The sequence below is a fragment of the Erythrolamprus reginae genome, chromosome 4 (genome assembly GCF_031021105.1).
Source record: "Erythrolamprus reginae isolate rEryReg1 chromosome 4, rEryReg1.hap1, whole genome shotgun sequence".
Classification (NCBI taxonomy): Eukaryota; Metazoa; Chordata; class Lepidosauria; order Squamata; family Dipsadidae; genus Erythrolamprus; species Erythrolamprus reginae.
In genome coordinates, this window is record NC_091953.1 from 67,107,650 (window position 1) to 67,251,828 (window position 144,179).

Consider the following 144,179-nt stretch of genomic DNA (forward strand, 5'->3'; position numbering starts at 1 on the left):
TTTTGGCAATAATCAGTCCACTGGTAACAGACCCATTATTCCTTTAGGGAATATGTTAAGAACTTATTTCTGCCTTGAACAGCACCAGGGCATTCAACAAGTGAAGCTTTCACGTCCAGTCGACTTCATTTACTGATTTCCTACCTGGTAATTTCTACCCTAAGCAGTGGCTACTTCCATGCCGCTGGGGAGCTACAGGGGCGACTCGGGAACTCCTGAGAGCCCCGTCCGCTCAGGTGAGGCTCACTGGCCCGGCCACGGACTTGGCCGCATTTTGCCAGCAGCGGGCGGAGTCTCCCGCTGAGCTAGCGAAAGGGGTGTGTTGCTCTGTCACAACGGCTGCCTCTATCACTGTTTTCGAGCGGCAGTTGGCGAAGAACCTCTGCGGTTGCAGGAACAACCGCTACAGTTGGAGTCGGTGACCAGCCATCATGAGCAGCGACCACAACAAGTGCGACGTGATCGTGATCGGAGGAGGCATCTCAGGTAAGTCAGCGGAAGAGCGGGCTACATATACTCCCGAGGCAGGCGCTGGCGGACAGAAGGCAGGGCGTACAACTATTATGGGGCATCGAGCCCAAGGTTGATGGAATTGGCTTGTGGTTCTTTTCGACGGAGGGCTGAAGGGATTCCTCTTAGATTTCGGAGTGGGAGTGGGGGAGAAAATGAAGCCTCGCTAGCAGGAGAGACGCCACTGATCAGCTGTGAACGCCGTGCCCTGCCTGCTCTTTTTCCTGGCGCACAGCTGAACGCCATTCTCTTCTGGAGTGGCAGGCGGAGGCTGTTCATGCTCTTTTCCTCCTTCTTTTCCCCAGCCTTCTCACCAATACCTCCTTTGTCCGTGGGCAATGACTCCGGGATTGAATAGAATACAATTCTTTATTGACCAAGTGTGATTGGACAGACAAGGAATTTGTCTTTGGTGCATATGCTCTCAGTGTACATAAAAGAAAAGACACCTTAGTCAAAATTCGTGAGGTACAACAATTAATGATTGTCATAGGGTATAAATAAGCAATCAGGAAACAATATTAATATAAATCATAAAAATACAAGCAACAAGTTACAGTCATACAGTTGTAAGTGGGTGGAGATGGGTGATAGGAACTATGAGAAGACTAATAGTAATCCAGCCTTAGTGAAAAATTAACTTGTAATTAACTTAGTTAATTATAATTAACTTAGTTAATTATTAATAGTAATGAACTTAGTGAATAGTGAGTTTGTGAGTTTGATCCTAGATAGAGGTAGATATAGGGTCTCCTGCTTGGGTAAGGGATTGGACTAGATGACCAGCAAGGTCCCTTCCAACTCTATTAATCTGTTAAATTTGACAGAGGTGAGGGAATTATTTGTTTAGCAGAATGATGGTGTTCAGGAAAAAAACCCTGTTCTTGTGTCTAGTTGTCTTGGTGTGCAGTGCTCCGTAGTATCATTTTGAGGGTAGGAATTGAAACAAATTATGTCCAGGATGCAAGGAATCACTGTGCAGTAGGAAAGATTACAACAGGAATGATTTGTTTCAAGTTGGTGTACTTGAGCCATTCCTAAATTCAGTGCCCCTAATCCCCCAGGTAGATTAGGTTCAACATCTCAACACTCCTAACATATCTACATACTATGTGCTGGCAGAACTAAGACCAACATTTGAAGTATAGTTGCTTGTACTGTACATCTCCACCCCACCCACAAATCCTTTTCTATAAATGCTCTCCAGGTGATCTCTAGATACTAATCATAAGGCATGAATATCTAGGCTGGTAGGACCAACCTTTTTTCCAGACTCTTGGGCTCCATGTCTTTATTTGGTCTAGTGGAGTTAGTGGAACCAGTACTTCAGATGTCTTTTGAGTTTAATTGAAAGATTGTAATTCCATTTTAAAAAAACAAAACATAAAGTCTGTCTGTAAACCTTTCAGTCCTGTGTTTTGTTCAGCCATCAGGGCATCTTTTGTAGGTCCCTCACTGGATTTATTTGAAATTCTGGTTAATCCTATTTTTTTCAAGGTGGACCCAGATTGCAGAACAACCTATCCGTGGGTTTGAAGCATTGGGCATTAGGAGAAGGCTCAAGTTATGGCTCTTTGTTTTAAGCATTTCATCTTGTCTTACCATCTGCTTTAATTGTATCTCTGTCATTTTAAGAGTGCATAGAGCTAAGATATGGTTCTTATTAAAATACCGGTACCCTAAAATAAACGATAAGCATACATATTTATCCTCCACCCCACATTGACTTGGATAAATGAATTCGGGGGAATGACTTCTGAGGTGGATACACTTACGATGGCACTGTCAATTTCCAAACTGATTTAATGGTGCAATCTAATTGATTTCTATCAATTCTGCATTCACTCTTATTCTTCTTTTCTTTTGAATTATAAGAATTTATAGCAAGTTTATTGTTTGATTAATTATTCAGATCTGACTAGCTTTACAAAGATGCTGTATAAATTCTTGGTGGTTATTTATTTAACTAAGTAGCAGTCTGCAATGCCATGTTGACTTGGGTTTCTATATCTGAAACATATAATAGATAGAAAATCATTTTTTCCTCCTTGGCTATACAATAATAAAGAAACTATATTGGGTGTATTTCTGCTGTGCAATTGGCAAATATCCAGAACATTTGTCTTAGAAATGGCTATCATATATGCTGATAGCCACTAGGGCTTTCTAGGAATTCCCAACATTCCCAGTCAACATTTGGAGGGCACCACTTTGGAAAAAGATTAATAAATAATAAAATAGCTTGCAAGTTAAATTTTTGATAGCCTTGTATTTTGCTTATTTCACGGTTAAAAGGTTTATGCTAAACCATTGTGATATATAGCAAAAGTGGAGGATCTGCTATTCTAGCATTAGTTGTTATAAGTTAGCCAGTTAATCTATAAAATATTAGAAACATAGAAGACTGACAGCAGAAAAAGACCTCATGGTCCATCTAGTCTGCCCTTATACTATTTCCTGTATTTTATCTTAGGATGGATATATGTTTATCCCAGGCATGTTTAAATTCAGTTACTGTGGATTTACCAACCACGTCTGCTGGAAGTTTGTTCCAAGGATCTACTACTCTTTCAATAAAATAATATTTTCTCATGTTGCTTTTGATCTTTCCCCCAACTAACTTCAGATTGTGTCCCCTTGTTCTTGTGTTCACTTTCCTATTAAAAACACTTCCCTCCTGAACCTTATTTAACCCTTTAACATATTTAAATCTTTCGGTCATGTCTCCCCTTTTCCTTCTGTCCTCCAGACTATACAGATTTAGTTCATAAAGTCGTTCCTGATACGTTTTATGCTTAAGACCTTCCACCAATCTTTGGACCAGTTCAATTTTGTCAATATCTTTTGTAGGTGAGGTCTCCAGAACTGAGCATAGTATTCCAAATGTGGTCTCACCAGCGCTCTATATAGCGGGATCACAATCTCCCTCTTCCTGCTTGTTATACTTCTAGCTATGCAGCCAAGCATCCTACTTGCTTTTCCTACCGCCCGACCACACTGCTCACCCCATTTTCACTACCCCTAAATCCTTCTCTTCTGAAGTTTTTGCTAACACAGAACTGCCAATACAATACTCAGATTGAGGATTCCTTTTCCCCAAGTGCATTATTTTACATTTGGGGACATTAAACTGCAGTTTCCATTGCTTTGACCATTTATCTAGTAAAGCTAAATTATTTACCATATTACAGACTCCTCCAGGAATATCAACCCTATTGCATACTTTAGAGTCATCAGCAAATAGGCAAACCTTCCCTACCAAACCTTCCCCTATGTCACTTATAAACATATTAAAAAGAATAGGACCCAGAACAGACCTTTGTGGCACACCGCTTGTAACATGTCTCTGCTCAGAGTACTCGCCATTAACAACAACTCTCTGATGTCTACGCTTCAGCCAGCTGCAAATCCACTGAACTATCCAGGGATTAAGTCCAATCTTCACTAATTTATCTATCAGCTCTTTATGTGGAACTGTATCAAAGGCTTTGCTGAAGTCCAGATAGGCAATATCCATGGCACCACCTTGATCCAACACCTTTGTGACATAGTCAAAGAAATCAGTGAGATTAATCTGACATGATTTGCCTTCAGTAAAGCCATGCTGATTTGGGTCCAACAAGTTATTGTTTTTTAGGTGCTGATTTATCCTCTTTTTGAGTAGAGTCTCCATCATTTTAACTACAACTGATGTCAAGCTAACTGGCCTGTAGTTACCAGCTTCTTCTCTACTGCCCTTCTTGTGGATAGGCACAACACTGCCCATTCTCCAATCCTCAGGAACATCTCCTGTTAACAGGGATTGGTTAAACAAATCAGTTTCTATGTTTCTTGATTGATTAGAAGAATATTGATTCTTCTATGGAAAGATGCTGCAAAAATTGGTACCAATGATTGTTCATATTGGCATACTTCTCAGCTGTTATAATATGTGTTAGCTAAAATATTGTATTTCTGGGAAAGCATTAGGTAAGCATTCCTTATTCATTAAAGAAGATTTATAGGGCATTAGTATGACCTTGTTTTATAATGAACAACTAGAAAACAAATGCTCAACCAACAGTAATTTAGATTAGATTTGAAACCTTCCATAACAACGACTCTTAATGTGAACTCAGGAGTTTTTTTTAAAAAAGATGTTTTGGTTGGCTAGCAACGGAACAATCTAAGATTATTAAGCAGCAGATGGAAGTCAAACAAGCCTTTTATCCGATTTTTCTTTCATGGAGATCAGAGTAGCAGACTTTTTCATTTAATTTGCACAATATCACAGCGAGTTAAGTTTATTTAACAGAGAATTTGAACCTGCTTTATTTATCCTAGCCTGCTCCTTCATTCAAAACATATCAATATATATAGTTTGAAGTGTCTGACATTATAGCATCAGTCTTATTCCTGATTTAGTTGAAAAGTCCTGTTCATAGTTATGAACATTTAAGTCCTATTTAAGCCCATTTTCCATGCATTGATTTAAAACACAACTCACCTCTCCATCATAAATGCCTCCATAATATTGATAATCCATGAGTTTATATTCTGCCTCTGTTATGGCTCTCTGCGAAACTACAATGTATTGATTTTAGTGTATCAGAAATTACAGAAATGCTGATTGTTTTTCTCATCTGGCTTTGCTGCTGTCTTGCTTTGCAAATCAGTATTGAAGAATGAATTGGATAGTGTGATGTTACTGCACAGTTCTGCAATTTCAGGTGTTTGTTTCTCTAGATTGATTCATTGCCCCCCTTTGCCTATGTCCCATTGAAATAATGTGAAACAAAGAAATTTATGATTGGAATTCCTGAGGATATATAGTATATATATTTCTTGTGCAAGCTAATATACTGCTGCTCTGCCTTTATAACACTGCAGTTTAACATAGAAGTTAGGCATCACTAGAAACTAGGATATTGTGTGTTCTAGTACTGAAATCTTGCAAAGAAAATGCAGGGATTTGTCAAAGCACTATCCAAGAATCAGATGAGATTGAAGGGAAATGAGAGAAAAAACAATAATCATTAACTAACGTTTATTATGCATACAATTTAGAGAAAAAATAGATTAATAATTGCTCACTATCCTTAATAATATCATTAAAATGAAAGAGAGGAATTAAAATCAATAGACCATTATCTGGTATGATTTAGCAGGAGTGTCAAACTCAAGTTCCTTGAGGACTAGATCAGCATTATGGTTGCCCCCAAAGGGCCTGTAGCCGGGTCATCATGACTAGGCAGGTTTGGGCAGGTGGGGGTGGCCGGCTCGATACTGCTTACTGGGTGCGACTGACTGTTTCCAGAGTGCCCCATGGGCCAAATCCAGTGGTGGGTTGCTACTGATTGGCCCCGGTTCAAGTGAACCAATAGTGGTGGCAGCAGGAGGCTCCACCCACTCACCCAGAAATCATCACAGATGTTCACAGTTCCGAACCAGTGGTGAAGGTAAGTAAAACCCACTACTGGCCAGATGGTCTACGAATGCGCAGAAGGTTCTGTGCAAGTGTAGAAGCGTGAGACTGTGCACATTCACACTTCTGAACTGATAGCGAAGGTAAGTGAAACCCTCTACTGCAGGGATCTCAAACTCAATTTACCCAGGGGCCGCTGGAGGTAGAGTCTGGGCCGCATCAGGTTTTCCACAAAAAAGCTTTTACAAAAACATTCCAATGTTATCAAATGTCTTTATTTTTTCATCTTATTTTGTGTTAAAAAATAATTCATAAGAAAAATTCATAAGAAAAAAAAATCAGTAATAAATAAATAAAATGAAAATGATGATGATAATAATAATAATAATAATAATAATAATAATACAGCAAATATAGAAGACTGACTAGTTGCTGACTAGAGAAATGTAATTATTATTATATAGTTGCTGACTAGAGAAATGTAATTATTATTATATAGTTGCTGACTAGAGAAATGTAATTATTATTATTCAGATTCTGTAATAATAATGTCTATATTAATAGTTCTTTAACATTTAACGCAGTGATTTTCAACCTTTTTTGAGCCGCGGCACATTTTTTACATTTACAAAATCCTGGGGCACACCACCAACCAAAATGACACAAATCAAATAAATAAATAAATAAATAAATAAATAAATACATACATACATACATACATACATACATAAATAACCCCCTCGTATATACAATCCCATGTAACATCCCCTTATAAATACAGTCAATCATCAATCATCCCTACTCAAATTTATATCTCATTTCTGGGTACTTCTCCTGTCTTTCCCCCTTTTCTCTCTCTCATGTTTGTCATTTCTCTCTCTTCCTCCCTTTTTCCCTCATTCCTTCTCCCTCTCACTTCTCCTCTTTTTCCATCCCTGTCTCTCTCCCCCCCCTTATGTGTGTGTGTGTATACACACTGGAACCAGGTGTGGGCTGGGGGGCGTTTCTTATTATTTGGGTGCTTTTTACCATATGCTTCAAGAATCACCCCCCTCTCTCTCTTTTGTTTCTCTCTCCTCTCATTCTCTGCCTCAATCATTTTCTCATTTCTCCTTTTTTCTCCCCTTTTTGTTCTCATTTCTCTCTCTCCTTTCCTCTATCTGTCTCTCTTGCTTTCTCTCTCTCTCTCTCTCTCGTTCTCTCTCTTATTTTCTCTTCCTCTTGTTCTTTCTCTCTCTCATGCTTTCTCTCTCTTGTTCTCTTTCTCTCTCTGTTGCTCTCTCTCTCGTTCTCTTATTTTCTTTTTCTCTCTCTCTCATGCTTTCTCTCTCTTATTTTCTCTCTCTCTCTCTGTTGCTCTCTCGTTCTCTCTCTTTTTCTTTCTCTCTCTCTCTCTTGTTCTCTCTTATTTTCTTTCTCTCTCTCTCCCTCCCTCCCCCTCTTATTCTCTTTTTCTCACTTTCTCTCTCTTGTTTTTTCTCTCTCTCTCTTGCTTTCTCTCTCTCTCTTGTTTTCTTTCTCACACTCTGTCTCTCTCGTTCTCTCTCTTGCTATCTCTTTCTCTCCCCCTTTCTCTCTCTCTCTCTTTCTCTCTTTCTCTCTATCTTGCTGTCTGTTGCTCTCACTCACTCTCGTTCTCTCTCCGTTCTTCTCAGCGGAGGCTGGCGAAGGTGATATTCAATGTCGGGGGCGCGCGGGCGGTTGCGCGCGCTCCCTATCCCCCTGCTAGCCCGCTTGGAATATTCAAAATAAGAAAAGCCTTTGCTGGCGAAGGTTTTTCTTATTTTGAATATTCCGAGTGGGTTAGCAGGGGGATAGGGAGCGCGCGCAACCGCACCCGCGCCCCCGACATTGAATATCACCTTCGCTGGCCTCCACTGAGAGAACACCTGCCCCGTCTCTCCTGCAACCCCTTGCTGAGAGCCTGGGACGAAAGTGCTCTCGGCAAAGGTGAGACGGGCAGGGTGTGCGTTCCGGGTGCGGGAGGAGCCGCGCCGAAAGGCAGGAGACAGCGGAGGAGGAGAGGGGCGGGGGGGGCAGCGCCGAAAGGCCGAGAGGGCCGAAGGCACCGTGGGGAGGCAGGGACGGCTGCGGCTCCCTTCCCTTCTGCTTCCGGCGCCTCCCCGCCCCCGCCCCCCCCGCGGGCTGGCAGGGGGATGAGGAGCGCGCGGCCGTGAAAAAGGGTACACGCGCGCACACACGCACAGCTTTCGGGGAAGCGACGAGAAGCCATGGGCGCGAGGGGGCCGACTTTCAAAGCAACCTTTGCCGGCCTCCCGCGGGAGGGTGCCAATAGCGGCGGCGGGCAATAGCCGGGGGGGGGGCGGAGCCGCCTCGAGGCACACTTGACCATGTCTCGCAGCACACTAGTGTGCCGCAGCACACCGGTTGAAAAACACTGATTTAACGGACATAGATTGGGAACTGGACAGTGTCGGTGATGTCTGTGGTCTCATCAAGAGTGACTGAGTATACACTGAAGCATTTTGCTTTCTCACACAGTTGATCATAAATGTAACTTGACAGGTCAGAAATGCGCTCTGCTACGGTGTTGGCAGAAAGGGTGATGTTGCTAAACTGACCTTTCTTTTCTGGACAGACAATACTTGCAGCCTGTATTATGCACTTTTTTACAAATTCATCTTCTTTGAATGGCTTTCCTGCTTTAGCAATCATCTCACTAACCACGTAGCTAGCTTCGACTGCTGCATCATTCTCTTTGGTTGCTTTCTTAAAGAAATCTTGTTGCCTCAGTATGTATGTTTTAAGATTAGCAACCTGGTTTGCTCTCTCATCTCCCCGGTATTTTGCATACTCCTCAGCATGTCTAGTTGTGTAATGACGTTTCAAATTGTATTCTTTGTGCACTGCAACTTTCTCTGTGCAAATAAGACACGTCAGGATGCCCCTGTGCTCAACAAAGAAATATTGCACTTTCCATTTTACCTGAAATTGTCTGTGCTCATCACCAACCTTTCTCTTCACTGCAAGCTTTGAAAAAGACATGTTTGGTGCTGTGTAATATATAATTCTACTTGGTGTCACTGTCTCAGTGTTTAGCAGCTAAACTTTAGCCAATGCGTCTTTTCTGCTTTTTTTCTGTACTGCTGAGTAGCAATTTCCGCCTCTGCTTCTGAGCCCAGGGTAATGGCGCAAGTTCGCAATATGCCTGGTCGATGTCCTATCTCCAAGAGCAATATACCCCACCATGATTGGTAGGTTCATTCAGCTCTGCACACAACAATGAAAAGTGCCATTCATATCAAACTCGGGCCGCACTAACATTAAACTTTGATATTGAGGTGGGGGCCACAAACTATTGTCCCGAGGGCCATGAGTTTGAGACCCCTGCTCTACTGGCCATATCCAACCATATTGTGGGCTACATTTGGCCCACAAACCTTGAGTTTGATACCCTAGGTTGCAGTAATATTCCCAGTCAAGAAAAGAAATACTATAGCTATCATATTATTGATGAATTCATGGCATTCCCATGCAGCCAAGTGATAGGTTATTAAACAATTTGTGTTAGGGAGGATTTGCAAGAAAGAATCAATGAGTATCTGTCAGAGATTACTTAGAAAAAAAGATATGCCAAGTTCTCATTTTCTGGGGTGACTCACATTTTCAGTGATGTCCTTCATGCTCAGTTGACCTTATTTAACAATAATGTTAGCAATCCAAGCATTATTTAAAAATTATCAAAGAAGACATTATTGCTGTAAATTTAGGTGCAATAAATGCAAAATTTTGCATAAACAATGGCTAAAAAGTAAATTAAACACAATTGCATCTTTTTATCCTAATTTCCCATGAATATCTCTAACAAAAATAATTCCAGATTCATTTCTATATATCGATTTGTTATTTCTACAATCCATTTTTAAATCCTTTGCCAGTATTATTTTGCTTTGGAACAGGTGTAATATGTTTCTGTATTATGTTTACATTTCCAACATTCCGGTGATACATTGGAATATATTTTTGCAATCCTTGCTGGTGGGAGATGCCAAATTTATGTACATTTTATAAATGTACATAAGTGCACCAGAGTGCCTACTGTCCCCTGTCCTATAGTCTCTCCTATATCTCCTCTTCTATCTCTTCTATCTCTTACATCTTTTCTTCTATTCTCTCTAGTTATATTTTACTCCTATATTTACATATACATTCTGTATTATATACGCTGTATTCTATATTCTATATTATATACATTCTATTTTCTATATTCTATATTATATACATTCTACTCGTATATATCCTCTATAACCTTCATTGTGTATTATTGTGTATTGAACAAAACAAGCAAATAAACAAACAAACAAACAAACAAACAAACAAATAAATATGCTATGGATTTTGTCATTTTGTAACTTTTACTTCAGACCTTCTCCCACTTCTCCAATTCTGTTATACCCGAAGTTTTGTGTCCATTTTATCATCACCTCTTTTACAACCTCTTCTTTCATCTTATAACTCAATAGGTAATTATAGAATTTTGTGACCATTTTGTCTTCCTGTCCTAATATAATTTTGTCTGCTTCGATGGAGCAGGCATCTGGAGCACATGAAGTGATATCTCATCCTCTCCTTATCTGGAGAGGTTCCTAGGAGACTCCACTGAAAACTTGCATTATAACAATAATTACTCCACTTTGGGGGAGACATCTTCAGTTCACCATATTTTCCACAGAAATTAACACCGATAGAATTCCTTTTAAGAAAAAAAAAATTAAGACTACATAGATTACCATAAACTCTTCAGCAAAAAACCAGAGGAAATAATTACTTACACTCAAATCTTTTTATTAACTGAATATACATCTGGTATTTAAAAATGTGTATATATTACACATTCTTATATTTTTTGTGTTGTAATATATATTTTAAAAGACTATTAACCAAGAGATGATGAAATTTTTAATGATTTGTGGCATGAGTTTTCATTTACTCAAGACAAAAATAGCTTTTTGTCCCCATATAAAAACGAAATCACTAACGGGAACCTAAATTGTGTATGTTTTATCATCAGTGTTGACTGATTAAAACAGCTGATACTATCATTTTCCATGACGAATAAATAGCTCAGTTCTCTTATTTTCTGTTTAAATATTTCTAGAATGCTGTCTTTTCTCTGTCCTTTTTAACCACTTTGTCTTTTTTGCTGGGGGAGATATGTCAACTGAATATTTTTAAGCATAGTTCCTATCATTAATTTCTTCTTAGGACAATCATCTAGCAATAGTTGGACTATCTGAAAGGTGAAAACAATGTTGTGTTCTTATCAGTTTATTGGGCCATGCGAATAAATAAATTTTGTGAGCATGTCACAACATCTTCTGGTCAAAGGCTGGTTTGATTTTGTTAGCAATACTTCACAAAGTTGAAAACTTTACATTTACTCAACATGACAAATAGAACTTTGTGCAGAACTGAGCATTATTTAAAGCAGGGGTCTCCTACCTTGGCAACTTTAAAGACTTGTCGACTGAGCTGGCTGAAGAATTCTGGGAGTTGTATCTCCTATACCTTTCTTCTATTCCTATATCTCTTCTTCTATTCTTTCATATTCCTATATTTTCTCTTCTATTCTTTCTTAGATATATTTTACTATGAATATATCCTCTATAATCTTCATTATGTATTTTACTATGTGTATACCCACTAAAACCCTCATTGTGTATTGGACAAAATCAATCAATCAATCAATTAATAAAAGTTGCCAAGGTTGGAGATCCCTGCTTTAAAGCAGTGTTTTTCAAGCTCAGCAACTCTAAGATGAGTGGATTTCAACTCCCAGAATCCCAAACTGGAACTAGTTAGCTGGGGAGGGAGTTGCATATGACACATCTTAAAATTGCTAAGGTTGATATTGACTTAGAGGTCTATGAAATACCTTCAAGCTGTTTTTTTATAAGTATGGTGATGTGATTATAAGATACTAGGGTTTTTCAAAGCAGTTACATATGCATAAGTGGGTACTATGAATATTTCCCACTTGAATATACATTATTATGTATAATATCTGTTTCTGTTCTATTGTCTTTCTTCTTCCTATATATTATACATAGAGAAAGAGAACACATATGAAATGGGAAGGAGACAAAGCAATTTTCTTATATGTTTTTATTCTTTCTTATCAAAGGTGAAATTTATTTATTTATTTATTTATTCATATATTCATGTATTCATTCATATATTTATGTATTCCTGTTTGTTTGTTTAGCCTCCCATCTTAACAGAGGGTAACTCTGGGTGGGTTACCATATTATCAGAATAAAACCATACATAATATGTGCATGGTACAAATTAAATACTATAAAAATATAAACACTCAACGCTGACTAAAAGATGGAGAGGGAGGGATTGGATGAGCTGAGGGTGAAGTGGGATTTGCTATTAATCAATCAACTACATCCCATTGGATCTGCAAATCAATTTGCAGAACAAGTCTTTAAACTCTTGCAGAAGGTCAGGAGGGTTAGAGCCAGGGGTGGGCTACTGCCCGGATGGGGGGGGGGAATGCAGTGGGGTAGCAAAAATGGAGCCCCACCCCAGAGCACTCAATTTGCATTGAAAGATGTTGAAACAAAATGCATAAGCCACACCCATAGTGTGGTAGTAAAAAAATTGGTAGCCCATCACTGGTTAGAGTTGACCTCAACCTGGGAGGCAAAATCTTCTAAAAGGCAGGAGTGATGGCAGAGAAGCCTCTTCTCCTGGACTCTGCCAGCTGTAATACTCTGGCTGATGGGGCCCACAGCATGCCTTCTCTGCTGGGACAGGTAGAATGGGCAAATCCCTCTGGGATGAAACTCTCCCTCAAGTAACTGTCCCCAGTCACTGCTGTTTGAAAGCGGCTAGCAACGAACCCTCTGTGCATGCATAAAAGCTTCTGTGCATGTACAAAGGGTCAATACCTGGATGTAATGTGCAAAGCATGCACTTCTGACACGACACATGCACTTCTGAACTGGTAGGGAAGGTAAGAGAAACCCACACCTGCACATAGTGTAATTGCTTACACAGCTTATACACATCAAGATTAATTAGATTTATATTCCTGCTTGAGAATCATCAAACATGAAGCAAGTCGCACAATTTTTTTTCATATAGCTGTTTTCTGAGGCATGAGACCAAATTACTGGGTGTATTACTGTGAATTCACACTCTCCTTCTTTCTATCTTGCTCTCTCCTTTTTTATTGTTTTCTAGCAGGAGGTATATTCTCACCCTCCAGTAGAGGTAATATGAATGATTATATGAGTCAGAAAACAATTTAGACACTCCTGATCACCAACCCACCTCATTTTTTCCTCTTGATTAGTGCTTCCAGGGAGTTCTTTAAAAAAATTAATGAGCCTGTCAGGTCCCTGCTGGAACACTGCCATTCTGAAGGGGAGGGGGAGTGTTTCTTGAGGTTGAATTCTTTGGTGGATGTTCTATCCAAAGCTGGTGTAGTCACTCCATTCCAATCCCACAACATAAACCAGTTTCCATACAAAAAATGTAGCAACTGATCCATTAAAAAAAATACTTATATCATCATTTGACCTGTACACGCCCACCACTACAGGTTTTATCCCATTAATTTCTATTTCCACTTCTATAAATCTATCATGATCATCTGCTATAAATAGGTTGGAATTGGGATTTTATATAAATTGGTTCCCGTCGAATCAGATAGATAGATAGATAGATAGATAGATAGATAGATAGATAGATAGATAGATCAGTAAATATATAAATGGCCCTGGGTTGGGCCAAGAGGCAAATAAGGAGCTGTGATGTTCCTTCAATACACCAGGGTGATTCAACACCAAAATATGTAACCCTTCCCTGGTGCAGAGCTGAAGGGATTGGATATTGTAGCCTAGAGGATAATTCTCTGCCTTACAAGGCAAAGGTTGCAGGTTCAAGTCCCAGTGGGTATGGCTAGCTGATGAGGCCAAAATAAGGCTGAAATAGATCTATCCTAGTCTCCCTTAATTTTCAAATTCAGCAAAAAAATATGTCACACACACACACACACACACACACGTGTGTGTGTGTGTATGTGTGTGTTTGTAGATTTTCACGGGTACAGGTATGATGGTCTTGGTATATTTGGGTTTCTTCCCGTGTAGGATTTGGAAATTTCTGGCGACGTTTCGCCGAGGTCCCACTTGTCATCTTCAGGCTGGTGTTTCTGTCCTTGTTCTAGGGCGAACACAGGGAGACCTGAGCTGCCTTCCTTCTATAAATACTGGTGGCTGGGTGTGGTTTGATGGCTCACCAATTGCCTGCTGTGTAGATTAGATATGGCACTTCCTATTTTGTCCATTTGTTGTCTGTTATGCAAGAATGCTGTTAACCAATCATGTAGTGGTCCAGAGATGTCATAGGATTTTAATTTATGAAGCAGTTTGTTGTGAACTACAGAATCGAAGGCTTTACAAAAGTCAATGTAGATTGCATCTATAGATTTACCCTGAACAATTTGAGTAGTCTATATGTTTTTGCAGTGTAATAGTTATAGATTCCAGTTAATTTTTGGTTGTTTTTCATTCTTCCCTGGTGGAAGAGATCCTGGCTTGAGCTATGGCACTTCTTTCTTTTCCCCATGCCTTATTAGTCCACAGCACCCAAAACTTTGTCTGCTTTGTGGTCTACCAAATCTGGAGTTTATTCTATATGTCTTATCTAGATCAATTTCCATTTCCCCTTCCCATTTGTTGGTTAACTGGGCTAAAGTCTTCCTCATCTATGATCTGATATCTTCTCCTGCTTTGTTCAGGTATTCCACAAAATCTTAGTTGAAAATTCTTTAATTTGATCTGTTATCTCAACCAATTCAGCTTCACACAAGGCATTTGTCTTCTCCAATTCATGTCCAATACAATCTACTTGGCTTTTACCTGTTTCATATATCCTTTCAGGTTTTTAATTTCTTCCCAGAGTTTCATTACAAGCAAGTCGATCTTGGTTTCTAGCTTTAACACAACATTTTGGATATGTTCTTGCATTTTTAATAAATACTCATCCATAAATGGCTTTAAAAGTTCTGTAATTTCTGTCTTCTTTCTTGTAGGTATCCTTTAGTTTTGAAATTGAAAAAAATAAACTTTTAAAAAAATGATAAGTTACAGTTTATAGGTTGTTCCACCCTCTTTCGAATTTTGAATTAATAAAGTGACTCATACATCCCAGTTCTGTGTCTGTGTGCTTATTCTGCTGTCCACCTCAATCAGCAATATTGTAGAATTTTGGCTTCCTTTTGTGGTGAATCAACACTGTTATCTGAAAGGGCCTCAAAAAATAATCAAAGCTTTACAACATATAACCATAAATGACCAATCAAAAGTTGTTGAAAATGAAACTATTCCACCTCCCCTCACAGCAGTCTCTGCACTTCATACCAAAAAAATCTTGTTTAGACTTCAAAAGCGAAGTCTATAGAGTTCATTAAAAATATATCATTCACTGAATGTCAGCTTGAAAAAGCAACTTTGGGACAAGCTTTTTACTTCAACTAATCCCTTGTCTTATATAAAAAAATTATCAGGATCTCGGGAAAAGAAGGAGACATAAAAGGATACATTTAGTGATCAAATTCCATTTGTTCTGAATACATATGTAAGAAAAATTATAAATGTATTCTGTATGAACTTGTTCAGGTCAACATACATGAGTGGCATCCAGTGTTACAATTCTTACATTACATTTCCAACCCCCAACATTTGTATGCATAGTTTGATTTGTAGAAGTAAACTACATGTTTCCTGGACTAATTTTATAATTTTTGAAATTTGAAATTAGATATTTAAAATTCATGCATTATTTTTTGAAACTAAAATGTTGACTGATTCCATTGCAATTCATTCTTCTTCAACTGGTGAATTGATAAATTAATGATAAAACAAACTAAAATGTTGGCTTTAAAAATGTCCCTCCCGCGACCACCATGTCTATAATGGGAAATATTTATGTCATCAAACATATGGATAAAAATAGAAAACATTCTTTCATTTTTTCTGTTTTTTTCATGATATTTAATGATGAGGATCTAAATTAATAATTTAATTCATTAAGTTCTTGAACAACCCCAAATTTGTTGTCACCCTCTTGCCTCCTCTTTAAGCAACAATTTACCTGCAAATAAAGGCAGTTCAACTTCCAAGTACATAAAAAACAATTTGGAAACTGAGAAATTGAATGTGAATAATTCTGGTGCCATTCATTAACAAAAATATAACTGATTATTTAACAGGAAGAGAGATAAAGGTACCTAATGTCAAGTTCAATATCTCAGTAGCAGTTAAGTAATCTGATTATTTGTACCATGTTCACAGTTTTAATTATCTCAATGCTATTAAGTCCAAATCTCAGACAGCGTAATGCAATTAATGGACATTAGAGCTATGAAAAAATCCTGAGCTTAGGGGAATTGGCTGTCTTACCTGCAAATAAAAAGGGTTATCCCTTTTTGTTCTCCTATTAGGCATCACATTTTTTTAGTGTCTCTGCAAAGATGATGTTTATGCTTTCAAGGAAGCATTTCACTCAGATGTTAAGGTAGCATATAAAAGATGTAACCAGGACTGGTTTTGATCACAGAGGGAATTGATTTGAACACCTGATACATTTATCAGAAAAGGTTTTGGTAAAATATGCTGACCAGTGTAGGGTTTCTCTTAACAGAGATGGGAATCTGTGGCTCACCACATCCTAATGTACTTGATAGAAAGATGTGCCTGCACCAAATAACTTTGAACAATAGTTTGACTAAGTAAAGGTTGAGATAGGCGGCTATAAGATAAATAGGTAAATAACCCACTTTTGTAACACCCAAATAATTTATCTTTCCTGGTTGGATACTTCTTCCTTGTAGCCCTGTTCCAGCCAATTTTGTTTCTCAACTTCTCTTCTCTTTATAACTTCTAGTAGGGGTGGGGAACTATGGCCCTTTTATGATTTGTGGACTTTAAGTCCTAGATTTCCTGAGCCAACCATACTTCCAGGAATTCTGCTAGTTTGAAGTCCACAAGTTAAAAAGAAAAAAAAAAGGCCATAGTTCCCCACCTCTGGCTTAAGTATCCCATTTCCATGCTCTTTTTTTTTCTGCTTCTTTTGGAAGGAGGGAACAGGGAAGGGAATGCATATGAGGCACAAGGCAAGATTATCTGCAGGACTGTGTTTCCTTAAGGAAATATACCCATCCTACCAGATCAGATAGGCTGGGCGTGCTCCTAGTTCCTTTCTCCAAATATTGTCATCTAATGGGAGTTAAAGAAGCATGCCTTTTCTGTGCAGCCCCTGCCCTATGGAAAACTCTGTCTCCTGAAGTTCAGGAAGCCCCTATTCTCCTACGGTAGCCTTTTGTAAAGCTTTGAAGCCCTAGTTTTTCCCACTTCAATTTTGTTATGATTTATTTTATTGTGTAGATCAGGGGTCGGTAACCTTAAAAAGAGCCCGTTTGGACCTGTTTCCCAGAGAATCTAAATATTCATAGCCACAAAACCTGGGTGGGTCTGGCTAACTCAATGTCATTCCCACCGAGTAACATGATCTCCCCCCAGCTATGCATATCCAGGTTTTGTGGCTCTGTTTTCTTTTCTATGGGAAAAAATTCTCTCTTTTCCCTCTCTCTCTCTCTCTCCCTGTCATCTTTCTTTCTCCCTTTCCCTGTCTCCCTATCTCTTATCACTCCCTTTCTCCCAACCATCTCTCTCTCTCCCTCCCTCCTTCATCTCTCTTTCTTTCTCCCTCTTTCTCCCTTTCTCCCTGTGCTGAGGAATGATCACCAACCCCAGCGGAGGCGTCTCTTTGAGTGACCCTCCTCCCCCTCTCTGAAATAATTAACATACTGTATTATACTAGTTTAAATTCAATAAATTATTGCTGTTCTCTTGTGATACCTTTTCTTGCAAATTCCTTACTTCCATACTTGTACTTAGAATGCATCACTGCTAGTCTATATACCCTTTATTTTCTAATTTATACCACTGTTCCCAGATCATATAGATCTATTTTCACTTCCTTATTAAGTGTTTTGATGAGCTGATCCATTTCTATACATTCTAAATTTTCTTGATTATGCATTCTTCAGTTGGTATATTGTGGTTTTTCCACATCTGGGCAAAGGATAATCTTGCTGTTATAATGATATGTAAAATTAGATATTAGTTTTTTCTTATCGTTGTTTCCTGTAAATATTTGTAGAAGAAATAGTTCCAGTTTCATTTCAATGCGTTGATTTTGTAATTTCCTCAATCCACTTCCTGACCATCTACCAGTACTGTTTAGCTTTAGAACAGGATTACCCCATATGAGTAGTATGAATATACCCCATGTATATTATGTTTGCACTTCTAGCATTTTGGAGATGTGTTAGAATATATTCTTGCAATCCTGGCTGGTGAGAGATGCCATCTGTGAACCAAAGAAATGTCTTTATGAGCCCATCTAATTATTTCATGAAACAAATCCTATTTTCTCCTCAAAAACGTTTTCTTTGGTTCCATGCGCACAGTCAGTCAAAACTGATCATATATTTATTGAATTCAATCACGTAGGAAGTTAACATCCTCCCCTCTCCTAGAAAAATGAAATATTCTAGGAAATATTAAAAAGGCAGAATATGACATTCCTTGTATGAGAAATGGAGAAATATGGATTTTTTTAGGCAGGAAGCAGACTCACTCTTAATAGCCCCCACCATCCTCAAGAGATCTTAATAGACCTCAGCACTTAAGAGATAAAGGGATGGCTAGGTTAAAGTGACCAGATTTTCACATTAGTAAAGAGGGACACCATTGACCGGGGGGGGGGGGGGGATGGAGCAAAAAAAAAGTATCTTCCTTTTTCAATCTCTCTTCCTCTCTCCCTTTCTCTCTATTTCTCTTTCTCTCCCTCCCTTCCTCTTTCTTTTTCTTCCTTCCTCTCTCTTTTCCTCTCTCTCTGTCTCTCTTTCTCCCTTCCTTCCTCTCCCCTTCTCTCTCTTCCTTCCTCCCTTTCTCTCTCCCTTCCTTTCTTTGTATTTCTCTCCCTCTTTCTTTTTCTTTCTCTTTCTTCCATCCTCTTTTTTCTCTCTTTCTCTTTTCCTTCTTCTCTCCCTCCCTCTATTTCTCTCCCTCTCTTTCTTTCTCATCCTTCTCTTTCTCTCTCTCTTCCTTTCTTCTCTCTCTCTCTCCCCCTCCATTGGTGGCGGGTGCCTACGCTGCCTCTCTCACTTGCTTCCGAGGCGACGCCAACCCAGAGGCAGAGGCAGAGGCAGAGCATGCTCAGTCTCTCCATTTTCCTCCTTTGGGGAAGAAAAATGCTGGGCCAGGATGGAGCCATCTCTATTTGCCGGAGTAGCTGCTGCTTGGAAGGAGCAGACAGGTTTCCCCGCCCGGCGCAAATGCGACTCTGTCCACCCTCCCCCATGCACAGCGGACAGGCTATCAGAAGAGGATGGGGGCAAATGCCTTGGCCACGCCTCCCTTTCCTTCCCCCCACTTTGCTATCAAGGCCAGAAAACCCTCCTGCCTGAGTGGCTCAGCTTCACTGAGAGAGTTGGCCAATGGCAATGGCCTGGAAAAGTGTCGAGCCAGGGGCAAGGACCAAGCAAAATTGGAAGACAAAGAGGGAGGGAGGGAAGCATGCAAAGAAAGAGAAAGAAAGAAAAGAAAAGAAAGGTGGAGAGAGGCGGGAAGGGGTGGTGGAGGGGTTAATCGGCAGCTGTGGGAGACTGAGGGGACGAAGAGCCAAAGGTGGCGAGGCCAGAAGCTGAGATTCCTTCTTCGCAGCTTCCAAGTTTTTTCCGCAACCGGCGAGTAGAATCTGCCAGGAAAAAACTTGGAAGCTGTGAAGAAGGAATCTCAGCTTCCGTGCTGCCCAAAATTGGCCGATGCGGAGGTCCAGCACTCTCCAGCCAGCGACTTCTTTGAAAAAAATTGGGACTTTTTAATAATGCTGCGGGACATGGGACAAATTGCTAAAAAGTGTGACTGTCCCGCTAAAAGCGGGACATCTGGTCACCTTAGGCTAGGTCTATTCATAGGCATATGCCTTCACCCAAGATCCAACAAAGGTAGGATTAGCCCTCTACCTATCTAGCAATAGAACTCACCACATAGCACCTAGGAAGATTACATCAACCAAGCTTGGGAGACAGACAGCTTACAGAGTTAGCTAAGACTGCTGCCCCCTGGGAATCTGACCACCAATCAGAATACATTTCTTACCCAGGAAAGGAAGCTCTAAGGTGGGGCCCAAGGCACTCCCAGCATCCCTCCCCTTTTCTGCTCAGGAACTCAAGGCACATGACCCTGTCCACCATTAAAACCATTTTTTGAAACAGCCACCATATTTTCAATGTCTTTTTCTGCACCTGGAACTGAATCCAGAAGGCTATGGGGAATTTTTTTTTTCTTATTTTACTTTTCCATCTATCATGTTTTATAATGTTATGTCGAATGTAAGTTCTGATATCATCAAATTAAAAAAAATGAAATCCTTAGTCAAGACTGCTGACATTTTAGCCACACATTAAATTTAATGCAAATTCCTATGAGAACAAGGAACAAGCTTGTTACAAGCTGCAGCTCTGTAAAAGCCCTTACAATGTCAATCTCCTTTAATGTAATCTTTCAAGGGGAAGCTGTTTAAAAACAGGTTGCCATAGTTACTTATGAAAGCTTGGAGAATTGGCCTTATCCTTCATCTAAACGCTGCTATTGTTCTTTTCTTTCTTCTTAAAATCCTTTTTTCCTTTTCCTTTCTAATATGTTAAATCTTCTTAAATTTGCTATATTATTTATTTCCCCCCTTTCATTAACACACAAGCACACACAAAAAAACTCACTCTAGGCAGTGAAGGGCTACCAAATATTTTATTACTACATTGTGGCTTATAAAGGATGCCCTGTATTTTCTTTCAACATCTTTCATGCAAATTGGATGCTCTGGGATGGAGCTCCATTTTTGCTACTCCACTGCATCCCCGCCCCCTCAGTCCAGGCAGCAGCCCACCCCTGACCCTAGATAGTAACACAATGAAGCATTAAAATTATGTAATCAGCTTAAAAACTTCTATTATCAAACAAATACTTTATGTGAGTTGTAGTGGTTCTTTTTTCAATGTTATATTCAACTTTGTATAAACATGCCAAATAATTTTATGCTTGTAATATTGACATTAAATTGTAATTATTATTGATAGAACACCTTTTTTCCTCTTCTTATTAGTCTAAGCTATTTAAATAAACATTAATAATCTTTAATTTTATTATGTAAACACCACTGCACTGGAACAGTACAATATATCAAGATATAAATCAACATAATAAAAAAGAGAAATGCTGTATCCTTTAAATAAAATCCATGGGTATCAATTTGTGGGATTTGTTTAATATTTGTCTTAGAAAAATCAAAATGAAAGCTATTAAGATGTCACAATGCACAATATTTCATTCAACATTCTGTTTTACTGTACATTAAGCCACATCATAACACCCTTTTTAAAAATAATACTTGCCCAATTCTACCTTCAATTTTCTCTCTCTCCTCAATGTTACCTCCTTCTTTTTTTAATTGTTTAATTTGATGCCAATATTTTCTCCCCATTTTCATTTGTTTACTATAAAGCCCAGTAAAATCATCGTGGATTGCAGTATAGTCATAAATTTGTTCATTTACCATGTCCTTTTTCTTTTTATCATTAAAGCATTCTTTTCTGAGTTCATCTTTTCTTCCTTATCTTCTTGTTCTTTGTTTTCATCATTGGAGAGGATATTAAACTCCTTTAAAAAATTGTTGTCCTTTAGTTCTTTTTCTCTTTCCTTTCCAATTCTCAGTCCAAGTCTCTTTTTAAATCCCATAAGGTATCTTTTGTTTCTTTTATTTCCCCATGAAGGTCTTTTAAAAATACCACCAATTCTTCATAATTACTTGTCTCCATGTCATCAATATCAAAAATTCCTTAGTGTTACAAAGTCCAGCTGTTAACAGATGTCCACAGGCTTTTTAGTATCTCAATTTATACCTTTACAGTCCCAATTTCTTATACTGTTGTGAGCTGCCCTGAGTCCTTGAGATTGTGCGGCATAGAAGTCAAATTAAACAAACAAACAAACAAACAAACAAACAAACAAACAAACACATTTGAATAATCTATAAATGTGAGTAAACCACATTGTAAAAATTATGATGATACTGATGTCACTGATGTAAATTAAGATACAAAAGAATAGTATTATTGTTAATATGAGACCATATGGCTTTTTATTGGGTGTATAAAAATGGTTGGGGAAAAACATTGAAGATGAGTTAAGATATTAAAGAAGGAGAGGCCCAAAATTAAGAAGCACAAGAAACAACAATTAGCTGTGTGACCAATCTGGAACAACCAATTCAATTTTGTTCCTGCTTTGCTACTGCTAGGTCACACAGCTAATTGTTGTTTCTTGTGCTTCTTAATTTTGGGCCAATCAAGCACAGTAATTCCATGGTCATTGAACCAATTTTTGGTGATTCTGGAAGTGAGGACAGGTGCCAAGTCCATAAAACTTGTCTGTGGAAGGAAGAATGAAGTGGACCACACCAGCATATGACATGGCTCCCCAAATCATGCAGACTGTGGAAACTTCACACTGGACTTCAAGCATCTTGCATTATGTCCCTCTCCATTCTTCCTCCATACTCTGGGTCCTTGGTGTCCAAATGAGATACAAAAGTTTTAGGGCTAAGAGCTGGCAGGGCATCCAGATGGATAGGCAGGTACTGGCCAATCAACCAAACATTGTGGTAGTAACACCATGACTCTGCAAGTTGTATTGCTTACCAGTTTGTTCCAGGTGCAATTCAAAGTGTTGATAATCACCCTTATAGCCCTTCATGGCATGAGCCCACACTACTTGAGGGACCATCTCACCCACTAGGATTGGCCTGTAGCACCCCTGCCAGGAGAGGTGGGTCCCATCAGCAAGATAGTTCTGGCTGGCAGGGTCTAGTAGGAGAGCCTTGTTAAAAAACAATCTTTAAAATTCTAATTTAAAAAAACCCTATCAATACCATTCATTCAACAATCAAACTAAGGCATCCATTGGTCAGGGTGGAAGAGCTAAGGAACCCCAGGCCTGGCGGCAAAGATGAGTTTTTAAACTCTTTCGGAAGGCGAGGAGGGTGGGGACAGTATGAATCTCTGGGGGGAGCTGATTCCAGAGGGCCAGGGCCCCCACAGAGAATGCTCTTCCCTTAGGTCCTGCCAGCTGACATTGCTTGGTCGACGGGGCCCTAAGGAGACCAACTCTGTGGGACCTCACCGGTCACTGGGATTCGTGCGGCAGAAGGCGGTCTCGGAGATAGTCTGGTCCTATGCAATAAAGGTCTTTCTAGGTCATAATCAACACTTTGCAGTCCGTGGAGTGATGATGAGATATGAGCATGTCTTGGAAGGCCCAAAACTGCTCGTGCGGCTGCATTTTGGACGAGCTGAAGTTTCCAAACACTCTTCAAAGGTAGCCCCATGTAGAGAGCATTGCAGTAGTCAAACCTCGAGGTGATAAGGGCATGAGTGACCGTAAGCAAAGACTCCTCGTCCAAATAGAGCTGCAACTGGTGCACCAGGCGTACCCAAGCAAACGCCCCCCTTGCCACAGCCAAAATATGGTGTTCTAATGTTAGCTGTGGATCGAGGAGGATGCCCAAGTTGCCAACCTATCTGAGGGGGGTCAATAATTCTCCCCCCCAGGGTAATGGACAGACAGATGGACATGTCCTTGGGAGGCAGTACCCACAGCCACTCCGTCTTGTCTGGATTGAGTCCGAGCCTGTTGGCATCCATCCAGACCCTGACAGCCTCCAGACACCAGCACATTACTTCCACTACTTCGCTGAGTGGACATAGGGTGGAGATGTACAGCTGAGTTTCATCAGCGTACTGATGGTAACTCAGCCCTTGGATGATCTTACCCAACAGTATCATGTAGATATTAAACAGCAGAGGGGAGAGGACTGACCCCTGAGGAACCCCACAAGGTAGGGACCTAGGAGTCGACCTCTGATCCCCCTCTAACAGTGACTGCGACTGACCAGAGAGGTAGGAGGAGAACCACCATAAAAAGGGTGCTTCCCACTCCAAAACCCTCCAGTCGGCGCAGAAGAATACCATGATTGATGGTATTGAAAACCGTTGAGAGGTCAAGAAGCACCAGGACAGAAGCACCAGGACAGAAGATAAAACCCTGTCCCGGCCCCGCCCGAGATCTTCCATCAGCACAACCAAAGCAGTTTCCGTGCTGTAGCCGGATGCTGTAGCCAAGGGCCTAGATAATCGTCTTCTTCCAAGAGCCCTTGGTGCTGGTAGAGACACTACCTTCTCAACAACCTTCCCAATAAAGAGGAGATTGGTGACAGGACGATAGTTGCTGAGGGCCTAGATAATCGTCTTCTTCCAAGACATTGGTGCTGGAGTGACACTACCTTCTCAACAACCTTCCCCATAAAGAGGAGGTTGGAGACAGGACGATAGTTGTTAAATACGGCCGGGTCCAGGGAAAGCTTCTTGAGGAGTAGGTGCACAAGTGCCTCCTTGTACAGAGCCAGAAAGGACCCCTCCCTCAAAGAAGCATTGGTAATCTCCTGGACCCAGCCAGGAGGGACATGGGTTCAGCAAATGGTGGTGGAACTCACAGCTCCAATGGCCTTGTCCACTTCATCAGGTGTCACCAGGTCAAACTCGCTCCAAACAGGTGGACTAAGATGGGCCCCTGTCACCTCAACTGACTCATTGTCAGCCGACTCTACTCCAATTGGAGTCGAGGTCAGTCCATATCTGAGCAATTTTATCTGTGAAAAACTCATTAAAAGCCTCAGCACTACCCTGCAAGGGCTCCCCAACTCCCCCCTGATTAAGAAGGGAGCAAGTCACCTTGAACAGGGAGGCTGGGCGAGATTCCGCAGATGCAATCAGGCCAACAGTGTATGCACATCTTGTCGACTTGATCGCCACTTGTAAATATTAATATGAGATTTTACAAGTGTTTGGTCAGATTCGGATCTGGTCTTCCTCCAACGCTTCTCTAGACATCTGGCGTTTCATTCCCCGGAGCTCCTCAGTGAACCAAGGAGACCTCCAGGGTCAGTTGCCAGAAAGAGATCCTAAAGCCTCCATCGCAGCCCTATTCCAGGCTGCAGCAAGCAACTCTGCCGAACTGTGTACAAGTGAATCCGGCAAAACCCCAAGCACCCTTTGAAAACCTTCTGGATCCATCAGGCATCTGGGGCAGAACCTCCTAATCAGTTCCGCCTCCCTGTGGGGAAGGATTGGAGCCTTAAAATCAAGCTGCAACAGAAAATGATCTGACCATGACAAAGGCAACGTCTCTAAGCCCCTTAATATCAGATCCTTACTCAACTGCTCTGAAAGGAATACTATGTTGAGAGTGTGCCCCCTTTCATGGGCTGGGCCCTGAACTAATTGGGTCAGGTCCATGGTTGCCATAGTGACCATGAACTCCTGCACTAACCCAGAGGATTCACCAAGCAACGGCAGATTAAAATCTCCAAAGACAATAAGTCTGGGGGACTCCATCGCCAGCCCAGCCACCTCCTCGAGTAGCGCAGGCAGGGCTGTTGACACACAGCTGGGAGGCAGGTACATGAGCAACAAGTCCACCTGTACTCCTAGGTACAACCTCATGAGAAGGGACTAGGTCCAACCTCATAAGCCTACACAGTTTGATGGTCTTTTTGGCTATAATTGCCACTCCTCCCCCCTTCCCTGGGGTCGTGGCTGGTGCCACACCTGAAATCCATCTGGGCATATTTCTGAGAGAGGAACACCTCCCTCCAGTCCTAGCCAGGTCTCAATCACACACGGCAGGTCTGCCTCCAACTCCAGGAGTAAATCCTGGATGAGAGGAGCTTTATTTACAGCAGACCTGGCATTGAGCAGCAACAGCATGAGCCCAGAGTCCGGATTTTGCTTGTCACCAGTTCTCCGGGTTGAGTCCATGGGGCTGGAACAAGGGACCGCTTTCAAGCAGTGGCCCTTTTTCCCCCGCAAGCAGTCAACCCCATGTGTCCCGCCATATCTGCCTCTCCCAAGCACGACCAGAATATTTTGTCCCTCTTCTACCCCAGAGATGGGCTCCCCTGCTCCTCCTGCCTCCAGGCTGCCAGGCAGACTGACCCTTCCATTCAACCCATTCATTTATAATTCAGACTTTCAATCATATCCATTCAACCAATATTGCAGACAGCCTTCCTTAAAAAGAATTAGTTAAATACTTAAATACAATAATAACATATATATTCAAATGCATTAAAAATGTACATTTCATCATTAGAAAACCTATCCAGTCAATCTATCCCATTCATACACATTCATCCAAAACTTCTATTAACTAATTAATTAAAAATATTGTCAGAATTAAAAAGTACATAAAAAAGAATACATTTAAATATATATATAGGTCCTGATCTGATCTGATATATATAGGTCCTTGATCTCTGATTGCAATTATTTAATTCTTATGAAGAAACATCAGCTGTTTGATCCATTTTCAGTGTTTTATGTATTCTTGATCTTCCAACCCCTACGTCAGAATGGATAGTTTGGCTGCTAAATACTAGGTCTCTTTTCCCATGTTTCCCCAACAGTTCTATGCCATCTTGCATACAATAATGTTGTATTAATTCAAATATCTTCCCATTTATTCAGGCATAAGTTCTTCCATGTTTGAAAATTATCATCGTAGCATCTTTGTGTGGGCAATGGCTCTGTAGTTAAAGATGATGAGCTTAACAGCTAGGAAGCTGTCCTGCCATGCTTCAAGATTCGAGAGCCATGTGAGGGGGTGAGCTCCCATTCTTGTACTAGCCGTTCAAAGGCATGCAAATGCAAGTAGATAAAAAGGTAACACTTCAGTGGAAAGGTAACAGTCTGGCCACATGACCATGGAAGTGTCTTTGGACAACATTGGCTCCCTTGGCTCAGAAACAGAGATGATCATCAGCTCTAAAGTTGGACATGACTAGTCAGGGGAAACATTTATCTTTACCTAAAGTGCAGACACTGACAAAAATGCTTCTGTAGAAAATGTTACCTTGGATTTATTATAAAGTTACATTTTCTACAATGAAAGAATGGTATCTGGCCTTATCAGGTAGCTTCAGGAAAGTAGAGGAACCATCACAGATCCCCATCAATATCAGCTGTAGATTTATTTTTTATTTCTACCTTTCTCAAACCTTCTTCCTTTGAACTCCTTTTCTGGCTTGTCATTCCAAATTGGGGAAAAAGACCATCTCCTCCCATAAGTAGTAAGCCCAGAAAAGCTGTGAATTCTTGGGTGATCCCTGTGGAATTTAAAGGTAGACTGTCATTACACTTCAAATAATTAATTCTATTCTTGATGTTAAATATTCAAATTGTTAGACATTGTAATATGTTCATTGAATCCAACTTTATCCCCGTAGTTCTTGGAATAATATCAAGTTTATAGACAGTTAAATAATAAAAGTCTCATATGCTAAGTCTTCAAGATTCTATCAACTACAACTAGAATAAAATAGAATTTGGTAATACTTTTTCTAAGTTGTTGGTCTTATATTCTCAATTTAATGCTAAAGAGTTGTTTTTCACATTTTTTATTTGTAGGTTATTTCTTGCAAAACTTAAATTGCTGTGGAAATTTTTGTGCCATTATGCAACAAAGCTTTCTGTTGTTGTTATTGTTGTTTAGGTTTAGCTGCAGCCAAGTTATTGTATGACTCGGGACTGGATGTTGTAGTCTTAGAAGCCCAAAACAGGGTTGGAGGAAGAACTTATACAGTAAGAGTAAGTACCGTGTGTGCATATCTTTCTATGTCTGTAATTTTCTACTATAGTATGTGAAAAATTAGAGTTATCCAGTATTTTGCTGTTAAAATTGGCTCTGCATGTTTTATCTGCTCCTTTAATCAGGAAGCCCTGCTGACAGCCACTGATGCCTTAGTCAATTATGACTTGACTTTTGTTAATGGAGCTTGATGACCCCTTGAGAATTTCAATTGATTCAGCATACAGTGGCATGGACAGTTACTGGCACTTCTTGCTATCCCAATGTAATTATTCTAATTCAGGGGTACCCAACCTCCAGGCCATAGCCCACTACCTGGCCATGGCCTATTCACAACTGGGCCATGCAAATGGTGGGCCAATGCGATGCAATGCAACGTGCAGCTCAACTCGCACAAGTGGCGGGCCAGTGCACATACATGTATAGCTGCATGACGCCAGCTGCTTGTGTGCATATGTGTGCATGTCAACCTGATTCCCCTTTGCCATGTCCAGCCCTGGGTGTGGCTAACCAATGGGAGCCAAGGTTGCCTGATTGTTCACGCCCTAGGACATTACATCCCTCAACTTTCACGTTTGCACAGATGTACTCCGACAAATGTGCAGGCTATTGTCGGCAACGACTAGATCTATGGGCTACTTCTGGCTCCCTTTCTGGATCAGGACTGGACTCTGTAGATCTTGAAATGTCCGTATTCAAAGGCAATGGGGGAAGGGCTGCTTGCTCCACTACCTGCACTTCTATAGGTTGCTCATTTATACTATCTGGGTTATTTCTCACAATAGGCATTAAAGGCTCATCTGCTAGGATATCCATCTCCGGTCTGGAAATTACTCAAGACCTTAATTGATTCAGATTTATTTATTTATTTATTTAATTGGATTTGTATGCCGCCCCTCTCCGAGGACTCTATGGATGTCTATGCCACTCCCTTCCATCCCCCAAAACTACTCTATAAGAACAAGGACCTAAAACTGCCACAATTGTGCCTGCCAACCACAACGCATAATTCCTAGCCAGGTTTGGTTGAATCCAGCAGGGTTTAATTCACATATTGGGGATGTACTCGATTGAGTTGGGTATGGAGATGTCTTCCCATAAGTAACTCAGCTGGTGATTTATTTGTAGATATGCAGGGTGTCATAAGTTGTGCATGCAAAAAGGCAGCAACCTTCTGTTGCCAATCCCCTTCACGCATTTTAGCCAGATATTCCTTTGTAATGTGCACCATCCTCTCTACCAACCCATTTCCCGCTGGATACCATGGCGCTATCAGCCCTTGCCTAATCCCCTTAGATTGCAGGAAATGCATACAAGTAGGTGAGGTAAACTGTGGCCCATTGTCCAAAATAACCAGATCTGGGAGACCATGTGTAGCAAATAAAGCCATAAGACAGCGAATGATGGCCTCCGATGCGGTGGACGATATAAACCTCCAACCAATGGGAAAATGTGTCCACCACAATTAGAAACATCTGACCTCGCAGAGGACCTGCCAGATCTATATGAAGATGAGACCAAGGTGCACTTGGAGTTTTCCAAACTCTTGGAGTTTCCCAAACCCTGCCTGAGGGGAAAATGGCCAGGATTCCTGACACACTTGACACATAGCCACTGTGGCTTCAATCTCCTTATCCAGGCTTGGCCACCACATATATCCCCAGGCTAAGGACTTCATACGTACAACCCCGGGGTGTGCTTGGTGCAGCAACTGCAAAATTGGTTGATGAAGTACATGTGGAATAACCACACAATCTGCCCATAACAAACACCCCTTTATAACTAAAAGCTCTCCTCTCCTAAGTTTGTATGGATCAAATTCTGAAGTTGACTGCATATTAGGCCATCCACATAAAACCCACGATATAACCTTTGATAGGGTTGGATCTTTTGCTGTAGCATAGGCAATCTCCACTGCCGTTATGGGGAGATTGAGTTCTGAAATAGCTAACACCGTAGCAGCTGGGGCCGGTTCACTAAGCCACATAGGTAGAGAGCAACGACTCAATGCATCTGCATGAGCAATGTGTTCACCTGGCCTATATATCAAATTAAATTAATAATTTGCTAGGAACACAGTCCACCACATCATATGCGGGGACATTAATTGGGGTGACTGCCTATCTTTAGAAAGAATTCCCAGCAATGGTTGATGGTCTGTAATTAATGTAAATTTATGGCCGTACAGGTAGTTGTGGAAACAGCAAACACCTGCTATCAAAGCCAAAGCCTCCTTATCAATCTGCCTGTAATTCCTCTCTGGTGTAGCAAGGGTACGGGAATAAAACGCAATTGGTGCTTCCGTTCCATTAGGCAGACGGTGGCTTAAGACTACACCCACCCCATAATCCCATGCATCACAGGCCAGAACTAATGGTAATTGATCCGAATACTGGGCTAAAACAGAATTTGAAACTAGGAGCCCTTTGATTTCAGCAAAAGCTACATTTTCACACTCTCCCCACCACCACATAGGCCCCATGTCCAAAAGCCGATGTAATGGTTCTGCTACCAAAGCCTTGTGAGACAAGAAAATAGCATAAAAATTCAAAAGGCCTAAGAAAGCCTGCAACTCAGCTTTGGAATGGGAGGGGGGAGGAGCATCTACAATAGGTGTTGTTTTAGCGTGGGTGGGAAGAATGCACTTGGCATCCACTAAAAACCCCCAAAACTCAACTGAGGGGGCTAAAAATATACATTTCGATGCTTTCACTCTCAGCCCTACCTCCTCAAACTTCTTCAGGACTGCCCTTAATCTTTCTAGCAATTGCTTTTCATTAGGTGCAACCAATAATATGTCATCAAAGTATGGGAGCGCCCCAGATATTCCTCTAAGGAAACGCTCCACTAACCCCTGAAATATACCAGGGGCTATGCTTACCCCAAATTGTAACCTTTTGCACCTAAAGGCACCCCTGTGGGTGGAAATGGTTTGGGCCTCAGCTGCACTGTCATTGACCGGTAACTGCTGGTAAGCCTGAGTGAGGTCTAAATGCGCAAAAACCTTTCCCTCCCCCAGTGAGTGCAGTAAATGCTGCACTACCGGAACGGGATACCCTTGCGGTGCCAAGGCACGGTTAATTGTACACTTATAATTGGCACAAATTCTCATGCTTCCATCCAGTTTGAGTGGAGTTACAACCGGAATCTCCCACTCAGCTTGTTCCACCGGTTCAAGGACCCCTTGTGCCAACAATTTGTCAATTTCTGCATCAACTTTAGGTCTCAGTGGCAATGGGATTCTTCTAGGCTTGAGTCGAATAGGGTGAACCATAGGGTTAAGGTTAAAAGTCACTGGGGGGCCCTTGTATCTACCTAATTGTCCATCAAAAACTGTGGCGAAGTCCCTAATCAATAATTGTTCCCAAGTAGAGGCATTTACTAAGTCTATGCCCTCAATAGAGAACCCTAAGGCTTTAAACCAGTCAAGTCCTAAAAGACTGGTCAATGGTGCTTCAACAATTGCCAAAGGTAAGCTCCCAGAAAATTCCTTATAGCTGACTGGAAAACACCCCCTTCCAATAACAGGAATCGTTGTTCCTTGGTAGTCTCTCAGTTGTACTGGACATGAGTCTAGATGTTTCTTGGATATGTCAGGAAAAACACCTTTCAATGTGTTCCAAGACATTAATGACAGTGCCGAATTATGCAAAAAAATATCAATGTTGTATAATGATAGATGCATTGACAAACATTTTCCTTTTTTCCATTCATGTTATAAATACCTATATTCATTTACTAATATGCTATTTTCCCCTCTCAACCAGAATAAGCATGCCAAGTATGTTGACTTGGGAGGAGCATATGTGGGACCTACACAAAACCGTGTTTTACGGCTGTCTAAGGAGTTAGGACTAGAGACTTACAAAGTGAATGAAGTTGAGCATCTTATCCATCATGTCAATGTAAGAGCAACTGTTTCTTAACTTATTTTATGATGTGGAAGACTCATAAAGCTTTAATAATTTTTAAAATTTTCTAATTTGGAATAGTTTGTTAAATACTCAGATTAACAAGATATGAAAGATTTCTAAAGGTTAATGAGCAACATCATTTCTGAAAAATATGATTGAATTATTTTCTTCAGTTTGTATAATTTTCAAAAGTTTTCTTCAATTTGTATTATTTCAGGAAGTCAGAATAGCCAGAATATTTTATTTAGCATAAAGATTGAAAGATAGATACAGCTGCGGTGGTACTATAGAGGTTAGCTACAGAGGTGGGTTCTAACTTACCTTTCCACTGGTTTGCTTCCTCCCACACCATGTGGCTCTATGTGCATTGCGTGCCCTGTGGCATTGTTCACCACATGGTGCATGAGCAGAAACAAAAAACAAGGTGGCGGCACTCATGAACCAGCACTGACTAAACCGTCTCCCTGACATCACCACCAGTTTTCTAACAGTTCGAACCGGTTAGAATCAGTAGGAACCCACCTCTGGTTAGATAGTTGGCAGAAAAATTTTGGCTATTTATTTTAGAGGTATCTCCTATCAAATATGTTTAGTGGTTGACCTCTAGTCATGAATATTGTGCAGTGTTATGTCAACACCAACGATCAGTGTCAAGGCCATGAACCTCAGGGCAAAGAGTCTATTGAAACATGAGACAGACAAGAAAAAAACCAGGACATTTGATTTCAACTGTCATGATATAAGAGAGAACTGCAGTCTCATGCTGACAAAATGCAACCAAGATTCTTCTGTGTCATATGTCTAGGAAGCTTTGACTTTTTGACATTGATCCTTTGGGTTAGGAATAATTAATAATTATATTTTCAGAAATAGTTTTAAAAGATGCTGACTTTTAATATCCTTATTCCAAAAGAAATTTAAGTTAGAGCCATACTAGCTAAAATAGATTAAACCTATTTGTAATTCCATCTCTTCTTTATTAGATAGTGTCTAACTATCATAGAGCTTTCTTATGCTACTTATTTACTGTTTATTATCCTGTCTTTACTATTTTTATGAATAAGTCAAGGCAGTGGACAAACCTTCCTCCTACTTTTTCCACAGCTGGGAATATGTTGTGCTGAAAGAGATTGACTAGCCCCAAATCACCCAGCTGGCTTTCATGTTTAAGGCATTATGAGCTCTGAAGACTCCCTAAGGTTTCAATTTTGCTGCCCTAATGAAATTCTGAGTATACAAGTAAAGGTGTTAAAAGAGAATCACTCTTTCAAACCTGAACTATTGAACATTTAAATGAACACCATTTTGTGTAACATCATTTTATTTGTGATACCAAATAAATTGAAATGTAACACTGGCCCATAAAATCTTTCCTATCTAATTATGCATACCATGATCAATTTATTATCATGTGATTATCATGTTTAACTTGTATTTTTAAATAATTTGTCAATTTAACCAGATACATTATCAAATGCTTAGGAAAGCAGCCTAACTAAATCCAATTATATCAATAATAGAAAGCAATAAACTTCATTGATGTAAACAAAAAGGCTATCTGGTCAAAAATCCTGCTTATCACCAGTGAAGGGCTACCAAATTTTTTACTACCACACTGTGGGCATGGCTTATGCAGGACGCCCTGCATTTTTTTTCAACATCTTTCAGTGCAAATTGGGTGCTCTGGGATGGAGGTCCAGTTTCGCTATCCCACTGCATTTTCCCCGGTCTGGGCAGTAGCCCACCCCTGCTTATCACTATTATGAAATTTCTAGACTGTGGTAAGCATTTCTTACATGTTATAAATAGTGAATAAACATTCTGATGTTTTCCAGTTGGTATTCCCTATAATTCTGAATTTATCTGAAATTGAAAAAGAATTCTTAAGTATTCTTATGTAGAAGTGTAAACTCTCTTAATTTTTGGTTTCCAGAGAGCCTCCTGGGGGATGGAGAAGGTTGTTTTTACCCTCCCCTGGCTCCAGGGAAGCCTATAAAGCCCGGTGAGGGCAAAACACGAGCCTACTGGGAAACAGGCCGTTTCTAGCCTCCAGAGGGCCTCCAGGAAATGGGGGAAGCTGTTTTCGCCTTCCCCAGGTATTGAATTATGTGTGTCAGCACTTGTGCATGTGCGATAGTGCACACAAATGCTCTTTTGGCACCTGAGGGGAAAAAAAGAGTTGCCACACTGTCCTATAGTATCAGATATTGATCTGGAGAAAAGAAAAATCTCTATGCTCTTTCCCTTGCTATTGCCAGAATATTGGTACTAGTAAATATAATTTAAAAGACAGGATTGGATAGTGAAGAGATTGGAGTAAGAAAAGTGGATGACATATAGACTTCTTATTGATGTGGTTCCTGTTTCTACCAGATAATACAAGTCATGACTAAAGCGATGTGGTTGTTGACATATGATTTCCTAATATTTTGCAAAACAACTAAGTCAGAGTTGAAAATAGGACAGAAAGAGAGACTGCATCTTCTTCAATATCCCCTTTTCATTACTTTGAATGCTCCTGCTATTTCTGCTGTTCTGTCTTTGCTCATTTAGATGTTAAAGTTATTCTTACCAAGGCTGGCCACTAATAGATGGTATTCAAATACAACTTATTAGCACTAATATGAAAAGGAGAGTTTTACTCTCCTTTTTCCAACTGTGGTTCATACAGAAGTATAATGGAAATGATGTGTATTAGGATTCACATCATATCCTGGACCTTTTAATTGTATCTAGATGGAATAACTATCAATTTTGAGTTGTTTCTTCTTTAATTGATCTTATAGGGTAAATCTTATCCCTTCAAGGGGCCTTTCCCTCCAATGTGGAATCCCATTACTTATTTGGACTATAACAATCTATGGAGGACACTGGATGAAATGGGAAAAGAGGTAAGATTTGGACAAGTTGCAACTTGAGATATGGATGTAGTTGTTTAGTCAAAAAGCTGGCTGGGGAATTCTGTAAGATGAAGTCCATACATATTAAAATTACTGAAGTAGGCTGCATGGTTTTTGGTCAGCAAACATTTGGTGATTTAAAAAAACCCTTCAAAATATTCATTCATGCCACTCATCTACTATACCAGCTCAGAGCAAAATACCTTCCTCTATTAAAACCCTGTAACATGTGACAAGAACTGTTATAAAAGCTGACTAATTTAAAACAATTCAAGAAAGTCTTTAATTTTGAAGAGCAATCATTCTCTTGTTGTAGTCTGGGGAAAAATCATTGGAATCTAATAAAAAGATTGGTGATTATTACACTGTTGCATGATCATCTCTGTGTTATGTTTTTTCTTTACACGTGGGACCTTTCCTTTCCTAGATTCCTAATGAAGCTCCATGGAAAGCACCACATGCAGAGGAATGGGACAAAATTACCATGGAACAGTTGCTAGATAAAGTGTGCTGGACGAAGTGAGAAGTAATTTTATATTGTATACCATGTCTGTACAATAGAAGATAATAGTATCCAAAAAAAGTACAGTGGAACCTCAAGATAGGAACCTAATTGGTTCCAGGGGGAGGTTCGTAACACGAAAGGTTCGTAAGACGAAACATTGTTTCCCATAGGAAACAATGTAAAGTCAATTAATCCGTGCAACAACAAAAAAAACACGCAAAAAACCGCTGCCGCCCGGCTGTGACCTTTTAAAACAGCCTGGGGGCTGTTTTAAAAGGTGACAGCCGGGCAGGGGGGCTTCCCAGCAACCTCCCGAACCCGGAAGTTCGGCAAAAGTTCGGGGTTTGGGAGGCTCCGGGCCGCATTCGCCTTCCTCCGCCACCACCAGCATCCAGCTCTTCCTCCGCTTCTTGCTTCTCTACAAAATGACAGCCAGGCGGCGGCCTGGAAGCTGGGAGGGGGGCGGAATATGGGAGGAGAGAGGCAGCCTCCATGCTTTTCTTTCGGCGGAGCGAGAAGCAGAGGAGGAGCTGGATGCTGGTGGTGGCGGAGGAAGGTGAATGCTGCTTGGAAGCTGGGAGGGGGGGCGGAATATGGGAGGAGAGAGGCAGCCTCCATGCTTTTCTTTCGGCGGAGGAGCTAAGTGGCCAAAGACGTTCCGCCCCCCTCCCAGCCTCCAAGCCGCATTCGCCTTCCTCCGCCACCACCAGCATCCAGCTCCTCCTCTGCTTCTCGCTCCGCCGAAAGAAAACCATGGAGGCTGCCTCTCTCCTCCCATATTCTGCCCCCCTCCCAGCTTCCAAGCTGCATTCGCCTTCCTCCGCCACCACCAGCATCCAGCTCCCGGCCAAGCAGCCAGGGAAGCCGAGCCGGGCATGGCGGGGAATATCGGCGCGGGAGGCAGGAGACGGCCGCCGTCACCGCCATACGCGGCTCGGCTTCCCTGGCTGCTGCTCCGGTCGCCCGATTGTCTCCTGCCTCCCGTGCCGATGTTCCCTGCCAAGCCCGGCTCGGCTTCCCTGGCTGCTTGGCTGGGGGGGGGGGGCTCGGCCGAAAGGAGCTGGAGACGCAGAGCTGAACACACCCCTTCATCCCCAAAGGCCGGCCTTTTTGTCTGGGAGGGAAGATGACGTGCCGGCGGCACAGGGGCGAGGGGCGGGAGGCAAATCGCTGCGTCTCCAGCCCCTTTCGGCTGAGGCACCCCCCCTGGCCAAGCAGCCAGGGAAGCCGAACCGGGCTTGGCGGGGAACATTGGCACGGGAGGCAGCTTCTGCCGGACACGGGCAATGGGCGGGACAGAGAAGCGGGGAGAATCAGGAGGTTCCTTTGGCAGCTGGGGGCTGCCTGGCTTTGTTGTTTTGGCTGCAGCGGGTGCCAGGCAGCCTCCAGCCGCCAAAGGAACCTCCTGATTCTTCCCGCTTCTCTGTCCCGCTCATTGCCCGTGTCCGGCAGAAGCTGCTGCCTGATTGCTCTTTGCCAGCGGGATGCAAAGTGCTGGGGTGGGGTGTCCTGACAGCCCCCCCACCCCAATGCTTCGCCTCCCGCCGGGCAAGAGCGCTTGGGTGGCAGCTTCTTCTAGATACGGGCGATGGGCGGGACAGAGAAGAGAGGAGAATCAGGAGGTTCCTTTGGCGGCTGGAGGCTGCCTGGCACCCGCTGCAGCCAAAAAAACAAAGCCAGGCAGCCCCCAGCTGCCAAAGGAGCCTCCTGATTCTCCCCGCTTCTCTGTCCCGCCCATTGCCCGTATCTAGAAGAAGCTGCCACCCGAGTGCTCTTGCCCGGCAGGAGGCGAAGCATTGGGGTGGGGGGCTGTCAGGACACCCCCCCACCCCAGCACTTTGCATCCCGCCGGCGAAGAGCAATCAGGCAGCAGCTTCTGCCGGACACGGGCAATGGGCGGGACAGAGAAGCGGGGAGAATCAGGAGGTTCCTTTGGCAGCTGGGGGCTGCCTGGCTTTGTTGTTTTGGCTGCAGCGGGTGCGGAACCCACATGGCTGGGCTCCGCAATGGAGACCGCCGGCCTTCCCAGGCTGCTGGGAAGCCGCCCGGCTGTTTTAAAAGGTGACAGCCGGGCTGGGGGACTTCCCAGCAGCCTCCCGAACCCCGAACCCGGAAGTTCGGCAAATGTTCGGGGTTCGGGAGGCTGCCGAGAAGCTCCCCAGCCCGGCTGTCACCTTTTAAAACAGCTGGGCGGCTTTCCAGGAGCCTTCCGAAGCCGAACGCCAAACCCGAACTTCCGCGTTCGGCGTTCAGAGGCTCCTGGAAAGCCGCGCGGCTGTTTTAAAAGGTGACAGCCAGGCTGGGGAGCTTCTCAGCAGCCTCCCGAACCCCGAACTTTTGCCGAACTTCCGGGTTCGGGGTTCGGGAGGCTGCTGGGAAGTCCCCCAGCCCGGCTGTCACCTTTTAAAACAGCTGGGCGGCTTTCCAGGAGCCTTCCGAAGCCGAACGCCAAACCCGAACTTCCGCGTTCGGCGTTCAGAGGCTCCTGGAAAGCCGCGCGGCTGTTTTAAAAGGTGACAGCCAGGCTGGGGAGCTTCTCAGCAGCCTCCCGAACCCCGAACTTTTGCCGAACTTCCGGGTTCGGGGTTCGGGAGGCTGCTGGGAAGTCCCCCAGCCCGGCTGTCACCTTTTAAAACAGCCGGGGGGCTTCCCAGCAGCCTCCCGAATGCCAGTTCGTAACTCGAAAAAAGTTCGTAAGAAGAGGCAAAATTTTTCTGAACCCCGGGTTTGTATCACGAGTTGTTCGTAAGACGAGGGGTTCGTATCTTGAGGTACCACTGTATTCCATACTGAAAGATAGAAAGAATCTTAGAAATCCATAAAAAATAGTTCCTTAGTCAATTTTATTTTACAATTAAATGATCTGATGACATAATTTGCACATTAAAGTTTAGGTGTTTAGATCTGTAAAATATAGAGAGCTTTATACATACATACATACATACATGCATGCATGCATGCATGCATGCATACATACATACATACATGTGTACATACATACTGCTTCTGATATTTAAGCCAGATTCAATTTATATGCCACTACTCTCTGAGGACTTGGGGAGACTTACAACATATAAAAACAATGCAACAACATAATCCAATTGATTTACAACAGTTAGACTCTTGTGGAAGGTGAGAAGGGTGGGGGCAGTGCGTATTTCTGAGGGGGATATGATTTCAGAGGATCAGGGTCCCCGGAGAAAAGGCTATTCCGCTAGGCATTGCCAAATTACATTGCCTAGTTGATGAGACCAGGAGAAGGCCGACTCTGTGGGACCTAACCGGTCGCTGGGACTCATGCGGCAGGAGGTGGTCCCGCAAGTAATCTGGTCTGATGCCATGTAAGTGTTATCATAACTAACACTTCGAATTGTGTCTGGAAACCAATCGGCAACCAGGGCAGTCCACAGAGTCCTGGGAAAACATGGGTATATCTGAGGAGGCACATGGCCGCTCACATGGCTGCATTTTGCATGATTTGCAGTTTCCGTACACTCTTCAAAAGTAGCCCCATGTAGAGAGCATTGCAATAGTTGAACCTTGAGGTGATAAGGGCATGAGTGCTGTGAGTAAAGACTCCCTGTCCAGATAGGGCCACAACTGGTGCACCAGGTGAACCTGAACAAACGCCCCCTTTGCCGCAGCAGAAAGATGATGTTCCAAAGTCAGCTGTGGATCAAGGAGGATGCCCAAGTTGCAGACCTTCTCTGCGGTTCCCCCTCCAGAGTAATGGATAGACAGATGGAGGTGTCCTTGGGAGGCAGAACCCACAGCCATTCCATCTTGTCAGGGTCAAGTCTGAGCCTGTTAACACCCACCCAGACCCTAACAGCCTCCAGGCATGGGCACATTACTTCCACTGCTTCATTGAGTGGACACGGGGTATAGCTGAGTATCATCAGCATGCTGATGGAAACTCACCCCATGCCCTCGGATGATCTCATCCCATGGTTTCATGTAGATATTAAACAGCAGAGGGAAGAGGACTGATCCCTGAGGAACCCCACAAGGGCGGAACCTAGGAGTCGACCTCTGACCCCCTGCCACCACCGACTGCAACCAACCAGAGAGGTAGGAGGTGAACCACCATAGAACGGTGCCTCCCAGTCCTAGCCCCTCCAGCTGGCGCAGAAGTATACCATGGTCGATGGTATCAAAAGCTACTGAGAAGTCAAGGAGCACAAGGATAGAATATAAACCCCTATCCCAGGCCTGCCAGAGATCATCTGTCAGTGTGACCAAAGCAGTTTCCATGCTGTAGCTGGGCCTGAATTCTGACTGTTGAGGGCCCAGCTGGGCTTTATCCAAGGACCATTGAAGCTGGAGCGACACCACCTTCTCAACAATCTTCCCTATGAAGAGAAGGTTGGAGACAGAACAATAGTTATTAAATACAGTTGGGTCCAGGGAAGGCTTCTTGAGGAGGGGGCGCACAAGTGCCTTCCTCAAGGAAATGTTGACAATCTCCTGGACCCAGCTCCATGTCATATCCCTGCTGGTTAGCCAGGAGGGACGTGGGTCCAAAAAACAGGTGGCGGAGCTCACAGCTCCCATGGCCTTGTCCATTTCATCAGGTGTTACCAGGTCAAACTCTTCCCACACAACAGAACTAAGATGGGCCCCTGTAACCTCGACTGACTCATTGTCAGCTGGCACTGCATTCCTATTGGTCCATCCAGATCTGGGCAAATTTATCTGTGAAAAACTTATTAAAATCCTCAGCACTACCCTGTAAGTTCATCAACTTCCCCTAAGGAGGGAGCAAATCACCCTAAGCATAGTGATTGGGTGGCATTCCACAGATGTAATCAGGGTGACATGATGTGCGCATTTTGTTGCCCTGAGCACCATTTTGTAAGTCTTTGTAAACGCTTACAAGTGTTTGATCAGATTCGGATTTACTTCTCCTCCAACACTTCTCTAGACATCTCTTCTGGCATTTCATCCCACAGAGTTCCTTAGTAAACCAAGGAGATCTCCAGGGTCTACTGCCACAGAGAGATTACAACGGCGTAATTCAGTTCAGAGCCCCTGCCGCCGCCATATTCCAGGCCGCAGCAAGGGATTCTGCCAAGCAAATCCAGCAAAACCCCAAGCATCCTCTGAAAGCCCTCTGAGTCTACCAGGAGACTGAGGTGGAACCACCGAATCGATTCCTCCTCCCTGCAGGGGAGGATTGGAGCCTTAAAATCAAGCCATAACAGAAAATGATCTGACCATGACAAAGGCAAAATATCTAAGCCCCTTAATTTCAGATCAAATTTCAGATTCAAATTGCTGTGCACAGGATTGAAGAACAAATAGAGTTTGATGTGCAAGTGTTTTTTGTGAAAGCAGTCACAGAGGTATTATTAATTACTGAAAGAAAAGTAACATACACATATCAAAATGCCAACAAGGCAATTTTTTGGTGACAATCCACTGCTTTCAAATTGTACGTTAAGTATGACTATCTATGCCAGCCAGATAAATGTTACATTGGTTTCTTTATGATCAAATAACAAGAATAATAAGTACTTCTTAGAACTGCATGCATTGTTTATTTACTGGCATGATAAAGCTACCTAGAAAGGAGATAAACAATATATGAGTTATATGACTGTCAAAACCTAAATCCCCAGTGTTGACTAAAATTATGACTTATTCCATCCTCTCCTCCAGTGTTTGACATGTGGAAATATGACTCTCATATCAGCAGCATGAATTTAAAACATATCCCAATGTTATGTCTCACCAGAGTCCAGCTCCATCTTTAAGCAAATGAAAATGAAAAATTCTATACTTTCAAAGTTTTATGATACCTTTTTATTATAACTTTAAAATGGAAAAAGATATTAAAAATTTATGTTCATTATTAAGAAGTACTGTATAGTTAAATTAGGAAAGCGTGAAAAATATAGATATGGTAATCCACAAGTTAAATATTATATTGCAAATTTATAAAATATCATAAGGAAAGATGGAGAGAGCAAAATATCTCTCCAATTGTTACTTTATTTTACTTTTGTCATTTTAAACTTTTTACTTTTCACTTTTTGTATTTACTTTTATTTTTCCTTTTTTTCTTCAAATGTATTCATACTTGTTTTTGATTTCAGTTCTGTATTGTGCATTTGTCAATACAATTTATTAAAAATAAATAATAATAAAAAAAGAATTGCTCCTCTGTGGGGCATGGGCCCCACTTTGGTAACCAGGGGATTAGACTAAATCAGCCTTCAGCCAGTCAATTAACTTTAAAAAATAAGAATAATTTTTTTTTAAAAAAACCAAACCTTTAAAATGTGCAGTAAAAAGCCAAGGCTAGCTTTAAAAAAACCCAAAGAACTGAGAGGAAAAATGGAGACCAGGACTCACAAGCACACACACACACACACACACACACACACAGAGAGAGAGAGACAATAAATAAATAGAAAATTTAAAAGTAAGAAATAAAAGTGAATAATTTAGTTACCTAGATAGTTTTAAAATTGTTTTCTAGTTTTTTACATTCTTAAAGTTTGTATTCATTAGTTTTGTTTCTCTTCTTTAGTTTTATCAAACAATTTTTAAATTAAAAAACCGGTGATAAAAATAAATTAATCTGTTCATTGAAAGAGAAGCAGTAATGATTTCCTTCAACCAAGGATTTAGAGCACATTGTTTTTGTCTACCAGTAAGCAAGACAATATGTACATAATTTGATTTAATATTATTTATTTATGTTGGTTTTGAATGTAGTGCTGCCAAGAGGTTTGGTACTCTGTTTGTGAATGTTGATGTTACTTCTGAGCCACATGAGGTTTCTGCTCTCTGGTTCCTGTGGTATGTTAAACAGTGTGGAGGTACAGCCAGAATATTTTCAACAACCAATGGAGGCCAGGTGGAGTATACTGTTATTTTCTTTTCACTTGTTGGAGCCTCATGGCACTTGTTTATATGTGCAACTCCTCCTGCACAAAAGTTATTTCATAGTGCCCTATGAGTAATTAACTGAGTTTCCATTCTTTTGAAAATATCAATTGAGCACATATGTTGCATTCTAAAAATTTGTAGTTCCATTCTTGATGTTTCTTCACAGTTGGGGAAATCTTTTGTTTAAAAGCTTTATCTTGAGAATGGCTGTGTAATGGATTTGCATTTGTGTGCATTCTTGATGACTGCCTAGACAAGCTTTCTTGGCAACATTTTTGAGAAGTGGTTTTGCCACTTTTTCAGAAGGTGACTAACCTAAGATCACCTGGCTAGCTTTTGCCAAAGATAGAACTTAGAACTCAGAGTTTCCTGTTTTTAATATAATTCCATTATACCAAACTGGCAGAAAACACAAAATACGTTTCCTTGTAGGGTTGAGGAAACTGTCTTTTGGAAAGCTTTCTTGTCACTGCACGCATGTGCATATAGCACCAATTTGCTTTGCTCTACATGATCAATGGATGAAGAAAATTGTTTTCTTTTGAAAGAGATGGCTGCCTCAGCTCTTTAAAAATGAGTACTTAACGCCAATATGCTTTCCAAATGATTCATGTTACTATTTTCAAAATTATTACATAACTATGTAAGTGTGTGAAGAATGTGGAACCCTCCGTTTTATATTATTTTATTTACATTTGCATCTGTTGTCTTCCCAGGAGAGGAAGTTCATTGGAGGCTCTGGACAAATTAGTGAAAAAATTATGGAATATCTGGGAAAACGAGTTAAATTAGAAAAGCCTATAACATATGTTGATCAGACTGGTGGAAACGTCATATTAGAAACATTGGACCATGAAAGATATGAGGTAATTTAAATATTTGAATTTTAAGATCTGTGCCCTTGTTCTTGTTCTTATGAGGAAAAGACGAAATGAAAGTGCTACCCACATTCCAGAAAAGCAAAGCTATTAATCGAGTGAGTAAAAACAGCCTGCATTGTCCCAATATAAGAACTTAAACGTTTTTGCTTCTTATTTGTGATGAATTCCAGTTTCTTTGCACCAATAAAACTATGGCCTTAGAAATCATAGTTCCATACAAGAACCCTTCTAAGCAACATGAAATTATGGCTTGTGACACTTATGGGTACATATCAATTTGTATAAATCATGGTTTTTATCAATCTTGGAAAAATGTCAAATATAAAAAGTAAAATGAGGAAAGAATGCTTTTGAACACTCACACAACCAGATGATTGCAAAGTCATTTTTATATTCCCCACCTTTACAAAGTCAGAACTGAAGAAACTTCTTTCTATTGTCCATCTTTCAAGTCAGAACTGAAGAAGCTTCTTGGATGAGAAGCAAAATGTTTTCAAGGGAAAAAAAGAAGAAAATCCACTTGCCTTTTGGAAAAACTATAATCTGGATGATTGAAAATCTCCATAGATCGTGCCCCATCCCATTTTCAAGAGACACTCCCTGAATCCAACAATACTGAACAATATTTAACAAGTGTCTCTCTTTTTAGAATGGTTGTTTATAAGTGATCAGTTTGCAGCTCCACACACACACGCACACACACACACACACACACACACACACACCAAGCTTCCCTCAAGGAAACAGATCATCTGGACCCTTTTCTGTCAATTTCATAATTGAGATATAGTACCAAAATAGTATTGATCACACAGGATTTAGTTTTTAACTAAAGTAAGACTGAGTGAGTTTTAGGGTCTTCCAATTCTGGGAACTTCAATCTTTATTTTTGGGTGAGGATGAGAAATTTGGAGATTCTCTTGGACTCTCATGTTCTTCTAAAAGAGAAGTGACAGCCTTACTCAAGAACATTTCCCAAATCCATCTTGCACATCAATTGCTCCGTTTCTTTGATTAGGAGGCTTTCCTTGCAGTCACTTAGGTCTTGGTCACTTCTTTTATAGACTATTGCAATGTGCTGTACATAGGGTTGCCCTTGAAGACCATCTGGAATCTGCAATTCATCCAGTATGCAGTGGTATTGGTACTATGGGCACTTCATACAATATTTTTAGGGTTTTTAGAATGGGTTTTAGAATAGTTAATTATATTAATTGGATTTTAGTAATTTCTATTGTATACTGTTTTCTTTGATGTGTTATGAGTCACCCTGAGTCCTCAGAGAGGGGCGACATACAAATCCAATAAATAAATAAATCTGCAACATCTTTTCTTTGCATGATGCAGAGATTCCATTTAAGTTTCTTCAAGCAAATAAGAGTTACAAAGGGTCAGGGTTTTTTTTGGTGGATTACACATTTCTGACTGACTCATTCCCATCATTGCATCATTGCAGCAGTTGGTCAGCTCTTAAATCACTACCCTGACACATACTGCATGAGATATGGCTGCATCTAATCCTGTGGACCTTTCATGTGACCTTGAAGACCTACAATAGTTCTTCCCTTAAATCAGATTGTTGGATGAACTTGATTTGTAATGGCTTTGAATCTGGAATATGTGGGTTTGGCCTTAGCTATGCTATACAATACTGTACTATGTATTTCTGTGTTTGACATACATAATTTTAGTTTCCTAATTGTATGTGAGCCACCCTGAGTTGCTAGGCATATCACCCTGAATTGGGTAGGCATATCAAGCAATCAGATGAGATCAAGACAAGACAAGCCAGAGATTCCAATTCAATCATGCCAAATGTATATCATTGTGGGACTCAGTTTTCTTGATCTGTTATAACTGGGACTGTTCCATGCCACAGAAGTGTGATTGTGTTATGTAACAACAATTTTGTTTGCATTTCTTTTCAAGGCCCAATATGTTATTAGTGCCATCCCTCCAGTGCTTAGCTTGAAGATTCATTTTAACCCACCTTTGCCTTCAATGAGGAATCAGATGATTAATAGGATACCTATGGGGTCAGTCATCAAGTGTATAGTATACTACAAGGATGCATTTTGGAAGAAAAAAGGTATTTCATGTTACTTGAATGGACAGGGCAAAAGGATAATATATTTATAGCTTATACTTAGTACATCAGTTCCTACTTTTATGAAAGTCTCCAAGAGATTTGTGTGTGTAAAAGTAAATCTTTATTTCGTGATATATTTCACTGGTGTAAAATTGGGAAATATATTCCTAGGGCAAATATATTGAAATCAATATTGTATTGTGTATATCTTTGTGGTACTACATAGGCATAAAAACTCAAGAAGGCACATACAGAGTTACCGTGCAATGTACTATTGTCTTTGGCTTCTTAACTTCAGCAAGATCGTGAAAGAAATAACAAACATTTTGCCATTATCAAAAGTGGTTTGTAATAATAATTATGTAATATTTTAAAACAAGCAAGGAACAGGAAAATAGGAAGATAGGCCATATATTGCAAAATAATTTAGCCAGAGTTAATAACATAAAATACTAACAAAAACCCTCCAAGTTAATCCTCTACTAACGTGGGCTGTGATGCAGGCAATGAGCAAATTGAGCAGCATTATATAAAATCAACTGTCTTCAATGGGGATTTTAACACTCTGATGACATTAGTAGAGGACTAACGAAAGCTTAGTTAATTTTAGGACTTTTTAATAAATTTTAAATGTTTCAGAGATCGCAATGGTTGTTGCCTCTTCATTTATAAATACACCTGGAACACAAATTTTTATGACAATTATACATACACACACACACACACGTACAAATACATGTCATTTATTTTCTTTTTTACTTTCAATTATTTCATCCAGACCTCCTTGAGATTGATGAATGTTTTAAAGATGGTGTAGTATCCCTTATATTTGACAATGCCTGTGATGCACTGTAGAGGAAAAACACAGTTACATAACAGAAATTTAATGTTACTTAACAGAAATTTAATATTCAGAAAAACAGTGATGATGGTTTTGAAGCCATTCTTATAATCATACAATTTTTATCCCTGCATAATTCTAAGCCAAAATCATTTACAGTATATCTCCTATATGATTCTGAACTCAATTCACAGTATCCACATGAGTAGATTTCATGATGATGGAGAAACAGTTCTTTGTGGGATCTTACCAAGAGGTAGCCACTCCTAATTATCTTAACAATTCACAGTACTATTTACAATACATTTGTTTTGTTGCAAAATAATTGCGGATATGTCAATTGTTACTTACTGTCATAATGATCATTGTAATAAAGCACTTGAGAGCTTTTTATTAAGGGAGTATCATATTCACTAAACCTAGTAGAAATGCTGATATCTGGATGGACCTTCCTTCCCCCCTCCAGATTATTGTGGTTCCATGATTATTGAAGATGAGGGTGCCCCAATTGGGTTGGCATTAGATGACACTAAACCTGATGGAAGCTTTCCAGCCATAATTGGGTAAGAATTGCTTTAGAGATGAACGGTGAAAAGTAGGATCTAAAAGATAAGTAGCTGTATTGAGTAACAATTGTAACTATATTGTACACTTGTGCATGACTATACATTTGATAAAAATATATCCAATAGAATATAAACATCTGTCTGTGAGGATGAATTTTCATAGGTTTTAAAGGGATAATTACTGTCTTGATCTTATATGGTTTACTTTTTACATGTTTAGGTAAAAATATGTTTATTGTACAGAAATATTGAAACAAAAAGCACAAATATTCATATACCATATTTTTCGGAGTTCCAGCCCCATGAGTTCTGCTCGGGGTACTGGTGATGAGTGTAATCTGGACTCTGGACTCAGGCTGCTGCTGCTCAATGCCAAATCGGTAGTTAACAAGGCTCTCCTCATCCATGATTTGATCTTGAAGGAGGAGGCCGACCTGGTATGTGTGACTGAAACCTGGCTGGGCCCAGAGGGAAGAGTTCCCCTCTCTGAAATATGCCCAGCCGATTTTCAGGTACAGCACCAGCCACAACCCCAGGGAAGGGGGGGAGTGGCTATTATAGGGGGACACACACCCGGCATGATATTTCTCTCAGAGCAGTTGAGTAATGGTCTGAGACTAAGGGGTTTAGAAGCTGTGCCTTTGTCATGGTCAGACCATTTTCTGCTATGGCTTGACTTCAAGGCTCCAATCCTCCCCCGCAGGGAGGTGGAACCGACTAGGTGGTTCCATCCCAGATGCCTGATGGATCCAGATGGCTTTCAGAGGGCGCTTGGGGTACCAGATTCACTCATACACAGCTCGGCAGAGTCTCTTGCTGTGGTCTGGAACAGGGCTGCGACGGAGGCTCTTGACCGAATTGTGCCGTTGCGACCTCTCTGTGGTGAGTTCCTTGGTTTACCGAGGACCTCTGGGTGTTGAAACGCCAGTAGAGACGTCTAGAATCTGATCAAACACTTGTAAGAGCTCATATTAAGACTTACAAAGTGGTGCTCAAGGCGGCAAGATGCGCATATCATGCCACCTTGATTGCATCAGTGGAATCCCACCCGGCCGCTCTGTTCAGGGTGACCCGCTCCCTTCTTAATTGGTGTGTGTGTGTGTGTTGGGGAGCCCTTGCAGAGCAGTGCCAAGGACTTTAACTCAGTTTTCACTGATAAAGTCGCTCAGATGCGGACAGAACTCGACTCCGATTGGATAGCAGTATCGATTGACAATGAGTCAGTTGAGGTGACTGTGGCCCGTCCTTGTCCATCTGTTTGGGAGGAGTTTGACCTGGTGACACCTGATGAAGTGGACAAGGCCATTGGAGCTGTGAGTTCTGCCACCTGTTTACTGGATCCATGTCCCTCCTGGCTGGTTTCGGCCAGCAGAGAGGTGACACGGAGCTGGGTCCAGGAGATTGTCAACGCTTCTCTGAGGGGAAGCTATTTGGACAGGCAGTCATTGCTCACAGCCACTCATGCCCTCATCACCTCGAGGTTCAACTACTGCAATGTTCTCTACATGGGGCTACCTTTGAAGAGTGTTTGGAAACTTCAGGTCATGCAGAATGCAACCGTGAGAGCAATCATGGGCTTCCCTAGGTATGCCCATGTTTCATCAACACTCCACGGCCTGCACTGGCTGCTGATCAATTTCCAGTCATAATTCAAAGTATTGGTAATGACCTATAAAGCCCTACATGGCATCGGACCAGAATACCTATGAGACCACCTTCTGCTGCACAAATCCCAGCGGCCAATTATCCAATGGCTGGAAATCCAATAAACCTAAACCAATTAGGTCCCACAGAGTTGGCCTTCTCCGGGTCCTGTTGACTAAACAATGCCAGTTGGCAGGGCCCAGTGGAAGAGCCTTCTCTGTGGCAGCCCCGGCCCTCTGGAATCAACTCCCTCCAGAGATCCGAACAGCCCCCACACCCCTCGCCTTCCGTAAAATGCTGAATACTCATCTCTGTCACCAGGCATGGGGATGATTACCTTCCCCTTCATTGTCTCTCTGACCTCTGTAGTATGATTAACTGGGTTGAGTGTGTACGAGTGCATAGTTGTGATTTTATGATATGGATTATTTTATATTAATGTTTTAAATTGACTTTTTAAATTTAATATTAGATGTGTAATGTACTGTACTACTGTTATGTTGTGAGCCACCCCGAGTCTTCGGAGAGGGGCAGCATACAAATCTAATAAATAATAATAATAATAAAATGCACTGGAATATAAAATGCACCTTAGTTTTGGGGGAGGAAAATAGGGAAAAGAATCTGCTTACCAGGTATTCATCTGTCTAGCGTCCTTAGTCTGGTCAACTTCAGCACATTATTTTATCCCGTGGTTAAGGGCTTAAAAAAATTTATTCTGAGATAGTAACAACGAAAGAGCTTGCAAGCCAGTAAGAGCTGGCAACATCATTAGCACCTGGAAAGAAACAGTCTGAGCAAGTAGAACAATGGAAAAAACCCTGCAAAGACTGGAAAACATCCTTCTTTGCAGAGAGTAACAATGAAAGAGCTTGCAAGCCAGTAAGAGCTGGAAACATCATTAGCACCTGGTTAGGGATGGAAAGAAACATTTGGAGCAAATAGAGAATGAAAAAGAAATCAAAGACAGGTTTGAAATACATTCTTGGCAAAGAGTAACAATAAAAGAGCTTGCAAGCCAGTAAGAACTGTGAACATTGTTAGCACCTGGTTAGGGCTAGAAAGAAACTTACTCAGAGCAAGTTAAAGTAATGAAAAAAAACCTGCAAAGACTTAGGGATTGGAAAACATTCTTTCCAGAGAGAAACAATGCAAGGTAAGAGCTGGGAAGATTATTAGCAGCTAGTTAGGGCTAGGGGAAAAAAAGCTAGACTATAAGATGCACCCTAATTATCAGCCTCTTTTAGGGAGGAAAAAAGTGTGTCTTATACATCGAAAAATATGGTATTTAATCCCTACTGAAAACTGTCTTGCAATTTCTTAGTAGATTTTTTTATTTTTAAATTTTTAATTTTATTAAAAAATAAGTTAAAATATAAAACTCCAAACTTTTTAACAGAATCAAGCAAGAAAAAAGAAGAAAAACAAAATAAGCAAGACATTAAAAAAGTGTGTTAAAAAGAGACACTAACACATATAAATTTCATTCTCCCAAATGAAACTTGTATGAATATGAATACCAATATTGTAAATAGATTGCAACTATATTAGTTCTCTACCATTTGTGAAATAAGCCCCCAATATTTTTAATCTACTAATTCTATTTGCAGATTATTAAACTGTCCTCTATTTATTATATTAATAACAAAAGAGAACAATAAAAAAGACAATATTAAAATTTCAAAACCCTCTGTTAACAAACTGTTATTGTAATCAACTCGTAGAAAGTTTAATACAGTTTCTTATAGCAATAAGAATAATGCCAGTAAGAATTGTGATGTTGATGCTATTATACATCTTGGCACAACTGATCTGTCCCCAAAAGATGCACTTCCACTTCAGAATAACTTCCAGAGCTTGGGGCATGAACGTAGCAGTATAGGTTGTAGGCTTATTTTTCAGAGGTATTATCAGTATGTAAGAAACAAAACGGGAAAGGCCAATGTGTAGCAGAGTTTAATGTTTGGCTAAAAGAGTGGTGTAAAAGGGAAAGCTTTAGCTTTATTAGTCATAATGTCTGCAGCTGATCCAATGAAAAACTGTACAAAAGAGATGGTTTGCATCCATCAAATAAAGTGTTATGCTGGGCCCTTCACTAAGAGCCCCCCTAATGAGTGAGGAATGTAAATTCAAAAACACACACCATCTCAGAGTAAAAAGAAAATTAGTTTATCCAAAAAGAGTGATGTACGCATACACTTTAAACAGAGCCAAATTACTCTCATACATATTACAGTCCTGGAATGCTGTGAGAGGCAAAAGCAAACAGAGCAGATAAAGGGCCACTGTGAAAGTGTCACAGCCACCCCCCTGCAATGAGTTCACAAGATGTACTTAACTGTGAAATATCCAAAAAGTCTGTGAAAGTCCTGGAACAGTTCAAACCAAACAATAGTCTTTCTCCAAATGGATGAACGCCCACATGCGTACTACATAACGCCCGTAATTTATCAGCAACCCCATTAACTAAATTGCCTCAGCCACAGGTGTTCTCCCTTACCTTCTGTGATACCTGCGCAGTTGGTCCCTTCTAGCTATGAACCTGCGCATACGAGCATCTATCAACCGATCCTCCTCTGAGTCTGATGACTCACTAATGGGGTCATTACCTAATGGGTTGGCTGCATCTACCTCTCCGTCCCATTCCACTCCCCCAGCGTCTGACCTTGACAATGAATCTTCACTATCAGAAGACGCTGGCAATAAGACAAGTCTTTGGGAACCTGAGGATTCTCCTTAACAAATGTCCAAATTCCCCGTTGCAGGAGCTGGTCCAGAGCCAACCACAACAGAAAGGGACTATGCTACTTTGCATTAAATTCACAGATTTCCTGGATAAGCATTTAAACTGAACAGCGGGGGCAGAGAATTAATTGATACAGATCATTTCTGTCCCCAGAAATCTAAAATAAATAGGGTTAACAGTACATACAACAAAGACAAGGGTAGGTTTATCAGCCCTGCTATCAAGCAAAGCCAAGCATTTAATAAAGAGTACCATACTATGTGCACTCATCAAACCGGTGGTAAGAAAGATGGGGCAGTCAGGCACAAGACAGGTTATGTAGACGGTAAATACAGGGTCAACCAAAATGGACATTTGCCTTTACACCAATGAACAGGGTGAATTAGAAATTTAAATAAATGAGGGAAGATATGATATAATTGCCATTACACAAACTTGGTGGGATGAAACTGAGAAATGAAATATACAGCTAGAGGGATTTAAATTATTTAAAAGAAACAGATGAAATAAAAGAGGAGGTGGAGTTGCACTATACATAATAAATAGCTAAACCTCTACAGAAATAGAGCACAACAATAATGAAAATAATCTTGAATGCATTTGGGTCATTATTAAAGTGGGTCGGGGGAAATTATTTTATTATCTATTTGTTTGTTTGTTTGACTTCTATGCCGCCCAATCCCGAAGGACTCAGGGCGGCTTACAACAGTAATAAAAATACAATAAAATAGATACAAAGTTAAAAGAGGTTGAACATTTCTAAACTAAAACATTATAAAATGAAACCCCATAAAGATTAAAAAAAAAACCCAGTCACTATCATACACATGCACACCATCCATAATTGGCCATTTAGAGTGTAAAATTCATGGCCCCCAAGCCGGCTGGCAGAGTTAGATCTCTGTGGCCTTATGAAAGGCCAGCAGGGTAGGGGTGGGGTGGACATCAAATGGAAGCTGGTTCCAAAGAGCCAGGGCAGCCACAGAGAAGGCCCTCCTCTGTGGTTCTGCCAACCTGCATTACTTAGTCGACGGGACCTGGAGGAGGCCAACTCTGTGAGCTCTTATTGGTCTCAGGGAGGTATGCGGCAAGACGTGGTCCCGTAAGTAGCTTGGCTCTGAGCCTTATAGGGCTTTATAAGTAATAACCAACACCTTGAATTGTGCCTGGAGATTAATAGGAAGCCAGTGCAGCTCACGGAGCAAAGGTGTTATATGGGTGTACCGAGGTACACCCATGATAGCTCTCGCAGCTGCATTCTGGACTATTTGCAGTCTCCGAACACTTTTCAAGGGTAGTCCCATGTAGAGCGCATTGCAATAATCAAGACGGAAGGTGATGAGGGCCTGAGTGGCTGTACAAAGGGCCTCCTAGTCCACGTTGGGCCGCAATTGGTGAACCAGGCGAACCTGGGCAAAGGTCCCCCTAGCTACACCTGAAAGGTGATGGTCAAAACTCAGCTGTGGGTACAGGAGGACACTCAAGTTGCAGACCCTATCTGAGGGGGACAATGCTTCCTCCCCCAGAACAATGGATGGACAGATAGAAAAATCCTTAGGAGGAATGACATTGCCATAGGTCTATACTATAGGCCACCCAACCAGACAGAGGAAGATGAACATTTTGCTAGTCAGCTAACTAAGATATGTAGGAAGCATATCACAATAGTAATACCCTAACATCAAGTGGGAGACAAACTCTGCACCAAGTGATGGTCCAACAGATTCCCAACAAACCTAGCAGACAACTTTGTTACCCAAAAAGTAGAGAAGGGAACAAGGGAATCAGCCATATTAGACTTAATTCTCACTAACAGAGATGAAATGATAGAAGGTGTTGAAGCTACAGGAACCTTGGGGGCAAGTTATCATGCAATATTGGAATTCAACATTATGCAAACACAAACAGTAGAATAAAGTTAAACTAGAGTCTTGGACGACAGCTAATTTCAATAAACACTGAGAGAACTTGAGAAGATTCCATGGATGAGAATCCTCAAAGGAAGAACAACTCAAGAAGCTTGGGAAATTTTGTAAAGTGAGATTATAAAAGCCTAGACTAGTTCAATACCAATGAAGAAGAAAAATAGTAGGTCACAAAAGAAACCAATGTGGCTGCATAAAGAACGCTCTGATAAATTGAAAGACAAAAAAGGACAAGTATAAAAAGTGGAAAGAAGGGGAAATAACTAAGGCAGAATACAAGCAAATAGCCTCAGCCTGTAAAGATGAACTGAGGAAAGCTAAAGCTCACAATGAACAAAGGCTTGCAACAAGAGTAAAAAGTAACAAAAAAAACCCCTTCTTCTAACATATTAGAAACAAGAAAAAAGTCAAGGAAACAATTGGTCCATTGCAGGGAGAAAGTGGCAAGAAGGCGACAAGCAACAGAGAGAAAGCAGAGCTACTCAACACATTTTTTTTTGCACCTGTCTTTAAACAAAGATTTTGGAAATGTGTTTTAGGAAATCATTAAAACTTAACTGACATAAATTGATCCTGTTGTGAAATGATTAAATGGTAGAAGAAATAATATTTATTTGTTCAATTTTTTATTTTAAATTTCAGTTTCATCCTTGCCCGAAAGTGTAGAAGACTGATTAATCTCACCAAGGAAGAAAGGTACGAACAATAGCTCTTAATGGTTTATATTTCTATAAGGAAATAAAAGGGAATCCCCCCCCCCACATAAATTTTCATTCATTGGAAAGCCAAGGAGAGGCTCCTTTCTTACTTTCTAGTTTGCTAGAGATCATGATAGCAAATTGGATCTAGACATTTTCACAGAAAATCAAAGTTGCAAAAACCAGTTGTCCGTGAAAGTACATCTATAGTATGTAGATAATAATGTTGAAAAAATATGAACAATGTTTTTACAGAACTATAAATATGATGAGGCTGGGTATGACAAGGAATGGCTGGGAGGGGAGGAGCCAGGTGAGGCACCGCTTGATAGGAATGACATTGAGTTGGCCACACTCACCCAGTCATATGACGACCAAGCCACACTCTTCCAATCACATGACCATGAAGCTACACCCACCATCACAGGACCATCGAGCCACATAATAAGCCACGCCCAAAGAACTGGTAGTAAAAAAAATTAGAACCCACTCCTGGAAGCAAGGCATATCTCATTAATGTTTCTCTCACAGGAAAATACAGATCTGTGAGCTGTATGCAAAGGTGCTGGGAACACAAGAAGCCTTACATGTAAGACCTTAACTTCTGATATATTGGCGGGGTTTAAATGTAGCATTGAAAATTCATGAACCTTAGGAGATATGTTAAGATATGTGTTTACAATTGAAGAAGCCAAGCTGAAGCTAAATTTCAAGATGATGATTGATTTCAGTTACAGGCCAGGTTATCAAAAGGCCAAATGTGAGGGCAAATTTAATTATTTATTATTGTCAAAATATCTCTAGGTTCTTCTCCAATTGTGTAAATTGGGTAAATGAAGAATCTGATAAGTGTACATTCAAAGAAGGTTTAGATATTATTTTATAGTTCAAAATGTGAGAGATTACTTAATATACCTCAGAGTTAAACATTATAAGTTAATAGCTTACAAAAATATGAAAATAGTAATTCAACAGTTGATAATTTTAATAGGTATTCTTGTACCACTGGCATACATCAAGAGATCTGGAAAAGGGGGAAGAAGGCAAATGAAAAAGTATATAAATCATATATAAATTACATTCAGCTTCCTTCACGTAGCTTTGTGAGGAATTTTCATATGAAGAAAAATAAGTTTCAATAGAACCTGTTCTTGAAGTCAATTTTTTTCTTTTCTGAAAAAGAAAAGATGATTACATTTTTTAAAATGTCATGTGAGAAAAAGTTAAAGCATAAGAAGCAGGTGGATATTTAGTAATGAATTTCCTGTGTAAGGTGGAATTTATCTTTAAAAAAAGCTAATTTGACTTGTTCATTCTGGTTTCAGCAAGTCGGCAAGCATTTTATTTATTCGACTTCTTGCCACCCAATCCTGAAGGAATCAAGGCGGCTTGCAAAATAATATGATACAATACAAAAAGATACAAGCAATAAAAAGAAGTCGAATATAATCTCTAAAACTAACCCTGTGATAAAACCCATTTGTTGTGTCCAGAGGACAGTTAGGCATTGTACCCGCCCTATAATCCTTGGGCGGGAAAATGCTAGGATGTGATTGGTTGCCAGCCCGGCATATATATAGCTGCCAGGCACGGCCATGTGGTCTTTTGTCTAGTTCCATAACCGTTACTCCTTGTTAATAAAGAACAGTTATTCACCTTATGAATGCAGTCTTTCTTTCAAGCAAAGATCTAACACCATTTATATAAAAAAGTAGTCAAATCATATACATACACACCATTCATAAATTTTGGCCATGAAAGATGTATAATTCATGGCCCCCAGGCCTGCTGTTAAAGCCAGGTATTCGTGGTCTTGCGGAAGGCCAGCAGGATGGGAGCAGTACGGACTTCGGGGGGTAGTTGGTTCCATTTTATTTTATATCCAAATCTTGACACTTAAAACAAAATAGTCCTCTGAATGCCTAGGTGGAAGCTCCACGTACTTTGAAAATTTAATATCAATGGTTGCCTGAATTGTCCATTGGGGACCGAGGAAAATGAACCCAAATCATTTAAGTATATTCTTTTGAGTCAGCCACCTTGGAATGTTACATATTTTGATCACATCAATGCATAATATTGAAGTGCATTATGTTTTAAAAAGTACTAAACATAACAAGATGCTATGTTAGTATATCTAGTATGCTATGTTAGTATATCTATTATTATGATTTCTAATTACTGGGAACAAAGATTATTTAACTTTTATCCTATCCCTCATTTCCTATCATCTTTAAGAGTTTCTTATTGGGGTTTTCATAGTTTATTATTGATATTTGATTTCTTTTTATTACTGTATTATATTTGTATTGTTGTAAACCACCCTGGAATTGGGTGGCATATGGTTCGAATTGGAAATGCAATGACATGGGAAATCAGTTAATTCAAAGTGTTCTATTTATTTTGTAAAATATTTATTTATGTCTCATTTCATTATTTGTTAATGATGATTTTTAGCCAGTGCATTATGAAGAGAAGAACTGGTGTGAAGAGCAATATTCTGGAGGATGCTATACAGCTTATTTTCCACCCGGGATAATGACTCAGTATGGAAGGTACGGTAATCATAAGAATGTTAAGATTAAGGAGTTAATGAAGAATATGAAGGTTTTCATGTTCCGTTAATTCAAACCAATTTCTTTAACTTGCTCCATAGATATAACTTCTAGGGATGATATAAAGAATTGTACAATTCATTAAATATTTTGACCAGAATAGCATTAAATTTATGTATTGTCCTATAAAATAGTGCATATTAATTTGCAGTTCAAAATCAATATTTATAATGGGCTTACTATTGTAATTGAATATTAAAACTATTTACATATTAAATAGATAAATTGTCTTTAATGCCTTGATCCAGTAAGTGTAATGGATTTCAGAGATTTTATATCCGTTTATTCTTTGCTACTTTACTTCCCATTAAAACTATTAGATTGGGACTGTATAAATATAATTGCTTTTTATGGCCATGATAAGTTTCTGTACCTCTTCTCATATATACAGAATGATATTATGCTTTATATCATTTTTGCATAAAGTGATACGTGTTGTAGCAAATAATGCATGAAAAATTTATGGATAATTACATGTAGCCTTCTTGAGCAATGATTTGGAGCTAATTTGAGAGTTCAGCAGGACTTTGACATTATTGATAATTACTCTGAAAAACATAAGAAAAAACATGCATAGGAGAGAACAACTGAAGAAATGTTACAGGCGATAGAGAATCCACTTGTGGTTGGGTGGGGCTCATGTAATTATAGCAGCTGTTATATTGGCAGCATGCAGGCTTAGCAGCGTGGAGATTATCTGATCGTAGTAGTTGGGAGTAACGGAATTTGAGAAAAGAAATCCTTGTAAGTTTTTGCCACATCTGGAACAAACAGTATTTGTGCCAAACTTCACAGTACTGGTTTATTGCTGATTTATTGCTTGCCTTGTTATCGGACTGTAATCCATTACTGCCTTGTTTATACAAGAAATCCCTTTGAATTATAAAAGGGAGTTTTGCTTCTCTTTTGTTGCGATAAAAAACATTTACTGGAATTCTACTGCATGTGTGTGTCTGTTTTGAACCAATTTCCTTTTCATTGGAGGCTTGTATTAGAAGCCGGCAGAAAAGAAGGTGACAAGCACCAGGGAGAAATAGATAGAAAGAAAGAAAGAAAGAAAGAAAGAAAGAAAGATAGATAGATAGATAGATAGATAGATAGATAGATCTCTAGAAAGCAATATGAAGAAACAAATCCTAAACTCTGAAAAAAACATCCATGAGCTGAGGACTGGATTGAACGGAGGCAGATCCTCAAAAAATTCAACCCAGTCCATAGAACTGTGGGTCTAGAATAACTCATTTTGGAATTTTCCTTCGATGGTTGTGTATTATAATACATCATCCTGACTACATATTACTGCGTTAAATAGATGTTTCTATGTTCGCAAACAGAGACTCTTTCCCCTGTTGCAAATTAAGGCTTCAAGGGCCTTGGGAAATATACATGTTTGTTGCATTCAATTAATACCACATTTAATTTTGCTCTGAATATATTGGAACAAATTTCAAGTATTTAGAAATAAAAGGTCATAGGTGATGCCTTTTAGATGCTAATATTAGGAATAAATTTTCACTGTTTATAATCAGAGAAAGGTGACCCTTGCCATTTTATGATCTGAACTTGCTTTCAAAGGATTCTTCGTGAACCAGTTGGGAAGATCTTCTTTGCAGGTACTGAAACAGCTTCAGAATGGAGCGGCTACATGGAAGGTGCTGTTCAGGCTGGAGAAAGAGCAGCCAGAGAGGTAGGGGGTCTATTGCATCAAATATTTTTACTTAAATTTTACTTAAAATTTTATTATGATTCTTTGGATGAATTACCAACCCAAAGCATCCTCCTGTTGGTTTGCATGACTGCCACTTAAAGATAAATGATTTATTAATCTTATAATAAAAACAAACTACATAAGACGAACAGGCTGAGCTTGAGGGAGGAGTCAAACAGATTATTAGTCAATTTACAATAAATAAATCTTTATACTCATTTGAACTACCTGAATCTTTTGATTTCCCTGGTACTTGACACAAGCAAGCAAAAAGCATTAAATATCAAAAGTTAAAAGCAAACATAAAGGAGCTGGATGTCATATGTTAATGTATGCGCAGAGTAATCCTTGTTTATCAAAGTTTTGCACACACAGAAACATTTATATTGAGATTAGCCACACACAGTTACAGTAACTTGAATTAAAGTTTACTTTGAGAAATAGCATGTTTCTATAAACAATCCAAAATCAAACACATAATAGTCAGAATAACAATCCAAATATTATGAAGTACATAGTCTTTGTCATAATCAGTAAACAAAGATATCAAGGCTAAACACATTTTAGCTATAGTACATAATAACAATACAAAGAGATTGCAGAGACCTTGCAGAGCATACTTAACAGTGAGTAGCCATGAATAGTGAGTAGCTTAGACAAAGAGAAACAGAAAGAGGCTCCAAAGTTACAGGGTGTGTTCCAAAAGTAATGCAATTGAATTTTCCACATCGGTCCTATAGGTCGGAGTGGGACCGAAACACTTGGAGTAGTGGGGGGGGGGCGCTAAGCTTTGCTGTGAAACTGGTCTCAGTGCTCTCCAAGCTGTGGAAGCAGCAGGACGTCAGTTATTGTAAACCTCTGTGTGCTGACCGTGTCATGAAAAAAATGGAATCGACAATCGAGTAACATTACGCGATTAAGTTTTGTGCTGAAAAATTGAAAAAATCTCTTGAGACTAACAAAATGATTTGTGAGGCTTACAGGGACTCTGCTCTGTCCTATTCACAAGTTTCAAGGTGGTTAAAGGTCTTTAAGGAGGGTAGGGAAGAGGTTGAGGACAAACAACGCTCTGGGCAGCCATCAACCAGCAAAACCAACAATGTGGCTTGTGTTCAACAATTGTTGGACTCTGACCATCGATTGAGTATCAAGATGGTTGCCAATGAACTGAACTTGTTGTTTACTGTTGTGTTTTGCATTGTTACTGAACATTTAGTGATGAGGAAATGTGTGCCAAGCTCGTGCCCAAGGTGTTGTCAAACGACCAAAAGACCAACTGAGCGGAAATTTCAAGTGAACTTCTGCAACATATAGAAATTGAACTCGGTTGTTTGGATAATGTCATCCCTGGTGATGAAACCTGGGTTTTTGAAAATGACCCAGAAACAAAACGCCAACGCTCTGAGTGGCACACCGACCAGTCCCCCAACCCGAAGAAGGCAAGAATGAGCAAATCAAAAGTGAAAACAATGCTCATTGTCTTTTTCAACAGTAAAGGAATAGTCCTTAAGGAGTTTGTTCCCCAAGGACAGACAGTTAATACTGCCTACTACCCGGATGCGCTGAAAAGACTCCAAAAAAGGGTCATCAGCATGAGTAAAGGCATCTCCACTACCTGGCAACACCATCATGACAATGTGCCGTGCCACAAAGCACTACGAGTCTGCAAGTTCCTGGCCAAACACAAGGTGCCAACGCTGCCCCACCCCCCCATAGTCCTGACACCGCCCGAGCAGACCTCTTTTTGTTCCCTCAGATTAAGGCAGCCCTGAAAGGAACCTGTTTTTTGTCTATAGAAGAGATCCAATGAGCCATGACAAAGACCTTGCGAGAGGTCCCCGAAGACGCCTTCCATGTTGTGTACCGGTCATGGCAGAGTCACTGAAAAAAACATGTAGAGGCCCAAGGACAGTACTTTGAAGAATTTTCAGTGTTTGTGCAAATCTGTTCAATAAATTACTTTTTAAAAAATAATTGCATTTCTTTTGGAACACACCTTGTATAAGCTATGAATTCTAACTCCCTCTTGTGGCAGTCTGCAACACCTCAGCTAAACAAACATAGCTTATTTTATATATTCCAAACCCAACAATATGTGCATTTAGGATTTAAATGAATCCCCCAAAATGGCAAATATGAAGTTCTTAAAAAGGCATTAGAGTATCAAAAGGCAGTTTCACTGAGCTCCCTCTGGATATCCTGGCCTGGCTAAATAAGACTCTAAGGTTTTGATGATGATAGGATGATCTCCAGTGCTGATTAAGAAAAAAATCTCCAATGTAAAGAAGAAAGTAAAACTGAATACTAGAAATGGAGATAAAGCTGCATTATTCTGAGTTAGTCATTCAAAATAGTCTATTTTAAAAATGAATAGATTGCTATGTGAATAGATTGCTAATCTCATGTTTGTTGATATGAAAATAGAATTTGTGCTAAAGGATCTGACCTGATTTGTCTTGATTGCTTTTTAAATGAAGTTATATTTGTATAAAATTTCCATTTATGTCAATAAGATTTGTATATTTGCATATTTACACCCCCATAATTCAGTATTTCTGAACATTGGCCAGAAGTATGATATCTTTTAAATTAGCCATTGAAAAAGCATTTGATCGATTGTTTTCTATATAAGACTTAAATCACTTCTTTTTAGGTACTACAGTCAATGGGAAGATATTCAGGAGAAATATGGAAATCTGAACCAGAATCATCTGTAAGTATGTCTATGGAGATTCTCAGTCATCCAGGCCATGGTTATCCAAAAGGTGCTTTTTCAAGAGGCAACTGGATTCTCTGGTGTTCTTTTTTTAAAAGATGTTCGCTTCTCACCTGAGAAAGTTATTCAGCTCTCAGAAGCTCTGAAGAAGCTTCTTGGATGAGAAGCGAGATGTCTTCAAAGTCCAGTTGCCTCTTGACAAAGCATCCTTAGGGCATTTATAAGTAATGTTTTACTTGATGTGGAAGAAGATGTGTAATTAATACTCAGAATTATAGAACCGGCCATGTGGAAAGGAATAGTTTGGTTCTCACTCTGTTTTGAACTTAATAAATGACCTACAGGCAATCATTGATTTATGGCCATTTGTTTAGCAACTGTGCAAGGCTACCACATGATCTCATAATGCAGTGATGGTAGTTCCAGTCCCAATTGTAGTCACAAGTCAAGGACTACCCTGTATAGTAAGTTAACTATAGAAATGTAATTTAAATCTCACCAACAATATGCCTTTAACAATAGCCATAATAGCCCATATTGTAAAAACCACCAATTGGTTTTACCTGCTGAATAGCTTTTGTAAATAAATATGATTTTCACACTCCCTGGAGTGAAGTTAGCTCCAACCCCCTGACCTTCCACAAAAACTTAAAGACCTGGCTCTGCCAGCTGACTTGGAGCTCCCCTTTGGGGTTGGGTCGCATTTGAGGTAATTGACAAACATAACAGACCCCATCTCCTCTCCTCATTCTACTCCACCACCCGTCTTTACTTGGGGTTGTGTATTTATCTTTTTTATTACAGTGGTGCTTTGGTATTCCTTGTTAATTGGTTCCAGGAGTACCAAGAATGATGAGTACCAGATCTTTCCCATAAGGAATAATATAGTGAGTCACAAGGTAGCTGATAATTTGTAGCTTTTGCACTGAGTACTAAACAAACAATGAATATTAAGCAAAATTTCCACATAAAAATGCATTGAGTACCAAATTTCATGAGTTTCAAAACAGTTCAGTACCAAGATATCACTATATTTAGGTATTATTGTGCACAGGTTTTGTAAAATTTTATCTTTTAATATTGTAAATCACCTAGGGTTATATAAGTAAATAAATACATTATTGATCTCACTCCTCCAACATAAATAAAAGCTATATTACAATTTTCACTATAAGTGTGTTTAGATTAGGGTTGTGCAAAAAATTATTTGAAAGAAGTGTTTTGGACTTGTGTGAGCATAGCAACTTCTCTCATTATTCACTGATGCAGCCTGACTTTCAAGCTTCCATGAAAAACTGTCTAGAATCCCTACAGGTAGTCCTTGACTTACATAAGCTCAAAAGAAAAAATAAATGGCAGCATAAATGTGTAGCAAATGGCCATGGCACAGGTTGGGTCCTAAAGGGAGTGAGATAGGCAGCAAAAAGCAAGTAACCAAAAATGTTACTTACAAGTTATCTTTGAAATTATGACTGCTACACAGAAGCACACGCATATAGTCATGTGATTGCATTTCACGCATTTGGTAATCAGTGCCCTGCAACTGATCACATAACCATAGTTTGTGATGCTTTTGCAGATTTCTGATTTTTTTCTGATTAATAACTATGGTGACTCACTTTATGAGACTTTAATAAAAACATCATAAAGTTGAGTTAGGTGACATGGTAACTTGACTTACAACAGTTCATTTAGTTACTGTTTGAAGTTACAGCAGCATTGAAAAACTGACCTCTGGCCGTTTTTCACAGTTGTGACCTCTGCAAAATCCCCATGATCATATGCTCAAAATTCAGATGCTTGACAACTGGTTCATACTTATAACTGTTACAGCATCCCAGGGACATATGATCCCCTTCTGCCACCTTATGTCAAGCAAAATCAATGGGGAAGCAAGATTCATTTAGCAAACAGGCTAATAAAGTAACTGCAATGATTCACTTAACTTTGGGAAAAATGTCATAAAATGAGGCAAAACTCACTTAACAAATGTTTCCTTTAACAATAGAAATTTTGGGGTCAATTGTGGTCATGAATTGAGGACTACCCATATTAGTCATGCAGAATTTTTTAAAAAAATATCTAACACAAAACAAAGTAGCTCACATGAAGCCTAAAGCACGTCACATTATTTTCTGTATTATGCATTATCCTGGCATGGATAATTTTTAGATGCCTTGCATGTAACTGCCACATGACCTTGGGAAAAGTTGCAGATGCTTAAAGGAAGAGGCAGGTGTTATATTGGTGTTCCTTCTACTCTTTAGCACCTTTTGAGGTTCAGATCCAAAGCACTGCATATCCTTATAGCGTTTAGCAATAGTACTTAGACTTGTATACCACTTCACAGTCTTTTACAGCCCTTTCTAGGCAGTTAACAGAGTCAGCATGTTGTCCCCAACAATTTGGGTCTTCATTTTACGTACCTCAACCTGGTGAGATTCGATCTGCCAAACTGCTGGCAGCTGGCAGTCAGCAGAAGTAGCTTGCGGTACTGCATTCTAACCATTGCACCACCATGGCTCTTATAACATTTTTTTTCCCAATAATGTGATTGGAATTCCTAGGATAGCGTCGATCGTGATGCAATATCTTAAATATGGCATCACATCATAGATTTGCCTAATTATATTTTGTGGTTGTTTTACTTTCAACCCATTTCCTAATTTGCTTTTATTTTTAACAGCTTAGTCCTCAATCTCATTTACTCCTTTTCATGTTTAACATAATATATTTTGCCAAGTCCCTCTTAATATTGTCCTTTCTCCTGTTGTTAAAGAGCAAGATTTGAAAAATTAATCTATATTACTATTATTTACTTTAGATGCAATTCCTTCATTCTGTTAGAATTTCTTCTGTGAAATGCATAGTTATCATATTTGTAAAAAGTACCACCCACCTAATAATGACCACATTTATCTCCTTTGTGTCAGTTTACTTATTAAAACTAAGATTTAATAGCACATCTTTATTTATTTATTTTAACTAATTGGTTTATTTAAATGTATAAGCCACCTTTCTCCTGATGGATTTAGGGTGGCGTACAACAATAAAAACCAATTCAAAATTTGAAACCCCAATATTAAGAAACATTCATCCATCTAACATGCTATATTGGCCAAATCCCAAATGACTTTACAGAATTATAAAAACAAAGAATATGAATGCAATAAAAGAAAATGAAAAAAGAAAAATTAGAAAAAGAATAAATCACAACAAAAACAAGAAACAAATATTCAGTAGGGCCATCACTTGGAGAAAGCCAACACTACTGTGCTTGGTCTTGTGCACAATATGAACATCATTCCACAGGGCAGGTATTATCTCAGAAAAGATCTGGTTCCATCTTGCCACCTAATGGTATTTTGAAGGTCCATGAATAGAGAACATAATTCCTCTGAGGATTAAAGCTGTCTGGGAGTGTGACTGAAAATCTCTCTTTCCCTCCTTCCCTTTCTCTCTCTCTCTCCATATGCACATTTAAATATTTAGAATTGCTTGAAACATGAAACATGCAATCAGAAGGATAGTTACAGATCTAACCCTAGGTTAGCCAATTAATTTTCACAAAAGGCCACATGAGAAACTGGAGCTGAACCATAAGGGCTGTGAAGGTCCATAGGCATCCATGGACACAGATGTATAAATTGGGTAGGGGGGAAACAACAGTCACTTTCAAAATAAAAGCAATGCAGTTGTGTTATGTGCATGGCATACACAGGTTTACATTTGATTTCTAATTTCTGTTTGATCTCATGCAGACCGGATATGGACAGCCAAAGGGCCAGATGTGCCCCTGTAGCCTTAAATGATCAGGTCTGATTTGACCTAATATATTAGTCTGGGTAGTCTTCTGTTTAAAAAATGTGGACCACTCTACTTTTAACCATTCCTACTCCAAGAATATAAAAAACTGTCATTGTTTAACATAGGAAAGCTGTGTTTTGTTGTTGTTTTCTGGTACTTAATCTTGGGGGGAAAATAACCTCCACTAATTGTGAATGTTCTTCCATCCAGGATGTGCCAGCCCTGCCAATAATTTCAACATTTTGGGAAAGGAACTTGCCTTCAGTTCCTGGACTACTGAAATTGATGGGATTCTCTGTTTTCTTTACATCAGTGGCTGCAGTTGGGCTCTTTGCCTGTAAAAAGGATCTCTTAGTGCGAAACTGAAAACAGATGTGCCAATAGGAAACTCTACAATTTGGTCTGCAAATTTATATACATTAACACAATCATTTCCCTCTTGTTTAGGGTAGGGATCCTCAACCTGTGGGCTACAGCCCACTACTAGGCCATGGACTATTTGGAACTGGGCCTCATGACCAGTGGCCAGCATATATGTACATACTGCTTGACTTGTGTGAGCAGCGGGCACACACATGCAACTCAACTTGCAAAAGTCAAGCTGTGCACATATGAGCATGTATGCTGGCCCGCCACTCACACAAATCAAGCTGCGTACCTGTGCTCTGACCTGCTGCTGCAACAGCCAGGTTCCACTCTCCCCACTCCCAGATAGGCTGCAGCTACAAAGATTGAGCATCACTGATTTAGACTGTTGATTGCAATTATCTGTATTCTGCCTATTAATTCAAGGTGTCTTGGAAATTGTGATAGAGTCCAACATCTGTTTCCAAAGGCACTACACAATTTGGCTGCTATAAATAAAATATAGTTGCCTGGAATCCAATTACAGGTAGTCTTCAAGCTATTCATTCACTCTGACATCTGACCATAGAGACTCTGCAGCATCTCCTGCCTCTCTCCGTATCCCCATCCTGCCTGAGAATTTTTATTTCTTCAAGAAAAAAAAGCTGGAACAAATTTGTTGATCTTTCTTTTAAAGATTTAAAGATTTAAAGACCTTTTCTCAAGATTATAATATCCTTCTTAAAAATATAATCAGACCTAAATCTTCCTTAAGGAGTGAGAGACATCAAGAAATGTAATTTTGAAAAATGTTTAGTATTAGAATGCTTTTCTGCTTCTTCCAAACTGCTTTTGGATGAAAACATCTTCAATTTCCACCTGACATTAATGTATTTTGATAGATTTCTTAATATCACGTTTTGGCTCGCTCCTCATTTGATAATATTTAAGTGGGTGGTGGAAGCGTGCACTTGATGAAATGACTCTATGGCCATTATTCATTTGTCGCAGAAAATGGGACAAATCTCTTAAATTAGTTAACCATAGAAAATGGGACAAATTTCTTAAATTAGTTAACCATAGAAATAAATAGGAGATTAAGAATGTTGGTTTTTACCTTCGGAAAGTGAGTAATCTCTTGCAGAGTTTGGTTATACTGTTTCCAGGATCTTTTCAGTCTTTTTCAGGGTCAGGACTGCTGCTTAAATGGTTAAAAACTGCAGACCAGAAGTAGTTATCTTTCTTTTTGACTCAGAGAATACAGATTTTGCACATTCTTATCCTAGGATTACATCTTCCTTACAGTTCCATGATTTCTGAAGAGTGTTCTGTATAATATTTTTTACTGATATACAATACCACAAACAATGGAGCATAATGTATGCCTTCTACTGCTGCTGTTTATCTGATATATGTTCTTACTGTTTCATAATTTTGTGAACCTCTTGTGATTACAAAGAAAAAAACAAGAATTCAGGACTCTGCCCAGGATCCAATTTCAGGTAGATAAAATTCTTTTTCCCTTTAGCTTTCCTTCCTAACACTTTGTCAGTAGACTTTATTGGAAATTTTTTCTACGTTCTTTCAAGAATCAGGAGCAGCTTTTTAAAGGAGAGGACAAGTAGATCTCTACCTCCCAGCTCTGTGGCTTAAGAATTAAATCTACAAATGATTTTCAGAGTTTCATTTTAATATCTGACACTTTGCCTTCAGGAAAAAATAGTTAACTATTCTGTTCAGGTCTGGTGTACTATTTTGTGTCAGGCTTGATTGATGGTAGATGTAATAAAACTGTAAATGTTGGATTTAATGAAAGAATGAAGCGATCCTATATGGAGTGGGTAGTGATGTAATACTTCCTTGCTGATTTCTTAACATTTCTTAATGAAAATGTAGTGGCAGAAAGTGAACCCATTCTCTTTCCTTGTTCACAGTGTTATTTCTTCATATAGTGGTGTAACCCTCAAAGTTCTTGAAAAAGAGAGAAGCTATTTTATTTCTAGGGAAAAATGTTTTTTGTTATACTGCTAGAGCTAGATTTATATCAATGAAGTGATTTGCATATATAACAAACCTCTAAGATAGATTTGTCTTCTATTTGATTCTTCTTGGATTGCCCTTCTCAGATGATTGCCTATGAGGGGCTGCAGATTTCCTGGAAGGCAATTTTATTGAAATAGGTCTTATTCTGAATGAAGATACTGTACTTGGAATTGCACTTTTTAGTATTTTTAAATTAAGTACTCTATTGTGTTTCCCTGAAAATAAAACTCTGTCTTGTGTGTTTTTGAAACCTGAATTGCCATGCACTCAAAAGCATGGTAATAAGGCCAAGGGGATTTCTTATTTTGGGGAAAACAGGTAGTAATCAGAGGCTACAACCAGGCATCATACTGAAACGTATTTAATAAAAGTGTCCCTTCTCAGTGTCACACTAAAGTCTTCATTTAATAAGTATCATAATGTAACCCTTTCCCCCTCAGTTTCTTTCTCATACAAATAATAGTGCAGATCAGGACTCAAGAAACTTAAGAGAATCCATTTTTTACTTGGGGTGGGAGTAAGAAAAAAGCCTCTTAATTTCAGTGAGGTGGTTTTAATATGCTGATTATAGATATAGAAGGTCAGGATTAATTTGGGTCCCCTGTTTACTTCTCAGTCTGAAAAAAGAACAACATTGTCTGTTACCAGGTAATAAAAATAACATTCTAGCCTTTTATAGCACCATGCCTTTTAATGGCTTGAAGAGTAACAGTAAATTTAGAAGATGGCTGAAATCTGGGAATTTCAAGAATTATCTGCAGAGTACCAGGCTGGAGGAGCCTGGGCTATCTCATGGTATGTTCTGACTAGCAGAGGCTTTCCAAAGTCTCACGCACAGAATTCTCCCAGATCTCTTACATGAAATGTTAATGTAACAGATGATGTCACATAAAAGTTACATGAGGTGGACCTTGAAGTCCTAGTAGACAGTTACTTAAATATGAATCAGCAGTGTAGCAGCCAAAAAACCTAAAACAATCCTTGGTTGTGTAAAAACAGAAGCATAGAATCAAAATGACATGAAGTATTAGTACTGCTTTATAAAGCCTTAGGAATGCCACAGCTGGAATACTACATCCAGTTTCAGTCACCACATTACAGAAAAGATGTTGAGACTTTGAAAAAAGTGCAAAGTAGAGCAAATAAGAGGATTATAGTCTGGAGATTAAAACATATGAAGAATGGCTGCAGGATTTGGGTTTGGCTAGTCTAGAGAAAATAAGGAGGGGGATAGCAGTATTCCAGTATTGAGAAGCTGCCACAAATAGGAGGGGGTCAACTAATTTTCCAAAGCACCTAAAGGCAGGGCAAGAAACAATGGATGAAAACTAATCAAGGAGAGGGGTGATCTGGAATTAAGGAGATACTTCCTAACAGTGAGGATAATTAAGCAGAGAAACAGGTTGCCTTCAGATGTTGTGGGAGCTTCGTCACTGGAGGTTTTTAAGAAGAGCCTGGACAGTCACTTGTCTGAAACACTATAGGTCTCCCACTTAAACAGGGGGCTGGACTAGAAGACCTTCAAGGTTCTTTCCAGCTCTATTCTGATTGGTTGATTGATTAATTGGTCAAAATCATTTTAAATAAACAAGAAAAAAATGCAAAGGAATGGATCAAAGTAAACTTTATCAAAACCTGGCATTGTTTTGTGCCTCTTTCTTCCCTTTCCTAAATACCCATCATAAGCAACAAATGGAATAACATCACAGCTTTAGTGATGACATCACAGCATTATTATTTCAGACTACTTCCTACTGTCTGCCAATGACATGAGATTGGAGTAGTAAAATGTACAACTATTGATGTCACTGAATATATTAATGAAATTAGATAACCCACGTTTGGTATGCAGACATAATCTTTGGGGTTCTTATACTATCAATTTGGATATAAATAAAGAGCATTCAGTTACCAAGGAATTATTGCACAGTTGCTAAGATTTTAAATTTTGAACAAACTACTTGAAGAGTGTGACAGTTTGTGATTTTGTTGTTCTATAATGCCACAGGAGAAGACATGGTGATAGGAAATTCTGATACAGTATTTGTATATATCAAGATATCAGGAGGTTGGCAAAATTGCATTTAGTAAGCAGTTGCCTGTAATGAATATGAATGTGAGAATGCAGCCTTTAAATACTTGGCAGAAGTTGAACTGAGGAAAAATAAATCCCAAATATCTCATGATTAAATAGAATTATATTTAGGAAGTCTGCTTCATTTGTAGCTAAGCTCTGAGACTGTAGTTATAAAAGTTTATTCACCCCACATGCGTTAACCCTCTTTCTATGCTAGGGTCTATATGATCCGAAATGAAATTTGAGACCCTGTAGATTATTTGTCATGCGGATCTGAAAGTTGTGATTAATTGACTTTTCCTCATTTGAGGGGTTCTTACTGTGAGTGAGAACACAACAGCAGAATAGCTGACAAATATTGAGAACATATTTCATTATTCATTTTATTTGTTCATTTTCTTCCTCATTTCATGAGATGAATGAAAGCTGAAATTAATAAAATGAAACTGCTGAGCAAAAATATAAAAAAACTTTGTAATTCTTAGTTTCAGATGTACAGTTTGGATTGCATAAACGGATCTAATCTATGGGCTTTGCTGAAAGATCCTGTTTTAGGCAGAAGGCTGATTGAACTTTTGGCCTTTCTAACTGTTTTTATAACATTTCTCAGAAGCAAATCCAATATTTCAGTGGTAATTTATATTGCAATCTACTGCAAGAGTCCAAGGAACAGAAAAAATACAAAAGGTTGATGTGGGGAAACCAAAGGCAAAAGTTCATCAACTGCTTGGCCTCTTTTCTTGTTGGAAAAGAACACAATCAGAAGCTGGCCTGGATCTAAAGATAGCTTCTCTCTCACTTTCCCTGCAGTCAGGCAATTTGTGTTTCAGAACTGTTAGAAGAGCAGGGCTTTACTTGGGATGAGCAGAACCAGCTAATCTGCTTCCTGGCAGTTCTTTGATACTAGAAATAACTTAGATATCCTTGGATTATCCTAAAGGGTTAGAGTTATGAAAAACAGACTCCAATGTCACCCTGCTACTTTTTAACTAATATAACAAAGAAACACACACATCTACACAGTTGTATTATTTTATATGACTTTAAAAGCAAAAACTAATTAATGATTGGGAGAAAATAAATGAAGAAAAAACGTAACTAAAGTGTTTGGAAAATTACAGCCTCAAGGAAAGGAAAAGGAAAAAGGAAAGAAGAAACATAGCTGGAAAGTAACTGAAGGAGGAACAAAGTAGAATAGGAATGAGGATAACGTCACCAAACATACATTGGTTAGTTTGTTTACAGGGGACAGTGATATCAAAAGCTGGGAACAAAATTTGGAGGGCAGTAAGTTGTAATTGTAAGTAATACCATGTATAAATTTTGTCATTGTTGCCATTTCTCATGATCTTGCCATTCACCCAGAAAGCTACATATTGGAAATGTGTTTTTAGAACTTCATTGAGTGAGAAAGGCAGAACATGTGCTGTTGTAATTGATTTTAAAACAAGTGGGATTACGTCTTGATTATTTTTGATCAGGATGCTCGTCTCCATTTGATATATAATTATGATAGGTCTTGATGGGTAAATGCAAACACATTTTTATGTTGAAGTGTGCATCCTGTCCTAGAATGGACAGCAAACAAAATCGCTATGCAGAATATTGAAGCCTACAGTTCTTGAGGGAGTCAAATTATGTGCTTCACATATATATATGCATGCATTTTGAGCTTCTGATTATAAGTCACATTCACATGATAATTTTAAAAGCCACTTCTACTATATACTGATTTGGATGTGTATGGGTCAAAATATGCACCAAGAAACTAACATTTAATTTCTACCAAGTCTCTTTTTCACTATTCAAAGAAAGTGCTCACAGTCTACAAGAAACACTTGAGTAAAACCTTTCACTTGTATCCATAGCATATAAAGAAGCAGATTTTTAAAATGAAGACCCATTTTTACATGCTAAAAGTAACAATTTATTCTAAGAAAGAAAAATTTTAATGTACTTAGACTGTACTTCAAAAGCTAATTCATATGAGACAAGGCAGTTACCTTTGCCATTCTAAACAGTGCAATTAAAAGTTACAATTTTCCATTAAGTAAATTTTATAATTGACCAAGTATAATGTTCCTTCCAGCATCTCTTCCCTAAAACATTCTGTAATATTTTGCCATTCCAGAGGAAATTTTAAAAAATATTCAAAATAGGGGGTTCAATTTTTTTAAATGAAATACCTTGTGCCCTAAAACTGTTGTTGAGCATTTACTACACTGATTATTGTCATGTTTGCCTTTTGTAAAACAAAAGTGACAGTCCAATTGCAAGATATGGATTTTGTGATTGTGCCTTATATAATTGTGCTGTTCTTCTGAAAGTGCCTCTGTGGTGGTGGGTGTTTATGAAATCCATTATGTTCATTTTCCTATTAAATATGTGTTATATATATTTTTATCTGGCAGCCTGAAGTTTTTTTAAATTCACACTTAAAAGAATAAACATTATCATTTTCTTTTGCTTTGCTTTTCTTCATTTATTTGGCTATGACAAATGATATAAGAATTTTTTTGCTCACTTGTCTCCAAAGAGTTGCCAAACGAGTAGAATGTGAATATATAGATATTTAAAATGGAACATGCATGTCTGTGTAGAGTTCTACCATTAGATTTCCTGCTGCAAATATCTTATTTTACATTTGTGAAGAAATGACTGAATTAGAAATAATTTTTTCATGGCTTATTTGAATAAACGAAAATGGAGTAAAAGATATACTATATAAAGTCATAAGGTATAGTTTTTAAACCATAGTAGATGGGATCACACATTTCATGTCAAACCAAACCAGACCAAGCCAAGCCAAGCCAAGCCAAGCCAAGCCAAGCCAAGCAAAACCAAACCAAACCCAACCCAACCCAACCCAACCAAACCAAATCACATGAACAGAAAAAATAAGATATGTAATGTGTGTGTGTGTAACTGCTTAAACAATTGTGTAGTCTCCCCCCCAAAAAAATTATCCACAACTTTTCTTCACAAACATAATGCCGCACATGCATTTATCAAATGAATATAAATATAAGATCTTCATCTGTGAAAACCAGGTTGCTAGAAATATGAAGGAGGAAAGTGGAAAGTTGTATTCTTGAGACACCAGACATTTGTTTTGAACCCCATGCATGGCCAGTAGTCATTACTTGCATTCTTCTAAATGTCTTTCATTCTACTGCAGCCAATGTTTATGTTTATTTTTTCCAATTCTCTGATTAAAATCAATTAGTGTTTACTTTTTCATTTAAATTATTTTCCCCTATTTTCTTTCTTTTTCCCTTGTTTTTCTGTTTTTCTGTTGCTGTATTTTCTTTTTCTTTTTTAATGTTTTTAATTTCTTCTGGTGTTTCGTTTCTGTCATTTTTATATGTATGTCTCTAATGATAAAGAATAGATAGCTCTATTATGAGACCGATCATTTTCATCCAGGAATTCACTCTATGTAAATAAATAAATAAATCACTCACTCACATGTGATTTGTGCCAGCATAGTCCATTTGTGCCAAAGGTCTGAAGACATGCTGAGTTGCCAAAACTGGATATTTTCTTGCCAAAACTCTTTTCTGTCCTCATTCATGCACTTACATATTCTTTCTCCCACTTACTTCCATAGTTGTAGTAGCGATGAATGTTGCCATGAGTGAAATGGGCATCAACCTCCATTTTACTTATGGCAACAATCCAAACAAATAAAAGGGAAAGTCATTCTGGAAATAAAGTTGGACATATTACATCATGTTGCATCATGTTCTATTTGTGCATTCTTTCTTCTACTTATTTCTGTACTTGTAATTGCTACTATTACTGCCATGGACGAAATGGGTGTCAACAACTGGTCCAACCATTTACACAAAATAAAAGGGAAAATAATTCTGGAAACAACGTTGGACATACTATATCATGCCAAAGCAGAAATTAGGGCAAGCTTTTAACCTGGGTTACTGTATCGGGTGCAACATAATGAAGACTCTTGATAATTTTCATAGTGCCACGATGCACTCAGTACAGTATCTTTATCTGCTATAATAACCACATGCATTAAAAATCCAGCTACAAACAAGTTAGAGAAAATGCTTTCATTGTACATAGAACAAAGACAAGGAAGAAAACATATTTGAGTTATTTACTGCCAAAGAATAAGGTTATAGAACTGTATGAGAATATTAGTCAATGTATTTGGATTGCAGAATTTAACAATACAACCCACAACTCCCTTTTTCACACAATATGACAACAAGATGGTGGATGAAATATGGCAGTAAAGGGAGATATTGTGGTTATGGTGGATTTCAACATGCCTGATGTTGACTGGAATATCCCCAGTGCCCTTACATGCAAAAGTAAGAATATAGTAGAGGCCTTTACAGGAGCAGCTCTGGCACAGCTGGTTAAGACACCAACTAGAGGGGAGAATATTCTAGATTTAGTTTTTATGAATGGGAATTGGGTTTCAGAGGTCAAGGTGGGAGGAAATTTAGGTTGCAGTGACCATCTGTGTTTGTTGTTTGATGTAAAAACTGATTGTGAGCAATCCTATACTGCAACCAAAGTATTGGATTTCAGAAAAACAAATTTTAATGCAATGGGGGAATATTTAAATAATGAATTAAAGGGGAGGGATAAAATGGCAGGAGCGAGCACCCAGTGGACTGTATTAAAAAAGGCCATCTTAAAAGCCACAGGACTGTATGTAAGGCAAATAACTAAAGGTAAAAGGAAGAAGAAACTGCTATGGTTTAGCAATGATGTAAGAGCTATAGTCAATGAAAAAAAGGCTGCCTATAGGAGGTATAAAGAGTCTGGAAGCATAGCTGATAGAGAGGTGTATAAAATGAGACAGAAGGAGGCAAAACAGATAATATATGGTGCTAAAACCTCAAAAGAGAAAGAAATTGCAAAATCTGTAAAGAAGGGGGATAAAACCTTCTTCAGATATATTAGTGATAGGAAGAAGAAAAACTGCAGCATCACAAAGCTTAATACCGGGAATAATACATGCATTGATGGGAATAAGGAGATCACTGACCATTTCAATAGCTACTTCTGTTCAGTTTTCTCAAAAGACACCTTACAAAATAATACTATAGAGGGATATAGCATTGCTTCCACCTGTACGGATTCAGCTCCAGTGATCTTAGAAGCCAATGTCTTAGAAGAACTTGAACGATTAAAGATAAATAAGGCAATGGGTCCAGATGGCATCCACCCCAGAGTTCTTAAAGAACTCAGATCTTTCATTGCTACCCACCTGACTGATTTATTTAACCAATCCCTGTTAACAGGAGATGTTTCTGAGGATTGGAGAATGGCCATTGTTGTGCCTATCCACAAGAAGGGCAGTAGAGAAGAAGCTGGTAACTACAGGCCAGCTAGCTTGACATCAGTTATAGTTAAAATGATGGAGACTCTACTCAAAAAAAGGATAAATCAGCACCTAAAAAACAATACAGTAATATCCCATCTTACGAACTTAATTGGTTCTGGGAGGAGGTTCGTAAGGTGAAAAGTTCATAAGATGAAACAATGTTTTCCATAGGAATCAATGGAAAAGCCAATAATGCGTGCAAGCCCATTAGGAAAATCCAAAACGTTAAGGCTTTTTTTAAAAAAAGCGGGGGGGGGCAGACTAAGCTGAGGCAAACAGGGTGGGGGGAGGGACAGCGAGAAGTGGCAAGAGGTGGCAGTCCCAACGAAGCAAGGCGAAAAGAGCCTATCTTGAGCTCCATGGGTCTTTCCCTCCTGTTTTTGCCCACCCCGTTCTGCTCATTTTCCCCACTCCTTTCTCCTCTTGAGCTCCATGGGTCCCTCCCATTTTTGCTCACCCTGTCCTGCTCATTTTCCCCACACCTTTCTCCTCTTGAGATCCATGGGTCCCTCCCGTTTTTGCCCACCTTGTCCTGCTCATTTTCCCCACTCCTTTCTCCTCTTGAGCTCCATGGGTCCCTCCCATTTTTGCTCACCCTGTCCTGCTCATTTTCCCCACACCTTTCTCCTCTTGAGATCCATGGGTCCCTCCCGTTTTTGCCCATCCCATTCTGCTCATTTCTCCCACACTTTTCTCCTCTCTTGAGCTCCATGAGTCTTTTCCCCCATGCAGTTTGGAAGGGGGGAGTTTGTTGCTGGGATTCAAAGCAGCTGGCAAAAATGAAGGGAATCGAGGAGCCTCAGGGAAATCCCGGCGGCTGCTCGGGTTCGTAAGGTGAAAATAGTTCGGAATAAGAGGCAAAAAAATCTTAAACACTGGGTTCGTTTCATGAAAAGTTCGTATGAAGAGGGGTTCGTAAGATGAGGTATCACTGTAACTTATTGGAACCAAATCAGCATGGCTTTACTGAAGGCAAATCATGTCAGACTAATCTCACTGATTTCTTTGACTATGTCACAAAGGTGTTGGATCAAGGTGGTGCTGTGGATATTGCCTATCTGGACTTCAGTAAAGCCTTTGATACAGTTCCACATAAAGAGCTGATAGATAAATTAGTGAAGATTGGACTTAATCCTTGGATAGTTCAGTGGATTTCAAATTGGCTGAAGCGTAGACATCAGAGAGTTATTGTTAATGTCGAGTATTCTGAGCAGAGACAGGTTACAAGCGGTGTGCCACAAGGGTCTGTTCTGGGTCCTATTCTTTTTAATATGTTTGTGAGTGACATAGGGGAAGGTTTGGTAGGGAAGGTTTGCCTATTTGCCGATGACTTTAAAGTGGGCAATAGGGTTGATATTCCTGGAGGGGTCTGTAATATGGTAAATGATTAAGCTTTACTAGATAAATGGTCAAAGCAATGGAAACTGCAGTTTAATGATTCCAAATGTAAAATAATGCACTTGGGGAAAAGGAATCCTCAATCTGAATATTGCATTGGCAGTTCTGTGGTAGCAAAAACTTCAGAAGAGAAGTCTCAAAATATGTGAGCAGTGTGGTCGGGCAGTAGGAAAAGCAAGTAGGATGCTTGGCTGCATAGCTAGAGGTATAACAAGCAGGAAGAGGGAGATTGTGATCCCCTTATATAGAGTGCTGGTGAGACCACATTTGGAATACTGTGTTCAGTTCTGGAGACCTCACCTACAAAAAGATATTGACAAAATTGAACGGGTCCAAAGACGGGCTACAAGAATGGTGGAAGGTCTTAAGCATAAAACATATCAGAAAAGACTTAATGAACTCAATCTGTATAGTCTGGAGGACAGAAGGAAAAGGGGGGACATGATCGAAACATTTAAATATGTTAAAGGGTTAAATAAGGTTCAGGAGGGAAGTGTTTTTAATAGGAAAGTGAACACAAGAACAAGGGGACACAATCTGAAGTTAGTTGGGAGAAAGATCAAAAGCAACATGAGAAAATATTATTTTACTGAAAGAGTAGTAGATCCTTGGAACATGGTTGGTAAATCCACAGTAACTGAATTTAAACATCCCTGGGATAAACATATATCCATCCTAAGATAAAATACAGGAAATAGTATAAGGGCAGACTAGATGGACCATGAGGTCTTTTTCTGCCATCAGTCTTCTATGTTTCTATGTATACAAGGTTTTATACAAGGTTTTGAGGGAATGTAACCCTAGCATAAAGCAAGCAAAATCCTTTCCCAGCATTTACTTTTTTAAACAGAAGCATATGAAATTTAGCAGGCCCTTGACAGAATATTTATTTTTATTTTTTTATTTAATTTGACTTCCATGCCGCCCAATCCAGAAGGACTCAGGATGGCTTACAACAGTATAAAATTACAAATAACAATAAAAAGAAGTCAAGAAAAAAAAGAACTAATTTCTAAAATCCTAATTAAAAATCCTAATTGAAACGATTCAGCAACACACATACTAGTCATTCAAACCGATTCATATACATGGTGGTTTATTTAGGAAGTTTATGAAGGAAGTTTAACATTAGCATTTCTCCCTTAAACTCCAACAGCACAGGGTACAGTTCAACACAACCAGAGGGCATAAACTGGGGGAAGGGAGAGATGAAAAGGCCACACATCAACAGTGATTTTGTTCATCCTTAGATTTTGAAAACATGAAGACAAGTGGAAAATTTTTCAAAGATTATGACAAGCTTGCTTTGTTCTCATTACATTACATATTGCACAGAAATATATGATGAGAGGCTACCAACTTTTAAGCAGGAAGTCACTGAGGAAAGAAAAGAGAACCTTTCCTGGCTCTCTTTGTGTTTTAAAGGAAGATGAATTAAATTGGCTGGGATGTGTTAACCCAGGTGTTCCAAATGGCATGAAAGACAGCTCTACATTCATAGCATGAAGGAAATAAATGAAAAATTCTGGCTCAGATACATTATCGGTAAAGAAGCCCCTTTTTGTAGGCAAAGAATCCAGTTGTAGCCAATGAGGTGATGAAAGTAGACCATCCAAGAAAGCTCAGCAGTCCAGGAACAGATGGCAAATTTCTCTCCCAAAATGTAACGGTAATTGGGAGTGCTGGAACCTCCTAGGATGAAATGTATTATAGTAATTGTTAGAGCATGGCCATCTGAGTAGCCTGAAGCTGCAGCATAGTGGAGTTTTATCAGAAAATTATCCCACCTCAATTCAGTGGTATTTAATTCTATGAAAACACATACTTAGATATATGTCTTTTTTCAGAAAGTGCATAAATGCAGTTGAGCATCTATTGTCCACTTCTGAACTGATGCTACCTAAAAAAGTTGGTTCTCAATTCCTATGCTTGGTTTATTAATGCAAACACTGATAAAATTTAAATGAACATTTCACTGAGCTGTATTTTTAAGTATGGCAAATAGCTTGGATCATCATCACCCATCATTAAAAACTGAGCTTTGGAATACCTATTGATGAAGATAAATGTATTCATTTTCTATTCATTGGGTTTATTACAGTCACATCATGTGTATTGGCTGTCATTTTCCAACCATGTGTATTGGAATCATTTCCCAAACATTGTGCACACTTACAAGCAAATTTTGTGTGCTCACAACACACATCAAAGTGAGAGTCATGCTGACATAATTGAAAGAGATTAAGAGATCTTTATTTAAATAAGATGGTAGAAACTATTGATCTTCATTCTTTTTGTGTGTCTCTTTCTTAATCACGTATTTACTTAAGTAATCACATATTATTTATTTATTTATTTATTTATTTATTTAATTTATTTATTTATTTAATTTATTAATTAAATTTTTTATGCCGCCCTTCTCCTTAGACTCAGGGCGTCTTACAACATGTTAGCAATAGCACTTTTTAACAGAGCCAGCATATTGCCCCCATAATCCGGTTCCTCATTTTACTCACCTCGGAAGGATGGAAGGCTGAGTCAACCTTGAGCCGGTGATGAGATTTGAACCGCTGACCTACAGATCTACAGTCAGCTTCAGTGACCTGCAGAACAGCACTCTACCTGCTGTGCCACCCCAGCTCTATATTACTTAAGTACTGTAATTACATATTACTCTTTCAAGCATCAGGAATATTGTCCTAATAATCACCTTAGTATGTACAAATACCACTCTGTAAAGTAATACTTCATACAAATTATTACAATTCTTGTGTTTTTCCTTGGGCTATTCTATTAAATGCACATGTGAGGACGTTTCCTATTAGTAGCAGCAATGAATAAAAAATCTAGGATAAAAAACCCATTCAGTTTTACTATCCGTTTTACTACTATAATGCATTTGCTATTATAATGTGTTATGTACTGTTGCAATAGTTTCTAAGCAGTTAGAGTTACTTCAGTTGTATTCATTTTCTATGTATGTGAAGTGATGAAAAAACGAATCTGCAAGAAATGGCAAAGATTTTCAACTGTTTTTCTTTAAACACTGTAAACATTCTTTAAATATATTCTCAATAAACTGGGCTAATAAATTTGTTCTTAAGTCCATAGTCAAATTTTTATTAGACAACTTCATCTTGTAGTGTAGGGTTTCCTGCCTAAGCAGGAAGTAATGCACTTCCTGCTTACAGTACTGAAGTAGTGTAGGATTTCCAGCCTAAGCAGGGGGTTGGACCAGAAGACCTACAAGGTCTCTTCCAACTTGTTGTTGTTATTGTCGTCGTCATCATCATCATCATCATCATCATCATCATCATCATCATCATCATTATCTTGCATTAGGCCCAAAACAGGAGAGTGATACAGTCAAATACACAAGCAATATATTCAGAGTTCTTAAAATATCATTTTTGAGCACACTTGCCTTTGATTCTGGTTCTGTTACCCAAATTTCATTCTTTGAAATTTTCCCCATGCTGTACAATATCTGGAATAGAAAAAATATATTTCAGTAACAATAACCCTTTTATATCAAATACATCATGCAATTAGAATATAAGAGATTTTTAAAAAATTGCCGAAAGGCCATTTGTTTATAGTGGGTGTCAGCAACCTGCAGCTCTGGAGCTACATCCGGCTCTTTTGTTCCCCTGATATGGCTCCGTTAGCTGAAATGACCCCGCCTCTCATTCACCCCTCCCAGTCACTGAGAAGGTAAGGGTGATGGTGGCAGATGGAGACTCACTCCATATTCCAGAGCAAGATAAAAGCACTCGTGTACTTGGCTCTTCTTCCAGCCCTTGTTGGTGCTGCGCACACCTGGTTGCTCAGGGAGATGTGCAACTTTCTCTCTGCCCTGAGATACTAACCTGGCCCAGCTGCAGCTGATGCTCCATGTAATAATGGGAGTGCTTCACAATAGGGGAGACGGCCTCCCCTCCTCCTTGTGGAACCCATTTTGGCAGCTGCTGCATACTGCTGGGTCACATTTAAATGATTGTCCACTAGGACTCCTAGATCCCTCTCACAGTTACTGCTGTTGTGCAAGGTACCATATATACTGTACCTGTGCATTTTTTAAAATTGCCTAAATGTAGAACCTAGCTTTTTTCACCACTGAATTTCGTTTGTTAGATAGCATCCAATGTTCAAGTCTGTCAAGATCCTTTTGTATATTGAACTTATCTTCTGGAGTGTTGGCTATTCCTGCTAGTTTGGTGTCATTTGCAAATTTGATGATTCTCCATCTATCCCCTCATCTAATCCATTGATGAAGAGAGATGAGAGGGAAAGGACCGTTGAAACTTACCTGAACGGTCTTCTCGATGCACTGCAAGGAGAGTCCAGGATGGGTAATTCTTCAGTCTGATTGGTCGGGACTGAGTTTAATTTAAATAATAGGCAGGTACCGCCCCCCTTAGCCCTCCAGTCTAAAGGAAACGAAGGAGCAGTATAGCTAACATAATTTTATTCAACATTCAAGGTAACTAGAAAAAAACACAACTCCCAAGGTATACCCTTAGCGGAAAGAGTCCCTGGTCCCCAATTTGGGTGGGTCTGGACTCTCCTTGCAGTGCATCGAGAAGACCGTTCAGGTAAGTTTCAACGGTCCTTCTCCAATGCACTTGCAAGGAGAGTCCAGGATGGGATATACCCAAGATATTAACCAAGGGAGGGAGAAGGATGGACCGGGGGCTCAGAGAAGGAACACACCCGCTGTAAAACCCTCCTCCCAAACGCTGCTTCCGCGGAAGCGAAAGAGTCAATTCGATAATGTCGGATAAATGAGGACGGCGCCGCCCAAGTGGCCGCCCTGCAAATGTCCTCCAGTGAAGCCTGGGTCCTCCAGGCTGCTGAAGTGGCCGTACTACGAGTGGAATGTCCCGTGAGTCCCTGAGGTACAGGGGATCCTTTAGTTCGGTAGGCCTCTCTAATGCAATCACACAGCCAGCGGCTGATTGTCCTAGGGGAGACTTTAGTGCCCAACGTTCTGGTTGCAAAGGACACGAATAAAGCCTCAGAAACCCTGAATCCTTGAGTCCTGCGAATGTAAATTTTCAGAGCTCGTCGCACATCGAGTTTATGCCACCTAAGCTCTGAAGGGTGAGTCCCATGGGTACAGAAGTCTGGTAGTACTATCTCCTGTGCCCTGTGGAACGTAGAGTTGATCTTTGGTAGAAAGGCTGGGTCAAGTCTTAAGACCACTCTGTCCGAGTGAAAGGTACAGAGGTCCTCCCTAATTGAGAACGCGGCAATCTCAGAAACCCTCCTGGCGGATGTGATTGCGACCAAAAGGGCCGTCTTGAGGGTTAACAATCTGAGAGGTATGTGGCGAAAAGGTTCAAATGGAGGTCCCGTTAAGGCGTGAAGCACCAAGGATAAATCCCAAGAAGGGAACCGATGGATCGATGGTGGCCTGATGTTGGCGGCCCCTTTCAGGAAGTCCCTGATCCAGGGGTGTCTAGTGAGAGGGCGGGAATTGCCCCCTCCTAAGATGGTGGATAAAGCGGCCACATGCCGGCGTAAGGTGTTTGGAGCGAGACCTTTTTCAAGGCCCGCCTGAAGAAAACTTAGGACCAGGGGAGGGGAGGCCTTCTGTGGATCTACCTCCCGCTCCTCACAGAACCTGGAGAAGGAAACCCAGGTAGCCTGGTATATTCTTCTTGTCGAAGGTCTGCGAGCAGCCTGGATTGTAGCAATAACTGCCTCTGGCAAGAGATGTTGTCTTAGATGCTGCCGCTCAATCTCCATACGGTCAGCTGCCACCATTGTGGCTCTGGATGGGAAATTGAGCCCTGGGCGAGAGAAATCAGATGATCTGGAATCCTCCAGGGGGGTGACACTGACAGTTGCATCAAGTCCGCAAACCAAAGGCGACGCGGCCAGTATGGAGCCAGCAGCAGTACCTCCGCTCGTTGCTCTAGAATCTTTCGCATGACCCTGGGGATGATGGAGATCGGGGGAAAGGCATACAGAAGTCCTGGTGGCCACTGCATCCGAAGAGCATCCACCCCTTCCGCTCCCGGGGTCGGGAAGCGGGAGAAGAAACGTGGGAGCTGGGAGTTGCTGCGGGTAGCAAACAGGTCCAGAATTGGCCTCCCAAACTTCCGAGTGATGTCCTGAAATATTGTGGGATCCAGTTGCCACTCCCCTGGATCCAATGTCTCCCGGCTCAGCCAGTCCGCGCACACGTTCTCTACGCCTGAGATGTGCTCCGCTGACAGGGAAGCCAGATTGGCCTCTGCCCATCTGAACAGGGACTCTGACTCCTTCATCAGTCTTCGAGACCGAGTCCCCCCCTGTCTGTTGATGTGAGACCGGGTGGCGACATTGTCGGTTCGAACCAGGACATGATGGCCCGTTACCAGGTCCGCGAAGCTGAGGAGAGCCAGGGAAACTGCCTTCAACTCCAAGAAGTTGATGTTGACCTCTCTCAGGTCGGATGGGTCCCAAAGGCCCTGGGCTAAATTCGAGGAAAGATGGGCTCCCCATCCCGTCAGGCTGGCGTCTGTCGTCATTGTTAGAAGATGCTTGTCTAGAAAGAGTGACCCCTTTTTTAGTGCCGGGGACACCCACCACCGTAAGGACCGTCGAACTGCCGGGTCGAGGTGCACTTGAAGGTGGGAATGGCTGATCCTCCTCTTCTGGTAAGGCAGGAGGAACCACTGGAGAGGACGTAGGTGGTACCTGGCCCATGGGATGATGTCGATACAGGACACCAGTGTACCTAGAAGCTTGGACAGAGACGAGAGCCTGGGGAATTGCTGTGGCGCCAAACCCCGGACGAGCCCTCTGATTGTGGACTGTCTCTCTTGGGACAGGAAGACAAGGCCCTTCCTGGAGTCTATACTGGTTCCTAGGTGGGCCAGCCGTGTTGTGGGAGTCAAGTGGCTTTTTTCGAAGTTGATCGAAAAGCCGTGGTCCTGAAGTGTCTGGATCGTGAGATGCAGGTCCTGAAGCGCAAGGTCCCTTGATCTGGACAGAATCACGATGTCGTCCAGGTAGGCCATTAGGCGCACCGACTGCTGCCTGAGGCCTGCCGTGAGAACGTCCAGCAGCTTCGTGAAGGATCTTGGGGCCGATGAAAGCCCGAAAGGCATGGCCCTGTATTGAAAATGAACTCCATCCAAGCTGAAACGCAGATATTGTCGGTGCGACGGCAGGATGGGGACATGTAGATAGGCCTCCTGTAGGTCTATAGACGTCATGTAGTCCCCCTGCCTGATGGCTGCCAGGATGGAACGCAGAGAATGCATTCTGAACCTCCTGTACTTTACATAGAGGTTCAGTCTCCGCAGGTTCAGAATGAGGCGTGCCCCTCCTGACGATTTTGGTACCAAGAAAATCGCTGAGTAGAACCCCATACCCCGCTGAGGTATAGGGACCTCCTCTATGGCACCTATTTCCAGCAGGTGAGATACCTCCTGATACAGGAGCCTCTTCTTGGACATTTCCAAGGGAGCACGACAAGGCAGGTAGCGACGAGGTGGAGGGCAAAGAAATTCGATCTGCAGACCTTGTGAAACTGTGGAAGTCGCCCATGGATCTGATGAGGTGTTGGTCCAGACGTCGGAGAAGTGGGTTAGTCTGCCGCCTAAAGGGATATCCAGAAGAGAGTCACTTTGTCTTTCTGAACCCCCTGCCGGAACCTCTAAAGGGGCGGCGGCCCTGGAAGGACCTGGAGCGATCAAATTGTGAGCTCCTGTCCGTGCGAAAGGAACCCTGGCCAAAGGATCCCTGAAAGTAGGACCTGGAACCTTGGTTGCTGGTGGAGGCGGAATCATTCCGAAAGGACTGCCGCCGTTGGTATGGTGTAAAACGCCGTCCTTGCTTTTTATTGGAGTTGGGCATAATCTTTTTCTTATCCCTATCCTCCACTAGCACATCGTCCAAGATATCTCCGAAGAGCTTCTTGCCCTTAAACGGTGAGGAGGCGAGGGCCCATTTTGACTTCACGTCGGCCTGCCAATTCCTTAGCCAGATGAGTCTGCGGGAGGCGACCGACGCGGCCATTGCCCTTGATGAAAACTTGGCGGCATTGACTGTTGCGTCCGCCGAGAATTCGGTGGCCGCCAACAGTTTGTTTAAGTCTTGGCGTAGTCTCGCGTCCTGCGGATCGACTCTGGACTGAATGTCCTTTATCCAGAGGAGTGTAGCTCGATTAAAGAAGGACGCCGCCGAGGCGGCTCTTACAGCCCAAGCTGACATCTGGTGGGCCCTGCGAACCACATTGTCCGCCCTTTTGTCTTCCGCTTTCAATCCCTCCTGGGATTCTGAAGGGACTAGGGCATTTGAGACTAGACCGGTCACCGGCTTGTCTACTATTGGTAGTTCCAGGAGGTCTTCCATGTGCTGGTCAAAGGTGTAGAAACGTCTATCCAGGTTAGACGGGCCCTGACCCGTCGCTGGGTTCTCCCATGGACGTTGTACAGTCTCTAGGAAAAGATGGGAGGATGGAACATTAATGGTCTCCTGCTTTGGAAACACGAAGAGACCACCTGTAGGCTGATCCAGAGCAGAAGCAGCCCCTTGACCTCCTTCACCAGCTTGGTCAATGGTGATCCTGGCCTTGTTCAGGAGGACCCGGAAGAGTGAGGCCTTGAACAGTCCAGGTAAGGCGGGTTGCTCAGGTGGCTGTTCATCGCCGGATAACTCATCCTCCGCTTCGCTGAAGTCCTCTCTGGAAAAATCATCCTCCTCCCCTGACTCCAGGATGGAATGGGAAGCTGGAGCCGTCCAGGGGTCTCTGAATCTCGAAGGAGCAGGGCCGGCTGGTACCTGCTGCTGCTGAGCCACACTAGCCTGACCCTGAGTGTAGGCGCTGACAATTAAGTCCTGCAGGGCCTGAGGCATGGTTTGCCAGGCATCCTGCGCCGTGCGCAATCCCGCAGCCGTAGGGGTGAATGTGGCTGCTGTAGTCTGGCCACCCTGGGGAGGCATTGGCTGAGGAGCAGTGGCTGTGGCAGGCCACGCTGCTTGTCTTCCAAATGTAAAGACATCTGGTCTGGAAGAAGTTGAGGGTTGGAAGAGCCTCTCCGGAGACCAATCCCTCACTGAGGCCGAGCCTACTACCCCTGGTGCAAATAAGGGGGAGGCTGGCTGAGGGATGGGGGGCTGAGCAGGTGCAAGCGTGCCTCCAGACCTCTGAGAGGATTCTAACTGTTTCTCCAGTGCTTTAATCCTCTTCTCAGCCTCCCTGAGCGCAGCCCCTTGTGAAGATTTTTGTTTCTGGGGCCTTTCCTTGGGGGTAGGGGGCCTGGTGGCACTGGCTTCCTCCCCAGCCTGAATGGATTGATCCGCCATAGTAATAGATTAACTCACAAAAGGGTTGAGTCAGCAAGGATCGATCTGCTCCTACACACGCTGGCGATTAAACAGCAATCGAGGGTTGATAAGTATAGAGTCCACAACCGGATCGATGCTTGTAACCGCTAGTAGTAATGGCGTCGAAAGCAGTAACTGCTCGTTGGTGTTGTGCGCCTGCGTGTCTCCCGGCAGAGGGGACACTTGGCGCGAAAACAGCCTTGAAGAGGGAGACGCTGTGCGCCGGGTTTACCCAAAAAACATGGCCGCCGGGCCGTTGCCCTGGCAACCGATGACGCCCTCAAACAGGACTGGCCTGCCCGCTCAAATTCGGGCCTTTCAAAATGGCCGCCGGCTGTTGCTAAGGGGAACGGGCGGGAAGCCTCCGCTGGCTCCCCCGCCCTTCCTACAGCGCTGTATAAAAAAACGGCGTCCACCGAGGTTTCTCCTCGCCGCCTGCCGAAAATAAGGCTTTCGAGCCTTTCAGCGCTTCCCCTTTGACTTCTTTCCGCCGATCGAGGGGGGGGGGGGGGAGGGGACGCGCTCCCCCTCTTCGCTGAGGACCTTTTCCTCCTGGTCCTCGGGTTTATTCGCAACGGGCGGGACGGACCCTCCCGAGGCGTCAACCCATTCCTCTCCTCCAGGGTCTACCTCGGAGGTAGTCTCCCTGGGTGCTCACTCCGGAGATAATTAACCAACCTAGCTCGTGTGGTTGGGAAAGGAGGAGCTGCAGACTCCTGGATAAACCCACTGGAGGTTTGGATCCAGGGCTGCTTGAGGAAAAATACATTCCCCCCAACGGCACCTGCAAGAAAGGAAGAGAAGAGAAAACAAAGATTTTGTTAAAAATTAGTACATACATTAAAACCATAAGCAATAAAGACAAATTTATTGAAGAGAAACAAACTCAGAGTCCCTATACTGCGACTGAGTTTTTAGACTGGAGGGCTAAGGGGGGCGGTACCTGCCTATTATTTAAATTAAACTCAGTCCCGACCAATCAGACTGAAGAATTACCCATCCTGGACTCTCCTTGCAAGTGCATTGGAGAACAGAAAGAGAAAGAGAGACAGAGAGGGAGAAAGAAAGACAGAGAGGGTGAAAGAGATAGAGAGAGAGAGATGCCTATTTCCCAGATAAAAGAAAATACTGTGGGCTACAAAATCTGGGTAGGCATGGCTGGGGGGGGAGTCATGTGACTAGTGGGAATGAGTGATGTCAAGTTGGGTATGCTCACCCAGGTTTTGTGGCTTCCGATTTTTTTTTTCTGTGGGAAATGGGTCCAAATAGCTCTTTGAGTGTTTAAGATTGCATAGTATGGACAATACAGATATTTTGTCTTGGAAAATTCAGTCAGGTATCAAAATAGTATCACAGTAACTTGGTATACATTTCATTGTCCTTTGGTCATTCTAATTTTTCTATGGTGCAGCAATATTGAAAATATCAATGCCAAGTTTCCAGATCATCTTTCAAATAAAACTAGTTTATGAGTCTTTCATGAAGGTGGCCAATAGCACTTTACCTCTCTAGCAGCTCTCTCTCCAGCCTGCACAGCTCCTTCCATATAGCCACTCCACTGGGTTGCTGTCTCAGTGCCAGCAAAGTAGATTCTTCCAGCTGGCTCACGTATTATTCTTTAAAGAAAACACATACAAATAAAATAGTGAGATAATAATTCCACTTGTAGATAATATATTTGTATGAACAAAAAGAGACACTATCCTACATTTTCTGTGAACTTTATAAAATTTTGTTTCAAGGAATGTAAACATTTTGCAATATCCTTCTTTGTATGGTTCGGGGGTTTTGTGTGTGCGTGGTTTTCACACACTTAACCAAACTGTATACCAAATATGGCAGTGTTTAAGAAGTAGAAGGGAAGTGATACATGTTTGCTGTCCATTTGTTACCATGCTGCTACTTGCACAAGTAATAAGACTTTTACCACAACTCAAATATGTTATGAATAAACTTTTATTCCCCGCTGCCCCTGGGATCAATAGTGCCCCAGCACTATTGAATACCTGAAGGGTAAATGTAGTCCAACTCCATTTGGAAAAGAATGAAGCTTTCTATTAAACTTCTTTCCTTCGCATCTTTATTTTCCCAGTATAGCAAATATGCTACCCTAAGACATTACCACTTGAAGAGTTTCCACATAATTCCAATATCATATCTTCAAATAATAATCTATAATTAAGCCCTGATTTTACATTTGACTTTCTTCTATTCAACAGTATTAAAGTTAAAGGAACTAGCTGCAACTTTATTATTGCCAAATACGTATTTTTTTAAAAAAAAGAAAATTCAAATATGTAATTAATTCATTGTTCTGGTCCTTTGTCAAATATCCAATAACTATGGGGAACAATGCCAAGAAATAGGAACGTTATTATTTTGTTTTACCTTCCATATTGGGACATAATGCCTGGTGGAAAATATGCTGTATAACAGCCTCCAGAATATTGTTCTGTAGACCAGTTCTTTTCTTCATAATGCACTGGCTGCAAGAATAAACCAAGATGAGAAGTAAAGTAAACTTTTTAAAAGATGTTGGCAGGATTAAAATTGGGATTACTAAGTATTAATTACATATCAACTGAAAGCAGATTCATATCAACTGAAAAGTACTAGGTTAAACTTCATAGGCTGCTTGCTGATAGAATCTATCTGAACAATTTGATTCAGTTAGATGTCATGGTTCTTGGCCACTGAATAAACAAAAGCTTTATTTGGCCTTCAATCTCCCAAGAATTAGAATATAATGTTTATTGTTTTAACTTTTTAATGAAGAGAATCTGTAATTTTCAGAACTCACACTCTTTTCACATATTACAGACCCATGGTGAAGAATCAGAAGTTATATCCAATACATTCAGCAAGTGATATTTTCCCCATTACGGTATTTTGATTTTGAAAACAGACTATCAACCTACAATTTAATCTGTTGTAATCTGAAACCATATTTATTTTAAAAGTAAGGTAGTCTTGTTCACTGACTTCAAAAAGAGTAGATATTTCTAGTGAGTTCCCGTAAATGTGAGGAATTGTGGATAGGGGGTAAGTAACAAAAGAGAAAGTAACCATGAGCAAGCAAGAAAAAGAAGACACCTTTATTGTCTTGTAAATACCAAATTAATCCAAATTCCAAGAAAGAAATATTTCAAATAATTCAGATATAATAAAATAACTGTAAATGAGATTGTAAATTCTTGCAAGATTTGGTATTTGCCTTAAGAGTGCCAATAAAGATACTTCACGGAAGACTGTTTAATTCTAATATCCTTATATTTGCTCAACTCTGAGCTGCTCTACACCAGCAAATGGCTTTACAATTTTAGAAAAATTGTTCTTTTTCTACTGCAAAATACAGAATCTTAAAGAGAAAGGGCAGAGGTTTATAGAGCAGTGGGGACACTGCTATGGACAGAATATAATTTGGGTACAATTCAAAGCTTTGGAAGTTGCATGAATATTACATTTGTTCAACAATATAATGTCCCATATTCTTTAAAATTTTAAGTATTGTAAAATCCAGGAATGTTGCTGTAGGATTTAGCTCCCTTTGGATAAATGGGCCTTTGTTCATCAATCTCCATAGATGATTCACCCAGATTAATTTAGTCAACTTTTGCACAGAATGCTATGAAACCATGAATCTAGACAATATCAGGAACTATCAAGAAGCAGTTTTAACTCAAACATCAGAACTGTTGAAGACCAGTAACAAAGGAAACGCCTCCCAAACACCTTGGGATTATGTTGTGCAATGGGGAAAGAACAATTTATATAAACAATATAATCAAATTTAGCAGAATCCTTATTAGGGTAGGATTGGAGGAAATGAACAGAGCTAGCATATTTACCAAAATTACACTCTTTGATGTAGCTCACATGATTATATACTGGTAGGTCTAGGGACAGAGTTATGAAAAAGTTAGTGGTTGACTTAAATGTGCTGTATGAATTCAGTCAATGGACGCAAAAAGATAATAACAAAATGATCAGATAGCTCTCCAAATCCAAATGCTATGAGTCTATGACCAAACACTACCTCTCATTTTCAGCAGCCTAGCCAAAGCTATTGTTAGATTTTATTAGATTTTATCTATTATTAGATTTTAACTGTTTTTATTGTTGTATTTATTCCTACTGTTAGCCACTGTTAGCCTACTGTTAGCCACTGGAGTGAGTAGTTGGTAAGTAAGTAAGTAAGTAAGTAAGTAAGTAAGTAAGTAAGTAAGTAAACAAACAAATAAACAAACAAACACTCACAATTTTCTGTCAAACTCCTCTGTCTCTAAGACATTCTAGGCACCACACTACTTTGGTTAAGCCCTGACTTTTTGTTCTAAGTAGGCTTAGTCAATTATCAAGATGGTTAACCGCATAATAAAAAGCTATTCTTTTTGACTGTCCCAAAGAACCAGTACTTCCATTTTTTTTGTCTGCAGCATGAACTTCAAATCCTTGCTCCACTTTTCTATCAGCCCACATCTTCTATTGTGTATCTGATGCTTCAGAAAAACATTGATGCATTACTAGTTCAGGATTTTATTTAAAAGGCTGAATTAAATGTTTTAAATATATTTTGAGCATGCATTCTAAAAATGCATCTAGTATGACCACAATTTATCTAGTATAACACCCATCTGAATAATGAGACACCTAAGTACAATTTCAGGAAAGCCAACTATGCCAATCTCTCAATTCTTAACTGGCAAACATTATTTTCAAAGTGCAACACTATTGATGATCTCTACAACACATTCTTACTCCAAATTAAAAGTCTTATCAGACTACATGTACCACTAACATCAACCGAAGGTAAAAGGAAAAATAATTTACCTGTCTCAATAAGGAAACTACAAACAAAAAAAAGATCTCTCTGGCGTAAGAACAAAAAAGTCCAAGTAACCAACTTCAAAAGCCGCTACAAAAGCATATGCCAGTGAATAAAAGCAGAATGTCTCAACTATCATAGCAAACAAGAGGAAAACCTCCTTCGCACTAAATCTAACCGTGCCTTCTACAACTTCGTCAACAACAAACTCAAAGACTCTAGACCTATCCCACCTCTCAAAGGACCCAACAACAAAGAATACCATGATGGTCCATCCAAAGCCAACCTCTTCAACTCTTTCTTTGGCTCTGTCTTTGTTAATAGTAACAGCTCATCCCCCATCTTCACAAATCGCACCTCTAACCCACCGACCAAACCCAAATCGACTTCACTATAGACCGTGTTGAAAAAGCAATACGAGATCTCAAACCTTCCCTATCAGTCGGACCTGACGGTCTTTGTGCATACTTCCTAAAACAGTTTTCCTCTGCTATAGCCGAACCTCTAAGCATTATATTCCAAAAATCCTTCAGGACCAGCACACTTCCCAAGCTATGGTCAAAAGCACTAGTCATCCCCATCTTCAAAAAAGGGGATCCTTCTCTCATTGATAGCTACAGACCAATATCACTATGCTGCGTCTCATGTAAAGTCATGGAATCAATTATAAATCAATCAATTACTCTTCACTTAGAATCTAATAATCTACTCTCTAACAAACAATTTGGATTCAGAAGGAAATTATCTTGCAACCTACAACTACTTCACTGCAAAAACATATGGACTACCCACCTAGATCAAGGAAAATCTATTGATGCAATTTATATCGACTTCTGCAAAGCCTTTGATTCAGTGGTCCATGACAAACTACTCCTAAAACTTAAATCCTATGGCATCTCAGGATTCCTTCACAGCTGGATTACAGCATTCCTGTCAAACAGACAACAAGTTGTTAAATTGGAAGTACCATTTCCACCCCGTCCCTGTTAAAAGTGGTGTTCCCCAAGGCAGCGTGCTAGGACCTACTCTTTTCATTCTTTACATCAACGACTTCTGTGATCATATTATAAGCAACTGTGTTCTTTTTGCCGATGATGTAAAACTTTTCAATACCACAGACAACATAACTATTCTCCAAAAAGACCTTGACTTCATCTCAGATTGGTCTAACACTTGGCAACTTCAAATATCATCTAGCAAATGCTCTGTTCTCCACATCGGCAAAAAGAATCCGAACCTCATATACAAACTAAATAAATAAAATCCCCACGCAGTAAAAGACCTTGGAATACTAATATCAAATGACCTAAGTGCCAAAGCCCACTGCAACAATATTGCCAAAAAGGCTTCTAAAATTGTCAACCTGATCCTACGTAGCTTCTGCCCCAGCAATCTCACACTACTCACCAGAGCTTACAAAACTTTCGCCAGACTCATCCTCGAATACAGCTCATCTCTCTGGAACCCACACTGAATTTCGGACATCAACATCCTAGAAAAGGTCCAATGATACTTCACCAGAAAAGCCCTTCACTCCACCACTCGAAACAGAATACCCTACGAAACTAGACTTACAATTCTGGGTCTAGAAAGTTTAGAACTACGATGCCTTAAACATGATCTAAGTATTGCCCACAAGATCATATACTGCAACATCCTGCCTGTCAACAATTACTTCAGCTTCAACCACAATAACACAAGAGCACGCAACAGGTTCAAACTTAATATCAACCGCTCCAAACTTGACTGTAAAAAATATGACTTTAGCAATCGAGTTGTTGAAGCATGGAACTCATTACCAGACTCCGTGGTGTCAATCCCCAACCCCCAACATTTTTCCCTTAGACTTTCCACGGTTGACTTCTCCAGATTCCTTAGAGGTCAGTAAGGGGTGAGCATAAGTGCAGTAGTCTGCCTTCCGTCCCCTGTCCAATTGTCTCTCCTATATTTTATATATCTTTTCTCCCATTCATATATCCTTCCTCTACTCTTCGTTGATGTATTCTATTTTCATATCTCTTCTTCTATCCCTTCCCTGATATTTACTACTACACGTTTTTATTCTCTTTAACTTTCAATTTGTATTGGACAAAATAAATAAATAAACAAAATAAATAAAATGTTGTAACAATCAATACTCCACCAATTTAAATGTTCTTCTTCCTTACATGTAAAGCTTCTTCTGATCCTAGCACTTTAGCGTACAATTCACAGATTTTTTTCTTTCTGTAGGAAGGATGAAATGTTGAAAACTAATCTAAATTCATAATTAGCTTTTAAAGTAACATCACAAGACATTCAATTTGGGAGTAGAGAAATGAGATAAACAAATAATGCAGTTAAACCAAAATAGAATACAGTACATAATTCCAAAAATATTTATTCTAAACTACAGCAAAATTTACACATTTTTAACATATTGAGTTGGAGTACTGTTGGGGAGGAGTACTTTAGAAATGGTTACATTTTGTCTTGTGTCTCTTTACTAAAACTCTATGGTTATGTAATGAAATTCAGGGTTACTAAAACTCTATGGTTATGTAATGAAATTAAGACTCTCCAAAATTTTTCAAAATTTCCCACCAATTTCCCACCTCTCTTGATTTATTCTGATCCTTAGGAACTAAGTTTTGAGTTTTGGAAACCTGGATTAATAAGTTGTTATGAAAAATTACTATCTTTCAACAAAGGTAGAAAACAATACTTTAATGGTATATTAACACAGAATTAATTATTCTGAGAGAATGAAAAACAAATATTTAAATAAGAAAAACTTGCAAAATCCATTGATTCTTACCTCTCTTCTTTGCTAACGTTTGCTAGTCCAAAGGCTTTTCTTGCAAGAATAAATCTAAATATAAAAAGAATTTTCCATCAGAGTTACATAAATGAATATAGATCCCCATGCAACACATATGAACAATAATACTGCTCAAAGAAAAAAATACTGTGCAGTGGTACCTCTACCTAAGAATGCCTCTACTTAAGAACTTTTCTAGATAGGAACTGGGTGTTCAAGATTTTTTTGCCTCTTCTTAAGAATCATTTTCTACTTAAGAACCTGAGCCTGGAAAAATTTCCCAGGAAATTTGAGAGCGACACGAAGGCCCGGCCAGTTTCCTGCCATTCCCCCTTTAATCCCAGCCATCTTGGGCTTTTCTGGGCTGCCAGAGGAGCCTTTCAGCGGTGCTTAAGGAGGCTTTGGCAGTCCAGAGCGAATGAAGCATTATCCTTTCTCTGGGTGCTTGGAGAGGGAATAAACCTCTGACAGCACCCAGAGAAAAGAAACGCTCCCTTCGCTCTGGGCTGCCCAGAGTGAACGGAGTATTTTTCTTTCTGTGGGTGCTTGGAGAGGGAATAAACCACTTTGCTGTGGTGACCCCCTCGCGCTGCCTCCCATACAAAGCGAGTGAGTGAGAGTAAAGGGGAGCCCTTCAGCATGGGAAGGAAGAGGAAACAGGTACAAGCAACAGCAACAGCCGCTTTTTGGTAAAAGGAGTGGGAGGTTTCCCCCTCTCGCCTGCCTGGGTTTCTCTCTCTGGTGCCATATATGTGAGGCAGCCTCACACTGGGTATATGGGATGCGCGTGCTCCTTTTCGCTTCCTCACAGTCCCTCTTTTTTTTTTAAGCCTTAAAGTTTTGGATTTTTTTGATTCCTCTTACCTCACCTTCTCCCTTCAGAAGTGACTGTCGTTGTCGTCCTCCTCCTCTTCTTCCTCATTCTCTTCCCACCCAAATTCTGAGTTTTTATTTCTTTCCTAATGGGTTTTCACGCATTACAGTATTTGCTTTTACATTGATTCCTGTGGGAAAAATTGCTTCTACTTACAAACTTTTCTACTTAAGAACCTGGTCACAGAATGAATTAAGTTCTTAAGTAGAGGTACCACTGTATCTTGAAAATATGACCAATCTAGTTTTTGCCTGGCACTTATTCAAGTACATATATGGCAGAAAGTCAAATGCTAACCATTGTAGCTGGGGTTCTCAAACTGTATAGTGAGACCTTCCCCTTTCCCAGGATAATAGGCAAATAGTTTATTTGGGCTTGAAATCAGGTCAAAATGTGTGAGAAGAGAAGAATCAATTCAACATCCATGGTAGAAGGAAGCTTTCAGTTGCACTATCCCCCTTATGCCAAGCAGCTGCAGAAGGATAGTCGGCTTTGCACATCCCTTTGAATAATAGGTATAAAACTGTGAGAGTGAAGGGCCATTGCCAGGAGCATGGATCCTTCACCACTGTCTGCAGGTAGAACCTCTTGCCTCCCAGTGGAGCAGCCTGGTAGATTAGGGCTATCCCAATGCTTCTTAATTGAACTTCCACCTCATGATCTCATTCTGGAATCAAGATCAGTGGAGAACCTCAAGCAGCTGATTCTACTTTATCACTGGAGGCAATTCAAGTCAGCAAGACTCTACAAATCATCCCCACCTCCACCACTAACACCTCTGAGCCACACAGTCATAATCAGCAAAGGAGTGGCAATTTAGCCAGCAATGGAGAAGAGGAAAAGACTCGATGCTTAGCCAGACTTAGCTGGCCTTCTTTTTGATATCTGGTCTATGGGAGGCCTGTTCTGCATGGCAGTTTTCATAGGGTACTGACTTTGTGCTGCAAAGTAGGGATATCTTTTTGTGCATGTGTGGGAGTGTGTGGATGCACATGCAATGAAAAGGAAAGGAAGTGGGAGAATCTACAGGGAAGAAAGTGAAGCAGTGGCGTCAGTATCTGGAGGCAATGCTGTGTCTGTTTTCAAAGAAACTTCAGAAGAAGACCTCAACAACACACGAGTACACAACAGATTCAAACTTATTGTAAACCGCTCCAAACTTGACTTCAAAAAGTACGACTTTAGTAATCAAGTGGTCGAAGCATGGTACTCACTACCAGACTCTGTAGTGTCATCTCCCAACCTTAGACTTTCCACCATTGACCTCTCCAGATTCCTAAGAGGTCAATAAGGGGCATGCATAAGTGCACCAGCGTGCCTTCCGTCCCCTGTCCTATTGTCTCTTTATGTTTTACTAGCCTCATGTATATGAATACTATTATTTCTAATGTTTTTCTAATCTTTTATTCATGTATATTAATATGATTGTATGTTCACATACCTACATTATGTACTAGACAAAACAAATAAAATAAAATAAATAAATAAATAAATAAAATAAGACCCCTTTAAGGTGCTACTATTGGGCATGGAGTTTAAAATGATGGTGTTCAATCTGAAAAGACAGTAACATTAGCATATGTATTTTTCCTCACTTCCTGTGTAATTGATACAAAGACATTCTGCAGCATGACATGAAATATATATTTATTTCCCAGCAATGTTAGGAATTGAAGTAGAGAACCTTGTCTCAGACAGAACAGCTGTGTAGAAACAGCATCAAGCCTACCAAGAAATACAGACACAAACTGTTATTAAAACACAAGTTATTTACTGCTAGTAAAAACTTTTAATATTTTCTTAATGGTGGTGTCTGTTTAAAGTTTGTGAAATCATAAATAAGTCTTTTTGGTGTGCCAGCTCCTAATTAATGTCTTAATAACTGCGCAGAGTCAAAGCACAAAGCAAAGCAAGCAGTTCAAATAAATTAGTGTATCAGATTTTTCTTCACTTTAACATACAAACCCTGGAGGTCATTAGCATCTGAAAAAAATGCCATTTGAAATTCACAAAAAGCCAAGCAGGATTTGCAAAGGACAGGACCAGACCTGGAATGAACTAGGTTGACTACTGCACTGAAGAATGGCATGGCTAAGCCTTAAATAGTCCAAGGGCGTTGCCAATTAGCCTGCATCTCTATTCACAAAGAGATCTCCTTCTGCATAGCCACTCTTGCCTTCTAACAGCCCTGCGTGCCCTAGCATTAAGAAGAGGCACCTCATCTTCTCCTGAATCACTCACGTGCACCTCGGGAGGTACAGAAGGCCCTGGTTGGCTTTCAGCCTCTGACACCATATCTTCTCTGATCTCCTCACTATCAGACTTGGGTGCCAGGTACATGGGCTAATGGTACCATGCCACAACCACTGCTTGATCCTTGGGATCCATGACCAGCTGCGTGGGAAATGGATGGGCCACAACAAGCTGTTGTATGTTTTATGTAGAGTTCAATGAGTCCAATTAGAAATGGTAAAACCTAATATTACTGAAGGAAAAAAGACAGCACTGAGAACACACATGTTCTCAAGTTTTTAGGACTCAAAGCTATAAGCAAATTTTCATTACAACTTTATTCATATTTGGTAGCCAAACACATAAATGCTAGATTTCTTACCCCATAAGAGCAGGAATAGATCCATCTGGTTTAGTATCATCTAATGTTGCTGAAATAGGAGCATCGTCATCCAGAATAATTGTGGCACCACAGAAACCTGACAGAAAAATAAAATGAGGACAGCCAACACAAAAATTCAATTCAGAGCATAATTTATTTTATAAGCATTTTCAGTGGTCTCTTTTTTATGACTGCTCATATTATGTGGTGTTTGATCAGAAGGTATTAGAATATTCTTTAAAAAGTGTCATAAAACAGATTCCATTCATACCCAACTTCTTCCAGAAGGCTTCTTTGTAGTACATCATGCATTTAATGACAGAACCCATTGGGAGGCGCTGGATTAATTGGTTTCTTATTGTTGGCAGTTCTGGAGTGAAATGAATCTTTCCAGTCAATATTGGTGGAATGGCACTGATGATATATTTGCCCTGTTAAATACACCATAGGCAACCTTTGACACATTTTGAAAATTATTTCTATATTTCAATTCATTTTGGACTAAATTTATTTTTGAAATTGCAATTGGAAATAAATGAGTTGCTCCTCCTCTTTCTCTTTCTCTTTCTCCTTCTCCTCCTCCCGCCTCCTCTACAGCCCACACTCATTCTGTTTTTTTAAAAAAGACAATTCCAACCACTTCCCTTTTAAAATGAAAAAAAATTCCTGTATTGGGCAATGATCTCATATACTTTCACCCTTTCCTTTCTCAGTCTAGCTTTCCTAAAACAAAGCCTCAAGTCCCAACCAAATTCATTTATTACTTTAAGTAAATTTATAAAGCTGCAACTCACTTTCAGTGGCTTCGGGTGGCTTATAAAGATAAAAACCCAATATAAAAAATAGCAGCAACAATCCCCTACCTTCTTAGTAATAACAGTCAATCAAATAAGCCAAATAAGCCATTTGATATGAGCTCTATTCCAATTTTGGTTCCCCAGGCCTATTAGCAAAACCAGATCTCACTTGTTAAACTAAGGACCAATCTTATCAGGGGTGATGTTTGTTTGTTTGTTTGTTTGTTTATTTATTTATTTATTGTATTCGTATGCCGGCCCTACAGCACCCTACAGAGTAACAGAACTGGCAGGGACCTTGTAGTCATCTAGTCCATTCCCCACCCAAGCAGGAGACCCTACACCATTTCTGACAGATGGCAGTCCAGTCTCTTCTTTTGAAAGCTTCCAGTGATAAAGCTCCCACAACTTCCAAAGGCAAACTGTTCAATTGGTTAATTGTTCTCATTGTCAGAAAATGTCTCTTTATTTCTATTCCTTGATCAGTTTCCATCCATTATTCCTTTTCTGGCCTTCAGGTGCTTTGGAAAATAGCTTGACCCTCTCCTCTCTGTAGCAGGAGTACTAAAACACTGCTTCAAGTCCTGGAACATTCCTTGGTTTTTTAAAATATTATTTTATTATTATTATTATTAATAATAATAATTAGATTTGTATGCTGCCCTTCTCTGAAGACTCGGGACGATTCACAAGACATAATATAAAATAGAGAGTATAGCCGCCCCGAGTATAGCCGTCCCGAGTCTACGGAGAGGGGCGGCATACAAATCTAATAAATAAGTAAGTAAGTAAGTAAGTAAGTAAGTAAGTAAGTAAGTAAATAAATAAATAAATAAATAAATAAATAAATCTAATTAATTAAAAACTACAAGCTAAAACCCCAAAATATTAAAATCAGTCAGCCAATTCAATCATAATTAGTGATGGGTAAACCCAATGGTGTTCGGGTTCAGTAAGTTCAGATGAACTTCACGTAAAATTCAGCCAAACCCGAACGGTTCATGGTGCAAAGCTCCGCCCCCGGAATCCCATCATTTTTTAATTTTATGGATTTTTTATTTTTATTTATTTTTATTTTTACGAAAAAGGACGTCGCAGTGGCGCCGCAAGCAAAAAGAGGTCCTTTCACATGAAAATAAAAACTTTTATTTTTCCATGAAAAGACCTCCCTTTGCTTGTAGCGCCGCTGCGGCATTCTTTTTCATAAAAATAAAAAAAAGAGTACATTAAAAGACCTCTCTTTGAAGGAGCTGGGAAATCCCGCCCATGAAGAGATTCCGGGGGTGGAGCTTTGACGTCATGTACACCGGCAGGTTGCTAAGGATGCCAAGGTGATCGCTTCCTGGATTCCATGGAATCCAGGAAGTGATCACTTTGGCGTCCTTAGCAACCTGCCGGTATACGTGACGTCAAAGCTCCGCCCCTGGAATCTCTTCATGAGATTCCCCAGCTCCTTTTGTGCCTCCCTCCAAGCCTCCCAACCGGCTGATAGCTCCCTGGTGTTTGCCTTCCTCCGCCGCCACCAGCGCCCAGCTCCTCCTCCTCTTCTCAGCAGATGACAGCCGGGCGGTGGCTTTTGCGGTGTTCGGCACGAACGCCGTACTAAAGCACAATTTTAAAAAAATTCGGGTTCGGGTCCTCCATGACGAACACCACAAAATTCAGTACGGTCCCGAATTGTATGGGTTTGGTTCGCCCAACACTAATCATAATCATACACCACAATTTTCTTGCAGACATTTTATTACCCAAACTAGGTAACATCATCAGTGCTAGTAAGAAGTGGGGTTTGCTCTGTTTATAAATTAGTAGCTTGCCCTTTCAGTGTTGCTGGGAGCAGTCTTAGAGATTCTTTCTTTGGGCTGTTTATTGTTAATTTGTTGGCAGTTTCTTGGTTGGGATATTGTTTATTTGATTGTTAGTGTGATGTTATTCTTAGAGTTAATCTATGCTCATCTGGGTGTTGATTGATGGTGGAGAGGTGTTTGGATCTTTCTGTTCCCCTTTTGGCTAGCTGATTACCTCTTCTGCATAGTTTTTATTTTTGCATAACATGGCTAAGTTGTCAGAGTGCCAGGCTTCTAGAAACACTCTGACAAATTAGCCATCAAGAGATACATAGAAATAAACAATAACTATAGACTATGTAAAAGTGAAAATCAACTAGCCAAAAAGGGAACAATCAAGCTCAGAGAGTATCAAGGATCCCTCATATTATAGCTTTCTGGATATATTTATTAAAGCTTTCATTAATGCAATATTTATACTGATATAAAATGAAAGCTACAACTATTGTACTGATAGTCCAGTGGTGAAATGTCAGAAGCCAATTACACACACACACACACAGTTACATATTTTTTACTGATAATTGAAAAGGAAGAGAGCCTAATATTGATCTATTTTGAGCATGTTATGTTCTCGTCAGAGACATACCCTTTCTGAGATTTGAAGAGCATAGTTGTAGACTATTAAAAAAAAATTATCTGCCTTGGAAATGGCCCCTGGGTGGGGGAATTTCAGGGAGATTTCGACAGAAAATCAATATACTGTATATATATTCCTATATATATATGGCTAGCTGATGAGGCCAGAACAAGGCCAAAATAGCGCTATCCTAGTCTCCCTTAATTTTAAAAATTCAGCAAAAACATGTGATACATATATATACCTTAAATATCTCGTGGTTCAATGTCTTCACAATGATATCAGCACCTGACTGGTCAATATGGATTACAGGGCTCTTGAGTATAACTTTATCTCTGAGTAATTCTGCTATCTTTTCTGTAATTTGTCCAGAACCTCCGATAAATTTTCTCTCCTAGGAACAACAAAGGTATCATCAAAATAGAGAGACAGCGTTGAGGCATATAACTGGTACAATGTAGCTGAGAGGAGGATACCCATTAAATAAGATTTTCAAATAATCATTTAAAGGGATTGGACCGCAAAATATAATTCTCTATCCCAGGGGTGTCAAACTCAATTTCTTAAAGAATGTGGTTGATTTGAGGAGGGGGGCTCCTGAATGACTGGGTGTGGCCAACTGGCTGGGCATGACTAGCTTGACGCCACTCCCCCAACTGCTGGCATGTTTCCTCTTTGCACTAGCCCGATGTTTCTGCTTCGCATTGGGCATACTGGGTTAAAGCCATGCTGGCCTGATGTTTCCTCTTTGCATTGGGTAAGACTGGGCCGAAGCAATACCCGTTAAATTTTCTAGGACAGCCCCAAGGACCGGATCCGACCACATCATTGACCAGATTTGGTCCACAGGCCTTGTGTTTGACACCCCTGCTCTGACCTATACTAGAGGAGTTGCAACAAAGAAGTTCCAGTTGGCTGTTGGCACTTATCTTATATTTTATCTTTGCTTTTATTTGGATATGATTGTTTTTAATGTTTTGGATACCACCTAGAATTCTTTGGTGGAGTAGAGAGAAGTATGGCTGGCAAGTAAATAAATATAGAATGGGATATGGGATGGAAAGATATCTGTTTAAACCTATGAGGGTGATGAGCTATTAAATTTGTTTATACGTGATGAAGATTGTAAGTCACGTCGTATATTTCTTTATTATATGGTATTTACCTTTCTCTCACCCCCCCCCCCAGTACCTTCTATTTATTCTTTCCATTCTATTTTATATCTCCACATTTAGTTTGTGTTTTATTGCTATAATTAAAATTGCTAATAACAATTATTTTGTATGGGATTTTTGAATATTTGGATAATGGTTGTAACCATAGAAACTAAACAATATAATTACTATATGGTCACAGCCATATTGTACTGAATAGACTTGAATAAGGCTTGTTATAATATTAATCTAATTTCAGGAGAAATCTAAGAATGCTGCCAATAAATAAAATTTTCATTGATTATTCCAGATTTGGGTGTCTGCAGGGGGAAGCTAATGAAACTCAAGATAGCAGTCACCACTGACTTTTTTGACTTTCCACAATGGGCACCTGTTTCCACAACTGAAAAGCTACTCTAAATTTTGGGAAATTGTTCTTCGTTATACTTTAAAACTCTACCTATTATACAAATGCAGAATCATATTCATTCATTTTGAACTCTCAAAAGGAAGGACAAATGAATCATTTGCTTTACCTGACCTCCGTTGGTTACGGTAAAAATCCTGGTAGTTCCCCCACAAAGCTTCACATACCACAGGAACCAGAGAGCAGAGACTTCATGTGTCTCGGAAGTGACATTGACATTGACAAAGAGTGTAGCGAAGTCCCTGACAGTTCTGTATGCAATCCGAAGGCAGACACAACATATTAATTTTATCTTGTTAAGAAATGAAATAAATTGGAAAACCATTTTAAGAGTGTGTTTCCAAGGCGAGGTATGTTACATAAATGATAGTTTCCCTTACACACTACTTATACAGGGTATAACTGTGTAATGAGTGTTTCACAGTATATTGCTATTACTATATCCTGAGATGCTCTTATTTTGCTAAATATAGAAGGATTCACAATTCAATGCTTGGGGACACTTAAATTGCAGCAGCACAAGAAAACATCATGTAGGAGTAGGTGGTATTCCAAATTCATTCTCCTCTGAGCAACTGGTTTGTGTAGTAGCAAAAACCTGGAAATAATGGATTCTGCACAGACTATATATTCAATATCTGCAGTATGCAATGCTCTTTGCTTTGGGGAACATTCTGTTTTATGTTACTACCAAATAATCATTCTCCCTTTTCCAAATGGAGCCTTATTAAGCTTATATCATGAATATCATTAATAGGTGAAAACAATTATTGGCTTCTTCTTTAATGGGTAAAAGAATGCCCAGTAAGAAATCTGCCATATTCCTTGCTGAGAGTGCCTCTCTTGGAATAGTGTGATATTTATTCTAGCACCACTCCGTTCTTGGTCTTAATGATTTTTTGAACATGCTGTTCAAAGGTCAAGTACAGCTTACACCTCCACTGAACGTTCAATAACTTGATTTACCCTAGATCAATCCTTCAAATTTGACTATGATTATAATTTTCTGTTTCCATTATATTTATTTTTTGGCATGTTTAATTAGGTTGCAAACTGAAAAGGTGATAGTAGCTTATGGTTCCTGACTTTCTAATAAAAATGTGTGAATACATTCAGATATTATGGGAAATGCAGCTTTTTATTTCAGTTTTCAGCCAGTTTCAAAGTCCTCAAGATTACAAATCTGGAAAAGCCTTCTTCACATCAATCACAAGTTGAAAACTTTCGGCAAAACAAGATGGAAATCATGGAAGGGAATGAAAAACCATATGTGAGTACCAGGGGAATGCATCCTTAGATAGAGCATATCTTCTCTATGTTTGAAACATGAAATATTTCAAAATAAACTATTAATCCTACTTTTATTACAAAGGACCTGACAGTGGCTATGCTCAGAATATGCAGAATGCCAGCAAAACTTAAGTAATTACAATATTAGATAATATTGTTATTTCTGATCAAAGCTTTGACATCACCTAGAGTCCGGAAGAAGTTGGGCGGATTATAAATCGCAAAAATAAATAAATAAAATCAGTGACAACAGTCTGAAACTCAGTAGCTAGATAGATATATAGAAAATCCAATATATTTTATTGAATAAAGCTACCATATTTTTCAGAGTATAAGATGCACCTTTTCCCCCACTAAAAGAGGCTGAAAATTTGGGTGCTTCCTACACTCTAAATGTAGCTTTTACTAAGCTTTTTTTCAACCCTAAGAAGGTGTTAACAGTGAAGCAAATAGCTAAGCCAGGTGTCCCCAAACTTGGCAACTTTAAGACTTGTGGACTTCAACTTCCAGAATTCTCCAGCCAGGGATGCTGGCTGAAGAATTCTGGGAGTTGCAGTCCACAAATCTTAAAGTTGCCAAGTTTGAAGATCTCTGAGCTAAGTGATCTTTCCTTTGCCTGCTTTTTTCATTTCTGTTCCCTCTGACAATCAGCTGTGTGATCTTCTGCCTTTTTTTTAGCCCTAACAAGGTGCTAACAAGTGAAGTGGTCTTCCCTTTGCTGCTTTTCTCCTTGTTTCTCTCTCTAAAAAGAGAGAGAATTGAAGTGTTTTAGAAATTGTTTTTTATCCCCAACTAGGGGATAAAAAGCAAACACTAGCGTTCAAAACCAGCAAACTAATGTGCTGAAGCTGACCAGACTAAGGATTAGCCAGATGAATACCTAATAGGCAAAATTCCCCCCACACCCCATTTTCCTCCCCCAAAACTAAGGTGCGTCTTATACTCCAGTCTTACACTATGAAAAATATGGTATATTATAAATTAGTAAGGGTTGTTATTGATTGATTGATGGTTGTATTTATATGCCGCTCTCTCCAAAGGGATTCTGAGTTGCTAACAATCGGAATAAATACAACAACAATAAAAATAGTTAAAATCTAATTAAAAAGTCAATAATAACAATAATATAAAAAAACATACATACTTGCAATCAGCCTAATTCCAGGCCTGTCAGAAAAGTCAGGTCTTAACGGTTTCCCGGAAGACCGGTAGGGTGGAGATAATGCGGATCTCTGGATGCAGTTGGTTCCAAAAGGTCGGAACCACCACAGAGAAGGCTTTTCCCTGAGGTCTCACCAGTCAACATTGTTTGGTGGATGGGACCTTGAGAAGGCCAACTCTGTGTGCCCTTACTGGCCGCAGCGAGGTATGAGGGAGGAGGCAGTCCCATAAATAGTCTGGCCCTGAGCCATTTAGGGCTTTAAAGGTGATAACAACAGCTTGAATTGCATTCAGAGATCGACTGGCAACCAATGCAGCGCATGTAAAGTAATATGGGCGTACCTTGGTACACCTGTCATTGCACGTGCTGCTGCATTCTGCACCAGCTGAAGTTTCCGAACGCTCCTCAAGGGTAGCCCCATGTAGAGCGCATTGCAATAGTCAAGACTATTGATGAGGGTGTGAGTGACTGTGCAGAACACCTCCTGGTCTAGGTAGGGGCACAACTGGTAGACAAGATGGACTTGTGCAAAAGCCCCCTAGCCACAGCTGAGAGATGTTGTTCTAGCCTCAGTTGTGGATCTAGGAGGACACCCAAGTTGCGAGCCTTATCCAAGGGGGAAATTTCTTCCCCTCCCAGTACCAAAGATGGTAATCAGGAATTTTCTTTCTTCTTCAATGGAAGACCAATACAGTCACAATGTTATCATTTAAGTCTGTATATGCGGTAACATTCTAATGTAAGATTGGATATACGATTGTTATGCAATTGATTATCTTCACCTTGGGAAAAAAGGGAATATAGAAAAACCAATGAATTATGTAGTATGCATGATGTGCAGAAAGCTAAAAAATGGCCATATAGTAGTAAGAGTATAACTGAAGATAGATCACTTACTTTGTCCAACAATGTTTGTCAATGAACTGTTTCATTGAAATATTGTCCAACTCTTTAGCATGTGGTGCATCCCATGGTGCTTCAGCAGGAATCTAAAAACAAACCAAATATGTAAGTTTGTTTGCTGATTTTCTTTTCATGAATCAATAGCCTCAGTCCTTTGTCCTTGCAATATGGTCATAAAAAGAAACAAGCCCAACTATGTTACAAAGTTAAATCACCTAGCTCTGGGGTTTTTTAAACGGAGAGAGAATATTGAATATGAAACACAACTGTTTTAATACAATGCACGATCATATCTTCAAATTAATTCACCCTTATAAGCATCTATATTTAATACAAAGTATATTTTAATGTTGATTACAAAAATTACCTATAGCTGAATTTTTTTGTTATTTTATAAATACAGTTGGTCCTTGCTTACTTGGTCAGCCTCAGTCAGTCACCATTTGAAGTTGAATAGTACTGAAAAAATAATTTTACGTATCCATATCTAGGAAGCAGCATTTCTCAGCCATGAGATTACCATCACAGTCAGGTTTTCCTGTGTCTTACTTGTGTTTCTTCCCTCTCCTTCCCTTGCAGGATGCAGGAAGGGATTTCAAGAGTATCAACAGACACATAATGGAAAACAAAAGCAATTATTCCAGGCTGTTTGCATTATGTGCTTATGTCTGCTGGCCCCAGCACATTGCTTTCAATGTGCATTCCTCACTGTGTGTCTGCTTACTCTCTTGAAATCCCTTTTGAATAACAGAGTTGGAAGGGACCTTGTAAGTCATCTAGTTCAACCCCTTGCTCAACATGAGACCTGTACCATTTCTGACAAGTTGCAGTCCAGTCTCTTCTTGAAAACTTCCAGCGATAAAGCACCCACAGTTTCTGAATGCAAGTTGTTCCATTGGTTGATTGTTCTCACTGTCAGAAATTTTTTCCTTATTTCTAGGTTGAATCTCTCCTTGGTCAATTTCCATCCATTATTACTTGTCTGGCCTTTGGGTGCTTTGGAAAATAGGTTGATCCCCTCCTCTCTGTGGCAGCCCCTCAAGTACTGGAACACTGCTATCATATCACCGTGGTCCTTCTTTTCACTAAACTAGCCATGCCCAGTGTTTGCAACTGTTCTTCATATGTTTTAGCATTCAGTCCCATAATCATCTTTGTTGTTCTTCTCTGAACTCTTTCTAGAGCAGAGGTGTCAAACTTCATTTCATTGAGGGCTGTGTCAGGGTTGTGTTTGATTTCCGAGGGCCAGAGGCGGCATGGCTGGGAATGGGAGTGTCATATGCGATTTGTGTCATGGGCACCTGTGGTAGCCAAGTGCTAATGTAGGACATCCCTGAGAACTTCCCCCACTCTCATTATAATCTCCTTCCTTCTTTCCTTCCCTCTTCATTCTCCTTTTTCTTCCTTCTCGTCTTTCCTTATTTTTCCTTCCTTGCTTTCCTCCCATCTTCCCATCTCTTTCTTTGTCTTTCCTCTTTCCCTTTCTCTTTTCCAATCCCTTCTTTATCCTCAAATACAAAAGGGGAAACACTTCTCCTTTTGTTTTGTTTTTAGTTTGTTTTGATAGCCCTCTGCCAATGAAAACAGTGCATGTTCCCCCGTGAGATCCATTTTTGCTGGTGGAGGGCTTCAGGAGGCAGTCACAGCTGAAAATGGGCCTTGGGGGCCATGCATGCCCTCCCAAACTCTGTTTTCGCTTGCAGAGGCATCACAGGCTGATCCTTTGCTGTTTCCAGGGTGGCCCTGTGGGCCAGATGTTAGCACCTTGTGGGCCAGCTCTGGCCTGTGGGCCTTGAGATTGACACCCCTGTTCTAGAGTCTCAACTTATATTTTATGGTGTGGTGACTAAAACTGTAACCGGATGCAGTATTCTAGATGTGGTCTAACTAAGGCTTTATAGTTTGGTATTAGTGCCTGACATGATCTTGATTCAATCCCACTGCTGTTAATGCAGTTTAGGAGGGCATTGGCTTCTTTGTCTGTTGCCACACACTGCTAGATCATATTGAATTGATTGTTCACTAAGACTCCATGATCCCCCTTAGTTACTGTTTTTAAGCCTGGTTTCACCTAACCTGTGTGTGCATTTTTTGGCTTTTCTTGCCTAAGTGTAAGACTTTACTTTTCTTTATGTTGAATTTCATTTTAATAGATAGCATCCAGGTTTAAGTCTGCCAAAATAGATCTTGAGCCTATCATCTAGGACAGTGGTGGCAAACCTTTTTTGGTTCATATGCCAAAAGGGTGTGTGTGGGTGTACTAGCATGCTTGCACGTGCCCATACCCCTTCCCCCAAGCATATGCACCCCCTGTGCTGCTCCCATGCATGGGTACAATCCCCCCTGTATCTGAGCATGTGCGCAGGCCTCACTGAAGCCTGGGATGTGAAAAAACCAGCCAAACAGAAATTTTGGAAAAACATACTTCCGTTCCGCCCATTATGTGTTTTTTGCACTCCGGAGGGTTCAGGGAAGCTTCCTGAAGCCCCAAAGTGCAAAGAAACAGCACAACAGGCAAAGTTTGGAAATGCACTTTTGGTTTGCCACTGTGCTGTTTTTTTGCACTCCAGAGGGCTTAGGGAAGCTTCCTGAAGCCTCAGAGTGCAAAAAAACCCAGTATAGTGGCAAACCGGAAGTTTGGAAAATATACTTCCGGTTTGCCGTTGTGCTGTTTTTGGCACTCTGGAGGGTTCAGAGAAAAATAGCACAACGGGCAAACCGGAAGTTCAGAAAATGCTCTTCCGGTTTGCCATTGTGCTTTTTTTTTTTCACTCTAGAGGTGCTCAGGGAAGGTTCCTGAAACCCCGGTATGCAAAAAACAGCACAAATATTTCTGCCTTTTTAAATACTTGTTGTTAGTGATATACATTTTTTCCTTGTAAGCTTTGATGAAACAATGCAATTTTTTATTTATTGTCCCAGTCAGTTGCATTTATATTCATTATTCCTAGCATACCTCTTTTCCCAGTTTATCCATTGTTCTCCAGAAATTGATGGAATCTAGATATATGAAAGGGTTCCAAGTGGAAGGAAATAGGTCATTCATTGCATAAGAATGTCCCTAAAACAGAAACAATTAACAAGATATAACTAAATTGTTGATTCTTTCCTCTTATATTAGTCTTAAGTTTCCATATATAATAATAAATTTGTAATTATAGTAACTGCAGTCAAATGTCTTTTGCAAATACATTCAGCAGCATTGTATATGCAAATCTAGAAATGAATCTAATACATAGACATAGTCTTTTGTCGTGTGTTCATCCACCTCGGCAGTGGTGAGCAGTCCAGACTCAGCCAAGTCAATCAGAAGGATTGGGGCTTCCAGGACAATATCTGTAAGGAGTTCGGACTAAGGGCACCTGCTTAAAGTATCCGCATTACCGATGGCTTTTCATGGCCGATAGGAGTAGGCCAAAATGGGGAGATAGTGCAGCTGTAGTGGGGTGGTCCCCAGCAAGTAACCTCAGAAGCAGCTTGTGGTCCATAACCGAAACAAAATCCCTCCCAAACAAATATTTGTGGAATATTTTAATGCTGGCAACTAAAGCCAAAGCCTCCTGGTCTAGCTGGCTATAGTTCCATATTGCTGAAAAGCAAAACAGAGTTATTTTGAGGATTAGCCAGTTGCATAAGACAAGGTGTTTTTCTGATGTAGATTTTGTACGTTTTGCAAAACCTAAGCAGTATTTTTCTCTGTATACTTTCCAGTTATCTCTATCTATTTTTCCTCTATTCTTTTTTTATTCCATCCTTCCCTCCTTCCATCCTTCCTTCTCTCCTCCCTCCCTCCCTGAGTCTTTGAAACAAAGGCTGTGTTGGAAGTGGCTTCTCTCATGTGTTTAAAATCCTTTAAAGAGTGGCCTATACCAGGGGTCACCAACCTTTCGGACCTCAGGAACCACTAAATTCATAATTTTAAATCCCATGAACCACTAATATGATCTGCCTAATGACCAGCTGGGTGGATGTGGTTAGGTGGTCATGTGACTGGGTGGGTGTGGCCAACTTGATGTCACCCACATTGAGGGGTGCCTCAATGACCTCTACTCATCCCTCCCCTCCCAGCCACTCCTGGCCTGACCGCGCAAGCTCCTTACAGCCCCAACAGGAAGCAGTTGTTGGAGCTAAGCAGCCATCATGAGAAAGAATTGGCAAAATAGCTTGCTCAGTTCAAATTGGATCTGACCAAGAAGAAGGCTCAGCAGAAGCACTTCAATATAGCTATCTATCTCTTTATCTCTTAAGTACATCTTCTATGGGCTACTAAGGAAGGTAGGGGCTCCTTTCCCCCTCTAAGAAAACATGTTTATCTATTTCTCATCCAGGGAAATATATTCTTCTTTTTTAATATTTCTCAAAATATTTCATTCTTCTAGGAGAGGGGTGGATGCTAGCTTTCTACAATTGGCTCCATGTTACTATGCATATTATTATGAGAGCAAACTATAACAAATTGGAAAGAGGATCCACTTATTATCAGTGAGCAATAATGTAGCTTGGCCACGCTAAAGCAATGCAAGAGACACCTGTTCCAAAGGTCCTTTTAAAAGAAGTAACTGGATTTTCTTGAAACCAAGAAACCAGGTCCAGTTGCCTCTTGAAAAAAGCACTCTTGGGACAACCATGACCTGGATGACTGAAGAGTCCTCATAGACAAGAGACTTCTGTGCTCAGTGAACTTACAAAGCACCCAAGGAGAAGCAATAATTAGATCCATTTGCATCACTTAAAGATACCAGCTGGTCTTATACACCTCATAAAATATCCTAAGTCAGTGATGGCTAACCGTTTCCGGAGTGAGTGCCCAAAATGTGGGTGTGCACTTGCTTGAATGCATGTGTGGGCCCTTCCCCCCCAAAATGCAATACACATGCGGCCCTGGTCATGCGCCCTGCCCTCTCCATATATGTGCATGCACCTCCCGCCTTCCCATGCCCCCGCACATGTGCCTGGGTTCCCACATGCATGTGGACTTTCCGCACATGCTCCCTGCCCCACGCATGCACGGTAGAGACCCAACGACTAGCTGGGCAGTGGAAGGCACGCATGCATGTGCATACGCAGCAGAGCTAAACTGGGGTGACAGCTCGCATGCCCAGAGTGGGCACTGCATGCCACTTGTGGCCTAGGTTAGCCATCCCAGACCTAAAATAATCATCCAAATTTAAGGAAAAATCACATGCCCCCAGCAAGGCAGTAAAAATCAGGCAGAATGCCAAGCTTGCATCCTGCCTCTTCGCCATTTCTTCTTTGGCTATGCCAGCCCTTCTGTAAATAGCTTTTCAAGCCCCAGGAATAAAAGTACCCCCAAAAAAACTTGAGGATGGGGGTTAGGGAATTCCAGAGAAGCTCAGCTACAAACAGAAAGTCTGGGCTACTGCCAAGAACCATTAAGGCTGTTAAAGTCAGTTTCTGAAAACACTTAAAGCAGCAGGGGCAGCAATTAAGATAAGGATTAGGCTAGAAATAAAGGCACACTAGAATCTTCCCTTTCTGTTTGCCTTGCAGGATTAGCCCTGTAAAGTGGGAAAAGATTTCTTCCAAAAACTGAATCTTCAAACTGCTCAGAAAATGAACATATTGTTCCCCTGAACAGGTGGAAACCGTAAGGAGCCCACCACTGAAGTCAACAAATATTACATAAACTATTATAAAAGACAATTTCCCTTTGCTATGTGTCTTCAGATTTTTACAGTATTAAAGAACTGAATGTATAGCATTTTATAGATGCTTGTTCAATTCATGTTGTCATAGATGAACACTTTTCTTCTGAGTCAAGTGCAACTGCATGCAGGAACTAGAAATTCATCAAGCTTCTGCCTTCACTCATAACATCAATTTAGCTTAGCCTTTCCAAATCAATGCTTTCCAGAAATGCTCGATGATAAAAGTTATAATCCAACAGATCTATCATAACCATATAAATGCATTACCAAAATAAATAAGGATCCACTTATTCTAAAGAGATAAAGATTACTGGTAGAACCTTCATACAGGCTTTCATCCAAAGAAGCTTGGTCACTTTAAGACAGGGGTATCAAATTGAATTTCTTCAAGGGCCAGATCAGCATTGTGGTTATCCTCCATGGGATGGCCAGGGAGGAGGGGGAGATGGGACAGATGCCTCTTGCAATGCCCTGCTGGTCAAAACATCCTGCAACACCCTGCCAACCAAAATGAGGTGTGGGGGGGGGGGAGTGGGTGCACAAGGCCCCATGTGTCCCATTTTTGGCCTAGACAGCCTCCTGCAGCACACTGTTGGCCAAAATGGGGCAGGGACCCCCGTGCCCCATTTTGTTTGCCAGAGGCACTGCTGCCTGGTCATTTGCTATTTCCAGAGCATTCCCATATGCCAAATTTAAACACTCCATTGGTCAGATTTGACTGCACGCTTTGATTTTGACACCCTTGCTTTAAGATATTCATCCAGCTAAAATAAGCAGTGACCAATACTATTATTATAAACAAGTCTGCTGATTATATTTTACATCATAATGAATTTAAACAATGGTGTTATCTATCACGTGGCAGTTAATTAGGTCTGGCCTGCAAAACTCTGGGAGAAGTTTTTGTATTTTTCCAATGCCATCAAGTGGTCTTCTAGATTTTTAAAGCCTGGAGACAAGAAATGCAATTTAACCCCTAACCCTATGGACTGGGACTATCTATGAGTCCCAGTCTATAGTGGGACAATTTATACAGGATGTCTTAAACTCTGATTATGGTTGCTGTTGGGGACATTAATCATGCAACAGAAATCCAGAACCATAATTAATAAAATATAAAGTTTTATAAGAAATTGTATATATTTTAACATTCTTTTTTTGTTCAAATATCAGTGCAAACCTTCCACATCAGTGGTGATTTGTAAATTATTTTGCTATCGGTTCATGTGCATGCTTGCGCAGAAGTGTCTCGGGCAGGTAGGCAGAGCAACCCATAGCTATTCCACATAGCTTAATGTCATTCTGCATCACACAAAACTAAAAACATCATGCAATTAAAATAAATAAAGTCCAGCTTAAGACCTAAATCCCTCACAACATAATTCACTCAGTTATGTACTGTATGTTTGTAGAAGTAATCAGAGTAAACGAGATTCTCACCCTTGTATGTAGGAGCGTAGCCTCACGTACATTCACTTTATAAGTTTCTACGCCAAGTTCTTTAGCCAGTCGCAGAATCCGATTCTGTGTAGGCCCCACATAGGATCCACCAACATCGACATACTTCACTTGCTGGTTCTGTCAAAACAAGAAAAATAATCAGAAATAATAATTGATGTTTCAATCACAGGAACAAAAATGCTTACGTTTATTATTAAAAAATAACTGAAATTTACATTGAGTCTTCAAAGTATGGCATATGTCCTATGTTATTAAATTAACTTAAACACACAGTTAAATGCCCTTCGATTTTGCTGTGCCACCTCAAAGTAGTGGGCATGTTCCTTGGAATGAGTAATAAAGACCTTTTGGAACGTATGCCAAGAGTTTATGTTCTCAGCAGGGTCACCCAAGGAATGAAGGACATTCTAGCTTCCCACCAAAAGTAAGGAGGGACCTATATAGGGTAGCAGCTTTTGATCTTTTTTTTGCATATGGCACGTTAGCCAGAGATCACCGAAGCGACTGGCTGCCTCTGTGAAAGGAATCTTTTCGGGTGGTGTTATCTCACCTGCAGGACACATGAATGCCAGTAGGACAGCAGTGATATAGGAAGATGATAGGGGCAGACAATTACATTAATGACAATAGCACCAATTCATACTGTATGGGATAAAACAATGGTAAAATACTCCCCTATTTTTACAGAGCAAATCACATTGATGAAAAATATGAAATGCTTGACAATATAGTGCCAGATAATGGGCCCATCAAATGAGACTCAGTATGTCACTGTGAAATTGCTGAGGATCTTTCAGAGTACTTATGATGTTTATGGCATAGCTATATTAAAACCTTTGGAATACTGAGTTGCTCAGGTTGCAATACAGAACTACAGTCCTATGAATCCTGGCTTGCCAATGGTAACTTAGGTCACCAAATGCTGGCTGTTCCAATTTACAACTGCAGTTCCAACAGTCCCAGTTATCATAGTTAGGAGATTAGCATCTCTTTCCATAATGTTGCAGGCTAAAAATTACAAAACTTAAGGATTGGTATTTTTACATTTATTAAAAAAAAATTACTTACTCTAATGGTGAAAGTCCTCCCCCCAACTCTGTCACGAGCTTCTAAAACCACCACATTAAGTCCAGATTCAAACAACAATTTAGCTGCTGACAGGCCTAAAACAAAAATGAATTCATTTTAATTATTTGTTTTATTGTCAAGATTATAACCTGAAATATTTATTAGAAGAGAAGCAGCATGTTTAAATTTAATATACAGTAATACCTCATCTTACAAACTTAATTGGTTCTGGGAGGAGGTTCGTAAGGTGAAAAGTTTGTAAGATGAAACAATGTTTCCAATAGGAATCAATGGAAAAGCCAATAATGCGTGCAAGCCCATTAGGAGAATCCAAAATATTAAGGCTTAAAAAAAAAAGCGGCGACAAAGCTGAGGCGAACACCTTTCTCCTCCCTTGAGCTCCATGAGCCCTTTCCTCCCATTTTTGCCCACCTCTCTCTCCTCATCTCCCCCACACCTTTCTTCTCCCTTGAGCTCCATGAGTCTTTTCTTCCCGTTTTTGCCCACCTCTCTCTCCTCATCTCCTCCACACCTTTCTCCTCCCTTGAGCTCCATGAGCCTTTCCCTCCCATTTTTGCCCACCTCTCTCTCCTCATCTCCCCCACACCTTTCTCCTCCCTTGAGCTCCATGAGTCTTTTCTTCCCGTTTTTGTCCACCTCTCTCTCCTCATCTTCCCCACACCTTTGTCCTCCCTTGAGCTCCATGAGCCTTTCCCTCACGTTTTTGCCCACCTCACTCTCCTCATCTCCCCCACACCTTTCTCCTCCCTTGAGCTCCATGAGTCTTTTCTTCCTGTTTTTCTCCCCCCTACTCTGCCCAGCAGAGCGCCCGTTTTTGCAATCCTGGGATTCCCCTCCTGGGATTTCCCTACAGCATTGCAAAAACACGGAAGTCAGGAGGTGGGGTTTCCCATGGAGGGGAGCCTCAGGGGATCCCAGGATCACAAAAACCTGTGCGTGGCTTGCAACGAAAGTCCGGAGGCGGGGAATTTCAGTGGTGGCTTGGCAGGTTTGTAACGTGAAAAAAGTTCGTAAGAAGAGGCAAAAAAATTCCAAACCCTGGGTTCGTATCTCGAAAAGTTTGTATGATGAGGGGTTTGTATCATGAGGTACCACTGTATCACTAATATCCAATCTGTGGTAAGTTGAATACATAAGTTTTTCCTTATACATTTCAATTTTTTAATTTTTTCAACAGAAGTATTTTTATTCTGTTTTTGAAGATAGGTAGCCATTGTATAGTGACAATTGGAACTGGCAAATTAATAGTTAAGCAAAACAGTTGCTAAGTGAAAGATTACAAATTTACAACTTTTTTTCAGCTTGCCCACACTTTTACAGATTTGCACCATGGACTAATACCAGCAGATGACCTGGCTCCCCAAATCAACACAGACTGTGGAAACGTTACACTGGACCTCAGGTGTGCAGTGTGTGCCTCTTCATTCTTCCTCCATACTCTGGATCCTTGGTTGATAAATGAGATGCAAAAGTTTCCACAGTCTGTGTTGATTTGGGGAACCATGTCATCTGTTGGTATTCGTCCAATGTTCTTCATTAAGTCCAGGGTCAACCCAGCCGTCTACCAGGAGATTTTGGAGTGTTCCATTCTTCCATTCATGTACAAGCTTTATGGGGATGGTGACTTAAATTTTCCAGCAGGACTTGGCCTCTGCCCACACTGCCCAAAGCACCAAAACCTGTTTCAATGACCATGGGATTACTGTCCTTGATTGGCCAGCAAACTTGCCTGACCTGAACCCCATAGAAAATGTATGGGGCACTGCCAAGGGAAAGATGAGAGACATGATAAGGAACAATTCAGAAGGGCTGAAGGCCCCTATTGAAGCATCCTGGTCTTCCATGACATCTCAGCAGTGTCCATGCCATGACGCATTGAGGCAGTAATTGCTGCAAAAGGGGCCCAAATGAAGTACTGATTACGTATGCATGCTTATACTTTTCAGAAGTCAGATATTGTTCTATGTACAATCCTTTTTTATTGATCGCATGTAATATTCTAATTTTTTGAGATGGGGGATTTGGGGTTTCATGAGCTGTACCCCATAGTCATCACAATTATAACAAATCATGGCTTGAACTATCTTGCCTTGCATGTTATGAATATCTCATATATTCATATGAGAGGGGTGGCATACAAATCCAATAAATAAATAAATTAAGTTTCACCTTTTAAGTTACATTACTTAAATATATGAACCTTTGCACGAGAATCCAGGTCCTCATTTTACCCACCTTGGAAGGATGGAAGGCTGAGTTAACCTTGAGCCAGTGATGAGATTTGAACCGCTGACTTTCAGATCTAGCAGTCAGCTTTAGTGGCCTGAAGTACTGCACTTTACCCACTACACCACCTTGGCTTATTACAGTTTATTTAATTATACACAACTATTCTGAGAGGTTATAATCCTTAGAAGAGGCATTCGCCACAGGGTGGGTGGGTTTTCTGCCCACCCGCCACTCATCAACACCGCCGCCAGCTGCATCATTGCAATGCCAGAGGGGGAGGGGACAGAGGAGATTTGGGAGGCAGCCAAGAAGGAGGGGAGGGCCTGGGCATCCTATTTTGACCTCTTCAAATATTCACACAATGTACCAAAAACACTCTGGGAAATTAGAGCTAAAACATAAAAAAGAAAAAAAACCCCAAACCTGGCAATTTTTGAGGAGGCACCCCCACATTCACACACATCTACTCGTGCAAGAAGGCAACATCTCAGAATCCCAAACTGGGAATGGTGCACGATGCAGCAACCACTCATTCCCAAATCTCAGCTGTGGGACACCTTCCCCCCAAAACGGAAATATTTTTTCTGTCATGCCTTCATGGGAAACACACATGCACACATACATATCACTAGTGGGTTCTAAAACCCTTTACTACTGGGCAGGTGAGCGGAGAGTACCGGGAAGGTGAGAGGAGCATCCCGCCACCAGTGTTACTGGTTCTAAGAACCGGTCTGAACAGGAAGCAACCCACCGCTGACACATATATTAGATAATTAAAGCAGTTGCCTGGCTGAGTAACAAGTACTGAAAAAACTCTTATAACATTATTTTTTTAGTACTCCTATACCACAACTGACACTTAAGATTTTACTTTTGTATTTCTTTACTCTCACAAAGCACAGTAAATTACAGTACAAGCTGGCTATCAATGTATCTGTTACATTAAATGTTTACCATAGCCATGCATGGATTTGCTGTGATTTGCTTACACTGCTTCACTAACAGGAAACTTAATTACTTCTGTGTTCCATTGAGAAATGACATTTGGCAATAGCTCTCATCTCTCATTAGTCAAATAGAAATCTCTGTGCAGAGAAGCTAATGCACAGCTGCCAAAATAAACCAGATAACATTTCTTCTATACCCTCAGGGATAAATGTTCCAGCCCATGATTTCCTTTCCCAATATACAGTTGACTTTTAATGCTATTTTGTTAAGAACAAGAAATAGCAACTGAAGTGTACTTTTAGGTTCCTCCCCCCAATATTTCTACATAAGCCCAATTCTCAAACCTTTGTTTACAGAATTATAATTCCCAAGATCATAGTACTGCTCAAAAAAGGGGTGGGGGAGCACTCAAATAACACATCCTAGATCTGAATGAATGAAATATTCTCATTGAATACTTTGTTCTATACAAAGTTGAATGTGCACAACAACATGTGAAATTTATTGTCAATCAGTGTTGCTTCCTAAGTGGACAGTTTGATTTCACAGAAGCTTGATTTACTTGGAGTTATATTGGGTTGTTTAAGTGTTCCCTTTATTTTTTGAGCAGTGTATGTTATTATTCTGAAATTAATTCTGTCCCGTGTTTCCAATTGTAAGGACAGTACTGGAAGCAACAAACATTGCTAACAAAAAAATACACCAGGAAACATCAAATAAAAGCATATGTAAATCAAATATTTAAATAGGTGAATAAATAGTTTCAATCCTTATAATATTGTTTAAAGACTAGTTTAAAGACTATAGTTTAAGGACTATAAGACTATACTGTAGTTTAAAGACTATAGTTTAAAAACTATCATTAATATTATAAGGCTATTACTAATAAAAATCTATATAACTGTTTATCTGCCTCTGATAAGTCCCTATTAAACATCAAATATGAGGGGGGGGGGGTTTACAATGTGATTGTAAAAGTTAAAAAAACAATGACTGGTATTAATAGCTTACATACCGGTATGTGGGAAAATACGACTACCGGTTTCTAATGAAGAAATATATTGCAAATAGACTTTGCTTAGCTAACTCTGGGACTGATAAAGTGGTCACTAAACAACATAGTTGTTAAGTGGAAAATTACATCACCGTGATTTTAAGTCTGACTTCCATTGTTCTTGTCACAAGTGAAAATGCATATCCTTTGAAGTACACAAATAGCAATCACATGATTGAGAAGCTCTGTGATGATCATAAATGGGGAGATTGGTTGCAATGTTATTAGATTAGCACAATTGTAACTTAAAATGACTGGCGCCCAAGACAGTTGTTAAACAAGGACTATCTATCTATCTATCTATCTATCTATCTATCTATCTATCTATCTATCTATCATCTAGCCATCTATCTATTTATCATCTGGCTGGTTCTTCATGTTGGGTTTGGTATGACATGAACATACATACGATTCCAGTTATAAACGCTTAACTGTCCATTTTTAGCCTATTTACTTAAGCCTTGGATGCAGGTTTTGCTGGAATACATCCAGTATTTGACACTTGGCTCTTGAAATCATGCCAGAATCTCTCAAGCAAAACACTTTTTTCTCCCCCTATGCTATGGGCAGAAGGAAAACCAGTTCCTAAAACTATCCTGAAAATCATCAAACTATCAGAAAATGCAAATGTGTTCTTTGTAATCATCATCAGACATATCAATACTTCCTGGAATAAAAATAATTTTCTTGCTCTTTAAACATTAATTGCCCTTAATAAAGAAAAAGGCAGGAAGCATGTTTATTTCTCACTGTCACAAGTAAATCTGAGCAGCCACTTGCCTTGACAACAGGATGCCTTAGAATATAGCAATTGGGGTCATTTGAAAAATCAAAGTCATCTTCATCAAATGAGAATGACTATCAGTAGTAATTATGAGCACAAATGAAAGTTTGTGTATCTGATATTGACTGAGATATAGGAATTCAATGTTCTTTTTGATGTTTCCAACCTCTAATGCACAGAAATGATCATAGTATCTTGACCATTATTAAAATTGTCTATGATTGAACAGAGATGCTTCTTTACTAGCATTAATCAAAAAGTACCTTCATTAAAATCTTCTCTACCTGAGATAAGGGCTTGTTTTTAGGCTATGAAGTGCAGAGAGAGAACTAAGAGAATGCTATTAGGAAATAGATGAAAAGAGTTCTTCAGCAGTAATAAAAATAAAAAATTCTTTTTTTATCTTTCCTTCACAAAATATTACTCCCTAAGGTTGTAACATTGAGTTATGCTAGCCATGCTCCTAAGAACAATGCAGACTCAAAATTATTGTCCAAGTTGATTCATCCTGTGAGGGCATCCTATGGAATACACTTCTGAAATGACAGATTAAATTTAATATCCAGTCAGCAAACACAATAGTTTCAATTATTTTTATTAAGAATGCTGGTATGTCAAAGGAACATTGTGGAGAAACTAAAGTTCCAATGTCATTTCAACTACAAGCTACATTTCCTATTCAGCTTCAATAGCCTTATTAGGCTGTTGAAGAGACTATGAAGCAAATGCATGGGAACTTGGAAGTATTAGAGTTCTCAAAAAGCACCACATAGCTAAATGCAATCCAAATACAACTTTTTTAGCCTTTAAAATATACAATACTAGGGCACAAGGATTTTGTATTAATATAGCAGCTCAGCAAATTGCAATTTCCTTCAATGATGCACATGAGGAAAAGTAGGTGAGATTTCTCTCTGTTTTGAGAATATCTTAAATAGTATTAATTGTCCTGTAGATGTTTTAGCTGGCTTTAAAAAGGGCCAAGAAAGAAAGAAAAAATAGTGGTGCATGTTGGATCATTAGGAAAATCAAAAATGTACAAAAAGAACTCAATACATGTTTCACTGATTCGAGAAGTGTCTGGGTCAACACTATCAAGCTGTGGGATGTGCTTAAGAAACTGAAAATCCCAGAACAAATAGCTCTTAGAAAAGGCAGAAGGACAAAAAAGAGGACAAACAATAGCAAGGTGGATGGACTTAGTTATAAGTGGTGCTGTGTGCTGGAAAACTTCAAGCACAACAAGTTTGTGACAGAACATCATGGGGGGGGGGGAATCTATTGATGTGCCAGAGGCAGGTTCCTGCCGGTTCTATAGAATTGGCAGTGGGAATTTCTCTCCCCTTGCCGAACTGGCAGTGATGGCTGCCTGAATACGCCCCTGAACCAGCTCTCTCGGTGGCCCCATAGGTGTTGCCATCTTGTTTTTTGCTTCTGTGCATGCAGATGTGGTCTGCCCTTGCGATATGGACATTGAAAGTTAACACTGATTTGATGGCACATAATCAATTTATTAAGCAAATGTCATTTTTCAATATAAATTAATCTGTGATTGATTTTCAATATTATCAAACATATTGAAACTTTACTCTGTTCTTACGCAAAACACTGTTCTATTTACACCTTTTGTTGGGAAAGTTTAATTTAAAAAAGGATAAAATGTACAATTTAATAATCATTTTAAAATAAAATGTCTGTGTATACCTTTCTAAACAATTTTGGTTATTTATTCAGTGTTAAGAGCATACTTTTTTTTAAAAGAAAGAATATTTTTCCTTAAACATATAAAAAATAAAAACTTTCGTGCTGCTGTAAATATAGTTTGTTTTCAACTGCCATTTGTTCCTTATAAATATAAAGTTGCAAACAAACTATATTTACAGCAGCACGAAGCTTACAACTTCAGCCTGATGATAGTGAATGTGATTTCACCAAAACGTCGCATAGACATGCAAAATATTACACGGGGCAAAACCCGAACTCAGAACAATCTACATACATATACCCGTGAAAATCTACGAAAACACACACACACACACATATATATACCTGTATATCACATGTTTTTTGCTGAAATTTTAAAATTAAGGGAGACTTGGATGGCACCATTTTGGCCATTCTAGAGGCAAAAGGGAGCTGTGACGTTCCTTCAATATACCAGGGTGATCCGACATAAAAAACACACATATATATAGTTCAAGTCCCAGTGGGTATGGCTAGCTGATGAGGCCAAAATAAGGCTGAAATAGATCTATCCTAGTCTCCCTTAATTTTCAAATTCAGCAAAAAAACATGTGACACATACAGATAGAATTGTCGGCTATCAATAAAATTAACTGCCTTGGAAATGGCCCTGGGTTGGGCCGAGAGGCAAATAAGGAGCTGTGATGTTCCTTCAATACACCAGGGTGATTCGACATAAAAATATGTAACCCTTCCCTGATGCAGAGCTGAAGGGATTGGATACTGTAGCCTAGAAGATAATTCTCTGCCTTACAAGGCAAAGGTTGCAGGTTCAAGTCCCAATGGGTATGGCTAGCTGATGAGGCCAAAATAAGGCCGAAATAGATCTATCCTAGTCGCCCTTAATTTTCAAATTCAGCAAAAAAACATGTGACATATACACACACACACACCATACGTGTACATACATATTACACACAGGCACACAAAAATATACATTATGTACTATATAAAGTGTATGTATACACACACGCATGCTCTTCTAAAATTATATACATTCAACCTCATTTATTGCGATAGGAAAAACATACCCAGAGCCCAAAAGGGAAAAATAGATTCAAAATTTTCCTACAGGTTCTGACCGTACCTGTAGGAGCCCATCACTGGTAACATCTCACATGGGCGCATTCAACTCTGATTCACTGCAAGAAAATTAAATCTTTTTTTTTTTGCTAGCAGTTGTCCAAATCCCAAGGGGGCTCAAGACAACAAAGGACACAGTAACCTGCTCACATTTGTTCGGCCACATGTCTAGTTTTGTTTCACTACATTTTACCTAACATATCACCTGATCTTACATTCCTCTGACTGTACATTTCTATTAAGTGCTTTTAAAAAAATAATATAGATTGGGTATTCTTTAAGAGATGCTTTCAGGACATACCCAAAATCTAGACGACAAATTCAGTCATTACCTGATTGAAAGCTGATTATGATTAATATGATTGTTATAATTGTGATGATTATGATCATTATGATTATGATCTTTATTATTATTATGATTATTATTATTCAGAAGTCAAACTACTGTTTATGTCTAGTACAGTAATAGTATTCATTACTAGCATTTATGATTGGCTTTCATTATTGTTAGAGAGCCCAACTTTTAAAATTAAAATATCACTATGTCTCTGAATAGTACATCTGTTTCCCAGAGCTTTACTGAGACGTTGAATTGTAGCATGGTTTTCTACAGGTGAAATTCAAAAAATTAGAATATCGTGCAAAAGTTCATTTATTTCAATAATGCAACTTAAAAGATGAAACGTAATATATGAGAGAGAATCATTACATGCAAGGCAAGATAGTTCAAGCAGTGATTTGTCATAATTGTGATGATTATGTTGTACAGCCAGTGAAGGGCTACCAAATTTTTTACTACCACACTGTGGGCATGGCATAAGCAGGACGCTCTGCATTTTCTTTCAACAACTTTCAGTGCAAATTGCGTGCTCTGGGGTGGAGCTCCATTTCCACTACCCCACTTCATCCCCTCCCATGTCCAGGCAGTAGCCCACCCCTGGGTACAGCTCATCAAAACCCCAAATCCACAATCTCAGAAAATTAGAATAGTGAAAAAGTGCAGTATTCCAAGTTCAAAGTGTATTCTAATTTTTCGAGTTTCACCTGTATATTCACTAATTGTGGTATGGTAATCTAGTGGTATAGAGGCACAAAGAGAAAATATTTGCTACAAACTCCACATCCTCTACCCAACTCCACAATTGGCATCCAGCCAATAAACACTCAGCACTGTTCAGTTGCTCTGATTTTACATGAACTAAAGGGTCGTAAAAAGAAAAAGAAACTGATTGTGGCAATCTTTCAGAAAGCAATATTATGGTTCTATCATGCTATTAAAATAGAAAGTTAAAAGTAATGTTTGTGATTCAGTTTATGGAAAATGATGAAAATTAAATTAAATTAAAAGCTGAAAGTGGATTAGTTAACTAAATTTTTTATCATTGTTTTGGAGATTAAAAATGTTAGTAAGTTAAATTACAGTTAATATCAAATTGAAAATACTTTTTAAAATGTTTAATTAGTGGATGGACTACAAGCACAATTAATAAATAAGTCTAAGATGAACTCTTTAAAAATAGTGTGTTGAAAATTATAAATAGTGCAATTCTATGCACTTTAACTCACGGGCAATTTATATCAAGTTCATAAGGATATACCCTTACAATGCACAGCTGCTTTTCTCAGCACTGCAATTCAATTTCAGAATTTCCAGTCAGTACAAGTTTTGAAACTGAAGTCCAAGAAATCTAGATAGGAGTACTCCATAGCAATTGACAGTGACTTTTCCTTTCATTGCTCTTTTAATAGTTTGCTCCCATTTTAATATTACCATTGCTAACTTCAGTAAAACTGTATAATAAATAACTAAAAAGCAAATAAAATAGAAATTCATTTTACTTGTTGGAACAGTTCTTCAATAACTTTCAGAGCACTACTACAGAAAAAAAATTAAATAACCCAAGAGGTCTGAATGGCACATGTGTTTTCTTTGTTGCAATTATCATGTCTGAATATTTTTGAAAACATTATATACGAGCAAAAGACAAACTGAGAAAATAAGTCTTATCCCTACAAGAGTCTTTGAAACCAAAGGCAGAGGTTACTCAGGTCTGACAGTACATTTCTGAATGACATCTGTGATTCACTTGAATGCATTTGATATGATCAAAGCAACAACTCCAGAAGAGCATAGGATGTATTAAATTAATTTGTAGGGAGATCTGGTAATGAAATACATGTTAGCAAACATGTTTTGTAAAATATCTAAAACTGCAAGAACATATTTTATACAGTATATGTTATTCTTAAATGAAGAGAAAACAAGCTCTATAGCTTTCCTGAGGGAAAAAAAGTATGATAACAATATATGTAAGATACGTAAGAGTCCAAGAGTCCAAGGTAAAAGATAAATGAAATAAAACGGTCAAATAGGCAAGTCACACTTTGTATTCTCTCAATCTGAAAGAACTTTGGCAGCCTTCCCCCCCTTTTCTGGCAACATTCCCGCAGTTTTCTGGCAAGGTTTCAGAAACTATTTCCCCTTGCTTGAAAGATGGTGACCTCGTCCTTAAGTGTGTAGAAATGACCAGGAAAAAGATAAATCTGAATTCTACCAAATATGGGAAAATTGGTACCAATGGCTCAAACAGAAAAAATACATAAAAAATTAAAGGAGAAGCAAAACTAGATACTCCTTCCTTGTGTACCCAAATAAAATGAAAATATAGAAACATTGTACCATAAACCGATGGAAAACAAAACCCGTAAAAACGAATCCGTTCTCTTCCTCACAATTATACAAAATGAATAAAACATAATATACAGAAAACAAACCCACAATCCCATACACTAGATACAAATACCTAATATTAGGTGATAGTCAACAATATGGTTGACAAATTATGTCTTCTATATAACAAATAAATATATGTACATAGTGAAACAAAATATTTATTGATAAGCAAATAACCATGTGCATATAAAGAATACAACTGAAACTGAATACGTTTTATATATCCTGTGTCTGCGATTCCCTCCTGAAACATCCTCCGTTGTTATCCTGACCAGAATTGAAAGCAAAACAAAAACAACACAACACAACGGGTAACGAAACAACACGAGCGAGCGAAGTTCCCAATCAGGCGAGCGCCCGAGTTCACAGATCTGCTCGCCTGAGCTCCTCGTCCAACTTGACGGAGACATTTGCCGCCGGTTGAGAAGGGGAGCGAGAGGGCGTCCGGGGTCTGCAGAAGGTGCCGCGGAAGCTCACTGACCTGAGATGCCTCCCCCAACCACAACCACGTCGTAGCTCATAGCTGCGCTCTCGGCGGGGGCGACTGCCGTGCTTTCCATGTCTCTGGGCTAACTTTGCCGTCAGTTTTGGGCGTCCGACGGCGAAGGTGCAACTTTCTCACTGGCCAGCTAGGCGCTGCAGCAGCATATTTCCCAGCTGGGTCTCCTGGTGAGAAGCCCCGCCTTGCCCCGCCAATCACCTACGTGAGAGATTAAGAAGCTGGTTGCGGAGACAAACCGGGCGAGGCAAGGGGTGGAACGGGAGAAGGGCGTAGGTCGGAAAGGGCGGATTGCGCGCAGTCGAGAACCGGAGGAGAAGAAAGTGAGGATGTCCAGATTCACCCTGTCGAGATGCGGCCCTGCTTTTTCCTGCTCATGTTGGGCAAGTGGTGGCAGTGTGAACTCATTGTTCCATCTTGAATCTTCCGAAATCACCTCCGCCGAAGTGGCTTGATGAAATGAGTCAAGGCATTGGGGATCGCTGGATGGCTGCAAAAAACAGACAAATCCCAGGATAATTCAGCAACGAACTATTTACTTTATGTGGAAGTGAAATTTTGATCCCAGGTTTGTTAATGTTTATGGCAGGGGTCTGCAACCTTAAACAGTCAAAGAGCCATTTGGACTGTTTCCCACACAGGAGCCAATAATTTTTAACAACATGTGTGACTGGTTGGGTGTGGCCAATTTGACATCACTCACTCTAACCCAGTCACATGACTCTCCCAGCCATGCTTAGCGGGCAGAGAACCGGTTGTTAAATTATTTGCCCCAACTCTTGTCACACCTGGCTTCAGTTGTGTTGTTCATCTCTCTGTGTGTGTGTGTGTGTGTGCGCGCGTGTGTCTCTGGTGTGAGGCAAAGTTGCATCCAAATTTAAATCAGAGTCCAAATCAAGGCTTTCCTTAAAGTTCCAATTTATTTTTAGAATCATCCTGGCACCTACACCGGGGAACCCGAATCTGAGCTTCCTACCCAGTTGAAAGTTCACATGCCTTGCCTCCCCCCATCCACAAACTTGTCACATTATCTCCTCAGGTTGTGCATGCACGGCAACTTCTTCTGCTTCCGCCTAGGTGGTGGACATATAATGCCTTGAACTTCTCAAAAAAATGCTTTGTGGCTGCAGCTGCTACCTCATGAAATCATCCCTCCCAAGTTCCCATAAACATCAGGCCTTCTACAGATAGTGTGATTTATCACCAACTTCTGCACTGGCTTGACATATTCCTTCTGGCTGTCCTCTGATAAGTGCTTAGAAAAGGACAGCATAAACTGTTTACAAAACTGCTGTCCTTCCTTTAAAAATAAATAGAAAAAAAATATTGAAAATATATACATTTAAAAAGACAGTGCATAATCTTTAGCATCTATTTCATACTTACTTACATTAATCTTGTATTGTACAATGTCTTAAGTCAGACAAACAGCTTACACAGACAACAATAGAAGTAGAAAGGGCAGATAAGAAAAGAAACATAGAGACATATAACGACAACACCCCCCCTCCCCCCGCTGTCCCTCTTGACAGCTATTTCTAATACCTCTTACGTTATTCTATGGTGTTTGGGACCAACGGTTTTTCTTTCGGCTTTATGTAGGTCCTTTTTGCTTTGTATATTTATTCTTATGTTTAGTTTCAGCAAAGCCATATTATGTTTTTACAGTTATTTGACATAGTACCCCTGTACTACTTTATGTCTGCTTCCTTTTTTCCACCCAACTGTAAAATTCTTTCCATATCTCATAGTATTTTGATTCATCATTATTTTTCAGTTCTTGTGTTAACTTATCTAATTCTGCACAGTCATACATTTCTTTTGATCATAATTCTCTCTGTTGGTGTTTCCTCTTTTTTCCAGTTTTGAGCAATACAAATCCTAATCACTGTGATTATATGTTGTATGAGGTGGTAGTATTCTTTTTTCATTTTTTTGTCTATTATGCCTAGCACAATGATCTCAGGTTTTAATTTTAGTTCTTGTAAAGTAATTTCACTAATCCATGTTTTAACTTTATTTCAGATTTTCTTTATTTGGGGACATGTCCACCACATATGGAAGAATGTTCCATTCTCATTTCTACATCTCCAGCAGTTCGGCCTTAATTAGGGCATATTTTCGCTAGTATGGCTGTTGCTAGATGCCATCTGTAAAACCTCTTATGAATGTTCTCCTTATATACTATTGATTTTGTCATTTTATAATTTTAGTCCATATACTTTTCCATTAATCCAGATTTATATTATATCCTATCTTTTTTGCTCAAGTAGTCATGTTTCCTTTCACTATTTCAACTTCCATTTTATATTCAAGCAAAAATTTATATAATTTAGTAATAAAGTTTTTTTCCCCACAATCTAAGATCTCATATATATTTTTTGTTTCTGAATTGTGTTCTCTAATTCCGTTACTGATATTTTTTTATTCAATGAATTTTTATTTAATTCAGTTAATTCTCTTAAATCTATTCTATTTATGTATGCTTTCAACAGTTCTTCATCTTCTTCTTCTTTCTTATAGAGTTCTTTAAAGCATTCTATCACTCTTTCCTTCTTCCCTTCTATTGTAAATTGCTTATCACCTGTTGTATCCTGTAATGGCTACCTTGTATCTCTGTAAATAGTTTGTTCCTTGTTAAAGCGCTGTCTGAGCTAGAATCAGGAAGTCGCTCCTGATTGGCTCAGACGCGGCTGCTCTTGCTTTGGCGGGAACCGCAAATGTATAAAAGGAGCGGTTTCTCCCAGGCAGAGCAGATGGTACTAGCTGAAAGTCACTTACCTTTTCTGAGCTGAATAAAGGTACCGTTCTCACCTAACCCTGCCTCTAGGTTTATTTCATCACCCTTCTCATCTTCTAGTAGTTGTATGTACCTTTCTTTTTTTAATTTGTACACTAACCATCTGCTCACTTTATTCGCGTTTTCAAAGTAGTTTTGTTTAGCTAATCTAATTTGTGAGGCTTTCTTCTTGAACCAATGAATTAATTTTGTGCTTTAAACTGCTGCCCTTCCATTTGGTTAAACTTGGTGACTGCTGGCCTTTTGCTACAGCAAGAAGGCAGAATAGAATTCAAATGAAATGGGGGCGGGGAATAAGCACCCAAAGAGCTGTTCACATTTCCCCTAAAGGTAGGGTCTTTGGTCATATGATATTATTTTACTGAAAGAGTAGTAGATCCTTGGAACAAACTTCCAGCAGACGTGGTAAGTAAATCCACAGTAACTGAATTTAAACATGCCTGGGATAAACATATATCCATCCTAAGATAAAATACAGGAAATAGTATAAGGGCAGACTAGATGGACCATGAGGTCTTTTTCTGCCGTCAGTCTTCTATGTTTCTATGTTTCTATGATTCATAAACTTTCCAGATTAAGAAGACTGCTATGTGGTAGCTTATCAGTAAAACGGGGCAACATGTTACTGTTTCTTCTGACAATTTTTGAAAACTGCAAATCATCTTTCTTGGTATTCAGTGTTATGTCATCATGTACCAGTTCCTGGAAGAAACTGGTACATTGTTTCCTCATCATAGTTACATAGAGGATATTAACTCATCAAACACAGAGATTTTCTTTAAGACATTCTTTTCTTCAAGGTAATTGAGGTGATGTTCATTTCACATCTTGTTGTTAGAAAGTTTTCACTGTTAATATCTTTCATTGCTCTTCCTTTTGTACCAAAGAAATCAAGGTTTTACTAAAGACTGCTGAACTATACTTACAGTATGCATTTGAATTTTTGTCTTTATTTATAACTAGGATGATTATAGGAGCTACCAATTCCAGACTTTTTTATTTTAGTTAAAATAAAGGAGATCCATTTAGCTCACACCCAGATAATTAGTGATTAACTCCAGACAAGAATCAAGAAGAAAATAATTCTCTAATCAAGGAACTGCCATGGAGCACCCCCTCCCCATATATTCACCCCCAAAACTGGCAGGGCAAGGTACTGTCTATAAATAAAAATAAAACCACACATTTTGTCACACTGATGAAGTTATCTAGTTGGCTAATTAAACAACAAGCCAACAAACAACCTCGGAGAACACCAAAGCCCCCACAATGCACATTCCTGGATTATACAAATTCTGTATTCATTTAGTGACATTCCTATTAAATGATTATAGCTATAGCAGCATTGGTACACCATTTTCTAGGCTATTTAGCAATTAATTTCTGGACTGTTTTTCTAACTCAGTAACAAAACTTCAATTGAGTTAAAAGAGCCACAGTTCTTCTTGCCATCCTTTAGATTTAATTAAACACTGCTGGCATTGGTTTAGTTGCCAATGCCTGTTTCACATTTAAATTCAAAGCTAGTTTAAAGTAGAGTGCAGGACAAGGCACCCCAGTCATGTTTTTGTCCTACAAAATACAAAGCCCCAGGACATTTCACAAGCTTCAGCTTTACAGTAAAATATTATATGTACTAAAAGAAGTACGTCATGTGACAGTGGAGGAAGGAAAGGAACTGTTTTAAAAAATCTAGTTCAAAAGTCTTTTGAATGCACAAACTGATTGTGTACTTTTTTGGATCCTAGCCAATAAACTGCTAGTCATGCTAATGACTCAAACTGCCATAATAAAACAAGAAATACTAAGTGCCAATCTGAAAGGCAAATCGTATCTTGCCTTAATTCAAAACTGGCACACTGAACATTCAAGGAAGGAAAACAGGCAAAGATCTAACTGTTCTAAGAAAGAAATGAAGAACTAGGCTAAATCTGCAAATTGATACTGCAAATTTGGACATACCTTTTAAAAATAATTATTTGTGTTTGCATCCACACAATTATTATGCAGAAAAAGGCACAATTTTTAAAAGGGCTTCATTTTTATTGTATTTTGGTCTCCTCATACGCCAATCAATATTTTAGGCCATTTAAGTGCATCTGTGAAGTTCCTTATTCTATTAGACAAAACATTGATGCAATGTTATTTCAGAACAAACAGACTGTACAAAAGTACAATATATTCAAGAGCATTATAAGAAGAGTAATAAGAAGCCAAGTTACAAAGCATAAGGTCTTTGTACAATCATAACCTGATGATAGCTATAAAATTGCAGAACACAGAAACTCAGGTGACCCTCAGGACAGCGATAAACATTCAGGTGTTTCAATAACCCTCTGTCATAGGAAAATTCTAATAAAAAATTAGAAGCAACGGGTAGGTTCTAGCTTACCTCACTGCCAGTTTCGCTTCCTCCCGTGCCCATGCCATCTTGTTTTTGGCTTTTTATATATATTTATATATATATATATGTCACATGTTTTTTTGCTGAATTTGAAAATTAAGGGAGACTAGGATAGATCTATTACGGCCTTATTTTGGCCTCATCAGCTAGCCATACCCACTGGGACTTGAACCTGCAACCTTTGCCTTGTAAGGCAGAGAATTATCCTCTAGGCTACAGTATCCAATCTCTTCAGCTCTGCAGCAGGGAAGGGTTACATATTTTTGTGTCGAATCATATATATGCTCAGAAGAAGAAAAATAGAAAATTAAAAAAAGGTGGTAGTGTCCGCGGACCAACACCGACCAAATCAGTTCAGTGACATCATCGTGATGTCACTAGCGGGTCACTACCAGATTGTACGAACTGGTCTGAACCGGGAGGAACCCACCTAAGACAAGCAATAAATCTTATTATGAGATCAGAGGTCTATTGTGTCTAATAATTTGGAACAAAGACAGAAGCAGAATATATAATAGATATATTACATTAAAAAAAGGTATAGCAGTTTCTTCAAGGGTAGTTATTAGGCAAAGGACAACACTCTCATCTCAAGCCACATTTCCTATACCTTCTTTTGTATTGACATATTAATTCCATAGTTTTACTTCCTTGTTTTTTCTTACTTTCTTACTGACTCACTTTCTGAAGAGACCCATGTACATTTGAAGCTCTCAGGCTCATGTTACTTTCAGTTTCTTCATTTCCCATCATCTCATTCTTCCTGCTCTAAATATATCTGTACAAATACACATAGTTTGCAGAAAATGCAGCATACAAATCAGCATATTAGAAATATGTCTGGTACATTTTGCAATTATGCTAGTTTCAAACTGGTTCACTTAGGCCTGTAAGCACACTCCTAGGCCTTATTACCTGCAACTTTCCAATGAATATATTTCTCTTTCACTTCTAAAAGGATGCAGATGACCAGCTGTCTGCAAGGAATATAAATCCGTCTATTGCCCACCATCCTGTAAGAGCAGAAGAAGCTACTTGAAGGAGAATTGAAACATTTTTAAAAGACAAAATAAGAAAGTCCAGTTGCCTCCTGAAAAAAGCATCTTTGTGACAACCATGACCTGAATGACCTAGAATCTCCACAGACTGATGGATATAAAAGCAATGAAATGTGTTTGTTGAACAATTTAAAACAGATTTTTTTTACTTTTCCCATGGACAATTAAATGTTACATTTAAAATATAACCCTGGTGCACAGAAAGAATTAGAAATACTGCATAGTTTGCATAGATGATCCTCTGTTATTCACAATATGTATGCTTCTAGTGCCCTCCATTTTACTTACTTGGCAATTTCATGATTTTTTTCTTACTTACTGATTCTATTTTTTTATATTAGAAATACAGTGATACCTCATCTTACAAACGCCTCGTCATACAAACTTTTCAAGATACAAACCCGGGGTTTAAGATTTTTTTGCCTCTTCTTACAAAGTATTTTCATCTTACAAACCCACCGCCGCCGCTGGGATGCTCCACCTCTGGACTTCCGTTGCCGGCGAAGCACCCATTTTTGCACTGCTGGGATTCCCCAGAGGCTCCACTCTATGGGAAACCCCACCTCTGGACTTCCGTGTTTTTGTGATGCTGCAGGGGAATCCCAGCAGGGGAATCCAAGCAGCGCAAAAATGGGTGCTTCGCTGGCAACAGAAGTCCGGAGATGGGGTTTCCCAGTGAGGGGAGCCTCAGTGAAATTGCACCATCACGAAAACACAGAGGTCCGGAGGTGGGAATCCCAGCAGCGCAAAAACGGGTGCTTTGGCTGGCAAAAGGAGTGAATTTTGGGCTTTCACGCATTAATCGCTTTTCCATTGATTCCTATGGGAAACATTGTTTTGTCTTACAAACTTTTTATCTTAAGAACCTCGTCCCGGAACCAATTAAGTTTGTAAGACAAGGTATCACTGTACATATATCAGGGGCTTAGTAAATGAGCAATGAAGGGCTGCAATTTTTTTTACTACCACACTGTGGGCATGGCTTATTTTGTGGGTGTGGCTTGCTGACCATGTGACCAAGTGGGAGTACCATGACGCTCATGTGACCAGGGGTGGCTTAAAGTTCATGTGACTGGCTTAAAGCTGGCCAACTTGAAATCACTCACGTCAAGGGTTTGGGTTAGAGTTAGGGTGCCTGGCCTCTCCTCGCCTCAAAGAGATACAATTTCCCTATTTACTATTACTGAACATCCAAAATATACTATTTAATTCTATATATATATGCCATATGTGTACATACATATGACAAACAGGCACACAAAAATATACATTATTTGCTATTTAAGCTGTATGTATATGTACACACACACATGCATGCACAGCTCTTCTAAAATTATATACATTCAACCTCATTTACTCCGATAGGTAAACATTCCCAGAGCCCAAAAGGGGAAAAAGAAAAAAAAAAATCAAAATTTTTCTACCGGTTCTGTGTACACGTAGGAGCCCATCACTGTAAATGAGTCTCAACATATTCTGTTGTGAAACATATTTCAAACAACCTACCCATCTCAATAAGAAAACTACAGGCCTTTACGGCATACAAATCCAATAAATAAATAAATAAAAAATCCAAACAAAAATCTCTCTGGCGGAAAAACAAAAAAGGTCATGTAACCAACTTCAAAAGCTGCTACAAAAATATATGCCACTATATAAAGACAGGATGCTTCAATTATCACAGCAAACAAGAGGAAAACTTCCTGTGCACCAAATCCAACCATGCCTTCTACAACTTTGTTAATAACAAACTCAAGGACTCAAGACCCATCCCGCCACTAAAAGGACCCAACAACAAAGAATACTATGATGAATCAACCAAATCTAACTTCTTCAACACATTCTTTGTCTCAGTCTTTGTAAACAGCAACGGCTCATCCCCCAAATTCCCTAATGGCACCTGAAATACTCACAACAACTTAACACAAATTGACTTCACAGAAGACAATGTTGAAATGGCACTATGTGACCTTAAACCATCTCTACCAATTGGGCCTGATGGTCTAAGTGCATACTTCCTAAAAAAGCTATCAACAGCCATAGCTGACCCACTAAGCATAATCTTTAAAAAATTATTCAGGACCAGCTCACTAACAAAGCTATGGTCGCAAGCAATGGTGATCCCCATTTTCAAAAAAGGAGATCCTAGTCTAGTTGAAAACTACAGACCAATCTTTCTATGCTATGTCACATGCAAAGTCATGGAATCAATCATGAATCAATCAATTACCCTTCACCTAGAAACTAACAACCTACTCTCTAACAAATAATTTGTAAATTATCTTGTAACCTGCAACTCCTTCACTGAACAACATGGACTACACCTTGATAAGGGAAAATCAATAGATGCAATTTACATTGACTTCTGTAAAGCCTTAGACTAAGTGGTTCACAACAAACTACTTCTAAAATTAAAATCCTACAGTATCTTAGGATCCCTCCGTAGCTGGATAACTGGGTTCCTATCAAACAGACAACAAGTTGTGAAAATAGGGAGCGCCATATCTAATCCTGTTCCCGTTAATAGCGGTGCATCCCAAAGAAGTGTTCTTGGACCAACGCTCTTCATACCCTATATAAATGACCTTTGCGATCACATTACAAGCAACTGCGTTCTCTTCCCTGACAATGTAAAACTTTTCAACACCACTAATAACACAGCTACTCTCCAAAAAGACCTTGAATTTGTGTCTGAATGGTCAAACATCTGGCAACGTATGAGTCCTAACAACTGGTTAGGTCACACAGAGTTGGACTTCTCCAGCTCCCGTCAACCAGACAATGTTGCTTGGTGGGGCCGAGGGGAAGAGCCTTCTCTGTGGGGGCCCTGGCATTCTGGAATCAGCTTTCCTTAGAGATTCACACTTCCACAAGAATCTTTAAGACTTATTTATGCCACCAGGTTTGGGGCAATTAGATCTTAGCTCTGTGATGAATGTTTGCATGGTTGTTGTTTGAACGGGTATGATTGATTTTTTAACATAATAGGGGATAGTCAGTTTTAATTAATTGGATTTAGCTATTGTATTTTATTGTTTTTTATATGTTATAAGCAGATTTCTGGAGCTATCTTCCAATTGGCGTATTATTCTATTTTCTCTTTCCTTTCTATTTTTTTGTGCCGGTTTATTTGCCTACTTGAAGTATGATTGTTTTGCTAATTTAAGATCTTTGATATATTCTCTTTGTTCTTTTATATTTAATTTGTGTTTAACTTCAATTAATAATTCCTCTACCAGTGTAACCCTGAAAAATACAAGACTACTAACCCTTGAGGGTTTTGACCTGCAATCAGGATGACACTCCTTTTTAATGACAGACATGCTTAAAATACCTAATTATTTCAAACATCATTACTTAAGAAAAGCCTTAATAACTACATGACAACACATTAAAAAATATCATCACTTCACTCCAAAATGGATATCACCAAATGAATTAATTACTTACGCAAATCTTTTTTCTACCTCAAAAATTCTAACTTATCAACAATTATTAGACAAAAATGACAATTTACTAACAAAACAACAACTCCAAGAAAAAGGGATAAATTTAGATTGGGTAACATATCTACAAATTAACTCCAAATATAAGGAACACAAAAACAAATTTGGCTTTCAAAATAACAACCCAATAGATTTAATCCTTTTTGGCCCAAGTGCAAAAATGATTTCTAAACTATATAATTATTTATTAATGCAGGATAATATGGAAGAACAAGTTAAAGGATCCAGGATTGCCTGGGCCCAGAATTTTGGCTATACGATGAATTTAATGGAATGGGAAAAAATCTGGACAATAAATTACAAAATGACATTAGCAACATCATACAAAGAAAACCAATTCAAAATGTTTTACACATGGCACCAACCTCCTGCCAGTCTGTCTAAAATGTACCCGAACCTTTCCTGAACCTACTGGAAGTGTAAAACCCACCTTGGAACTTAAATCCTATGGTGGACTTACCTACATGCTAAAATGTTTTGGCAAGAAATCAAAAATCTTTTGGACCAAGTCATATCGAACAATATAATACTTAAACCAAAATAATTCCTCCTAGGTATCTTTAGACAAAAACTGCCACAAGAAGACAGATAGTATCTTACTATACAAATTCTAACAGCAGCCAGAATTACATATGCCCAGTTATGGAAACAAGAAAAAATCCCAACTTTATTAAATATTATTATAAAAAATTATGGAATGTGCTGAGATGTCTAAAATTATGATGGAAATTCAAAATAAAAAGGAATCAGATTTCTACAAGGTATAGGAGAAATGGTATCAATGGTTAACAAAAAATTTTTTTTAACAATTTTCTCAAAAAATAAGAATTTCCCCCCCTTCTCATGCTCCAAGCCAAAACAGTTAACAACAACAGAATATGACCAAATACCGATTACAAATAATCTGAATTGAAATATAGACTTTTGCAACATAAATTTTCAACTACCTTGAAACACTAAACTATCCACTACGTCAGGGGTCCCCAAACTTTTTACACAGGGGGCCAGTTTACTGTCCCTCAGACTGTTGGAGGGCCGGACTATAAATAAACCCCTATGAACAAATCCCTATGCACACTGCACATATCTTATTTAAAGTAAAAAACAAAATGGGAACAAAAACAATATTTAAAATAAGAAGTAATTAAGTAATAAAGTAATTTATACATTTTTATTAACAAGTAAATTTAAACTTAAATCAAGAAACTCCCTCCATTTCTCCTTCCTTCCCTCCTTCCTCTCTACTTCTCTCTTCCCTCTCTTTTCTTCATTCTCTCTCGTTTCATTTTCCTCTCCCTCATTTTCTCATTTTTCTCTTTCTCTTTTTCTCTCTCTCTCTCTTTCCATCTATCCCCCTTTCTGTCTTCCTCTCTCTCTCCCTCTTTCTCTCTGTCCCTCTATCTTTCTCTCTGTCCCTCTCTCTTTCTCTCTTCTCTTTCTCTGTCTCTTTCACTCACTCTTTCTCTCTCCCTCTTTGTATCTCTCCCTCTTCCGCCCTCTTTCTCTTGCTTTCTTTCTCATTCTATTTCTATCTCTCCCTCTCTCCCTCCCTCTCCCTCTTTCTTTCTCTCTCACTCTATTTCTATCTCTCCCTCTTTCTCTCTCCCTCTCTATCTCTCCCTCTTTCTCTCTCACTATATTTCTATCCTTTCTCTCTCACTCTCTATCTCTCCCTCTTTCTCTCTCTCTCTTGCTTTCTCTGCTGGCAACAGAGAGAGAAAGAGAGAGCGGAGGGCAGCTTGCCAGTCCACGGCCCCCTGAATGAGCAGTTCTGCATGACCCCAGCACTGGACTTCGCCGTCGCCTCCGCCCCCGTCCGGCTCTCCAGCTAACCCCCTGAATTCACCCGAACGGAGGCGGTGGTGGTTTCAAAGGACCAACATACGGTCCTTCATGGTGCTGCGTTGCTAAAGCCTCCAAACTCCGCTGCTGTCCTTGGGCATTGTTACTTCTAAGCTGCGCTGAGAGAGAGAGAGAGAGCGGAGAGTACCGGACTTCACCGTCACCTCCGCCCCCGCCCGGCTCTCTAGCTAAGAGGCAGCAATCACGTCCACCCCTTCGCCCTCCACGGTGCCCAGCCCCACACCGCCTCCGCCTCCTGGTAGCGCGCCCGAGCTCTTCCTGCAGGAACGGGTGGTGGGGTGGAAGTGGTTGGACTTATCTACACGCGCGCCTGCTGATTGGGAAGAGGGGGGGAAAATCTGCGCCTCCAAAGAGGGGGGGGGAAAGAAAAAAAGAGTTCCAACTTGGCGGAAGGCGGAGGGGAGAACCGAGCGTGCTGCAGCAAGTTTGCTTGGCTTTCTGGGGCTTTTTTTTTTCTCCCCTTCCACCACCCCTGTCTGAATGTCGTTTGCTGCTTAGGAGTGACCCTCTCTCGGGCTTGTTGTGGATGTGGCGTGGATGAGGGGAAAAGCCCGGCTGCCCTGAAAAGCACATTTGGAAAGTCTCTGTGGAGAGCCAGAATCCCAACGAAGCTTCTTTTTTCTTCAGTAGTCGGTAAGGAGGCGAAGAAGAGGTTGAACTGGTTTTGCTAATTTGCGCTTACCGCTTTCCCCCTCATCCGCGCCGCATCCACAACAAGCCCGAGAGAGGGTCACTCCTAAGCGGCAAATTACATTCAGACAGGGGTGGTGGAAGGGGAGAAAAAAAAAGCCCCAGAAAGCCAAGCAAACTTGCTGCAGCACGCTCAGTTCTCCCCTCTGCCTTCCGCCAAGTTGGAGCTCTTTTTTTCTTTCTTCCCCCTCCTCCCCTCTTTGGAGGCGCAGATTTCCCCCCCCCTCTTCCCAATCAGCAGGCGCACGTGTAGATAAGTCCAACCACTTCCACCCCACCACCCGTTCCTGCAGGAAGAGCTCGGGTGCGCTACCCGGAGGAGGAGGTGGCGGTGGCCTGGGGCTGGGCGCTGGGCGCCATGGAGGGCAAAGGGGTGGACTCTTTGCTGGAGAGCCGGACGGGGGCAGAGGCGACGGCGAAGTCCGGTGCTTGGGCCATGCGGGGCCGCTCATCCAGGGGGCCGTGGACCGGCAAGCCGCCCACCACGCTCTCTCTCTTTCTCTCTCAGCGCAGCTGAGGTAACAGTGCCCGGGGACAACAGCGGAGCTCGGAGGCTGCAGCAACGCAGCGCCGAGAAGGATCAGGTCCCTTGAAGCCGCCGCCGCTGCCTCCATTCGGGCAAATTCGGGGGTTCCTGAATCTCCCGTCCATTCACCGGGGAGGATGAGGTGAGGAGGAGACAGTGCAGAGGCAAGGGGCGGGGACGAAAGTGGGTCTGCAAGGGGCCAATTGCAGGCCTGCTTTCCTCCCCACCCCTTGCCTCTGCACCGTCTCCTCCTCACCTCATCCTCCACGGTGAATGGACGGGAGATTCGAGAGCTTATTATATCTATCGATAAAATCTCGTGTGCTCCCTGCGGGCCGGATAAATCGCTTCAGCGGGCCGCATCCGGCCCGCGGGCCGTAGTTTGGGGACCGCTGCACTACGTTATAGAATGACTAAAACTTACTATCACAACTCTACATTTGATTTACTACCCCTTACCATATACACCCACTACTCCCTTAGACTACAAAATTGTACACTTTGAAAATGTCTGCCAACTGCAGACATCCCTTTTCCTGTTTTCTACCCTACTTCTTCTAATTTCACACATATTCTTTCTTTCATCCTTCTTCCTTTCTTTTTCTCCTTTCTTATGATTTTACCCGCTTAGTATACATTGTGAATACTTACCTTTTATTCTCTGTAATGTATAAATATGTACAATTGTTATTATAATATGCGGATATAGATTATTTTATGTATAATACAAGATTTTTTCCTCATTATGTACCCCCTTCCTTTTCTCCCTTTTTAAATATTTAAATTCAATAAACTATTTTTTTTAAATCCTCTATCTGTCCATTCCCTGGTTTGTTCTGTAATTGGATTTCTAATTGTTTAATATTCTTTAATATATCATTATATTCAGTCTTTTCTTCCTTATTTTTCTTTGTTTTATATGATATTATTACTCCCCTGATAAATGCTTTCATTGTGTCTCATACGTTTTGTTTAGAGGTGGGTGTTTTCTTATTTTCTATCAAAAATGCCTTTAACTCTTTTTCTAGCCTTTGTATAAATTGATCATCATTTATTAGCTTCATATCAAAAGTCCATCTCCTGTTATTTTGTTTTATATTTTTCCAAGTCATTTTTATCATGATCTATCCAAATATTAGGCAGAATTTCTATTGTTTCTATTTTTCTCCTGAGTTTACTTGATATCCATGCCATGTCTATTCTACTGTATATTTTATGTGGATTGGAGTAAAATGCATACCGTTTGGCATTGGGAGGAAATGTCATTCATTAATATATAAGATCGAGTTCAAAAAGTCCCAAAAAGTCTTTGGCAATGTAGATTTACTTGATTTTTTTTCTGTTTCCCTCCCGCATGATCCTTTGTCTCATCTATTATCCCATTAAAGTCCCCAATTATACAAATGTTATATTCCATTTGAGCTATTTTTGCATGTACCATTTTATAAAATTCTTTTTTATTCTTATTGGGAGTATATTAATTTTATTTATTTATTTATTGGATTTGTATGCTGCCCCTCTCCGTAGACTCAGGGCGGCTAACAACAATGATAAAAACAGCATGTAACAATCCAATCCAATACTAAAATAACTAAAAAAAAACTTATTATAAAAACCAAACATAGAGACAGACATACCATAGGTAAATTGTAAAGGCCTAGGGGGAAAGAATATCTCAGTTCCCCCATGCCTGATGGCAGAGGTGGGTTTTAAGAAGTTTGCAAAAGGCGAGGAGGGTGGGGGCAATTCTAATCTCTGGGGGGAGTTGGTTCCAAAGGGCCGGGGCCACCACAGAGAAGGCTCTTCCCCTGGGTCCCACCAAACGACATTGTTTAGTTGATGGGACCCAGAGAAGGCCCACTCTGTGGGACCTAACTGGTCACTGGGATTCGTGCAGCAGAAGGCGATCCCTGAGATAATCTGGTCCGGTGCCATGAAGGACTTTATAGGTCATAACCAACACTTTGAATTATGACCGGAAACTGATTGGCAACCAATGCAGACTGCGGAGTGTTGGTGTAACATGGGTATATTTGGGGAAGCCCATGACTGCTCTCGCAGCTGCATTCTGCACGACCTGAAGTTTCCGAACACTTTTCAAAGGTAGCCCCATGTAGAGAGCATTGCAGTAGTCGAGCCTCAGGGTGACGAGGGCATGAGTGACTGTGAGCAGTGACTCCCGTTCCAAATAGGGCCGCAACTGGTGCACCAGGAGAACTTGGGCAAACGTCCCCCTCGCCACAGCTGAAAGATGTTTTTCTAATGTGAGCTGTGGATCGAGGAGGATGCCCAAGTTGCGGACCCTTTCTGAGGGGGTCAATGACTCCCCCCCAGGGTGATGGACAGACAGATAGAATTGTCCTTGGGAGGCAAAACCCACAGCCACTCCGTCTTATCAGGGTTGAGTTTGAGTCTGTTGACACCCATCCAGACCCCAACAGCCTCCAGGCACCGGCACATCACTTCCACTGCTTCATTGACTGGACATGGGGTGGAGATGTATAACTGGGTATCATCAGCATATTGATGATACCTCACCCCATGCCCTTGGATGATCTCACCCAGCAGTTTCATGTAGATATTAAATAGCAGGGGGGAGAGGGAAGGCTTCTTGAGGAGGGAGCACACAACTGCCTCCTTGTCGGGTTCCGGAAAGAACCCCCTTCCCAAAGAAGCGTTGACAATCTCCTGGACCCAGCTCCATGTCACCTCCCTGCTGGCCGAAACCAGCCAGGAGGGACACGGATCCAGCAAACAGGTGGCAGAACTCACAGCTCCAATGGCCTTGTCCACTTCATCAGGTGTCACCAGATCAAACTATTCCCAGACAGGTGGACAAATACGGGCCCCAGTCACCTCAACTGACTCATTGTCAGTCAACTGTGTTTTCCAATTGGAGTCGAGGTCCGCCCAGATCAGAGCGATTTTATCAGCGATAAACGTGTTAAAATCCTCGGCACTACTCTGTAAGGGCTCCCCAACTCCCCCCTGGTTAAGAAGGGAGCGGGTTACCCTAAACAGAGCAGCCGGGCGGGATTCCACTGATGCAATCAAGATGGCATGATACACACATCTTGCCGCCTTGAGCGCCACTTTGTAAGTCTTAATAAAAGCTCTTACAAGTGTTCGGTCGGATTCAGACTTACTCTTCTTCCATCGCTTCTCTACACGTCTCTTCTAGCGTTTCAACTCCTGGAGCTCCTTGTTAAACCATGGAGCTCTATGAGGCCTAGTGCCATGGAGAGGTCACAACGGCGGAATCCTGTCAAGAGCCCCCGCTGCAGCCTTGTTCCAGGCCTCAGCAAGGGACTCCACTGAACTGTGGATTAGTGTATCTGGAATAACCCCAAGCGCCTTCTGAAAGTCCTCTGGGTCCATCAGGCACCTGGGGCGGAACAACTTAATTGGTTCTGCCTCCCTGTGGGGAAGGATTGGAGCCAGGAAGTCAAGCCATAGTAGAAAATGGTCTGGCCATGACAAAGGCAACGCTTCTAAGCCCCTTAGTCTCAGACCATTACTCAATTGCTCAGAGAGGAATGCCATGTCGGGTGCGTGTCCCCCCTCATGAGTCGGACCCTGTATTACTTGAGTCAGGTCCATGGCTGTCATGGTGGCCATGAACTCCTGTACCAGTCCAGAGGATTCGCTGAGAGACGGCAGGTTAAAGTCCCCCAAGACAATAAGTCTGGGGAACTCCACCACAAACTCGGCTACCTCCTCGAGTAGCACAGGCAGGGCTTTTGACACGTAGCTGGGAGGCAGGTAGAAATAAGCCCACCTGAACCCCTAAGTCCAACTTCACCAAGAGGGACTCGCAACCCGCAATCTCTGGAGCAACGAGTCTACATAGGCAAAGGTTCTCCCTGGCTATAATAGCCACTCCTCCCCCCTTCCATGGGGTCGAGGTTGATGCCATATCTGAAACCCGACTGGACAAATTTCAGAGAGAGGAACTCCTCCCTCCGGGCCCATCCAGGTTTCAGTTACACATGCCAGGTCGGCTTCCTCATCCAGGATTAAATCCCGGATGAGGAGAGCTTTATTTACCACCGACCTGGCATTGAGTAGCAGCAACCTGAGCCCAGGGCCAGAGTTACACTCATCACCAGAGCCCAGGGTTGAGCTCATGGAGCCAGAACAAGGTATCGTTATTAAGCAGCAATCCCTCGTTACCCTGGAACGGCGAACTCCATGGCTCCCACCATATCTGCCTCTCCCCAGCAACACCTGGATATTCCGACCCTCTGCCACCCCAGAGATTGGTGCTCCCCCCTCTCCTTCCTCTCCAGCGTCAGGTTGGCCAAATATATCATTCATACTATTTCCATTTATCTCACTCACACCATAGTCCCACCCTCCATATCCATCCCACCCACCCCCATTCATCCCGTAATCATCCAACCAATGCATATAGCCCCATTCATTCCAATAATCACGCATCCATCAATTAAAAAGGCCCCCCAATAAATTAGCTAAAAACAGTTAAAAACTATCAAAAAACAAAAACAATAAACAATAAGAAATAACAATAGTAATAGGAAACAGGAAAAAGTAATCAATCAACAGTTCTTAATAGCAGCAGGCAGATGGCGCTATACATTTACAATCAAAATGTTTGTTTTTCCTGTTTCTGCTTCTATTATTAATATTCTTCCTTTGGAATCCCTATATATTTCTTTGCTTTTTGTTTCTTTTTTTACATAAATTGCTGCCCCTCTTTTTTAAAAAAATCTGCAGAAGCTATATTTATTTGCCCAGTTTTGGAAACTAAGTACAGTGGAACCTCGACATATGAGCAGCTCTACTTACGAGCTACTCGAGATAAGAGCTGGGAGGGAAGCGACATTTTTGTTCGCCTCCTGAGCTCACATTCGGGATACGAGCGCGAAGGAGCTGTCTCCTGAAGCCGAAAGCTAACTTCCGCGTTCGGCTTCAGGAGACAGCTCCTTGGCGCTCGTATCCCGCGTGTTTTAAAAGGTTGCAGCCGGCCTGGGGGGTTGGGGGGGTGCTGGCAAGCCCCCCAGGCCGGCTGCAACCTTTTAAAACACGCGCGCCGCTTCGCAGCTGTCTCCTGAAACGGAACGCTAACTTCCGCGTTCGGCTTCAGGAGACAGCTGCGAAGCGGCGCGGGTGTTTTAAAATGTCGCAGCCAGCCTGGGGGGCTCGGGGGGAAGCCCCCGAGCCCCCCAGGCCGGCTGCCATGTTTTAAAACACGCGCGCCGCTTTGCAGCTGTCTTCTGAAGCCGAACGCAGAAGTTAGCGTTCGGCTTCAGGAGACAGCTGCGAAGCGGCGCGGGTGTTTTAAAACGTGGCAGCCGGCCTGGGGGGATCGGGGGGAAGCCCCCGAGCCCCCCAGGCTGGCTGCGATGTTTTAAAACACCTGCGCCGCTTCGCAGCTGTCTCCTGAAGCCGAACGCGGAAGTTAGCGTTCGGCTTCAGGAGACAGCCGCGAAGCGGCGCACGTGTTTTAAAACGTGGCAGCCGGCCTGGGGGGCTCGGGGGGAAGCCCCCAAACCCCCCAGGCCGGCTGCGACGTTTTAAAACACCCGCGCCGCTTCGCGGCTGTCTCCTGAAGCCGAACGCTAACTTCCGCGTTCGGCGGCAGCGGTTTTTGTTGTTGTTGCACGGATTAATTGACTTTACATTGTTTCCTATGGGAAACAATGTTTCGTCATACGAGCGTTCCGACTTACGAGCCTCCTTCCGGAACCAATTAGTCTCGTAAGTCGGGGTTCTACTGTATTTCTTTTTGTTTTCTTTAATATGTGTTTCTTGTAGACATATTATATAATTGTACCTCTCTTTGCATCCCTTTATTACATTCCCTTTACTTAATTTTAGTTTGCTTTATTTGCTTTCTAGGCCCTTGTTCTTGTTTCTTTTTGCTTCGATGTCCTTCTATTTCTTTAGTCTTATCTTCTTTCTTCTCTTCTAATTCCTGTTCTTCCTGTGTTTCTAATTCCTGTTTTTCGCTTGATTGGGAATCCCCCCCTCACTTCTTATCTGATCAAATATTTGTGTTGCTTTTTCTATATTCTCAATTCTGATATTTTTGCCTCCCAAGTAATTGACATACCCTATGATGTCAACCATCTGAAGGGAATGCTCCTCTTATTTAATAAATTTGTCAATAATTTATACTCCCTCCTTTTCTCCCTCACCTACCTTGGTGTTTGTTTCAATATTATTATCTCTTTTCCCTTGTATGTTGTTTCCTCTCTCATTGCCATGTATATCAGATCTCTGACTTTCCTTCTTATAAATCTTATGTATATTTCCCTAGGATGATTATGATGTTTGGTGTAATTTGTATACACTCTATATATTTCATCTATTGCACTCATAGCATCTTTTATATCTTTTCTCAATACTTCTGCCACTCTACCTGCCATAAGTTCTCTTAGGTCCTCACCTCTAGTTTCCACCACATTTTGGAATTGGAGGTAAAATGCTGAACACTCAATTTCAAGATGAGTCATAGAATCCTCCAAATCTTTTTTGGTCATTATAAATTTCTGGTCAAGATTTCCCACTTTCCCCCTGTATTTTCAGCTTTAATTTCTATTTCTTGTATCTTTTTACATGTGCCGTTGCACCTGTATCACCTCCATACACTCATCTAGCTTTTGTATGTTGATGTTGGTTTCTTTGTGATTTAATGACACAGTTTCCTGCAATTTAACCATTATTTCTTGTGTCATCACTAGAGTATTGTTCATTGTCTGAATTAGAGGTGTTACTCATCTTTTCAACCATTAGCATTTCTTCAATAGACCTCTGGTTAGATGAAGTGGGGGTAGAAACTGTTGGGTTGGAAGCAGCTTTTTTGTGTGTCTTAAGAGTAGTGGTAGTTGTCATAGTTGCCATTTCATTAATAATCTTATTTTGTTCTATTATTTTAGCTAATCTGTCTTAAATCACCATTTAATATTTCTAATTTTTCTATAATTATCTCAGTATCCTATACTATGATTTTAACAATCTAATGTCCAACACTCTCACACTCTATCATATTAATTAACACTGGTAAATACTAATCTGAACAATTAATTGTCACTACAATACTCTTATCTCTCAATTTTACCTCTATTATATTATAATTATTAAATTTTAGTAATCTGTCACTTGATTACAATGTAATACTTAATAATTATTATTCAATAGGAGATAAATAATAAAAGAGAATGGAAATAGAAAAAGATAATTTAACCAAAGTTATATAAATCTAGAATGTGTAAAATGTTAACTAATTAAATATATAATATAAATATATAATTTATATGGTTTATATAATATCTCTATTATTCAGTATGTTAATATATGTTTAAATAAGCATGGCGGAAGCAAAGGAAGAACTTTCTTAGTTGTAATCACAATAATACAATAAATAAATCACTATACTGTATCAATAATCAATACACCAATAAATTATTGGAAGAGGGGGTGCCAGTAAAAGAAAAGATGAGATAAAACATCAATAATGCACTCTCAATGACTGTGCATTTGCATTCACCTACTACAGTGACAGAAATGTTACATGTACTCCAGCAGATGCTTACAAAATTCTTGGTATGTTTAATAAATTTTGAAAATTAAAAAAATGCTTTCTGGGAAGAATGCTAAGTGAAATTCTTTACAATGGTGCTTTGAAGGCATACAAATGATAGCTTATATTTTTATTTCATGTGTAAACCTAATCAATGTATAGAAAATCAGCCAGTCTAGAACTTGTGAGAATAGTTTAAGTTTTTAAAGTATTTCGTATTTAATTAGAAACAGAAGTTTCCACTGAATAAAGGTTAAGCTTCGTAGAGCAGTGATGTCAGAATTATGCTTTCTAAATGCTTGAAGAAGGCAAAATACTAGAATCTTTTGTTTACTATAGTATATTAAATTATTGAAGAAAAAGAAACTATTATAGCATAAGACTTCAGTATCTCTGGCTTATATGTATTAATTGATATTTTTTACATTTTAAGCATATTAAAATCTCAGTCTATTCAAGAATTAAACCAAATGAAATATTTTCCTTCTTTGTATATTTG

General features: G+C 40.1%; 2 protein-coding genes across 2 annotated transcripts; one reads left to right on the forward strand and one right to left on the reverse strand.

Annotated features, from left to right (window-relative positions):
• Window positions 1-366: 366 nt before the first annotated feature.
• LOC139166677 (amine oxidase [flavin-containing] B-like) lies at window positions 367-68,134 on the forward strand. Its single transcript, XM_070750526.1, has 15 exons — window positions 367-486; window positions 27,625-27,719; window positions 31,488-31,625; window positions 34,421-34,525; window positions 34,962-35,053; window positions 41,763-41,904; window positions 42,653-42,802; window positions 44,747-44,906; window positions 46,214-46,310; window positions 53,271-53,324; window positions 53,858-53,915; window positions 55,784-55,881; window positions 57,517-57,628; window positions 60,303-60,362; window positions 64,383-68,134. Exons 1-15 carry the CDS (start codon window positions 432-434, stop codon window positions 64,536-64,538), a joined length of 1,572 nt encoding a protein of 523 aa, XP_070606627.1. The 5' UTR covers window positions 367-431; the 3' UTR covers window positions 64,539-68,134.
• Window positions 68,135-76,476: 8,342 nt separating this feature from the next.
• On the reverse strand, window positions 76,477-123,483 carry LOC139166676 (amine oxidase [flavin-containing] A-like). The gene is made up of 15 exons (XM_070750525.1): window positions 123,270-123,483; window positions 112,193-112,287; window positions 111,104-111,241; window positions 106,951-107,055; window positions 103,989-104,080; window positions 100,749-100,890; window positions 99,303-99,452; window positions 96,106-96,265; window positions 95,835-95,931; window positions 92,344-92,397; window positions 91,715-91,772; window positions 87,110-87,207; window positions 86,226-86,337; window positions 78,822-78,884; window positions 76,477-77,089 (listed from the first exon to the last, which is right to left on the reverse strand). Exons 1-15 carry the CDS (start codon window positions 123,346-123,348, stop codon window positions 76,937-76,939), a joined length of 1,596 nt encoding a protein of 531 aa, XP_070606626.1. The 5' UTR covers window positions 123,349-123,483; the 3' UTR covers window positions 76,477-76,936.
• Between the last annotated feature and the right edge of the window lie 20,696 nt (window positions 123,484-144,179).

What these genes read in the sequence shown, in the direction of transcription:
- LOC139166677 (XM_070750526.1), top strand. Translation starts at nt 432, where the DNA reads ATGAGCAGCGACCACAACAAGTGCGACGTGATCGTGATCGGAGGAGGC. An exon ending in GATAAAGTGTGCTGGACGAA is followed by an intron (nt 35,054 to 41,762) that starts GTGAGAAGTAAT and finishes TTTTGAATGTAG; the next exon opens with TGCTGCCAAGAGGTTTGGTA. An exon ending in GAACACAAGAAGCCTTACAT is followed by an intron (nt 53,916 to 55,783) that starts GTAAGACCTTAA and finishes GATGATTTTTAG; the next exon opens with CCAGTGCATTATGAAGAGAA.
- LOC139166676 (XM_070750525.1), bottom strand. Translation starts at nt 123,348, where the DNA reads ATGGAAAGCACGGCAGTCGCCCCCGCCGAGAGCGCAGCTATGAGCTAC. An exon ending in TGGATAAACTGGGAAAAGAG is followed by an intron (nt 104,081 to 106,950) that starts GTATGCTAGGAA and finishes GTTTGTTTTTAG; the next exon opens with ATTCCTGCTGAAGCACCATG. An exon ending in AGCCTTCTGGAAGAAGTTGG is followed by an intron (nt 95,932 to 96,105) that starts GTATGAATGGAA and finishes TTTTTCTGTCAG; the next exon opens with GTTTCTGTGGTGCCACAATT.